Here is a 123586-nt window from a genome sequence, read left to right on the forward strand (position 1 = left end):
TCCGAGCAAAGGGACAAAGGTAAATGTGGTGATGTTTAGTTTGTTGGAAGTACTTTTAAGTGAGGTTTGTCATTGTTTTTCTTTCCTGCTAAATGGAATATAAACAAAAGGGTTGGGACTGGGAAAGCCATCTTGAATCGTCGGGATCACCCTCCACAGAGCTGCTGTGCAACTCAGAAGGCTCCTCCTCCCCATAAAACTTGGGGTCCAGGCAAACCCTTTGTGTGAATTTTAAAAGCCCTCCTCCCACCCTTCCTCCAGGCCAACTCAGCCAGTGCCCCAGGTTGCCTGATATACGGACCATGGGCTTCATTTCAGTCCCCACTTCTTCAGCTGAGCCCTGGCAGCACTCCTGAGGTCACGCAGGACAGAGCAACAAGACAGAGGGCTCCACGGTCTCTTGGCACCAGGAGTTCTATACCAATCAGCCCTGGTCCATCTACTTGGATTTTTATTTGAGAGAATGTACTTGTTTTAAGTGACTGCTATGGTCGTCAGTCATAACATAGAAGGCTCATGCAACATATTTAAAGCCCCTGATTTTTACTCTTGGCTTTTTTGACTCATAACTTTTTCCCCAGCCAACCCCCAACTATATCACATTGCTTTTATGAGTACATCAATTAGTCAAAGTGAATACCACCAATTATTCTCTGGTCTGCATTCTGTGATTTCTTTCTTTCCTCCACTAGGACCAGAGCTTCCACCAGCCTGCACTTCATTAAAGTCTTCATACTGACCCCATTTGACTTAAAGACCATCTCCTGATGGGTAGTTTCACCCGTGTTTCTGGAACAGTAATACCAGGACTGACCCCCTAAGTTTGGAGGGCAGTGCTCTCTGTTGTGTTTCTTAACAGACAGGAACTCATGCTTGGGGACTGGTAGGGTCATAAACTCCACGTGATGGAGTTATGAAAAAAATGATTATGTCCAGAAAAAACAAACTTATCATTTTGTAGCATCTCTTTACCTTCAAAATTTTGGAAAATGATCCAAAGTAGAAATACTACTTATTTTTAAAGATAATTTCTATTATATGATCTCTCAATACCTGTAAGTGCACATATTCCTGTATTTTGTAAATGTGGAAACAGGGATCAATTAAATGGCATGTCACGACTAGAGCTAGTTAGTGGAGCTAAACCTAACACCCAGATCTTTTAGATTATGTTTTTATTTACTCACAGTTTCACACTCCTCTATGCCCTGAAACTATTTCTTTGTAGCTCCATTTGAATCCAGCAGGAAGTGCCAACCCTATCCAGTCTCACTTTTGACATGATGTGCCAAGTTGAGAAGTTTTGGTCTTGGCAGCAGTTGTCCTGATTGTCTCCATTATCGAGAACAGCTCTACAGACCTCTTCCTAATTGGTTCCCCGCCCCCAGGGTGTTGGCTATCATTCTCTTTCATAAAGCTTACATCACTCGGTAAAGAACATTTGCAAGACTTAATTTGCTTGGTCAACTAAACAGTGTAAACCCATCTTTGATTTTGACTGAGTTGACCATCTTGAATCTTACAAATTACCAAGTAAAGGACAAATGCAGTATATTCTTTAAAAACAGCTGTGTGAACAGTTTTGATGTCTGGATTTAGGCTTTTTAAGTTCACGGAATACATGGCCCTTGAAGAGTCATATTTGTTTATTTTGGGGGTGGCTTCTAAAATATATTCATCTTGCACAGAAGTATTCGTTGTTCTATGCTATTTGTGATACTATTGACTCACCTACTCTTAACATTCCATTCACTATCTTCTATGCAATAAGTTGTATTTTTACATTGGAGGGAAAAAATCGAGAAACAGCAGCACTCACCAGTCTCATCACTTAAGACCAAATTGGCCTCAGATACTGTGAATCTTCTTTCTTGATAAAAAGAAAGCACATATTCCTTTTCAGCTCATGCAAATATTTTTGCTCTCCAATTGATTTTATTTCTAGCATTACTGAGTTCCACATTTAAAAAAATCTAGCATTGGGCTAACATGTGTCATTTGGAAAAATCAGTTTAAACCACTGAAGACTGAGCTGTCTCCAAGTAGTTTCTATGTAAAGAGAAAAACAGCCATGACTACTCTTAAAGACAGTAATGGAATGTAACTCTGTAGCCTTGACTGGGACTGACACTGGGCTCTGCAAAAGTTGTAGTACTAGTAAATGTTGCTAATAGAGTTTCATTCATGCACTACTCAAGAAGTTAGGGGACAAAAGAAAACCAGTAGCATCCATCAGATTATTACTGATGCCAATCAGACTCTGCACATTAAGGCTGTTAGGCCTGATATGATTGACTTCTACTCAGTTCTGCTCACGAGGACTTCAAGCATATGTCCCAAATGGTCTCTCTGCTGGAGAGATGCAGCTGCTATAGAGTTCTGAGTGTCTTACCTGTTGTCATGTCTCACAGACCATTAGTTGTGAATGCATTAGCAAAGCCAAAGAAGCTTTGGGGAAGATTTAAAAAAAAAGAAATGTACAGACTTCTAAACTTATGCAAACTCATTTAATATTCAGGTGTGAGTGGCAAATAGTGTTATTGGCCTCAATTTTTCCTCCTTCTATTTTATGTCTTAGGCATTCATCCGGTAAGATGTTCCCAACCTCCAATCTGAACTTGGAGCCCCTGTGGAGAGGTTTCCTTGGCACGCACTCTTCTGTTCTAATAGATAAAGGGCCCTCTTTATTCACCTTTGTATTGAGAGTGTTTAGGAGAGTTCAAATTGATTCTGGAATGAAAAAATGTGTGACTGTCCACTGTGGGAACTCCGAACATGTGCTGTCGGGCCTTCTTGAGAAGGCCACTAAGTGGAAAGTGGAGACAATCCTACACCCACTTTACCATCTCTGAAAGGCAGATACGGCTTTATATTATCCACCTCAAAGACGTCTGGGAGGGAAAAACTTGAAAAGCTCTTTTCACATTTACTGCAGGTATCTCAGTCACATACTACTCAAGAAGGACTGCATAGCCACTACCGAGGAAGTGATGTGAGTGGCGAAGGAAGACTGGAATAAGGGCAGAGTGGGGCGGCATGTCCCCAGGCAGCTCTTCACTGGCCCCTCAGATAGGAAACACACAACTGAAGAAAAGCTATAAAAGGGGAGAAAAGTTTTTGGTGGTGTATGGAATAGAGCCCTCAAAAAAGAAATAAATACTTTTCTTCAATGAAGCTTTACCACCTACATTAGTAAGTACTACAACTTAGAAAAAATAAAGGTAGATTATAAAGCTGGAAAATAATGGACAAAAAAGAAAGAGTATCAAAAATGCTCCTTGGAAGTCTGCCTTTTCTTAAATAGTTCTTGTTCCAAAATGCTCTGTATAATTAGTTACTTGTCCTAAGCAGCATAATTCTCGAACCTGAAAGGTCATTAAACTTGTATTTCCCCATTCTTCCCTCACACTAATGTTAATACACAGATATGAAAGCAGACTCAAGGAAATATGACTTATCTGTGAACATGAGACAGCTTTAAGCAGGAATATTGGCCCTGCTTTGTATTACAGCCACATGTTTCTACTTTTTCAACAACTTTGAAAAATAAATATTTGAACTACAATCTTCAATAAAGTCTCTCTACATTTGTTGTCAGTGTAATCACCTTTTGCTTGTCTGTTTTAGCTTAGATGTTGCACCTGGAGGTTCTAGCCGCTTTATGATGTAGGTTTATATGCCCTTTAATTGAAAGCAAACCGCCTGAGATAATCCAGTGACAACAATGTTACAAGGTCCACTTTCCGTTAAAAAGCAAATAGAAATATTAGGCTGTACTCTAAAATGAAGAAAAACACTAAAAATATACCACTATCTTCCTTTATCAGAGATAAAAAAAACCCAGTCTAAAATGCCTCTTTTGTGTGCTTTCTCCCCCCTGGCTGGAGTGGGGGAGTCCAAGGGACTGCAGTTCTCAATGATTAATCTTTCCTCACTATATGGTATTTCTCTGCTCAAAGAAAGACTTTAGTCATACTTTATGTTAAATATTTCGTTTATACTACTACAATAACTATCAACTTTAACCCCAAGTTTTATTTAACATTGTTATTATTACTCATTGAAAGCATTTCATTAAAAAACAAGTAAAACTGAATACGGAAGGAGGACAGAAACATAAACCTCATTCCTAAGCAGTGTTTGCTATTTTTCTGTATAAAGTAAAAAGACAGGAAGAAAAGGCAACATAAGAGGTAGCTTTAAGACAATACAACTTCTATATAAGATGGCTTCACGTTTTTATATAGCAGTAAGACAACTGATCAAAAAGGAAACAGCTGGCTAACATATGCTAGGGCTCGGCATGAATGTGTACGTGAGAGGCTACCCTGGAGTTGTTTGCACGGCTTGTGTGGCTGAACTAGAGTTGTATGTACCAATGAAAATACTTTTTCAAAAAGGGGAGAAAGTTGCTGCTCATGGAAATGTTAACAAAACAAATGGAAGGTTTTAGAATATATCCCACCCCTCAAAACTTAACACTGTCTCCAAAAAACTACTGAGACATTTCAGTTAACATCAAAACTGTTACACTATGGGGAAAGAGACTAGAAGTATTTTCTAAGCACCTAACAAAGATTTTCAAACAGAGCAGGAAAAGCATTTAAGGTTAAATAGTTAAATGTATACAACAGAGGAGGAATACCTCTCTGGGAATACCACCTTCTACCCAAATGTCTGGTTTTAGAGAAAAACCAATTACCCTCTTTTTGGTTTAATAAAAGACACTAGACAAATGAGTTCCATTCTTAACATAACCAAACAGCTCTTACTAGCCAAATGTGCACTGGCTGGTAGGCACCCAGTAGGGCCTCCACCATGGTTTTATTTTGACAGATATCATACAAAGGTACAGATGGACGAGTCTGCCTAGCCCTTCATGGAGCTGCTGCTTGCAATTATAGCCGTTGGACCAGATTAGTTATGCTGTGTGTGTCATGACGATTTTTCTAACGGGGTACAAGCAACCCCATATAGACTAAAAACAAAACGAAAAGCAAGGTCTTCTTTATAATTTGGTCATGTTAATATTCGACATAAGACAGCATGTCACTAAGCAAATCATTCAAACTAAATGATTTTAGTTTGGCAGACATCTAAACACTGTGGTCTTAAGAACAAGGAATTTAATGGTAGGGCAAACCTATCTGTTCGCTGTCCTCAAAACAGAATAGACTCATCTTTTCATAAATTAAAAAGTCACTGGAATGTTTTTTTGGGGGGGAAAGCAGGTTCAAAATAAGAGAGTACTGATGCAGTTAGAGTGAATATGCCTATCTCCTACTTCAGCCCTTTCCCACCAGGGTGTAAAAAGTGAATAAAGACAGCAACATTTTTTTTAATTATATTAAAAAAATATTTTGTTTATAAACAATTTTAATACTACAAAGTAGTATTTCAATACAAAGCAGTTCAAATATTAACTGTTCTTTAAACTGTTAAACTTTATTATAAATTAAAATTTCTTTACAAAAAAATTGCACATAATATTTGACCACTCTTAGGTTCTGATGCACTGGCATTTGCAATAGTTTCTTTAATCTTCAAGTTAAACAGTCTCGGCAAGGAGTCCAGAACGTAGGAAGGGCAATAAACAACCCTCTTAGAGCATTCAAGTGCAACTAGCAGACTTGTGGCCATGGATGGCAGTTACACTTTCCTTAAGATGGACTGCTTAAGTTTAAATCCTGAAATGAAGAATCTCAAAAGGTTTAAAGAGGAAGAACTAAAAGGGACTGCCTGTTTTTTTTTACTGTAAACTCAGCCCTGGAAATTAAATCCCAAACAAGAATCTCTCAGGCATCAGACTGTCAAGTGAATCAGGACTAGCAAAACATAAAGGGGGAAAAGTAAAAAATAAAAACAAAAACAAAGCAAAATTAAATATATGTCAGTCACTTTGAGGAACTATACTTACGTACATGATGTTATGAGAATCTGGCAGGGCCTAGAGGCAGACCAAACACGAAGTTCATTTATCCAGCCGAAGAGGGTCATGTTCATTGCTTCCGATTTTGAGGATAGGATATCATAGGGAACTTGATATGATCAGTAATGCTTGTCTGTATTACACAGACCTTAGCAGGGATCAGCCTAATCTTGAAGGAGCATTCAGATAATTTTGGCAATTATTTTAAGGACTTAGAACTGACTGTGCACCCAGTGTTCAGTGATTCTTGCTTTCTGTTTTGTTAACTGTTTAAATTTAAGAGCTCATTTAGGCTGACTCCAATCTCTTGGCACTTGGAAACTAGTTTTCTCAGGTTATCTGTTTTACCTCCTTCTGAAGCTTCAAACAACAGTTGCTGTAAAAGACAGGGAAGCACAGAAGTAAGACTTAGCTATATTCTGAGCATTACCACATCAATGGATATGGCACATGCAGAAAATTCATAGGAAAACTTCAAGATAAAATAAAAGATAAAAAGCATTACATCTTTCCACAGTGATGCACAAAGAGGTAACTTCTGTAAGGCTCTCTGATATAAACGGTGGACCTATAAGATAGATATATACACAATTCCATCAGGAAACGTGATGAAAAACATGTTCATAATACTATTTGAGTAATACTTCATAATGTGATAACATTTAAGACAAAATGGTTACATTGAGTTTGAGTGTTTCCAAACATTTAGAGAGTTCTTAGAATGTTAACTTCTACGCTTCATTCCTTTAAATTGCGAAGTCAACAAAAGGGGCAGAGTAGCTTAAAAAACGTGACCCATCTGATAGTCAATCATGACTTACCTCTCTTTGTCCCTTTAAAACAATCTCAGCAGCAATGGCTCTAAGAAAAAAAAAAAAAGAATATAGAAAAGGGAAAATAGTTTTATATTTCTTTGAACACAATGAGATACTAGCACTGGCAGAATACTGACTGTGGGAATCTGAGTACAAAACTTCCTGAAAGTAACAGGCTAAACTTCCAAGGAGGGTAACCTATAGTGAAAAGAAAAATTCAACAATTTTTATCAACTTTACAAGAATAAAGCAGACCAGTGTTTTGAACATAAATAACGTTCAAGAAAAATACTCATTATAATTACTAGTAAAAATACCTGGCACTATCACCTTTAAAAGAAAGAGAACATCATACTGCAAATGGGAGAAATCCCTGGATTTCGAAAGGGATGGTCTTAAGATTTGTGTGTTTGGTAACAGTATTGTTATCTAAATGTTCTTTCTGAAGAAAAATTACAACTCGATCCATGTTGCTTTTAAAAGCAATTGTTAATGAACACTCCCCCTCAATCAGTGTAAAACCTCAGCAAGTGTCAAAGACAAATCTAAATGGAAGATCTCTCCAGGAAAAAAACAAACACACAAAATCAGAGATGGCATGTAAAATTTACCTGTCTGGAGCAAAACTTACAAATAAAAGCAATAGCTATAAAAATATGTACATGATTGTTGCATTACATTTTCCAGGTGGCCAGGCATGTTGGGATATTATATGTAAACATCTTGGCTTGAAGTTTCAGAATCTGAACATTGCTTTCTTCCCATTCATGATGAAGTAGCCTGCAAAGTATATTCAGAAAAATGAGCAAAGCATTGCAAGTATAGGGAACCCCAAATGTGTTCTATGAACAGAATGTTTGATGAGGTACCATCCCTGGTCATCAAGGCTATTCAGCAAGTATTTGTAGAATGCCTCTTTCAAAAATTAGCCTGAGCCCTGGCTGGCGTAGCTCAGTGGATTGAGCACGGGCCTGTGAAGCAAAGGGTTGCCGGTTCGATTCCCAGTCAGGGCACATGCCTGGGTTGCAGGCCAGGTCCCCCCCACCAGGGGACACATGAGAGGCAACCACACATTGATGTTTCTCTCCCTCTCTTTCTCCTTCCCTTCCCCTCTCTCTAAAAATAAATAAATAAAATAAAATAAATTAGCCTGAGATAGCAAGAGATCCAGTCAAGATCCACGCCATCCTTCCTCAACAAACTAAAATAAGGCCCATGTAGTCTACAGAATACTGTAGCATTCTCTCCAAATTATACTCCATGTGTCCTCTCCCTCAAATTTTCTTGAATAATGAGTTGATATATTAATGCAAGTTCCTGGTATTTTTTCTCCTTATTAAACAAGTATAATTTAATCATGAATGTTTCTTGATATAAAATGTAAGTACAGTGACTAATTATTAAGTTCTCTATTATGAAAAAAAAGGACAAAGAAATAGGTATCAAAACAAAGTGGAGCTTTACCAGAAGAATGCCTACATATTAACAGAAACTAGTCAAAAAGAACCACATTTGCCACTTCACATGTGTTTTCAAAGTAACATTCCATAATGCAAATTTCCATAATTAGTTTCTGTAGATTAGCATGCCTTCTAAGAATTTTTATCCTAAAACTCTATGGCTATTTTTGTCAAAGCCTTAGGCCTTTAAGTGTTTTCTAATCTCTTATACCATTTTCCCACATACAAGTTAAGTGGAATGTAAATACTTTGAAACAAAAAGGGAGACTTGATAAATATTTTAGGCACCTTATAACCAATCCACAAAACAAACTTAGAAACTTAAGAAACTTAGAAACTGATGCAGTGAGAAAGACTGAGCAATGAGAAGCCAAAGCATTAGCATGTAGGGTAACTTTGGAATTAGAAAGCAAAATCCTTGAGCATAGCAATGGGTTTTCTCTATCAGAGAAGAGAAACTACAAAGAAATGCTCAAAAATCTCTTAACTGAATGTATGAAATCCCTAGATAAGTGTTTCTCAATTATGATTTGAGGGCTCAAGTTCAGGAATCTCCATTTGATTCCTGGTGCATGCTAATATTTGAGATCAATTGGCCTACCTGGAAATAAGTCAGAAAAACCAAAATATATACAGATGTAGGTGGCTACTATCTCTGTAACACTAAAAATCTCGTAAGTAATGTCCCTTTGCCATGTGAAACACATTCAGTGCTTGTGATATTCAATAGGTAGGCTAAGAACAGATGGTTTGTGCTTAAGAAACATAGATAAACTTTACTGAATTATATGCCCCCTTGTAACCTGCAAAGTTTTCTAACAGAACCAGATTTTTATACTGCCTTTTACATGAGTAGCAATCCATTGTTTAACAACTCTAAAATTGAAGTTTTATATATCAATGAAGTAGTGGTGAAAGAATAGACTGTCCTTACCATGCTTAAGAATAATTTTATATGAAAAACCTATACTATTGGGCTGGATAACCAAAAAAATGTCTTTTCTTACCTCAGTGCAAGTCCGGAATTAGCTGGCATAATTGTGCAAAACCGTTCCAAGGTTTTGGAATGCTGGGTCTTAGGAACACAACTCAAATAAAAGTAAATAACCTGAAAACATTGAGGGGAAAGGAAAAATAAATGCAACAAGATGTGAAATCCAATCACCTATGTGTTTCAATGAGAAAACCAACATGGTCTTTAAGACATGAATGTATAAATTATAATAATGCATGAGGCTGTGAGTTATATATAGTTCCTACCATTAATTTTATTAGTGATCTCCCAAATATGAACTAGGAAATATGGTCTAGTGATGACAGCATGGCCTGAGAACACTGACAAGAAGCAAGAAGTCCGGGTTTTCATTCCTGAGTCTACCTTTCCTTGCTGTATAGTTGGGCAAGTCATAGGGCTAATACTACCTGCCACATCTTGCTCATGGAATGCCTGTGTGTAAATGATTTATGTCCATAAAGTGGTTTGAGATCCTGGGATAAAGAATGGCATAGAAGTACAAAGCATAATAACTGGTTATCCTGATTCGCAATAAAATCAGCCTACCAAAAAATAATAGAACATGTATGTTTGAGTTTACATTTGAGGTTTTAGTCTGCATTAGCCTACATTGCACTGAATGAAAGGAATCTTGGAAAGTTTTTTGAAAAACACATTCTACTGCCTATAAGATAATCTTATATCATTAGTCAGATTCTACTGTTAAAATTCTAAATAGAATCTGATTTCAGTTTTTATGCCCAATTTCCTTGACAAAATTTACCAAAAAGAGCAGCTACACTGTGTTAAGTACATTCTTATTTACTGTGAAATCACAGAATTTTTCATTCAGTAAAATTCCAGCAAAACATTACAGTTATAATTAGAGTTACTTCTTTTGGTCATTCTTCAACATGTATTAAACCTTAACATCTCTTCAATTCTGCTTCGATGTTAAATTTTCTTAAATATACCATAACTAATATGTACATTTTATCTTACTGAACTTTAAAGGGATCTGCCTAGTACTGAAAGAGATACGTAGTGAACATGATCAAGAGTAAGAGTAGCACAGAATTGCACATGTGAAAATTATATCTCATAAACCAGTGTCACCCAGCAAATTTAATAAAAAAAAGTAAGAGTAAATGCTGGAAAAGGGATCCTAGGAAAAGCTCTTGATATAAAACAGAAGCTTTGCTGTTAATTTTTAAGTCCTTCCTTTGGTGCAAACATCTACAAAAAAAAAGTTTTCAGTTCTTACCCTATTATGAAATTCATAGTTGGACCAGTAATCAGCACTGCTAAAAGGAATGGGATATCGGGCAGGAACTGTAACCAAACATCTATTCACTAAATCAGTAAACAATCTGAATTCTTGGACTTTGTTCCTGGATCCAGCAGCTCTATTATTGGCAAAGACAAGATAACTGCCAAAAGAAAAATATTATCATTTAAAATAATTAGACTAGTAATTCTCTCACTCAGAAAGACAATCACCCCTTTACCCACCATATCCCCTTATTCCAAATACCATTCTTATTAAGAGGAACTAAACTTACTCCATCCAAATCTTCTGCACTATATCAGATCTCATGGCCACCCCTAATGCTGCCTCATATGCCTCCACTGTCTCTTTAATACTTGATTGAAGAGGATGACAAAGGCTGTTTAAAAAATGAAGGAAAACATTGTATGTCTACAGCTCAGTTCTATTAGGCAAAGGAATGACAAAGTATATTTTAAACATTACAGATATTATTACAATGGAATCCTTCTTTTGATCTTTCTCCTTTAATAACGTATAAACCTTAGCATCCCTTCAATTTTGCTTCAATGACTTTAACATGAGGTTGATTTTTAACACAGTGTAACTTAGTATATAATAAATAACAAATGCAAGCCAAGTATGCAACATTTCTCTCTACAGCAGATAATGTCTCACCAGTAAATCAGCCACAAATAAGGAACTTGGTGGTTAAACGTTTCATCATCAAAATTCCCTTTACATAAACGGGCTGGAATGTCAAGTGGTCCTGGGATATTTAAGAGATACCTGGAGGGGAAAAAACTTGGAAATTATGCCTCTGCATACATGAACTACAAATCTTTAAAAAAATCCTCATTTCCAACTTAAATTTCCTTGAAATACTTTGATAAGGTAATAAGACTTTATTTTTACATGTATACCATGCTGCTTTGGTCACATCTCTAGCACCACATATTTGTTATTTATTATTTTATACCTACAGGAGTAACTCTTTTCCTAAAATAAAATTTTCAGTTTAGCACCTAAATTAAACAAACCACAATAACTGTCTAATTAAACCTAATTAAAAACAGAAAATAACAAATGAGACTACCAAATATATAAAAGTTTCCAACAAAATCTGTGCTTTCTTGTTAAAAAAAAGTCTTTAAGTTACAAAACTTCGTTATTTAAAAACAACCTCTCTCTCCCATACAAACATACAGGTACCATTGTAGATATGATATCATATATTCTGTAACATACTGGCCCATAAGGCACTTGTTAAAAAGAGGTCCAAGATTAACTAAGATCAAACAGTCCCCTCTTGAAAAGCAACAATACATGGTAAGATAGTAAAGGCTCTAAAAAGTCAATTAGTAAAGAAATCTATTTGACTTTGACTAATTCAAGAACCCCCCAGCCCAATATAATTTGTGTATATAATACATACTACCATCTTCAGAAACCATATTTTTAATATCTAACTCATTTTATTTGTTTGTTTATTTATTTAGGAATGGAGAGCGAAAGACAGGGAAAGAAACATTGACGTGTGGGATATACATCAATCAGTTGCCTCTCACACGCTCCCAACTGAGGGCCCAGTCTACTACCCAGGCATGTGTCCTGATGGGGGACTCAAACCAACAACCCTTAGGTTAGCAAGCAGGCGCTCAATCCACTGAGCCACACCGGCCAGGGCAGTAATCACGTTTTTAAAGGAAATACATCGATCTCAACAAGGACATACTAGTATAACTATTTACCTTGGCTTAAAAAATTATTTTAATGAGCTAAGTTACAATGGATTGGAGAGGCTGTATGGGGGCTCTAGGGCAAGGATGGGGAAAGAACTGTAAGAAAGGGAAAAATGGGATATCTGAGAGTCAGGTTATTACTCCAACTTGACCATAACTAGCTATACTACCACGAGTTAATCACTTACCTTCTAAGGGCATTAGTTTTTTCAAATGAAAACTGACAAGAGATAACTTCAAATCTAATCTATCCCTAGGCTAAGTTCAGTAAAATGAATGAAATTCCCAGGTTAACTGTTACAGTTACTGACTAATTTTCAAGTTGATTTGAAACACATGAAAATTACCACATCTAGCTCTTTGTCTTTATACTAAATGTTATATAGAAAATGATAAAATCAAACTCTAGGTAAATATTAAGAGTTCTACATATTTGCTTTATAATTTCTACTCATGAAATTAAAATATATCCCTGGCTGGTGTGGTTCAGCGGCTGACTGCCAGCCTACAAATCAAAAGGTCACCAGTTTGATTCCCAGTCTAGGGTACATGTTTGGGTTGCAGGCCAGGTCCCCAGTGAGGGGGCACACAAAAGGCAACCACACATTAATGTTGCTCTCTCTTTCTCCCTCCTTTCCCCTCTCTAAAAAATAAATAGAATCCTAAAAAAAAAAAAATAATAAGATTTTGAACCTGCAACAGTGCTGACTTCTATTAATAAACTGCATATATTTAAAATTTTATTATCAGTATTACAATTCCCCAAACTACCTCAACTGACTGCGCTCTCCTAATATTAGACTCAAAAAAGATTTCTTAAATTGAGGGAAAGGCACACTCTTCGTAAATAAGGACTTCAGTATTATCTAAAAAATAAAACTAAGCCCAGGATAGCTATTTCTTATAAGTCTTAGTGAATTATAAATCAGTACTATTCCCACAAAATTATAAAGATGAATGACTTGGTAAACAATGAGAAGATTATTTGGAAACAACCCATTTTAAAATTTTTATTGACACATATATTCTGCTTTATAAGTTGACATTAAGACAATATTAAGATCTCTGGTTACTACAGCAGAAACTGGTAGTAACATCTTTTAAGCTAAATCAATTATCTCTATGCACAAAGGGAGATCAAAACCAGCAATGTTTCATTTAGCTTTGGATTTATCCTGTGCCGGATTTTAAGATGTTTAAGCAATCTAATTTAAACAAGAAGAAAGCTAGCATGGGAAAGCTGAACGATATCTAAATTCCTTATAGAATAGCTTAATTCTCTATTAATTTGCATTTTTAATTATTCTTTTGTAATTTATTCTAAGCTATTAATCTACTGGGTTGGCCAAAAATTTTGTTTCGTTTTGTTTTTTCTGGAAGATGGTTCTAGTAGTGCTTCGTTGTCTTTAACATCATCTGAAACAATTTTGTGAGATTGGGAAAGCTGTCATACCAGTGCGCATTTAAAAAAAAAATGCAGGCCCTTGCTTGTGTGTTTCAACGGACTGAGTGTCAGCCTGAGAATCAAAGGGTTGCTGGTTCAATTCTCAGTCAGGGCACATGCCTGGGTTGTGGGATGGGTCCCCAGTGTGGTGTGTGCAAGAGGCAAACACTATTAGTGTTTCTCTCCCTTTCTCCCTAAAAACAAATAAGTACAATCTTTAAATAAATAAATAAATAAAAAGAAATGCAATTGAGATCACAGGTCAAGATGGAGGTGTAGACAGACATGGTTCACCTCCCTGAACAAGCACAAAATTACAACTAAACTACAGACGACCAATGATCACTCAGAACCCTCAGAAACTGAGTTGAATAGAAATCCAACAACCAGGTAACTAAAGAAACTGCATCAGTCCAGAAGGGTAGGAGATGAAAAGGCAGAGATATGGAACAGGCAGGTCCCACACCCAAGTGTGGTAGATAAAATTCAGGACGGATAACTCAGGAGTGAGGGGGTCCCAGCCCCATACCAGGCACCCCAGCCCGGGGTACCCAGTGCCAGGAAGGTAAGCCTCCATAACTTCTGGCTGTAACCCAGCAGCATTGGAGGTGGTGAAAAAAACTACAGAACTCCCTAGCAGTCCCTCCTAAAGGGCCGTCAACAAACTCACACAGATGCACTCCCTCTCAACTCTAGCACCACTGGGATAGCAGTTTGAAAGGTACCAGTGGCATATGGGTAGGAACTGAAGGGTGTGGCATTAGGGCAAGAGCTGGGGTATAACTCTGTCCCAGACAGAAAAGTGGGCAGAGGTCATTGTGCCTTTTCTGAGCCCTTCCCCCACACAGGCACAGAACCAGCAAGTAGGAGCCATATCTAAGACTCCATCAACCTCACTTACACTGTTTGCTGCACCCTAGCGTTTACCTGAGTCTCTACCCCACCCAATATAAAGGCCTGCCCCCATCCCCAAACCCCTGGCTAACTGGCCCCAAGCCAGGCACTAGCAGCAGCCAGCTTTGGATCACAGTTTGGCTCCACATGTGAATCTCTAAGTCCAGCACAAGTAGCAGCCATCTGTAGAATGCTCTGTAGCTCAGGCAGGGTGGCCCTAGGCAGAACACAGGTGGTGGGAGACCGTGACCTTCACCACCTGAGAAACACCAGAGCCTGTGCACCTAGTGAACAGCTACAGACTACGACAGAGCACCATCACCCTGCCCTTGCACAGCTGATCCTCCACAGAAGGCAGAGGGTGGTGGTCAATGATCATAGATAGTCCTTGTACCTGACTGGCCTGGGTAAATCCCTCCTATCAACCTACCAACACCAACCAAGGCTCAACTACAAGAGGAGGGTTACTCAGACCACATGAAGAGCACACTTAAGATACTTAGCTTGGGTGATAGAGAGGGCTGTGACACTGGATCCTACAGGCCATGCTACCACGAAAGGAGTCACAGAGGCTCTATCTAATACCGAGACACAAACACAGGGAGGCTGCCAAATGAGAAGACGAAGAAATATGACCCAAATGAAAGATCAGATCAAAACTGGAGAAAAACAACTAAATGAAATGGAGATAAGCTATCTATCAGATGCCAAAACACTGGTTATTAGGATGCTAAAGGAACTTAGTGAGTACTCCAACAGCACTAAAAAAAGCAGGCAGAAATGAAGGATATGCTAATGGAAATGAACAATTTACAGGGAATCATGTAAATTGATTGAAACCAAAATCGAATGGATGAAGCCAAAAATCAAAATAGTCATATCAAACACAAAGGTGGGGGAGGGGGGGACAAGCAGAACAACAAGATGAAAAAAGAATCTAAAAAAAAGGAGAGTTTAAGGAGCCTTTGGGACAACTTTAAGCAAACCAACATTTGCATCATAGGGGTGCCAGAAGAAGAGGAAAAGCAAAAAATTGGAAAATCTGTGTGAAAAATTAATGAAAGAAAACTTCTCTGATTTGGTGACGGAAATAGACTAGCAAGTCCAGAAAGCACAGAGTCCCAAACAAGATGGATCTAAACAGGTCCACATCAAAACACATCATAATTAAATGCCAAAGGTTAAAGGTAAAGAGAGAATGCTGAAAGCAACAAGAAAGAAGCAGTTACCTACAGAGGAGTTCTCATAAGGCTGTTAGCCAATTTCTCAAAAGAAACTTTGTAGGCTAAAAGGGAATGGCAAGAAATATTTGAAGTGATAAAAAGCAGGGATCTAAAGCCAAGACTGCTCAGCCCAGCACAGATATCATTTAGAATCAAAGGGCAGACAAAGAGCTTACCAGGCAAGAAAAAAACTAAAGGAATTCATCGTCCTGATTCAACAACTGAACCTAAAAAACAAACTAAGCAGCCCTGGTTGGTGTGGCTCAGTGGATTGAGCTCCGACCTGCGAACCAAAGGATCACGATTTGATTCCCAATCAGGGCACATGCCTTGGTTGCAGGCCAGTTCTCAGCAGCAGACTTATGAGAGGCAACCATATATTTGATATTTCTCTCCCTCTCTCCTTCCCTTCCCCTCTAAAGATAAATAAAATAAAATAAATCTTAAAAAAAAAAAAAACCCTAAGCAAACAAGACAAAGACAGGATCATGGATAGAAGAGCATTTTGATGATTACAAGACAGGAGGAGGGTTTGGGGAAATGGGAGAAGAGGTAAGGGGATTAAGAAGTATAAACTGGTAGTCACAGAATAGCCATGGGGATGTAAAGTACATTATAGAAAGTAAAGTAGCCAATGAACTTACACGCATGGCCCAAGGACATGAACAAATGTTGGGGGGATTGTCTGAGGGGAGTGGAGGGCTCAGGGTGGCTAGAGCAAAGGGGAAAATTGGGATAACTGTAATAGCACAATTGATAAAATATTTTTTAAATGCAAGAAAAGATTTGTGCAGTGAATGGAAAAGGTGCTGTGACTGACTGAACATGGCAAAAGTGGTTTGTGAAATTTCATGCTGGAGATTTCTCACTGAATGCTACGCCAGGGTCAGGTAGACCAGTTGAATTTGACACTGATCAAATCGAGACATTAACTGAGAACAATCAACATTATACCTAGTTGGAGATAGCAAGCATACTCAAAATATCCAAATCAATAAAGTTATTCATGAAAATAAAAAATGTATCTTTTATCTATAAGCCAACCCAATAGATACTGCACAGCATAAAGAATTTCCAGAAGAATACTGAAATCACTGTCAATAAACTGGCTACCATAAGAAGATAGATAGAAAGACTCAAGTCAAGGAAAGAATTGTGGCCCAAAACTTTTTTGCCAAATTTCCAATTAAATATCATGCTCACCAAATACTCTACAATGAATGGATCAGCAACTTAACAAAATGTGGATTGTTTTAAAAATGTTTTTACATAATATGAGTATACTGGGTACAGACAAAAAGAACACCTAAGAAAAGAAAAATACTTGCAAGTATTACATCTGCATATATAAAAGCAAGATTTTATCTTCTCTTATCAGTTTCTCTTATAAGAAACATTTTAGGAGCTACTCAGCTTAGACCTTCCTTCTCTCTGTTCTTCCTCACATAAAATTACAGAATGTGCCATAATAAAAAAAAGTCTCCTCTGGATGCCCCATGGAATCAACAAACTACACCTGTCTTTGTAAATAAAGATTTAGTCTTTGTAAATAAAGATTTAGTAGAATACAGCCATACCCATTCATTTCTATATTGTCTGTGGCTGCTTCCTTGCTACAATAACATAGTTAACTAGTAGTGACAAACCATACATGACTTGCATGCCTAAAATATTTACTATCTGGCCCCATAAGAAAAAAATTTTCTGATCACTAGAGAGATAAGGAAGAAGAAGGAGAAAGAACTTAAAAAAATCATTCTTCATGATATGCTATGACCTCTTACTGTTAGAAAGAGAACTCAGCAACACAAAAGCAGCAAATACAGAGCTCTACTGAGTTACTGAGAAAAGAATCCTATAAAATTTCTTACTCAATAACATTTCAGAGGTTAGAGCAGTTCTCTTTAGAATTAAAAAAAAGTATAAGGCAAATTATTTACACTCACTTTTGATCACTCAAGTAACTTAAAATTCATTTTTCAAAAAAAGAAAAAAAATTACCATAGTTTCAGGATAACCCATTGCTATATTATATGCTAAAATTAACAATAACATTAAATTAAAAACAGAATGAGTCACCAGGGTGTTAATATAAGCCTTCATTAGTGTCTTTAATCCAAATAATATAAAACATTATACATCTTTCCATTTCTATTAAATTCTATTGCCTAAGAGGGTAGTTTAGTATTTTTTAAACATCAGTCAAAAATGTAGTCAATCCACAAAAGAAAATTTAAAATCTTTCCACTGAACTATACTATCTCATTCCTCTGCAAACCAAGAGTGCTATAAACTTACCGAAACAGATCCAAGTTACTATACTTCTCAAACCCAGGTTTAAAGAAGGATGCAATAAATTTTCGCAAAAATGGAAGAAGATTATCCCCTTGATTCTATTTTAAAAAGAGGAAGAACACACATTAGGCTTACAATGTTTAATTAAAATCTTTCAAGGGAGGAAAAACCCCTAAAAAACCTCTACTGATTAGATCTTTTTAGTAGGTGGGGACAGAGATAACTTCTACATTCTGATATCCAAATTAAATTCAACTAACCATTAAACAGCTGGACACTCAACATACCACAATCTCAAGTTGTAGCCACCAATTACTTATTAAACTTCTATTATATGTTCCACACTGTGCTAGGTGCTGGAGCTCTGATCTAGTAAGACATGATCCTTGCTCTCAAAGAATTCTTTATAGTATATAAAGCAGCTATAAACAAAATTACAAAGCAACTTAATAAGTGCAATGGTAAAACTATGTACAGTGTATTAATAGAGAGAGAAGGAATATCTAACCCAGTGTGCAAAGGGCACAAGGAACAGAAAAGCTTCCTGGAGAGGATAATGCTGGAAACATCTTAAGAAATTGTGAAACATAAAAACATATTTAAATATTTAAGTCATTTCATTTTTACCTGTAAGATGAAGAATTTGCACATATGATAAAAAATCTCTGCATTTTGAGGATTTTTTTCAAATGCAGTAAGCCACACTGCCCTGGCTTTGTCGTGCTGATTTGTTTGCAAATATAAAGCAATAAGGGCTTCCAACAACTGGCAGTTCACAGGACAAGATTCCAACAAACATTTACAGAGTTCTATCGCAGCCTCATACCTTAACAAGAAAAAAAACATGTCTATATATTTAAAAAATCAACTTTTAATGCAAGGTTAGCTGTATGTCAATGAAGTCTTACCTTTCCAGCAGCTGATGCAGAGCAATCATGTTTGTGTAAAGTGGAACACAGACCTCTACTCTTTCCTCAACAGTAAAGCTCTCGTCTGTGCAAGCTTTCACCGCATCTACTCAAAAATATCACAACAACATCACACATAAAATGAATTATCTGTTATTTAAATTCTAAAAACCAATAGGAGAAGATGGTCTATCATCCCTTAGCTTGACCATCATTTTGTATTGAACTCCTGGCTTTTACCCAAACTCCTAAAGTTCACTCTCTTACTCTCTCTTTCCTAGTAAAAATAAAACCACCCAATATAACAAGTGCCCATGCATTTATCCTAAATTCCTTAAAAGTGATCTCAAACAAAAAAAAAAAAACAAAGAATGAATTACCTTTTCATCTTTCTCAGATGCACTTCAAAAAAGGCCTTGACTGCTATCATACAGCCATTTAAATGTCTCCCCCTAAACTAGATCCTTTCCTTACTCCTTCAAAATACACTTCTCCCTTATAAAGAATCCTTTTTGATCAGACAGGATACTTCTTAGAGAATGGTACCGCATTTTACTTCACACAACTGTCACTATTTCCTCCTTTGCCCAATGGCAGTATGACTCCCAGCTTTGCACAAGTTTAAAAGTGAATGCCATTCTGAAACTGCACATTTGAAGTTCACACAGGATCATAACTAAACAAACCTAAAAGCCTACCTCCACATTCACTTTAATTGATTAATATTTGATAATGTCATTCCTCTTCTTTTTAATTTCTCCTTGCCTCTTCTTCTAAGCGACTGTTTACATTTCCTCTCGGTCTCATTTACTAACTCTATTCCCCCTCTTACCCCTTACTGTTGTACTTTTAAATCTCCATTTTCTCAGAGGAAACATCTCACGGCTTCAACTACTGAATAATTTACTGCAAGAACACATTAAAAACTGTAAAGCACTTTGTAATACAGTAATTTCTATGTAATTAACTTTCGAATCCATTTCTCTATCCATAATTGTCCACTATGGTCCACTTCCTTATTTCCTTCTGCTAAAAGGCTTTTCCAATTGGATGACCAATTACCATTCACAAATACCACTCCTACTACTGAAGTCAGTCTTCCAAATTTACCAGTTTTCTACTAAAACACTCTCATTTTCCCAGTCTCAAGACCCCGAATTCATCTTTGACTATTTCTTCTCTTCTTCCCTGATGTCTAATCTGTCCCCTACATCTCTATGTGTTAACTTTAAATGTATCTAATAAATACTCTTTCCCAGGTTATGGCAATGAGTTTCTGGTTGGTTTTCCTCCCTGTAACATCATTTCTCTTCAGCACATTTTTTTTCTTTCTTAAAGAACTCCTATTGTCATCAAGTCTACCACACTTACAGAGTTCTTGAAAACTTGGCATCATTCCATTTACTGAAGTTAATTCTTACTATTATTCTCCAGCACAAAATTCTCACATTTATAAGGACTCTTCCTTCTAATTTCCCTTCAAATCCAATGTACTAATTCCTAACTACTTGTTATTTTTTTGTTTACTTAGCTCCTCTAACAGGAATGTACTTCTTTTCCTTCCTCTCTTCACTGGTCTATTCAATAAACATTTACTAAGCACTTAGCACACAACCAGACATCATAAGCCAAAGGTAAGACAAGAGCCCTACCTTTGAAGAGGCCCACTATGTCACATCATAGTTGAGCTTCAAAATCTAACTTCAAGTCCTAATTCTTCTATGAAGACTTCCTTGATCATATCAACCTACAACGATCTCTTCCCTTTTGGTTTATGGCCTGTCCCATATAATTTTGCCAATCACAAGTCCTAATCTCTTCTATAAGCATAGGATTTAGACTACTTACGAAGATACACAATTACCTGGCCTCATTTGTTAATAATTATGTCAAATGTATAGATTTTATCTTCTAACTAGGCTATATACTTCCTAGTATGAAGGAATAATCTTTATACCTTATATGCATTTCACAGCAGAAACATTATTTGGTATATAACAATAATCAGATTCATTGATGAATTGAATATTAATGACTTGAAAAAATAAGATATAATCTTTAACTTCCACTTTGATGGATTGCTTCAAAAAAAAGAATTACTTGATTCTGTGATTCAATCAACTTGTTAAACCTATATAATTTACCTATCAAGCCGATATACTTTGTCTTAATCAGAAAAACAAATTATGTGGTGTATCACAGTTCCTAACATTTATAGATGCCAATGCCCATCTTTTGTGATTCAATCTTTAATCTTTCGAACACTCATATAATAAAGTATGAAACTACAACTGGCATATGTAAATCTGTTCCACGTAATAATAAACAACCATAATAAATAATTTAGAAACATTTATACTTACCTTCAAAAACTGCCAACAACATATCAGGATTAGTCTTTACATCTTGAACTGTTTGCCACGGCATTATGAACGGTTCTGTATTAACAATTCTTGAAGGATTGGCATTAGATGGATCATAAAATTTTGGAGGGAGACTGTTGAATTCAATGAGATGTATGTAGGCCAGCCATGCCAAACATCGATCACTTGTTTTAAGGTACTCAGCTACTATTCCATCATTAGCCGATTTCAATGCATTCTAGGTAAATTTTAAAAAAATTTGAAAGTGTTTTTTAAAATAATCACTCCTATACCTAAGATTTAATTGTAAAGGCAACAAATAATGAAACAGTTGTATTTCTTTGGAGCAGTTCTTAAACACCTAAGTTAAAACTTTGAAAATCACCATTTTTTTTAATCAAAAACTTTTTAAAGATATCAATACTAAATTAGCAATTACTATATTTACAGAAGGTACATGACATAATAAATTGGAAAAAGATTAAATTTATCTGAACATTTTAAGTGTCTTATTATTCAAAATCTAATAAGATAAAGAGAAAAAATAGTAAAAACAAAGAAAACTCTACATCCATAGAAGATTATCACTATAAACTAATTTTTTATCTTATAGTTTGAATACTAAAGTTTATTCTTGGATAATGAACATATATTTTCCTTTAAACCGCATAAACTCTCTAAAGAAGGTATTATCTCTACTAAGCAAATGAAGAAACCATCATAAATTTAGTCAGCTTCACACAACTTAACTAGTAAGTGGCAAAACAAGGATGCAAATCTAAAACCTGTGCTCTTATCACTGAACAATGCTACCTATAATGTTTTAGACCTCTTAAAAATTCTCTACAAACTATAATTTAATGCTACAGTAACTATTTACCTGTAAAAGTGCAAGTGCACTTTGGGATCTTCCAGTAAATATGTGCAGTTGAACTCGAAACAAAAGAGCCTCTAAAAGCTGAAAGGACAGAATATCTGATGCTTCCCGCTTGGCTGCTCCCATCAGAAACTCCACCATTCTCTCACATACGTAATCCTTTTCTTCAAAGGTGCTTTCTAGGTACAGAAACTGCCGCAAAGGGTTTCACACATTAATCCTGCTTCATAAGAATAAACTGTAAAACTACAGATTTTTCATATTTTGTTGAGAAACTGTCTCATGTTAAATCTTCGATTCTCTAAAAAGGTAATTATAAATATACGTACACTCATCTTCCAGTACTATAATCTAGATTTTCCCTTCTACCAGAAGTTGGTAAGTGAAATAAGATAAACCCTACAACAATACTGACATACTCTCATAATTACCACCAAAACGATTCCATTTTTCCTTTCCTTGAGTCAATAGGTAAATGATAGCAAGACCATGAGGGATCTCCAAAAACTCACGTTTGTAGTTAGATACAATTTAATTGGCATTGCTTCCTAGGTGTGTGGTTATACAAAAATTTTGAAAATAGTATTCATATTAGACCTATGTAGAAAAATAAATCATTTAAAAGATTTAATGAAGAAATTAAGAAGGGCCCTCGCCTGTATGGCTCAGTTGGTTGGAGCGTGACCTATAACCCAAAGGTGGTGGGTTCGTTTCCAGGTCAGGACACCTGCCTGGGTTGCAGGTCCTATCCCTTGTCCAGGTATATGTGATCCCCCACAGAAGGCAACCAATTGATGCTTCCCTCTCACATTGATGTGTCTCTCTCTCCCGTCCCCTCTCTCTAAAAGCAATAAAAAAGATGTCCTCAGTTGAGGATTTAAAAAAAAAAAAGATATCAAAAAGGTCCTTTAAAGACCAAAACTTTGAGGAAAAACATTACACCTTAAAAATCTTGTAGTAATCAATAGCATTAACTTTGGTATAAGGCTCCAGGTCAAAAATCGAGCATATTCCACCGTCCATCTCTATTTAGTACTAGTGCTAGGCGAGTAGGAGATAAGATTGGCAAGTTCATTCATTAAGGGATACCATGTTATCCAAACCTAGTTGTTCTGAATTGCAGTTAATAAGAAAATAATAGATCTGACAGTAATAGATTTATCTGGAATTTTATCTGATTCTAATACCTTCTGATTTCAGCTACTAAGAGTTTAGATATTAATTAATATTTATTTTACAAGTGGATTATTTGTAATTTTAAGTTTAAACCTGGACAGGACACATCCCATTCTCTCGGAGAATGAGGAAGAACCTATTTTCTCACCAGATCTTTGTATTTTGGCAAGGTTCAATATTAGTATGAATTGTACATTATTACCATAAGTAATGAAGACCAATAATATATTGTTTCTTATCATTCATGTGTTATACACGCATAAGAATTTAAAAGACTTTTTTTTCAGATGCTTTGCACAAAATTCACTTAACTTTGCCCAAGCTAAAACTGCTTAATAGCTAAGTATAAAATGTTTATAATTTTTCCTTACCAACAAAGTTAACAAAAATCACCTCTGTACTGAATATTTTCTTCCTGTTTAGTCTAAATAAATCCTGACCCACAGAAATGATTTTGAGGTTACTGGACACCAAAAGTGTAGGCGTTATATCTATATGTAAATAAAGCATATGATCTGTTAAGCTACATATCAATATTTAAGATGATCCAAAGAGTTATGAACACACACACACACACAATGAACACATGAGACAATGTTATCTTTTCTACTCACAGTCCAAAAACTTTGATAATCCGGAGCATACTCAACAGCTGTTTCACACATTTCCTGCACCTCCTCCTTGGTTCCTCTTTTAGAAAACAATCTGAGGTAATGGCACCAAATTTCTGGATTGTCTTTGTTGTTTTCCAAAGCCCGAGCCAGAACATTTAAAGCAGAATCCAAGGACTCTGAACATAGCCTACAGGTTAAGTAAAGCAGGAACATTTTCCTTTAATATTTGAAAATACTTTTAAATTAGACTAGTCTACTAAGTCATTTTTTAAATTCCATTTTCTATTAAAACCTACCAAGAGGCTAGAGTCACCTATGACAAAGAGAGGTAGATTAGGATTTTAAGTCAATCTGTTAAAAAAAGATCCTGATTTCCCATAGACCCAACAATTCCTTTTTAGGTGGACTCTCAATTAGCATTTACCAGATAAAACCACTATGTTATAAAATCACTAAATTATCAACTTCAAATGTGATTTAAGTCCATACTCAGCAACACCTTTTATGATTTACACTGGTCTGGAAATGGGAAAAGTTAAACAATTCCCCCTCAAGGCCAGTTACTGCCAGTACAAAATATCAAAGCTTTCAATATAATAGTTCTTTTCAACGGTCAAGAGCTTGCTATCTCTTGGAGAAGATAATTGTCTCTCATGATCCCTATTCATAAAATAATGTACAGTTCTTTGGCCTTCACTCAGTAAATGAGTCAGAAAAGAAAACACTGTTACTTATCCCATCAACATGAAAATGACACACAGGGCAAGTTAAATAAGCACCATATTCAGTAAGTGAGGTATATTAGCATTATGCAGTGCTGCCTTAGTAAAAAGAAAAGGCTTGTATACCAAATTTTAAGACAGATAATCAGCAAAGCCTTTAAAACAAAATAAAACTGAATTATTACAATTAAAAAATTAACATAATAAAACATTACTCCTGGCAATAAAAGATTATTCCCAGTAAACCTATCAAAAAAGTAGGAGTCAGAAAATACATTTATGCAAGAGCTGTCATTTGTGAGATAATTACTATTTATCTTATTTGTATACACATAACATAATGCCACGTGCAGAAAAAAAGGCAACTTAAAATTTAGAGGACCTTAGATACGCTTTAAACCTCCAAATGAAATTTAACAAAAAAATTTAACTTCTTCCACTACTTTTTAATAAATCCAATAATTAATCCCTACAACACTCAGAACTGACTTTTTACTAAACCTACTTTGAAATAAGAGCCTACTAGAGTTAAAAACTATGGCTAATTTATTACTTATACACTGAGCCATGCACACAACTCAAGATCTAATCTTAAAACATTTTCTAATAGCTTTAAACAATAAAGTGCTTTTTGCTCTGTCAAAAAAAAAAAACAAAGGCTCCATTGACACAAGGAAGGAAATATGATTACTACAAAAGAAATAAACCTCAAACACAAAAATATAAATGTGCAATAGTTTATACAAAGATTAGAACCGGACCTACCCTTCATTTTGATTTAAGTACTTGTATGCAAGCTTGAGCCAAAGTTGTACATGAGAAGGATTTTCAAGCACACTTGCTTCTAAATTAGCAATGTCATCAGTCTCATTTGTAAAGTATCTGACATCATCTGGAGTCACAACTGTATCCAAAGCTGGAACTTTTATTCGGTTCCCTGGCTGAAAGGCTATAAAAAAAGTATCGTTAGCTTCCTACTTTTTCTTACCCGCGGACACAAGAAAAAACTGGCATCGTCTTTAAAATAATCTAAAGAGCTACAGATTCTAATGACAAGCAGTAGCTCATTGTTTATTTGTTTAAGATTTTATTTATTTTTAGGGAGGAGGAGGAGGGAGAAAGAGAGGTAGAGAAACACCGACGTGTGAGACACCGACTGGCAGCCTCTCACACACCCCAGCTAGTGACCTGGCCTGCAACCCAGGCATGTGGTTCAAATTTGAAGCATAAACAACATAACAAATTTGAAGATTCCGAGTCAGGACTGGGAATCGAACCAGTGACTTTTTGGTTTGCAGGCCAGAACTCAATCCACTGAGCCACACCAGCCAGGGAAGCTTGTAGCTTAAGGTAAAGCAACCATACATCTTATTGTCCAAACCAGGACACATCTATGAGTGATAGGGGATGTTACTAAAAATTACTTCAGGACTCTGCTGGGCCAAACAGAAGTATAGTCTCCCTACTTTAAGGTAAGTGTTATCATCTAATAATTCACATTCATTAAGCTGTAAGAGAAGGTTATAATTTATGAAGATGGTTTATTCCACTACAGCTAAATTAAAAAAAAGTGTTACATTGATGTAAATAAGCATAAGAGAGCATACACCTATTAGGTATTAGCTAATCCACAAATAGTAAACAATTAAATTTCCAAATCTGAGATTCTCATGCAAGATGTACTTGACAATAAGGTGCTCATTTATTCATTCATGTTGTGAGCCTACTGATTGTGTATCAGAAAACAGGCTCAAAGATGATATAAAACAGAACATCTGGCCTCAAAAAGACACAGACCAGGGAGTACTTTGAAGCTGTCACAACTACTGAAGAGTAATCCTTGCAGGTACTGGACTATGAATACCAAATGTCCTTCAATGTGGGGAGCAGCCCTGAAGAATGAAGAACTAACTGCCTTAAATGCCAAACAGCACAACTACTTCTAAAAAATAAAAATAAAAATAAAAAAATTAGGCTAGTACATACACCAAGAAATTAGTAAAGTGGAACACCAAAATTTAGTAATTCTGAATCTTCAATTACTTCTTACCATACTTAATTGGTCCTGTAGACTGTTCCTCATCACTACTATTGTCTGAAATAGGTTTTCTCCAAAACTTTGGCTTCCACTTTCTTTTATCTTTATAGGTTGTAAAGGGAGGTGCTAAAGTAGACATGAGAAGACTGTTAGTTGATACACCTGGTTTTTTATAGTTTGAAGGCTACCCAAATAATACTCAAAAAGAGCTAAATCTATTCTGTTGTTAGAGTTGACATATATATATTATACTGAGAACATAATGCCAAAAGATTTGCTATCATAAGAAACTACAATATTCTTTTGTGTGAGAGAGACATATATACTTACTATGGCCTTTACTTTCATTGACATTGCTAACAAGAAGAACAGCCATCTGGTCCATGGACATTCGATCTTTGTTTACTCCAAAGAGTTTCTCAACATATTTTTCTGAAATTAGAGCATTGCTATCTTCATAAAAAGTATAAAAAACATGGATTTCAGAGATGAGGCTAATTAAAGAGTATGAAGTGAAGAACGGTTTAAGAAATGTATGGTAGTAATTAAAAATACTTACGGCCTTCTGGAGGGCAAGGCCCGTACTGTCTTAACTACTACAGCAAACACTACACCGATCACCCAATTTGGGCTAAAATAAAAGTATTTCCTGAAACTAACTAAACAAGTGAAAACTAAAGTCCTAAATTGGGAATGATTAGATTCAGTGACTTTATAAATTACTCTGGGTTGTGATAATACTGAATTATTGTAATAAACACCAATTCCCTGACTTTCAAAAGACTTGCAGTTTAAGGTTTAATTATCTGGCACTAACTCTGAGGAAAAGCTTAACAATATTTACTCATAATACTTGACAATAACCTGTGCTTTCTACAATGTCAAAGAATATAAAGTCTTATTTCATTATATAATATGGAATCATAAACACCTCCTTTGTTTTTTAAAAAAAATTTTTTAAAAAGGTCTATTTAAAAATCATTACTAAAACTTCTATACAAATGTTTATATATTCTTCTAAATAAACTGAACTGTTTAAATGAGCTCTGTCCAAAGACTTTTCTGCAGAGACAGAAATCTCTTGTGTCTGTACCATTCTACCGGTGGCGCTGAACTACTGCAGAGCTTGAGCTCAACAGTGGCTACTGAGCATTTGAAATGTGGATAGTGTAACTTGAGAGAATACATTTTAATTTTAATTAATTTAAATATGAATAGCAACATATGGCTAGTGACTACTGCACTGGATAGAGCAGATCTAGATAAAGGGTCACAGGTGAACATATCCAATTATAACAATGAAAAGATGTCGAGAACTGAATATTAAATTCTTAAATTGCCTAAATTCAAGCTTTCATTTGAGAAACAACAAGAGGTCTTTAAAAACCTGCTGCAGTAGCGATTTCTTCATCAGTGCTTGTCTCTGAACAACCAATCAAAGATAGATTATATGACAGAATATCCTGGAATAGCTGTTTTCGGCTAAGCGTATAGTCTTGTGTATGCTGCCTAAAATAAAATAACAAAAAAATTTAGTTGTGTACACATGAAACCTAAATACCAAGACTGTCTTTTAAATTAAAACATTCACAAATTAGAACTACTTACCACTGACAATCATCATCATTGCATGTCCCTGTTAAGTCAAAACGGCAGAAACACTGATCTGGTTCAATCATATTACTGTATGATACTGAGCTTAGGGGAAGTTTTTCCTTCGTTCGATAGTATGGACTAAATCTAAGGAGAAGAGAAGTGGACATATGCTCCATAAACATACACCAGAAAAAAATTTTTTAATTTCATTTTTCCTTACCATTAAAATTTCTGTAACTTTAAGCATATTATTTATGTAATTACTTAATAGCAAAATTAACTCCAGGAAACATCCTGAATATTAAGTCATGGGAGGGACAAACGATACCCTTTAAACCCAGAACATAAAAGACCTCAAACAGAAAACAAAAACCAAAAAACCCTGTATTATAAAAGTAGTGTTTTCGGTCCTGGTTGTTGTGGCTCAGTGGACTGAGCACCAGACTGAACTGAAAGGTTCCTGGTTCAATTCCCAGTCAGAGCGCATGCCTGGGTTGCGGTCAGGTCCCCAGCTCAGGGCCTTGGGAGAGGAAATGGATCTCTCTCACACACATGCTTCTCTCCCTCTCTTCCCCTACTCTCTAAAAGTAAATAATTGTTAAAAAATAAGTAAAGTAGTGTCTTCATACAACATAATAAATGCTATATGATACTGATATTTCTTGTACACGTTACCAAGCCAACAAAAAAACTTGGGAAAAACAATTTATACTTCCCAGTAGGTGCTTCACAATTTATACCATACCGATTTAACAATCTCACAACTTCTAGAAGTCTAAAAACAAAAGCAATCTCCCACAAAGTAATCCATCTGAGAATACCTAAATCAATTTTATGAGAGCTGGTCAATGCATTTCTTATGTGGGGTAACAATAGAATTTTTTTAAAAATTAAAAATGTTCATAGGACTTGTTATTTTTTTCTAAAGTCTCTAACAGGGAATAATCCAGAATTTACAATTCCACCAGCAGCCAGAAATTAGAATTTAATAAGAATTAATCACCCCAAATATGAGCTAAACCTTACTTTCTAATATGATTTCTGTATGACTAGACACTTAATTTTTATTTTCCCTGAAAAGAAAAGTTCATTGCTTAGTGACCATGATTTAATTTTCTTTCACCATCAAATAGTCAAAGTTACAAACAATATCAACAACAGGAGCAATCCTGAAACTCAAGCTCAATGAATCTTTCTTTTATACCTGTAGGATTTAAACACTAGAAGAGGGCTGTGGTAAGGACTAAAAGGAAATGGCTTCACTTCTGTTGTTTTACTTTGTGCAGTCACAAAATCTATATCCACAGAAATCTCCTGCAAAAGAAGACAATAATTTCATAAGGAAAACACAGCTAGGGTAAATTCTAGATTTTATAGAGAATATGAGATGTTCAGTTACCTGACCACACAAATCCTTTCCTGTAATGCCTGTGGTAGTTTTTAAAATCAGTTGTTTTAAGCTGTCAGCTTTTGAATATAATTTTTGCAATTCACCAATTTTCAACCCCAGAAAAAGTTCTGGTTTTTCTACAGTGTTCTTAGGTTTATTTACACATTCTTTGTTAGGTGTGTCAGTGTGCTTAAGGTTAGGTTTAGTAAAAGAATTGGATTCTAAGAAGGATCTTCTTCGTTCTCGGTTTGAACCAGACAAAATCTCATCGTCGACATCATTTTCCTCAGTGTCCAGAATTAATTTATCTTGAGTCAGATCATGAAGTGAGGGTTGAGGTAAAGAAAATTCAGGTTCCTCTTCCACAACTGGAGCAATATTTTGTTGTTCCTTTGCTTTAAGGGCCCGAGCTTCTTTCAGTTTTTGAATTTTCAGGGCATATTCGTATTCTAGCTTTTGTAATCGTCTTTTTTCCATAGCAATTAGTTCTGCTGAATGCTTTCTTGGACTTGATACTGGAGAATTGTCCAGTCTCATTATTTTGTTTGGCTGGGGGAAATAATGATAGAAATATTTTATATTGCTGTGATTTTATAAACAATTTTTGGTAAGGTAAATGTGCTATCCCTGATATAATGCCAACATTATAAAACTAAGTAACAAGAATAAAGAGTTTTACAAGTAGCCAAGAGTTTTGATAGTTAATCTATGATTTACAAAAAAACAAAAAAGTCAGTAGTACATAATAAACAAGGTTCCAAAAACATGAACATCATTTGAAAATAAAGCTTTAATTTTATTCTTTGAATATTCAAGAGAAAACCTGAATTATCTCTTATACTTCTTACTCTCAAAACTATCATAAAATCCTTCTGCTTGCCAAAAATAAAATATTTCTACAAAGAACTTACTCCAAGCCGATCTTGTTCCAGTTTACGTTTTCCTATTTCTTTACTAGCCACTGCCTTTGCCCGAGCAAGCTCTTCTCCATATTTTAGAGTCAAAGCTTTTTTAACTGTAACACGTTGCTGTACTTTGTGAATCTGAAAATACAGAATAATTCTGAAAATGTAAATGTAAACCTAAGAAGAGGAAATAACTTAACACAGCAGCACATTTAGGGTATTCACCTAAAAATAGAAATATTCCAATATTGTATCTCAAGGGAGAAAATTACTTTATTAAAAATTTGACCCATAAAAAATGTGTAGTAACCATGAGACTATAATATTTTTATTTTTTTAAAAAAAGAACATTACTTGTTCCTGAAGCTTCTTCAAAAACATTTTGTTGACACTGAGAATTTTCTCTGTTGCTTGAAGCTGTTCTGTAAGTTTTGCAATCTTTGTTTCAGCATTTCGAACAGATTCCTTCTTCTTTGCTTCTTGCTGTACTAGATTCTTTAAAACAGATTCATCTTTCATCAAGAGAATCCTATTTGAAAAGTAACAACTCTCATTAATGTTTTTCTACACCGGTAGACTAACATCACCAGAATAAAGTTTACAAAGCAGTAATTCATTTTTTAAGGTGAAAGATTTATACGATCTGAAGAGAAACCAGAGTATAGAAGTAATTCATTTTTAAAAATATATTTACAATATACTAGTGATGAATACTTTCATATTCATCAATCACACAGGTATTCAAACACATGCTGTTCCATTTTATAAAAGTAAATATGGGTCTAATTTTTTTAAAAAATCACTTAAATCTAAGTACTGTGAATTACAGTTGAAAAGTTGTTAATAATAAATGTTTAATGTTGGTGGAATCTGACCCTATATGACTTCGGAAAACTGAGAACTTAAGGCAGAAAACTGCTATGTTTAGCTCCACATATAATGCTAATAAATATCTAATAAACATAATTAAGCATGTTTAATTAACTTATAAATATCTAACTCATTTTATCTAATGCAAGGCGAGGAAAGAGAAAAAGAAGTCTAATTTTTAAACAACATACAGATTTAAAGTTTGGAACTGATATGTAAAACAAGACAATGGACAAATTTGTGGATATAAACTTTGTTCTTTTCTACTATTAAATACAGTGGTACCTCGGTACTCATTGTTAATTCGTTCCAAAACTCATGATGAAACTGAGTACCAAACAATGAAGCATTTTCTTTTGTGGGGTGGCATCATGACCCAGACAAATTCTAGCAAGTGCAACGAGTCCCGAGAAAGTGCCAAGGGCTAAAACATTTTTTTTCTCATCAAAATGTGAAGAGTACAGGGTTTAACAAGTTCTGAAGCTGACAAGTACCGAAGTATGACTGTATTATGGTTAAAAAAAGAAAGAAAAAGAAGTCTTCCCAGAAAGATACCATATTCTAACAGTCACAACTGACATCTAGAATGAATCATAAGATCTGGCTGAGTAAGCTCAGTTGGTTACAGTGTTGTTTCTATATACCAAGGCTGCAGGTTCAATCTCTGGTCAGGGAACATACAAGAATCAACCAATGAATGCATAAATAAGTAGAACAACAAATTGATATTTTTCTCTCTCTAAAAATCAATCAATCAATCAATAAAAGCTTCCCTAGAATGAATCATAAACACAGAGATTATATGATAGAGTAAAAAAAAACATAATTAAAAAAAAACTTTTCATTTAAGTTACTAAAGAAACAGAATCTAAATAAATTTAACTTAATCTCCTACTTTTAAAATAAACCACTTCTTGGTAATTTTAGAGGTTGATGCTCATTACAAGTATTTCAACTATAAAGCACATTTTTCAGATCTCTATCAGAATATAACTCAACATTATTGCATATCATGGTTCAGCTAGAAGCATGTTTTCTTTCTCAGTAATGTATAAAATAATGGCACATACTAGAAGTAATAAAATATGACAGCACAAATATAATTCAAAGCTTAAGATGCTGTTGTAAACTTTTAAAAATATCAAGGTGGTGGCCCTGGCTGGTGTAGCTCAGTGGATTGAGCACGGGCCTGCTCAGTGGATTAAGCACGGGCCTGCAAACCAAATAACCACAGTTCCATTCCCAGTCAGGGCACATGCCTGGGTTGCAGGCCAGTTCCCAGCAGGGGGGTGCATGAGGGGGAGAGAAATATCAACCATACATTGCTGTTTCTCTCCCTCTCTCCTTCCCTTCCCCTCTAAAGATAAAGAAATAAAATCTTTTTTAAAAAAGATTTAAAATGTTAAGAATTGGTTAAGTTACAAACACGGGGCAGGGAACACCTTACCATCTTTGCACAGAGCCTCCCCCCTCACATCTGTAAACCTACAAGGGGCCTGGCAGAACAAAGCTCAGGAACACTGATGTCATCTAAAACCATTTTGCTCTTCATCCACTAATGATATCAGAGTGTTTGGAGTGGGGAAAAGGTCCATCTGTAAATGTTGTAACTATCTCCATCAAATACATGGTACAGGCTCTCATCACAAAAAAATGTTTTAACTACATATGGGGATGGATGTTATGTTAATTGGACTTGTTGTGGTAACCATTTCACAATACATACAAATATATCAAGTCATTGCAATGTACACTCAAAACTATACTTCATGTCAATTATACCCCAATAAAATAACTCCAAAATATACCAATGATTTCAAATAAATTCTATTATTCAACATACTCTTTTTATGATGTTTTATACATGTTCTCAAACTCTGAAACACCACTTGAACAATACAGTAATTTCATAAAACATGTAAGACATTTATGACCCTTAACTTTATATTAACACTTTAAAAATAACACCATATCTGACCATGTGTCTTATTAAACAGACTAAGTAATAACTATTTCTAAAAGCCAGGTCCACCACTAATAAAAATATGCCTTCAAAGAAGGTATTTCAAAAATCATACCAGAAGTTTTAAAGAAAATTCTGAATAAGAAGTTTCATAAATGTTTTTAAGCAATGAACAAACCATACATAAATCTAAAGAAAAAAACTCCTTTAAAGTTTTGATATTTTTATTTAAACATTAGTGCTATTACTTGATATAAATATGTAATTCACCAAAATGATAACCTCATAAAGTTCTACCAGGTATAAAAGAATCTGTAATCATATTGTATACTTAGTACTGATATACACCACGAAAAGATATGCATCTAACATGGCAGCATTAGACACATGCAGCATTTAATCAGATAAAAACACAGAGGCTCACCTGTGTTTTTTAAGTTTTGCTTCTGCATCTGAAACCTGCTTAGTAACCATTGCTATTCTGCCAATCCCATCAATTTCCACATCAGAGTTTGCTGGGGATGATGAATTTGTCTTTAGTTGATCTGATTTAATCAAACGCTGTTTTTCCCGACTAAAATAATAAAGATGGATGAAAAATACCACAGATAAATTGAAGTTACTTTCTTTGAAGATGTATTCTATTTCCTAATATAAAGTAAAATACTAACCACATTAACTAATAATAATGGTGATGACCAATATGCATGATCCAAGTTTCCTTTCAGAGCAGATATTATAGACCTGACCATTGCAGCTAAGCTGGTTGGGTGTAGCTTCGCAAAGCAAAAAGTCGCCAGTTCAACTCCCAGTCAGAACGTGTGTCTGGGTTGTGGGTTCAGTCCCCAACTTTGGGTGTGTTCCAGAGGCAACCGATCAATATTTTTCTGTTTATCCCTCCCTTCCCTTCTGTAAAAGTAAATAATAAAATCTTTGGGGCAAAAAAGCTGATAATGTAGCTCTCCTTTGTATCAGCTTTTCTCTTTTTCTAAGCTGTTTTGATCTGAATATATCACTGTATTCAAATCTATAGCCGATCATCTGGCTCCCCCTCCTGTGTGAATTATACAGACACTAACTACATCTTGAATAAAAAAAAAAGCACTACACATTTCCCAATGCCAATAAACTGTAGATAGACTTAGTTAAGTATTGAAAACAGCACATACCTTTAAAGCTTATTACATAAAAATGCCACTTACTTGGCAATCTCCTCCTTTAACAATCGGTATTCAATCTTCTTTTCTTCAGGCAAAGCTTCAGGTGTTCGCATGGGATCATTTTCTTTTTCAGATTTTGGAGGTACTTTCGGTTTTGAAGCTTGCTAGAAAACATTTGAAGTCAACCAGATCAACAGCTTTCCTTATTCCATACCAAGATGTATATTTTACATTGCAACCTAGTGTACACTTATAGATTTAGAAGTAACTATTTTCACTAATTTCTATTTCTTTTTAAATTAAATTTATTGGGGTAACACTGGTTAGTAACATACAATTTCCAGATATACAACATTATAATTTGACATCTGCATACTCTAGTGCACAGGGGGCAAACACAAGGCTCACAGACTGAATCCGGCCCTCCACCTTGTTTTATCTGGCCCAGCACCTTGTTTCTACTTGGCGACAACACCGAGTTCCTTGCCCCCAGTTAAGTAGTTACATTTATACAGTCCTAAAATTACATTCAGCCCTTTGAAGGCAACCTCGAGGCTGATACAGTCCGTGGTGAAAATGAGTTTGACACCCATGCTCTAGTGTGTGCTCACCACCCAAAGTCCAATTTCCTTTTGCTACCATATACATTTGACTCCCTTTATTCACTTCACCCTTCCCAGCTAGTTGTTAACCAGAAAATTAATTATATAATCTACTAAGTTGTCAGGACCTACAATATGAAAATAATTAAACTAAATCATAGCTAAACAACTGTGACAGTAGGAACAGGGACAAAAGTTGCACTTAGATCATATATTTTAATAAAAACTGTTTTCTGGTAATATAACACAATTTGAAAACAGTAAATTTCCTTAGTATAGAAAATCAATTATCTACTATTTGAAAACTGGACTAATTAATTGGAAACAAAAAAAGAGGATCAATAGCTAAATACAACTAAATTTATACATGCTTTATTATATAAAGTCCAAATAATACAAATACTTAAAATATATCCACAATTTAATACATTAAAAATCAATACCTTGAAGAGGTCTAATTTTCAGGAAAAATAAACTTTAATGACTGTCAATACATTATCTTTCTTTTTCTCTTTTATTATTGCACTCACCTCGGCAGTTCGTCTTGCTTCTTTAATCATTGACTCCAATCCACCAAAAACACTATTTGTTGACTTGGAAGCCTCTCCATCAGATTCACTGTCATCTGAATCATTCAGTGTTACAACCACTGATTTATGCTTTGGAAGCTGCAAAGGCAATATATTTGTTACTGTTAATGATGAAGGTACTTCTGTTCTTCTCTTGGTCCTACCACTATTAGCTACATGACCTTGAACAAGACCCTTAACTTATCTAAATTTCACTCCATAAAAATAATGGACTCCAAGTACACAGTCTATGGGTTGTTCTAGTTTTAGTGCATAACTGACTTTGTCCCACTCTAGCAATACTGGTTACATGCCAAAAACATACAATATTGAATATTCTCAGTCTTTAAAGACACCACTATTATCACCTTCTACACTGTTTTATTTTATCCAACTTTCTATAAAGAACCATAATGTTAAATTAGCTCTTACAACCAAAATAAAAATTAATAATTCTAAATAATTTTTTAAAACCTTTTGGCTTGTGCAGATATATATAAAGGTTAAGTAGCCAAAGTTGGTTTACTTAACAGAGGCAAGATTTTAACTTCGTTTTCTCCCATTTATATATTTTACTTTGAAGCCATTAGAAAATAAGACCAAAAAATATTGTCATTTCATCTCCTGCATAAACATCATAAATTCTTACAGTATAGTTATTAACTGAAAAAATATGAGCAAAGTATAAATAAAAAGGGGAAGATAAAAATATACACTTTGCTAAAATTAACTATAGAATAGACAGAAAATCTGAATGGACCAATTTACATAGAAAAAAACTTGAGGAAATGGCAGAGAAAACCATACTATTCCGATTAATACAATGCTTCCCCCCAAACATTATCATAAACTCTATCCTTCTGTACATGAAGAAGCTTCTCCTACTTTACTATTAATAAATAAGTTTGTATTTACATATGAATGCATATGTACATACAGATGAACATGAACAAGAACGTGCAGAATGAGACAGTGAAACTGCATACAAACTTCTCACAGCCTGTCTCAGTAAAAATAGGATTAAATTTTTCACTTGTTTTTACCGAGATGACAGTTCGTGGAAGACGAGGTCCTCTGTGAAACTTTGGATTCTGTATTCTAGGCTGAGATACTGTATTAATACTGACTATTGAAAGATTGCATCTTGGCACTGGCTGTGAACTGTTCAGAGCTGGAGGTGAAGGTGGGTCACTATTACTGGATGTTTCCTAAATAGGGAAGAAATAAAAGTGAGAAGGGAAGAGACAAATGTGAGAAGAGAGAGAAGAGAAAGAAGAGAAGAGAAGAGAAGAGAAGAGAAGAGAAGAGAAGAGAAGAGAAGAGAAGAGAAGAGAAGAGAAGAGAAATCTGTCACCTTCAAAAATCTTGAGCAAATGAGTACCATAGTTATCCCTACTTTATAGAAGCCCCCAAAATTACAAATAAAGAGAGAGGAGTACTCCAATCTAAAACTGAAGCTCATGAGCACCACCTAGCGGTTCAGGTATCTAAATTACCTCTGGCTTAAAAGCTCTTTTATTGGCTAGAGATTTAAGTAGTTCTTCTCGAAGCAGCATTTCTTCCTCCTCTTCCTCATCTGCGAAAGGTGGTTTTGGAGGCTGTTCTGGATCTTCAGGTGGAAGAGGTGGTAAAGGTGGTACAGGAGGTAGAGGTTCCAGAGAAACACACAAGCCTTCCACATAAGGCTGGCTCAAATGTGGCAAAGACTAGTTATTTTTTAAAAAGAAAAAGTAATTACATTGCAAATTTTACCAATTCCAAATGTTTATCTGTGGAGCATCATTAAACAAGCAAAAGGTAAGCTTTAGGTCACGATTTTAGCTGTAAGCTTACATATATTGTAAACCTCAAAAACTCTCCCAGAATTCAACATTCAGCCATGAAAAATATAATTTTTGTAAAAATAAAATCAATATCTGAAACATTTAATTTATAAACTTCAAGATAATTATACAAATTTCTCCATTCCCATTCTTATCTGTATTTAAAACTCTAAAAAATATAAAAATCAAATTTTATAAGGTCTATTCCTCTAGATGACTACTTGAAAACAAGATACTGAAAAGCTGAGAACATGATGTTTATACTGTAAAAATAAAAGAATTAGAAACCAGGAATTCTGCAAAATGGATAGTCCAGAGTATTTTAAGAAACAAATGTCAAGACTTACCATTACCCTTTTAAATTCTTGTGAAATAGCTTGTTAGAGTATCTTTTTTTTTTTTTTTAAAGATTTTATTTATTTATCTTTAGAGGGGAAGGGGGGAAGGAGAGAGGGAGAGAAACATCAATGTATGGTTGCCTTTCGTGCGTCCCCTGCTGGGAATTGGCCTTCAGGGAACTGGCCTGCAACCCAGGAATGTGCCCTGACCGGGAATCGAACTGCGATTGTCTGGTTCGCAGGCCCGTGCTCAATCCACTGAGCTACACCAGCCAGGGCTTTAGAGTATCTTATAAAGAAAACTAATTTTACCCAAATTTCTGAATTTAAATATACTTTTGCTTCAAAGACCTTCCAGCGTTACTCTTGCCATTTAAAACAGTTCAAGGAAAAAAGAAAAATGTTTTCTCTCTCTCACTCTCTGCTCTAATAATTCCTCTCATCTTAAACTTCCTAGGAGGACACCAGATACCTACCTAGGAACTGGGAAATGGCAAGATTCCCTCTAACCTATCGACGAAGATACAATTTGGTCTCTAGGATCTCTCAATCCCAAAATGACTTTGACAATTCCACAGTGTCCTTTTTTTTTTCCTTTAAAAAAATCTACCAAATGAATAGCCTGCCAGTAAATAATCAACTGCTTAGTCCACAGATTTCATAGCTATTGATTTTGGTAAACAATTGTGGGTTTTTTTAAGCTCTCTTCAAACCTAACCATGTGCTAATTACATGCCAGTTTTTCAAAATACATTAGAAATGATACAAAGCAATACAATTTTCTGAGAAATAATATCAATTCTCACTTACAGAAACCTGAGGTGGTGGCGGCAAAGAAATAGATGGCGCTGAAGAAAAATAACCCAATGAACATTCAGTAAAGAATGGTGGTTGCACTGGTGAAGGAGCTGAAAAGAAATTTTGTAAGTTTACTAACAGAAATACTTCAACGTAAGTAAGCTAAATGTATGGTATGTTTGGAGAATACAAACGTTTCTAGATAGAGTGCAAATTAGACTTTATTAATCTCTAATAAAATCTTTACCTCCAAGAGACCACTTCCACCTATTTAAAATTATCTTTATGTCATCACAAAGTCAGCCATCAACTTAAGCTGACATTATTCCTTCAAAACACTTCAATCTGTTCTAATTTTCACCTAATGATGAAAACAGAATGGAGCAGGAAAGGCTCAAAACATATATTTTTTTAAGATTTTATTTATTTATCTTTAGAGGGGAAGGGAAGGAGAGAGGGAGAGAAACATCAATGTATGGTTGCCTTTTGTGCGTCCCCTGCTGGGAACTGGCCTGCAGGGAACCTGCCTGCAACCCCAGTATGTGCCCTGACTGGGAATCGAACCTCGATTGTCTAGTTCGCAGGCCCGCGCTCAATCCACTGAGCTACACCAGCCAGGGCAAAACATATTTTTTTTAACAAATATACTTTTTAAGCAATAAAACAAAAAATTCCCCTGAAGTAACTTAACTAAAGGAAAATAGTGGTGACTCCATTCTACCCTTTAAGCAGAACAAAGAAAATAAAAGAAATGGACTACTTAAGTTGTACAGAAAGCAAATAGGACTAGAAATGAATTACCTAATGTGTTTAATCAATAGTGTACACTTTTCACATTTCAATAATTTTTATTTTTTAAGTATTTTATTGAGTATGCTATTACATTTGTCCCATTTTCCCCCCTGCTCTGCATCCCAACGTTGGCCCAGAGGTTCCTAAGCCTCTTCTCATTTTTTAAAATTCATTTCATTCTGTTCCAGTTGGATGTTTATTTCTTTCTTATGTTTCAAACTTTTGATTTGCATCCATTTCCTTCTCTTCACTGTTGGTTCTTTGTATACCCTTCATTTCTTCCTTCATTTTGCAACCGAACTCAACCATTTCTGTAAATATCCTGATTACCAGTATTTTGAACTCTGGATCTGACAGGTTGTGTATCTCATTGCTCAGTTCTTTTTCTGGAGTTTTGATTTATTCTTTCATTTGGGCCACAATTCTTTGTCTGGGCACACCTATTACGTTGTAAGGGGTGGACCCTTAGGTATTCCCAAGGGTGGGGCAACCCTGTTTACTGAGTTGTGGTACAGTCTGTAGGGGAGGAGTCAGAGGGAATAATGCCCTTTACTCCACTCTAGCCCCACTTTCCATCACTTCTCTGGACTCCCACAAGTGGACTGTGCCCTTCTAGGATCCCGTGGTCCTCTCCAACAGACTCTCCTGTGAGACTGGAAGTTTCTCTCGTCTTCTCAATCCCCACAAGTGTTTACAGCCAGCAGTTTTCAGTCTTTAGTTTCTCGGTCAGCCAGCCTCCGCCCTAGTCCATGCAGTCCGCCTCCTTGCCCCACATCCTCTCTACCAGCCCATCAGCACACCTCCCTCCTACTGGTCTGGATGAATGTTTCTTTAACTCCTTGGTTGTCACAGTTCCATGCAGTTTGATTTTCTGGCAGTTCTGACTGCTTTTTGTTTTTAAATTGGCTGTTATCCTTCTTTCAGTTGTAGGAGGAAGTGTAGTGTTTCTACCTACTCTTCTATCTTGGCCTGAATTCCATATTTTAATAATTCTTAAATAGTTGCTGATGTATCTCAGTCCCATTGTTAGCAAGTCGTCTTTGGCAGCAGATAAAAATAAATGTACATTTTACTTTCAGTGGTTTCAAAATACAGTAAATTCAGACTACTCTTACTACCCAATAATTATACAACCTTAGAGATATCTAATGTTCCTTCTTTGTCCCAGTTGTCTCAACTCAGTATGGGTATTACCCACATGATGTGCATGGCGTGGACTTTTAGCCTAATGATACCATTTCAATAGACACTGGCATTTAGAACATTTTAGTTCTCAAAAATACAAATATCTCTAGTGAATATGAAGAAGTTAAAATCTGACAAAGAGTACAGAATATAATCTCTATAATATTTTTACAAAATTCTTTTAAAAGTATAGAATAGTGTTGTTATATGGAAATATAGAGTATTAAAAATATTGTCAATACTTGGGAACTACTATGAATCATCTCTAAGAACTTAGAAATAGAAAAAAGACTGCCCAAAGAGAGTTAAATTAGAAAACAAAATATATGAGATTATCAAACATGAGTTTAAAAACAATAAACCTTACCCGAATCTAAGATTTTTGTCTTGTCTCTGGTTTTTGTCTTGTCTCTGGTCTAAACATACTAATATAGGATTCTAGTTTGATTTTGTCTCACAATATAGCCACAGGGAGAAATACAGATTGTATGGTCTTTTAAGTAAGTCTTCCAGTACTGAATGTAACTGCATCTGGTTGTCTGCCTCAGTCCCACGTGTTTTAATTACTGAGAACAGGTACCTCAGAGCCAATCACCCTGAATTAACTAAAGCAAGCCTCTAGCTCTCCAGGTCACTGTCACATCTTGGAATATGCAATCTAAGTGATGTAGGGCCTGACCATTCTAACCAGTCTTCCCTGAGATGGCACTAGTATCACCTTCCCTCTCAAAATCCTACAAACTATCATCACTGGAAGGAGGAAGAAGGAAGTCTAAAAGCAGGAAAGATCCTTTTGACTAAAATCCAAAATATCTTGATATAAAGATACTTAAGAGGTCAAAGCTTCATTCATTTTTTAAAAGCACTATTTTCATCTGCTTTTAAAATCTTCACTTTTTAGATCAAATAGTTAAGAGTTTAATAGCCTTTCTATTTAAATGCTACTTAGAAGAAACATTTGGAAATAAAGGTTAATATTACAATTTGAGATTTGCTCTCCAGGTAGTTACAACACCAAATAATGTCTATGGTTGAACAATCTACTAACAAATCTCACATTAATTACACATTTCTTTCAAGGTTTTAGGGAGCTTCATGACCATTTTCTATTTAATAGTTATTAAATAGAACATGTAAATGTTTTAAATTTTAGCTCATACCTGGAGAATTGGTTTCACTATCTGTGTCCATAGCAACTTCTTCATAGTTATCATATTGATAAATGCCTCCTCCACCATCAGTAGATTGCTTATCCAAGGATCGTCTCAGGTCAGGATCTGAAGACTAATTACAGAGGATGTTTAGTTCCAAAGCATTTTCTTAGTCTATTCTCAGGCTAGAAAGTATGAAACAATTAGTAGCCATTTTCTTAAAAAACATTATCAAAACTCATGATAATCCAGTTAGGCAATCAAATGCCTATCACATTTGATTTTGAAAATTCAGTGCACATGACAGGTGGCTGATAACTGTCAGACAGGAAATAGAAGCTAGTAAGGACTATCTATAAAGATGAAATCCTCCAGAGTTAACTGAGCTACTAAATAATCACTTATTCCTCTATAAAATAACACCAAAATCTTGAATCTTTTATACAGAGAGAGCTCTGTATAAAAAAAAAAAAACTAGATGAATAAGTGTTATGTCATCAAAACTATATTTAGATTATTTTTTAAATCCATAAATATTTTAGTTATAAATTATTAATAGCTGAAAACTAGAAATTCTTGGTTGACATGTTTGCATATCTTCTTTTTGTATTCTTACAATGTTTCACTCACAGAGATGGTTTATAACAAACTAAAAACTAGCAAAACCTACACAGATAGATATAATAGCCATGTGCAAATGCAATACTTTTTGCTAAAAAAGGATTCTAACAAAGTGATTTTTGGAGTTCAAAGTAGGAATATTTATAAATTCCTTGCTTAAGAAAATGAAACTCCTGACTCCTCAGAATTAAAGGGCTCTTACTATCTCTCTATTCTTCATTAGTACATTCACAAATGTAGCTTCAAAGCACAGAATTCCAAAAATTATCACTGATAATAGCACTACATTAATATTAAATTTCCAATATAGCTCCTGACACCATCCATAAAAAAGACAATGAGTCATTCAAGCATTATCAATGATTTACAACTTACCTTTCCTTCTCCCCAAAGTTATTTACATAACAAGCTGTATCAAACACAAGAAATTTGTTTCCCAACTGTCTGAATTTATGAAATATGATCATAAACATACTTAAATTTGAATATTTTGATTTTATATTTTTGCACTCCTTACTTTCATTTCTTAATTTTTTTATTGTTGACACCCTTACTTTACTTCTTGACCGCCTCTTTCCACCAACCAATTTCATAAATCGATTGTACTGCTCTTCCTGATTTGAGAGATCTCGAATTTTTCTGATTTCTTCCTCTCTTTTCCTCCTCTCTTCTTCTTCTGCTTGTTTTCGCAGATCCTCTTCTTTCTGTCTTTCCTGTTCTTTTTGTTGTTGCAGTTTCTTCCATGCCTTTGTTTGTTGCTTCCTCAATGCTTGTTTAGCTTTAAATGATAAACACACAAACATCATTATGTATTAGTTAGAATTTTATAAAGAATAAAAGAAAACAAGAGATTTAAAAATTGCTTTATCATTAAGTATTATTATATAGCTGTTCCTCAATTCTGTTAACATAGGATTGTCCTCCATTCAAGGCCTTATAATTCTCCACACTCAAAACTTTCTGAATTAAGATCTAGACAACATACTTAAAACTGAAATCAAATTTAAAACTTGAACAGAAATAATCACCTGTAGTGCTAACTTTTTTGGCTGAATGTGCTTTTGTACTGGTTTTCACTTTTTGCTGTACAGCTTTCGTCTTGGTCAACTTTTCTTTGCTTTCTTTCATCACCTGCTGTTCTTTTTGTTGCCATTTTTTACTGGCTGACTGAAGAGCCAAAAGACGAAGCTGTAATTCAGATAGTTCCTCTTCATCTTCACCAAGTTTCTTTAAAAAAAGAAATCACTGCATTGTAAATTATTTGACCTTAAACATTTCACCAAGTCAAATATTTTATATGATCAAAATTTAAAGTTAGTTTTAAAGCAAATATTTGAATGGCAAATATTAAGTAAAATAAGGAAACTTTATTACTTACCCCATAGCCCTAGACCCTGATTCAGTCCCTATAATGCAAACAGAGTATCTGAGTACACATATGTGGGTGGCTAGGGTTGGAGGGGAAGGGTACAACTGATGAAACAGGATGACACACAAAAAAGGAAAAGTTATGGGTTAGAGAGTAACATTTAACCTGGCTTCCCAAACAAGAAAGAGTAAAACTCTGAAGCCAGAGAACTCTAGAAGAAAAATCAATCCAAGAGTGGTAAAGAATGAAGAATGAAATGGTTATCATGTGATTTACTAGCCTTACAAGTAATACAGAGAAATGGTACACTGAAAGTCAAGATTCAAATCTGCAAGCTTTTTTATTTTTTAAATTGTCACCTGAGAATAAGTTTATTGATTTTTTTTTTTTAGAGAGGAAGTGAAAAAGAGAGAAAGAAACAGAGAGAGACAGTGGGAAACATCAACGTGAAAGTGAATCTTCAACTGGTTGCCTCTCCAACAAAACCCAACTGGGGATCGAATGTAGGTATGTCCTCTGACCAGGAATTGAACCCACAACCTTTTTGGTGTATGGAACATCACTCCAACTGTACCACTTGACCAAGGCAAATTTGCAAACATTTGTAACTATATATTTTATAATTTTATAATGTTGAAAGAAAAATATGTAAAGATTTGAATATGATTTAACATGTATGTTTTAAACCTACAGATATTTATCTGATGGTTTAAATATTTAAACATCCAAGACTTTGCTTCGGGGAAGCTAAAATAGGAAGACGGATTCACAGCAAACATTTGAGAATTTTCTTTCCAATTTAAAAAAACTTGACTTTTTTATTCTACCTTTTTTGAAATAATTTTACAAATTAACTTCCCTACATTTTAGCTAAAATATAAAGACAACCTAAACAGAGGTTCTTAATTAGCTTTACATGAAGTACATGGATTTGCAGGATAAAGAAGGAAAGAGGTCTGGTCCTTTGGCCTCCCCACCCCTTGAAATTAAATGTAAAATTGTATGTTTTTCCTTTAACATGTATGTATAGAGGAAGAAGGAGAAACCAAAAGTCTAAGACTCAAAAAGGTTAAAGCCCACTTACTAAATAACCTTTTTCTTATAGGTGAATTGTAATTACATTTTTTCTAAAATCCAATTAAATTATCTAATTCTCCCCCCCCCAGTTCTTAAGCATAAAGAAAACAATGGATCCCATACCCACTGGTTTCACCCTTACACGAACTATTATAAACCCCTAAAAGAACTATCATTACTTCAGTTTATCCAAACCGATATACAGTCACTCTTTCCACTGTTGGGAAATATATGTAACCAATGAGATTTAAAATTAACATGATTCTTTTTGATTTCTAAGTCAGTTAAACATACGAGATTCTACTGTTGGGTACTGAAGTTCTACAGCCATACCAACCAGTACAGCAGCAATGAGCCACATGTGGCTACTTAAATTTATATAACTAAAATTGAATAGAAAGTTTAGTTTGTCAGCCACACTAATCATTTCAAGTGCTTAATAGCCACATGTTGTTAACAGCTACCACAGGAAAGAGTACAGATATAGAACATTTCCCTTATTGTAGAAAATTCTATTAGATTTTTGACAGTGCTGATCTATGGTGTTTAACTAAAGCTAACCATCACTTTTCCACTGAGACTTAATAGTCTTTGATGACTTTTTTTGCAACTCCTTTTGGAATAAAAGAAAGAAACCACTGATTCTATTATGCAAGTAAATGCTGTTTAAAGCAGCTACCTGATCAGGAACAAGAGCACTGAACCTTATTCAACTCATTGCTTTGACACCTAAAACCTAAAGTAACTCTGGCAAGTCACTTAATGTACCCATATAAATCTTATCTTACCTATAAAACAGATTATGTCAACTTACTTTAAGTTATTGTCCAGATATTAAAAAACATACAAATATGTGGGTGTGTTTGTGTGCATGTGTGTATCTGTTATATTATTATCCTTAACTTCAGGACCACCTCTTTCCTAAAGCTCCTAGGCTCTTTGCATAATTACCATGTACACATAAAAACTAGGTGAAATCTTAACTGAATAAACTGCATCTATTTCAGATCTCTAATTCAACAGAGAAAAGGCTTGGTTATTAAGTGCCTATTAAATACCAAACACAGTGTTTGGTGCCTCTGTATTTTATCCTGGGGAACCTCACAATAATCTGGAGAACACATGACATTAAATTCATTTTTGTAAAGAAGAAAAATAGAGGCAAGCAAAGACTAAATAAACAGCTTATACAAGATCGGGAAGCTAAGAGGAGGAACTAGAACTGGATATCAAGTCAAGGTTTTCCTAACTCCAAAGCTTTCCCACAAAGCATACATCCCCCACTCCACCCCCAAATTTAAAAAAAAAAAAATCTGGATGAATTTTAAATGTTTCAAAAAACAAACAAGAGACCATCTAAGGATATAAAGAACACTTCAATTAATCACAAGTTAATTGAACCCAGTGGAAAAACTCTCCAGATTTTCCTATCCTTAAGACTTATATCCAAATAAAGATAAAAGCAATTATGAAAGAAAATTAGTGGAAAGCAAGCCAGAATTTCCCTTTCAAAAGAACAGAGTAGAGCCCTGGTTGGTGTAGCTCAGAGGATTGAGGGCCTGTGAAGCAGAGGGTTGCCGGTTCGGTTCCCAGTCAGGGCACGTGCCTGGGTTGCAGGGTGGCTCCCCAGTGGGGGACACATGAGAGGCAACCACACATTGATGTTTCTCTCCCACTCTTTCTTCCCCTACCTTCCCCTCTCTCTAAAAAAAATAATTTTTAAAAACAGAACAGAGTAGAGCAATACAACTAATCAGCCTTACAGAGCTATGCAACTCCATATCTTACCTTTTCAGATAGAATATCCGAAGCACTAAGTCTTCTTGTTAAATTTTGTTCTTTATCTTCTAATCCTTTAAAATAAAATAATATACTTTGAATACTCTAAAAGACAGTTATACTCAACTTAAAATACAATAAAATGTCTTAGGTTAATTACTTTAAAGGGTCTCATTAAGGGTCTCATTTTCTCAATCTCTCAAGCAAAAAGAATGCTGTCAAAGAAAATAAAGATCTGACCAAACTTCTCATATTGGCCTCATTTCTAAAAGTTACAAGGCAAGTGATTCAAAATATTAAATAATAAATTAACAGCCAATGTTGATGACTCCCAAACCAAAAAATTATTATTTCAAATAAGAAGAAATCTATAGAGTAGATAAGAAGCAAAGCTTCATTACCAAATAGATAATACACATTAATAAAACATAATGATAATTATTAATTCAGACCTCTAAATGAAACAACTTCAACATGTAGAGATTATATTGGATTTATACAATAAAGAAATGGTCATCTATTTTTCTAGAAAAGCATCAGCAGAAGTAGGTTAAACAGCAACAAAACTAAACCCATCCATACAATTTTCCAGAACTCTAGCCTTGGGCCCAGATTTCTGATGAAGTTACTTACAAAATCTTACTTATATATTATCTAATCTATGATGGCTCAACAAATCGCACAATAAAATTACAGTACATTTACAACAGCATTGAGATACACTTTTGTAGCTAAAACAGATGAAGTTAAAAACTAAGAGAATCCTTCCTCAAGATGACACAACTGAAGTTTACTCCTAGGTTTGCCCCCCACAGTACCAACTATCAGTGTTCCAAACATCCTAACTTGATTGCTTAAGGCCTACTGGTAAAAAGAATAGGCAATTAATTCAATTAATAGAGAAATTACTAAACGAGTACCCTAGACAAAGTAAATAGAAGGCAAACATCAAATTTTGTATCAGGTCAGTTCTGCTATAAGGCTTGTTTTGGAAATGTGAATTTGTTGCAACATGACTGATTTATTAGAAAATAATTTGACCATTAACACAAACTTCATGTCTGCTTAAATGCAACTTGTCCCCAAGAAAAACGCTAACAGTTTGCAGAAAACTACCCAGGGGTTATCTGAGCCATGTAGGAAATACATGAACCCCATTACACTTTGAGCATCTACCGACTACTTCAGTTCACTGTATACTTTATTAACCACTCATCTACATTTGGTGTTACAGCTTACTGTTCAATTTCAGATAACCTTCCATGTTGTACTTTATAATTCATAAGCTGAAACCTTCCATTCCCACAAGCACACTTAAGGCCTTTTTCAAGGTAAAATGACATTTACTGTAGTATTTCAAGCTTTTTTTTTTTTTACCCAGGTAACTTGCAAAGCTGCACTACCATTTTTATTAGGTTCCTATCTTTTTTCATGTGTCACTGATGAAGTTTTTGAATGCTGTTTCTCTAACTCCATTTTGTCCATAAACCCTGTCATTGTTATTGTACAATTTTGCAGTGTAGTGATTTTTAGAATGCTTATGTTTCATCGTACCAAAACTGATCATACTTCAAAGAACACTAGCATAGCGACAAGTTGTTAGACAAAAATGCACCAAAAATAAAGTCATTAGCAGACGTCTAATAATAAATGTAGAAAGCACTGAACTTTTCTCCTACACAAGAAGCCTATTAGTTGATGAGGCTCTATCTTGTCTGTAACAGGTGGCAGCACCTCCCTTTAAGGTAACAGACAGACAAGTAGCCATTAAGCTAGCAGGGACCCTATGAACACAATGCTACCTTAAAAACAAGCACAAACCATAATTTTTAGACTATAAATCCAACTTTATGTAAAGATTATAAAAGCAGGTTATTGTTTAAAACCAAACATATAATTAGTCACTATTCTACCAATGTTATGTGTCTCTACAATAAAATTATTTCATTTCTTAATACTTCCAAAATGAAGACTGGTCTTGTGCAGTGATGTAGTATTTTAGAAATTATTCCATGGTATCCTAAACTGAGATAAAGACAGCCACTGAGATAACGGTGGTAGTTAAAAACCGTAATTATTGAAAACACCTTAGAAAAAGGGAACACCAAGGACGTCAACAGTTGTTACAAAGGAAAAATAATTTTTAAAAAAAGGAAAATCAGACAGTTTTTAAAAATTTCAGGTGTATGGTATGACAGAAACCCCCATATTTCAAGATTAGTGGAAAAAAACATCACCGAATATAGATCCGTCTACTCCCTGTAGAAGATTTTCAACATTGTGGTAAGAGTGATCCTTTAAGAATATAAAGCAAATTATTCCAGTTCTTTGCTCAAGACCCTGCAGTAGCTCCCGTTTCATTCAGAATAAAAACCAAGGTTCTTACAAGGCTCTATATGATCTATCCCTGTCATCTTTGACCTCTTCTCTCCTACTATTCATCCCCCTCATTCTGTTTAGTGGCACAGGCCTCCCCATTATTCCCCAAATATGCCAGGCACCCTTCTGCCTTAGGTCACTATTCTAGTTCAGCAATTTTCAACCAGTGTGTTGCAGGAATTTTTAAAACATGCAATATCTGACCATTTAGTCAGGGGCACTGACCTCTTTACTCTTAGACTGTTAAATTTTTAAAAATTACAACAGCCAACACAACAATAGCCATTTGGGCCCTGGCTGGGTAGCTCAGTTGGTTAGAGCATCATCACAATAGGCCAAGGCTGCAGATTCGATCCTCATTCAGGGCACATACAAGAATCCACCAATGAATGCATAAATAAGTGGAACAACAAATCAATACTTCTCTCTTTCTTTCTTTACCTCTCTCTCAAATCAATTTAAAAAATAGTTGTTCATTGTGAATAATTCAAAATATACTTATTTTTTGGTCAGATTGGCAAAAAATATATTTTTGGTTTGCCACGGAATTCTAGTAATTAGTTTGTGTGCCATAAGATGACAAAGGTTGAAAATCACTGTTCTAGCTCAGTGATTCTCGAACATTAGCGGGTATTAGAATCAACAAGAAGGCCTATCATTTACAGATTGCTGGTGGCCATTTCCAGAGTTTCTAACTCAGTAGATCTGGGGTAGGGCCTGAGATTCTGCCTTTCTATCAAGCTGCCAGGTAATGCTGGTAATAGGACCAGTTAGAAAATCATAACTCTAGGGTGGGTGGAAGAGGGTATACACAGGATAAATGATACTGGGGAAAAATGCAAATAAAAAGAAAAGAAAAGGAAATCACTGATCTAGCTATTTATTCTATTTCCCTAGAAACCTCATCCCCCAAATATCCATTTGGCCATTTCCTCACCATCTTCAATGCCTCTATAGATCTCACCTTCGAATTCAAGCTTCCTAATCACCCATTAACACTGCAACCTGGACCCCCTACCCCCATCCTTCCTACCCTTCTATAGTTTCTCTCTGTTATTTAGAGTCTCCCTTTCTAAAATTCAAGTCCATAAAGGCATACATAATTCTCTCTTTTGTTCACTGATGTATTTCCAAGAGCCTGCAGTAAAGTGCTGTTAACTTTTGAATGAGTAAAAGAATGAAGTGAAAAAATGAATACAATGAAAAATGAATTTTGCAATCAGCTCAAAGTAACCTCACCATGAGTAGTTCAGTCTTCTGGTAGGGGTAGAAAAGAGACTGTGTTGGATTAAGAAAGCAGCCCTGGCTGGTGTAGCTCCATGGATTGAGCATGGCATGGGTCTGCGAACCAAACAATCGCAGTTTGATTCCCAGTCAGGGCACATGCCTGGGTTGCAGGCCAGTTCCCAGCAGAGGATGCATGAGAGGCAACCATACACTGATATTTCTCTCCCTCTCTCCTTCCCTTCCCCTCTAAAGATAAATAAATAAAATCTTAAAAAAAAAATTAAAAAAAAAACTGAAAAGTCAGCACAGGCTCTTTCCGAAAGTCTGGTTGAAAAGACAAGGGAGAATGCAGAATGGGAAAGAGGGAATGTTCAAATTTTGGAATAAAACACTAAAATGTTCTTTTAAAAATAAATATTTATTTATTTATTTGTACAGAGGAGAGGAAAGGAGAAAGAGAGGGAGAGAAACATTGATTACCTGCCTCTCACACGCCTCAACCTGGAGACCTGGCCCGCAACCCAGGTATATGTCACCTTGCAGTTTGAAGGCTAGCGCTCAATCCACTGAGCCACACCAGCCAGGGCCTAAAATATGTTTATAATAAACACATTATGAGGAAGTGGCTAAAGATGAGTCAAAATAAACAGAAGGAGCAAGGTCCCAGAGAAGGTGGGAAGAGTTAAACCCAGGAATACAGGTTAAAACAAAATGGCCATACACAAGATTCTAGAAAGTCACCACTTCCTCAGAGTGGTGGAACATAAGTAGCAATCACTATGGATATAAGTTTACAGTCAGGAAGTGAGACGCTGGAAGCTGAAATAGGAGGCACCCTCATAGGCTGACAACAGAGATAAAGGTTGAGTAAAAGCATGAAAAATGATGATGAAGGTTTAGAAGAGTTGTTTGAGAGAAATGGGGAAAAAAGCTGACCCAATTAAATGTTTGATTGCAAAGCTGAGAGTTTTGCTGAAGACTGGAGGAGAGAATGCCTGAGTAGAAAGACTACGACTTACTGATTCAGATAAATTTTATTCTTTTTGGTCTTCCCCCAATACCTCTTCACACTGCTGCTAGTTTTTTTTCTAAAACAGACATCTGATCACATCATTTTCCTGTTTAAAAATATCTGACTGCCCAGCTGATTTTTTTAAAAATCTAAATTCGTTAGCAAGATAATCAAGGCCCTTCATAATCCAATCTCACCTATGCTTTCATAAATTCCTATCCAACCACTTCCAGAAACATACAATATAGCCCACAATGCACCCATAATCCCAATATCCTTTAAAAGATCTGTGACTTCATCTGTTCATTTGGTTCATCTGACTTCCCAAGTAGAAAAGACTCATTTTTAAGGACACATATCAAACATTTCCACCACTATGAAAAACTTCCTAAATTCACGTGGGGATTTTTTTTATACTTTCTCTGTGTTACCACAGGCTTTCATACACAAATCTTTACCATAGTTTATGACATTTGTATGTGTCTTTTCCATCCCACTGGGTTATACTTTTCTAAGCTGCCTATCTGGAATCATGGTATTTCATTGAAGAGGGGGGGAAAAAAGTCCCTGAGAATGTGCAACCACAATCAGTCACCACTCAGGTCTGCAACCAAAATTATACCATATGACCCTGAAAACCTCAAAAAATAAAGTGGTCCAAAAGCAAACGTCTACTTAGGTGCCTAAGAGCAACAAAAGCAAATCCTCTCTGGGGATTTGTGCCAGGCAAAATATTCCCACCAAAAAGTTCAAAGAAAAATAAGCACCTTCATTCAAACAACAACGACAAATCACTACGTGTTCAAGAGAAGAAGGTACCAAAAACAAGACACAGCAAACATCAGAAGTCAGACCCACAAAGACCTCAGATACAGGAAGTTAGCAGGTAAAGGGAAGAAACAAACCTATGATTAACATGGTTAAAGAAATAAAGATACATTTGAATAAACAAGCTGAGAGAAGAAAGTTAAGAAGAATGAGCCAGGTTATTTAAAAACAAAATGTAAAATACTAAAACCTGCAACTAAAATTTAAAAATCAATAGGTGGGATTAAGGCCGATCAAATACAGATAAAGAGAGAATCAGACAACTGAAAGACACAGGAAATGAAATTTCCCAGAATGTAGCAGAGTTATAGAGATGGAAACTTAAGAGGAATTAAGGGAAATGAAAGATAAAGTGAGATGATTTAATATAATATGCATCTATACAGAGTTCAAAAAAGAGAACAGAACAGTATTTTAAGAGATGATAGTTTTTCAGAATAAAAACAAAAAGTACAATATATTCCAAAATGGATAAATAAAAAAGAAAATTACACATCATAGTTAAACCACACAATTCCAAAGACAAAAATAGGACCTTTAAAGCAAGCAGAGAAAGATGACAGATTACCTTCAAACTACAAATTATTAAAATAGGTGACTTTTCAAAATCCACTATGGTAGCCAAAAATATCTCCAGTGTATTGAGAATATAATTAACCAACCTAGAATTCTAAACCTAGGAAAACTGTCTTTAAAAGAGGGCACACAGAAATAAGTTTTCCATCCAGCAAACACACGAAAGAAATTTTTTTAAATGTATTTAAGCCTAAGTGACTCTAGGCATTGAAGAGTGAGCCAAGAAATTGCTAAATAGATAAAGCTAGATAAATACTGGTCCTTGTATATCAGGGAGAGGGTAAAGACCTTGATTTATTTTAAACATTGATAATAATTCATGTTACAACTCCAACAGGAACCAATATGAGAACAGAAACTTCGTAACTAACTTCCAAACTAGTAAAAGAAAAAAGGATTATAATTTTTAAAAAATCAAGAGTCAAGAAGGAAAAAAGGACCAGAAGGAAATAAATCCAAATATCAGTAGTCAGGAAAAAATGTGAATGAACTGTATGTTCTATTTAAAGGACAGACAGACCTTTCATTTGTAATTTCAAATTACAAATGAAATCTACCTCTATACTATGTACGAGGGACATGTGAGACACAAGGATATAGAAAGACTGAAAGAATGAAAAATAATATACAAGGCATACATATATACACACATATACACTTACCAAGAGAAAGAGTGGCTATTAATATGAACAAAATATCTTTTTAGGCAAAAGTATGAGTAGTGATACAAACAGTCATACAGTATAATGATAATGATAAATCAATTCTTCAACTTCCAAGTACTTAAAGCAAAAACGGAAATCCACTATCATAATGGCAGAGTTTAACAAACCTCTCAGTAATTGATAAAGGAGATCAAAAAGTAAAGGAAAAACATAAAAAGCTTTATCTAACAATATATATGTTGCTTTCAAACACATGCCATACAATTCTAAAAACTAATCACATGCTAAACAATAAAGCAAGTCTATACAAATATTTCAAAAGACTGGTATTATATAGATCTTGTTCTCTGACAATGTAATTGACTTAGAAATGAGTAACAAAAATTACAGCTGGAAAACCTACATGTTTGGAAGTTAAGAAACACACTTTCAAATAGCCTACAGGTCAAAGAAAAAGAAAAATTAGAAGATATTTAGAATTGAATTTTAAATATTTACATAGATGCTGCCAAAGTAGAAAGTTCATAGCCCAAAATGATCTTAATAGGAGAAGCCAAAAACTACTGAGTTTTAAAAGCTATGGACTTATTTCTGGGGAAATTTAAAAAGGAAGGAAAGTTCAATTTATAAGTGCTGCAGATAATTGGAAAAAGGCAAGAGATGCTTAAGAATAACTTTTATAAACTTTATGATTTACAGGAAATGGATACACTACTAGACAAAATATAGTTTACCTGAACTGCTTTAACCAGAAATAGAAAGAATGAACAGCCAATAGTTTAAAACCTTCCCAGGAAAAAAACACCATCCAAGCCCAGGCACTTTAACTAGCAAGATTTACCAAATATCACAGGAATGATTCCAATCTTCAACTATTCCAGAAAATAAAGAAGAAACCACTCCTCAACTCATTTTGAGCATCACAACCTTATCCTAAAACTTGGCAAGCAAAAGTAAGGTAAAATATTTCAGTCTTTGAAGTCAGATGAAAAATTCTAAACAAAGCATTTACAAACCTCTATTTTTGAAGTTTTTTAATTGCCCAAAACTACAAGAACTCAAATGTCCCTGAACTAGGATGTGGGTAATCTGTAGCACAGCCATACAATAGAACACTCAGGAATAAAAAAATAAACTACTGTTATATATAAGCACAGGAATGAATCTTAAATACTCTGCTGAGTGAAAGAAGCTAGAATCAAAAGGCAATGAACTGTATGATTCCATTTACATGACAGTCTCAAAAAAGCAAAACTAAAAGGACAGGAAAGAGATCAGTAGTCACCAGGTGGGATAAGGGGTTTGGGAAGTAAGAGACTGACTACAAAGTGGAATGGAGAAATCAACGGGAGTCAACGGAAGTGTTCCATATCTTAACTGGTGGCTGGAAATGGTTACTCAACTGCCTACATTTGTCAAAACTCAAAAAATTACACACTTAAAAGGAATAAATTTTACTATGTATAAATAATACCTTTATTAAAAAATAATTAACAAACCAAATCCATGATGTATTAAAATATCATGAACTAGCTGGATTTTTCCCAAATATGCAAGGGTAGTTACACACTACAAAATGAATTACTGGTTATAATATGTCTACTGCAGTAATAAATTAAGGGAGAAAAATTAAATGCATGTTCTTCTCAATAAAAAAAAGATGTAAAAGATATAAACTTCAACATCCATCTCATGCTGAAATTTTCAACCAAGCAACAGGGGAAAGAAACAAAATCTTCCTTTACACAAAAAGGGAGACCTACAAAAACCTAACAAATACCATGTTTAATGATAAATGTTGAAATCACTCCCTTTAAGTTAGGGAACAAAGGTGCCCACTATTATGTACATTGAACATTGCATTGTAAGTTCTGACTGGCATGTAAGGCCAAAAGAAAAAAAGAAAGAAAAAAAAGATTAGAATGGAACAATACAAAATGTCATCATTCAATAATTTGACTATGTAGAAAGCGCAAAAAGAATTCAGATAAATTAGAACCATTTCAATGAAGCATCAAAATAGTTACCCCTTTAGAGAAAAAGAGAATCTCATTACTCAACTGAAGTGTTTAATTCCATTACCTTGACTGGATTCAGTAGTGTCAGATTTCAGGGAAAGTTTTGTTCCATCCTTAACTTTTTTCAACCGGTTCTTATCTCCTGGTAAAGTCAATTTTTGCCTGAGTGGTTTTAATTCAAATGCCTGAAAAGTTTTGACCTGTGTTTTCTCCTCAGGAGCTACTTCTTTACTTGAGTCCTTTATAATACTGACGTTATCAATGCTAGTTTGGTCCTCAGAGTTCAACGTTTTAGGGTCTTCCTGTGCATTGTCTTCTTTGCTACTCAAAGCCAGTTTTTCATCCTTGTTGATGCACTCTAGTTCCAACTGTATTTGTTTATACTTCAAAAGTAAATCTTCAAAAGTTTCTTCCCCACAGTTTTCATTTTTTGATGAATAATTTTGTTTTCTTGATGGCGATCTTCCAAAACTTTTGGCTGAACAGCATATTAAGGAAACCAGTTTCCAAATATTTTCCAGTTAATTTAACAAAAACACATTAAGTTATAGATGAATTGTCTCCCTTTTTTTCAAGAAACATGAAGTGATATTTTAAAATTACTAAGTTCCATTTAGTATATGTGCCCACTTTCATTCTGTGCCCATATTTCAAATTTTAACAAATATCCATATAAATAGTCCACTTACAAAATCACTACTGTCAGTTATTACCCATAGTATCCACAGATAATCCACCTGGTTAGATTGTAACACTTTTCTTTCTGCAGATCAGGAAAGCCTAGAATGAGCTGATGTTAAAGACTCCTTTCTGAAGGAAGAAGGGAGAAACTGAATGGTTTGTCACAGATGTGGGTAATTTACACTTCAGATAATCAGGAGAAAAGTTTCTTCTTTTTACTTAGTTTCTTCTCAGGTCTCAAATTTTTAAAAGGGGAGATAAAAATGAACACTGATTAAGACAGATTTATGAATAAGAAACATTTGCTTAAAAACCTGATGCAGGACAATCTTAGACCTCATCAAGTATACTAACATCCAACATAAGAATAACTAACACAATGAAGGCAGCTATATAACAAAAAAGAAAACATTTAAATAGTATTCAAAATGTATCTTCTAAACTAATTTCCCCCTCAAGATAAGGATATGTAACACAGTTACTTTTGTTATTTTCTTCTGTAACATACTGATAAACACAGCACAAATTCTTTCTCGGAAATGGCTACAAACTTCCAAACTACAATTTTTATTCAAAACAATTTATACATATGAGAATTGTTACACCTCACCTTTCCAACCTACAAATTAACAAAAGACAAGTAGTTTATGTGGTTTTAAAACAGATCATTTGAACTGGCTAGAATATAGCATTACAGTTACCAAATGTTTCTTCTGTTTAGTAACTTAAGGACAAGCAACTTGCAAAGGTTTTAAACTTTCCTAATGACCAATTCAAGAATGGGAATCACTGCCAAGTATTTTAGAAACTAAACAAGCATTTCAATTGAATGAACATCTTAATAGTTGTAGCAAAACTGTTTTGGTAAATCTTTGCTTTCTGATCTCTCCTCTTCAGAGCCAGGTTTCTTGAAAGAACACTAGTTTCTCATTACCTGTCTTACTCTTCAACCAAAAGGAATCTGATTTCTGCTGGCTGAGTTTATTCACCATGATTTTAAACACTTTTTACCTGATATCTCTGTAGCATTAGAGACTGCAAACCACTTCTCTCTTGGCTTCCACAACTCTACTCTTCATTTGTTTCCCTGCCTTTTTCCCCCCTCAGGTCTTCATAACTTCTCTCCAACTCCTGCAATAATGGTGCTTTCCAGTGTGCTCTATTTAGCTGCTTTCTCTTTTTATTTCAAGCACTCTCTATCTAGTACACTCTCATAGTTTCATGTACTATGAGAAGCTTGGTCTGGGAACAGACATTTGGAGTTCTCCCACAAGTTACTCCTGCTCGGCTAATCAAGAACATAAATCTGGTTAGAGTTCTTCCCTTTTTTTTTTTTTGTATCTCACCATACAGAGTCCAAAATCCTTTTAATGGCACATGTATAATGCCTTATCGATTTGACCTGTACTTCCTTTCCAATTTCACCTTTTCCCTGTTCATCACAATTTACACAGTTTTGGGTCTAGGTTTTTCTGTTCTTCAAACTGACTCCAATTCAAAGGTCACTTCTTATGTGAAGCCAGAGAATTATTTGCTCCCCCACCGTCCTATTATGTATTCTTTGTACATAAATCCTGTAATTATCTGCATTAACATCTCACTTTTCAATGGAGCTATCTAAAGACAAGAACTTGGTAATTAAAAAAAAATAACATAAGCTTGGAAACATTTTTAAAGAGAAAAGATTCAATATACTTAACAAAAAAAGGACAGAAAAATATGGAAAAGTAATTAAGTTATGACTTTGACTAATCTTCAAGGCTAAATGAAATCTACCTCTATCTACACAGGATAGCTAGAAATAAAACGCTTGAAGGATTCAATTTTAAGCTGGCCAGAATGCAATTTCTGACTGAATCGTAGTTTAAAAGAAGAGCTTCCTGTCAACCTTTACAACTGCAGGTGAAAACAGAATGACTTTCTACTGATGAGAGACAATGGCCTAATATTTTAACTCTCATCAGATTTGAAAGTTTAAAAGAGTAGTCATCCAAAAGAGATATATACTAAGATTGACTGACAAAGTGTGCATCACTAAGAAAAATTAAAAATGAATGACAATGGTCCAACTGGGTAGCTCAGTTGGTTAGAGCACTGTCTCAACATGCCAAAGTTACAGGTTAACTCCCCAGTCAGGGCATATATAGGCAACCAACGATTGTATAAATAAGTGGAATAACAAATCACTTTCGCTCTCTCTAGAAACCAATAAAAAACTTTTTTACAAAAAAGTTTTTAAAAATGAACGAGAATTAAAATAAGTACTAAAATAAGCAGCAATAGGATTTGGTTTATTCCATTCCTTTTCAACTACATCTAGCATACCTAAATCACTACAGAAGAGGTTAAAAAAAAAACTACCAACCACCTGCATCTATGCTACTTCACTTCTGGATTATGGAAATGAGCCACAGAAAAACCCTTATTCTTCCTTAATGCAATATTTGTAAAGTAAAAGTATCATTATTATAATCAACAATGGAAATATGAGTACAATGTTAAACTGAGTACAATATTGTACGGGGTCTTAAAGGAATTTGTATTAATAAAATGTCATATCACAAGTTGTTTGCTCACATTATACAAAAGTGGCTGGGAACTATGTTTTCCTTTATAAATTCTTATAAAGAATACAACCTCTATAAGGGATTAATAATACTTCACAAGAAAAGCAATGAGCAGAGGATCAAAACAAGCAGCCTTTTCTTAAATGCAGCATCTGTGAAAAGAAAAACAGCAACACAGCTCATTTCTGATTAAGTTACTACAGAAATCAGATTGGATATCTTCCTGTACTTTTTCTTCACAATATCACATGCCTGTTTACTAATAAAAGGTATGAACTTAATGATTAAATGGCAGAGGCCAAATTGGTATTGAATGAATGGACAGAAGGAAATCAAAGGAAGGAGGTAGGCAAACCTCCTACTCATCAACCACTTCTCTTATAGAGAAATTTTTTCTTAAGAAAAATTTTGAGCTCCCATTATACTTTAAATATGTCAATTTGAATTTTTATGTTAAACTAATTATTCATTTAAGTTTGTCTCTCCAACACAAATTACAAGTTTCATCTTTTCTATTCTTAAAAAAATATATGTATGCTTAAATACCTTTGTTTTTTAGATTCAGAATTGATAATGAACAAATCCTTGGTTAATAAATATCTTCAGCAGAGATTTTCTACCTTTATTAAAAGAACATCTTCTGTCATTTATAAGTTAAATACCTATATAATTTTCTCTGAAACAACCCTGGAATGCTCCTAACCCAACATTTGGTTGCAGAAATGAGTTTTTCCAAGGCAATAGCACCAGAAGTTGCTACTTCTTACCTAAACCTAACATTTCTCACCCCTTTTATGTCTGAAAAAGATATAAAATAAAAGAAATTTTATATCTCACCCCCTTGACATCTGAAAAAGACCATATGGCTCTAAGTATTCTATAAAAATAATGTTGAGTGTCCTCCAAACAAATATCATTACAACATGTAAGTTTCATACATAATAAATGCATTAAAAGATCATTACACCACAGAAATTACATGTAGTAATAAAAGTGGTTAGTAAACTACTTTTACGGAGCTATCACAGACTACGTCAAGACATAGTTCTACCAATCCATCTTAAAATAGCAAAACTTTACATGATGCATTCCTCACCATAAATTGTAAGTAAACTCAGGAATGTTAAAGGTAACTAAGAATAAATTTAGAGAAAACAAAAATCAGATTTTTTCTTATTTTCCTTCTCAACCCCACAATCTCCGCCCTCCCATACAACTCTGCGGCTTCCAATGTTACAACTAAAATGCTGTTAAGTTTATTCTTTTCTCTTTGACCCACATATGTCAGCACCAAGAGTTATAAAATGTCCAAAAAGTGTACATTAGAAATAGAGAAGGAGGTAAAGTTTTCTAATAAGATATCTGAATTCAAAACCTATGAATTAACAGAGTTGGTGAATATAATACATGGTCCCCCCCCTTTAAAAAGCACCAGCATGTAAGAATAAATAAAGGTAAAAATAAAGTCACAAATAAAAACGGCAGTATTACATTAATGAAACTCTGTAACTTACAATGTCAAAGTGTAATATGAGAAAAGAACAGTATTCCCCAAATTGTTTAACTATGTATGTCTTCTCCCTCTAATAATCCAAGTTCAACCTCACATAGAAAGTTTCTGTACCAGGAAAAAAAAAACGAATGCTAATGAAACTTGGGTTTCTGGTGCATTATTACGAATCTGATTTTAAACTCTTAGATTCACTAGCGTGGCCCCCAACCATGATAGGGTAAGGTTAAAAAGCAATGTACCCAATTAGGCACTTTTTAAAAACTACTACGGCGTGACACATGGGAATTATCAAAGAACAACTTACTTTAAGTATACTGATACAGTAACAAACAAGCGGCTCTGGTGGTTCAGAAAAGTTACTCATCTCCCAGACTGAGTAATGACAGTAATGACGTTAAAGGGAACTTGACTGACACACCCAGGGCCGACCGCCACATTAAGGATACAACTCTTCCGAGGTGGAGAGGGCTCACGCCAGCTCTGACTGCTGTTGAATCCGGGTCCCGCTCCTCCTCCCAGAGGTGGTCTGCCCCCCGGCTTGCCTCCTCGCTCACCCCCTCCACGCCCCCGACTCCAGCGACTCCCACCCCGGTACGGCCTGCCTCGAAAGCGGAAACGGTCCAAGGCGAGGTGGCTCCGTTCCCAGAAGGACGGCCGGGGGCTGCTTTCGGACAGTGAACTCGAAGGCATCCGCACGGAGGGCTGATGAGACCGGAACGGCTCTTTGGGTCGGTAGCTGCTGTGTCCCCTGAGGTGGCCCCGCTCGGACGCGTGCCGCGAGCGTGAGAAATTCCTCAGCTGCTGCTGAGAAGAGGAGGAGGACGACGAGGAGCCACCGCCTCCGCCGGATCCACCGCCCCGGGCCGGGTGAGGAGGCCTTCGCCGAGGATATGGTAACAGCCCGCATCCACTGCTGCTACTGCTGCTACGGCTCCGTACCTGGCTGTTGTTATCGTCATCGCTGATCTCCCCATCTTCCAGCTCCCCTTCTTCCTTGGGCGAGAAGCCACTGGAGGCCGGGGCCGGTGGATCTGCGGTCGCCATCCCGGGAGCAGCGCCTTCCACACAACCTTAGCCCTCCGTCTGGGAACCGCCCGACAACTGCCTTCCTCCTCGGTTCCTTTCTTTTCTAACAGGCTCGGCAGGCACGGCCTTACCGTGCCCGGACACCTAGCGGGCTCTGCTCCCCAACTTCCCGGCACCCCAGCTCTTCCTCGCCGGACCGTCTCAACCCAGTTCCCTACCCTAGCGCCCCCTTGCTCCAACGCTAACGGGGCTCTTCCGCCTCGCGAGAAATGGACTGTGGAAGTGGCTCTTCCATTGACGTCACTTCCTGCTATACGCAGGAAACCAGACACTCAGCTACCGCGATAATTATTAGGACAACGTGATGCTCAGTGGGACTTGTAGTTTTTCTTTCCTCTCTTCGAGTTTGTCCTTCAAATCTACAGCTCACGCCCACCTCAGACTCGGGATTGGAATACCTGGGTGCGTGGTGGGGTGGGCGTGCATTTTCTTAATCTCCACCTCGAGAGAGTATTATAGTAATGGGGGGGGGGGGGGAGTGGGTAATACCTGTTTTTCTTAATTACTCCTAGGACGGCTGCTAAAGAGACACAGTAGTTCCATTCCATTTTGGGGGCCAGTAAGGGGTCGGGTTAGCCCGCCATGTTGGTGAAGGCAAAGGAAGGCTAGTGGAGCACTGACGGATCTGCTGGTTTAGGTCCGCCATATTAATAAAGAGAGAGGGAAGGTTGACCCCTGTCCTCCGACAGACACACACACCCCTTCTTTCCACCCCGCGTCCTCGGCTCAGCTCGGTGGGCCTTTCCCTTGCCACCCTTGCCCAGTCTGCCCGCAGGAAGTGTAGCAGCGCCTCAAACACGGGCTTACGGCACCGCCGAATGTGGGGGAAAGTGAAATGCCGACCAATTGCGCCGCGGCGGGCTGTGCTACTACCTACAACAAGCACATTAACATCAGCTTCCACAGGTAACCTGGGCAGGGAGTGGGGCATGAGAAGGAAACGCGAGCTGCTAGATTGAGAATTGCTTGTGTAAATGGAACAGGAGAATTCTGCTAATTCCAATAACTTCAGTACCTACCTGGTGGCAGCTAAGCACTCTATTTTCCCTTTGTGTGGTTCTCAAATCTGTCCAATTTTTCTCTACATTCGGGGAAGATTTACTCACTTTATAAAAGAAATTCAAGTTCTGCACGGTGATTACTCCTTGTAAAAGTGACGGGAGATACCTTAATTTTCTTCTCTTTTACTTTTATGTATTAGACCGATCTTTACATTAATGACGCTATAAGAAATCTTCCTGTTCGTGTCAGCACTTTAAAACACCACTGTGTTGCCGTAAAATCAAGTAATTCTTACTAGCTAAATTGACAGGGAACTCTACAAAGGAATTTACTCATCATTGATAATAATCATGGAATTAAGCAATGTTAGTGAAAGTACGAAAGATAAGCTTTCTGTTTTCACTAGAAGAGTAGTAAGAAGAACCTCGGTGTTTTTGTTTCTTTGCTGGAAGAGCAATAAAAATTCTTTAGTTCTCTCAAATCGGAACTCTGGAAAGCACTTTGAACACTACATGAAATACAGTAAGTAAATGTTTACCTTCTCTGTAAGTGCTTGCCATGTGGCTGAAGACAAGAAGCATTAAAGACGTTAAGTGCAGCCAGTTTTGATTTTATATAACTCACAACTTAATCCAGTTTTAAAATGTAGAAAATTATATCCTTGACCTTTCCTCTACCTCATGATAACTAAATGTACACCCTTATTAAAGGTTGCCACTTAAAAAAATGTTTTTGATATTTCCATTTCCAGCTGCTTCATGCAAGTGTAGTGCTTTATTCATTCATCCATCGAATGTGTACCAAGTTCTTATTTACCTGACATCATGCTAAGGATCAAGAAAATTCTTATATTCCTGGAGTTTAGGGTGTAATGAGAAAGAAAGACAAACATAATTACAGTTAAGTGCCTCGGAAAAGACATTCCGGGAAACCTGACTAAGCCTTTTAAAGTCAAAGAACACTTCTCAAAGGATGTAAAATTTCAAGTGAGACCAAATAGTGACACAGGTTTGGTTCTACTTGCACTTTTAAAGATTTTCTACTTTATCCAATTAGTACTTGAGAAGCCAGGGAAAGTTTTAAAAGAATGTCATGATTAAATGTGTGCATTAAAAAAAGTCCTCTGGCAGAAGTGTCTGAGAATAATGTTATTGGAAGTGCTGGTCAAGCATCATCAAGAGATAAACTTGATGAGAAAGAAACTTATTAAAGAATGTTCATTTACTTACTGTTTCTTTCACAGGGAAATTCTGCTACAGTGTCAACTGAACTACAGACTGTTCTTTGCTGGCCCAGCCAGCACTAGAGTAAAAGAGACGAGAGTTGACAGAGAAAAAACAGGAGCCAGTCATGAAACAAGGGAGAGTCCACCCACTGGCCTAGACTAGAGTGGTATTGACATCACAGATGGAAACAAGTAGAGAAACATCTGGACAGATCTGAGAAATATTTGAGGACAAACTACTGTATTTGATCATTTCATTGGGAATATGAGGGAAAGGGAAGAGTCAGGACACCAGTAATAACGTTTAAGAGATGCACAGTTTGCCCTGGCTGGTGTAGCTCAGTAGATTGAGCTCAGGCCTTCAAACGGAGGGGTTGCTGGTTCAATTCCCAGTCAGGGCACATGCCTGGGTTGCAGGTCAGGTTCCCAGTGGGGGATGCATGGGAGGTAACCACACATTAATGTTTCTCTCCCTCTCTTTCTCCCTCCCTTCCCTCTAAAAATAAATAAAATATTTTTAAAAACACTAAAAAGAGAGATGCACAGTGGTGCAGTAGCATGTATACTTCCTTTTCATATTTGACCATTTACCACCAATGAAATTAACATTTGCATGTGTAATGCAAAAATTTAGGTTATAAAGTAATATGATAAAAGTACATTTCTATTTTATAAATACCAACAATATTAACTGTTCTCGTAAGACATTAGTAGACTTCAGTATTCACATGTACAACTTACATTGCCTAAAGAAAAATCTCCATGTTTCTTTTTTAAAAACATTTTAAAAGATTTCTATGTAATAATTTTTACATAGAAAATTATTACATAGAAATAATTTTCTATGTAATAGAGAGAGGGAGAGAAACATCAATCTGTTCCCTCTTACATGCCCCCATCTGGGGACCTGGCCCACACCCCAGATGTGCCCTGACTAGGAATCAAACCAGCAACCTTTTGGTTCTCACGCTGGTGCTCGAGCCATACTAGCCAGGGCTTCTTTTTCTTATCTATGACTCTGCCCATGCAGACTAGTTCTTGCCAATAATCTGAAACTGCTCTTGCTAACAGTTGTCACTCCTACATTCCTTTCTCAGGGCGTTTTATCATTTCCTCAAAGTACTCTCCACTTTTGAATTGACATCAATTTTGTGGCCTACCTCCTCTACCAGCCCCTCTCTTCTATACCTGACCTAGGTCTTCCCTCTTTTATTAAAAAAGATTTCAAACTGTTCCTCTGGTCTTAGGTAACACTTACTTGTTGATGCCTCCCAAATCAATTATCTGCAGTTCAAATCTCTAGTGAGTTTCAGACCTGCACCCCAAGTGTCTCAGTATTTCCCTGGTCTCCCTTCAGTTCCCTTCTCAGTAAATGAAAACGTCTACCCAGAAACTGGGAGGTCATCTTTCCTTGACTTCTCACCATTCCCTCTTAATAGGATTATTACAACAGCCTCTAAATTGGTTCACTGCTTCCATTCATGTATTCCTAACCTCTCTTCTGTAATCAGTGATGTGTTCCTAAATGTTGAACAACAAAATCTCCTGGGAAAGGGGAAAGGCCTGACTCATAACCCTATGATATAAATATACCTACCCTGGCTGGTTTCCAGCTACTGACATCACGGGTTATAAAGTTGGGAGAAAATGTACAGTACCACACTATTCTATATAGCGTTTATACTGTACAGCTATAACAAATATTTTTAAGAATATAAATAATACTGAAGTGATTAGGAAGTAATGGGTTTTTAATACTACCTTTGTTTTTAATTTATTGGAAATTTACATAATTTATTTTTTAATAATGGTTGCATTTAACAGCCAATTAAAACATTTTCTGTTAACCATGTGCTCTCTAAGCTAAGCCTTGTAATGGCTTACCAATTCTATTTTGGAAAAAGTTCAAAATTATATTTTAACTTGGAAGGCTTTCTAGCATCATTTCATGTCATAACACTTCACTATTCCCACCCTAATTCCCCTAGGTAATTCCTACTATCAAAGCCTCCTGACTAGATTGGCTCATCGAGTTTTATGGTTCCTTTTGACTTCGTACTTAACCTTTTAAAACACTCAGGACACTTGTAATTACTTTTATAATAAATAGCATTTATTTAGCATTCACCATGTACTGTGCACTGGGCTAAGCATTTAGCCCAATGTTTCATTCAGTCTCTAGAACCACACTAGACAGCATTATAAATGGTATTTTTATATAATAGATCATAAAACTAAGGCCTAAAAAGGTTGCATAACTTGCCTAAAGTCACCTGGTTATTATGTGAAGGAACCAGAATTGACACCTTGGTCGGACTCTAGAGACAGTGTTCTCCGTCACTCTTTTCTACCGCATCAAGCTGTTCAAATCTTCTCCATTATAGTAGTCCCTTAATAAGAAGGTAGATACCATAAAAGTAGGTAAGTTTCGTTTACCACTGTGTTCAGTGCTTGGGACAGTGCCTAGGACAGTGCTTGGAATATTGGAGGCATTCAGCCATTTATTAAAGACCCGAGCAAAATAGCATTGTTTAAAGTAGTGATTTCTTTTTCTTTTCAAAACATCTGTTTCTGAAAGCCTGGTCCTATTATGGTGTAGACAAATATTAATCTGTTACTACTGTGTTATCTTTTAAATATTTATAGGGTGATTTATTGCTACTTGAATTCAAGTATGGGCTATATCTACCAGCCTTTGAATATGATAAGAAAAACCCCAAAACACATACAAAACATCATTATGTTTGATGCTATGTAAAAGCATTCTCCAAAATCAAATATAAAATTGTTGGTAATTATTATATTTAAACACAGATTTAAAAATCTTGGCCAAGTGAATTTCAATTCGAAGCACTAGTTTCATAAGGAGCTAAGAAAACGTTAAATATCTGAACACAGAGGAAGGAATACCAGAATCTATTCAGGCTTTCCTTGATAAAATTTAGTCTGTGGATAAATTGATTTGTCTTAACCATGTGTGTCAGCAGCAGATCAATGCAATGTTATTCCTGCTTGTAAGGTTCTGTGTAAGCTTTTTGAAAGTTGATTTTAGAAAAAAAGAGAGAAAGAGAAACATAAATTTGTTGTTCCACTTATTTATGCACTTATTGGTTGATTCTTGTATTTCCCCTGGCCAGGGGTCAAGCCTACAACCTTGGCGTGAGGGGTGACGCTCTAATCAACTGAGCTACCCCACCCTGGCCTAGATCATGTTAGTCTTATATATTTTTACTGCCCACATTGAGGACCAGAATAGAAAGAAAAATCTCTTTTCAAAGCCCTGAAAACCACTCAAGTAAGTTTTTTATTATTTTTTTACAACTTACAAAAATTAGCATGAATTGGTTCCTGTTCCAGTGTTCTGAATATTGGGAATTTAAATTTATTGTATATAAATTGAAGACACTTTAAATCATCACGACTTAAAATTTGTCTTTAACCATTTAGGTACAAACAGAAGTGTAATAGTTGCAATTTGAGTTGCCTTTTTTTCTTTTTTTAAGGTTTCCTTTGGATCCTAAAAGAAGAAAAGAATGGGTTCGCCTAACCAGGCGCAAAAATTTTGTGCCAGGAAAACACACTTTTCTTTGTTCAAAGCACTTTGAAGCCTCCTGTTTTGACCTAACGGGGCAAACTCGACGACTTAAAATGGATGCTGTTCCAACCATTTTTGATTTTTGTACCCATATAAAGTCTGTGGTAGGTAATGTTGCCCTTTTTTGTAACCCCATTTTTAGAATCTGTTCTTTTTTGTTTATAAAATGGAACAACGTAGAATATAATGAAATTAATGCATGATATGTCTCAAAGAAATTGCAAAATTTCCTCTTATGCAGTAAAGGTGCAGGCTAGAATTAGAACTCAGGTCTCCTGACTCCAATATTCTTCCTCTGGCCCCAACTATTTTCCTAAACTGGAATTTTGCATTACTACCAATTAATAAATCATAAAAACTGAACCATTTGTAAAGCTGAGAAATGAGTAATGAAACATCTAGCATTACTCGGCTCTGATTTTAAGCTGACATATAAAACGTGTACTAAGTTCTTAAAGAGCACTGCACCCAAAGAATACCAGAGCCATACTAAAGAATATGAGAGAGAAGCATAACAGAAAACTTCATAGAACTCAGGCATTTTAGCCGGGCTTCACTTTGGATTTTGGAAATTAGGAGAGGCTTCTTGACCTAACAGAACCAAAAATGATGGGTTGAGGGGTAAATGGAAAATAATCAAGTGTTACCAAGTGATATATCAAAGGGAGAAAAGAACTAATGTTTATAACGAATGCATTAAAACAGTATTTTATGTAGTTAAGGTAGATCTGATCAGAGAGGATAAAGCTAATTGATAAAAACAGGGTCACTGGGAAATAAAAAGCAGCAGACTGAAAAAATAGTTTGAAAATGAGGACAGGCAACTTTCTCTGAGAAGGGAAAAACTGCTGCTTTTCGTGAGTTATTTATGATAGATAAATTTGTAAGTGTACATAAATTAATATCTGAAAAGGAGGGGAGATTGTGGTAAACCAGTTATCACAGATGTTAGAAACACAGATGTTTTCTAACATCACAGATGTTAGAAAAGCTCCAGAAAGGCAAAAACTTTGCCTTTTTCACTTCTGAATTCTCAACAACTCAAATACTGCCTGGTACATAGTACACACTCAAATATTTATTTTTTAAAGATTTTATTTATTTATTTTTAGAGAGGAGGGAAGGGAAGGAGAAAGAGAGGGAGAGAAACATCAATGTGTGGTTGCGTCTCACATGGCCCCCACTGGGAACCTGGCCTGCAACCCAGGCATGTGCCCTGACTGGGAATCCCACAAGCGACTCTTTGGTTCACAGCCCACGCTCAATCCACTGAGCTACACCAGCCAGGGCTCAAATATTTATTGAATTTGAAGTATTCCTTTTAACATTTTGATCACATGCTCATTCAACAGATATTTACTAAACTTTACATTATGTCAGGTGAGGATATAAAGAACAAAAGATAATCTCTACCAATTCCCTTAATTAGAGTGAATACCTATTACAGATTTTGTGAGGACAGGAACCATATTCGTCTAATTTGTTCATTATTGTGTCCCCAAGAATTCATAAGTAAATTCCTGTGTGTTTCAATAATGTTTGTTGAGTGAAAAAAGGATACCAAGTTACGAGGTTACAGTACAGTCTTGGGAACTACAAATGATTTAGCATTGCTGGAGTATAAATCGTGAGTTGCTCCAATATACTCCATTGCTGGAGTATAGATCGTGAATGGCACAATGGGGTGAAATCCTAAGTGGTATAATATGCCATGTAAAGATTTCTTTTTCTTTAGATAATGGGGAGGCAAAGAGGAATTCAGCCAGTATAGAAATATCAAATCTGGTAGAAAAATTATTCTGGTGGCAGAATATGGATTAGTGAGAATCAAAATGAGGTAGAAATCAATAAAGACGTTTTAAACATTCAAGCTAGATATGTTAAAGGCCTGATGTGGGCAGTAAGTCACATTAAGAATGATGGAGAAAAGATGATTCATGATAGAGATATTTAGGATATAGAATTAATAGGACTTGAAGACAAATTGAATGAAAGTGATAAAAGATGGTTCCCAAGTTTCTGATTTGGGGAAAAATTTCTGCCCACATTTTAAATTCTTGAATAGAAGCTGTAACTGAGCAATTAATAAGGAAATCTATTCAGGAGCTTAGTACTTGGAAATACATTTTTATTAAGTAGACCCCAGGTCTGAAATAATAGTTGAGAAAATAGTATTTACCTAGAAAAGAGATTAAATTGGGGTCACAGATAAGCCAAAGGTCTAAATACATTAAATTGCCCTTAGAAAATTGCAGAGGATATTTAAAGTCTCCATGGAATCATATTCGATAATTTGGAAGAGATCTTGGAAGTCCACTGTCTTATTTCCAGACCAATGTTTGTATCTCTCTCTAGTACAGAGGTGTCACACTCATTTTCACCTGGGGTCACATCAGCCTGGAGGTTGCCTTCAAAGGGCCGAATGTAGTTTTAGGACTGTGTAAATGTAACTGCTCCTTAACAGTTAAGTGAGAGCTCTGCGCTGCCACCTGGTAGAAACCAGGTGCCAGCTGGATGAAACAAGGTGGAGGGGCAGGCTTGTGTTTGCCACCTGTGCTGTAGAGGGAAGACAAAAGGAAATGGGTGGCTGGAGTTAATTCAGCCAGTTGAGAAGCTTGAGTCCATGGTTATATAGATGTTTCCTAACTTTTAAAGTCAGTGGGGTTTTTTTTACAATTGTTTTATTTTATTGTTTATGCTATTACAGTTATCCCAGTTTTTCCCCCTTTGCTCTCATCTACCTAGACCTCTCCCCTCAGGCAAAACCCACACCATTGTCCATGTCTGTGAGTCATGCATACAAGTCCTTTAGCTAATAATCCCTTCTCCTTTTAAAAAGAGCAGTTTATATACTATTACACAAGCCTGGGCAAAAATTACTTATTTATGATATTCCATAACTTACATTCAAACCTCTCATTTTATTTGGCCCAGAAACTGAAGTCACGGAATCTTTTGAAGAAAAACAACAGCTGTATTCCAAACGGACCATCTAATTTAAAATCAAACATTAATAGTCAACAAGTGCTACTAGAACACAGTTATGCCTTTAGGAATCCTATGGAGGCAAAAAAGAGGATAATTAAACTGGAAAAGGAAATAGCAAATTTAAGAAGGAAAATGAAAACTTGCCTACAAAAAGAACGCAGAGCAACTCGAAGATGGATCAAAGCCACATGCTTGGTGAAGAGTCTAGAAGCAAATAACATATTACCTAAGGGCACATCCGAACACATTTTGCCAACTGCCTTAAGCAGTCTTCCTTTGGAGGATTTCAAGATTCTTGAACAAGAACAAGATAAAACGTTAACAATTCTCTAAATCTAAAATAGATCAGGAGTACTTTTAGTGAAGATTAGCCTGCATAGATCTTGAAGCCCATCCTTTATTCTATTCTAAGGTAAAGATATTTAAGAAAATTATGCCAAAACTGGGTACTTTAGTTTTACTTGAAATAATGTTATTACTGTATAACTTACAGAAACTTGATTACAAAAAAAATGAAAACTTTATGAAACTTATTTGAAGAAAGCATGGAAGTGCCTTACATGAGAATTACATAAAATTTTTATTAGGAAATTTTTCAAGGTGTGCTGTGTTTTTCTCTTTTTAAACAACTTTTAAAGGACAGTCTATGACAAGTAATGTGTTTAACTTACATTAGGAAAAAAATGTTTCTGTGTACCAAAGTTGGAATATTACATTCTAAATAAGACACTAAGTAGGAGTTAACCATTAAATATGACTTCAACATTGCTGGTTTTTGAATTAGTTAAATTATAATTGGCACTATGATTTGTAACCTATAGAAAAAAGCATGGGGTATAGGACAAGTTCTTTTATTTCAACTTTCTGTGTCTTTCTAACAGTGAAAGTGAGCTAATCATGACCTCCCTTCTAAGAGTATTACCTTTTAAAATGGATTGTAAAATATTTTGAAAATATTTTTGAATGTGAAGTACCCTTGACTCATCCAAGGTAGTAAGCCCTCAAGTACCTCAGACTAGGAAAAACTGGTAGCCGATTATATTTACCTTCTAAGAAAATACATTGTGAAATATTGCAGAGGTTGGGATCTAGTTTTTACCTTAATTAAACAAAAAGATAACTGTATACTGCTCTTTTACTTATAATAAAAACAATACATCTTTCGTTTCAAAATTGATGTATTAATAAGCAAATATGCTACCAAGTTCCATGTTAGGAAATTCCCTCTGCTTTCATGTATATCAATACTAAAACTTTTAAGCTTTTTTCCCTTAAACGTACAGTAGAATATAATCATACAACAGTACTTACCATGTTATATCTTTACAACTTTTAACTTAAAATGGAATTAATTTACCATACATATCAGCTTGCTTTTTATATCCTTTCTTAGTGAGAGCCAAATAGAATGACTGTACCGCATGAGGGAAATAAAACGTAGTTCTCTACAAAAATGTATGTCTGTGGATAAAGCTATGCAAGTGCTAACTGTTTTACAAAGTAGAATATCAAAACTATTATTATAGTTGACACTTGAACAATTAAAGAGTTTGCCTTACTTCACCAGATAAATGTTTAATAACATTTTTATTCAAAGAGCTTTGATCAAATCATGGAAAATTTATTGGTGTATAATGTTGTTAGTCAACCCTAATTCAAGCTTTCTGACACCAACATATGAAATTAACGTACACCTAACAGTAAATTGCATAAGTCTTTTCTATAAGGTAAATGCTACCTGATGATAAAAATAATTTTTTTTGTCAATTGTTTAAATTGCTGTTTTCCTAGGATCCTAGCATCAGTCTTGTTATGTTAATAGAACCTTCTTTTAATAAGGAATGCCTCCTAAGCAACTAGATTTCACAAAGGCCAAAGGTCTGTTTTAGCTATCATAAAGCACCACAAATATTTATGAAAATCCTTTTCTGTATACAGAGTGGGGCAAAAGTAGGCTTACAGTTGTGAGTATATGAAACAATTCTTGTATTATTATTTATTAATTATTTATGTATTATTTTCCATATGAACAACTGTAAACCTGCTTTTGCCCCACGATGTATTATAAACCTTGTTAGTCATTTTTATCATAAATATTAGACGTAGCTCCTTGGAATTGTCATTACATTTTTTTTCTAATACAGTTTCAAATGTCTTTTTATTAATACATAGCCTTAATTATCAGCAAACACTTACTGACCATATCTACTTTATACCAGTAAGTTAGGCAAATAATCATTTAAACATAACCTATGTTTTCCAAATACAGACTATCATGTGGTTCACCACTGCTCCCCAATACAAAACAAAACTAACATAGGCTGATTCCCATCTACAATATCTTGGTAGTATCTTAATATAACATTTTAAAAATCATAAAAATGAACACTATGAAAATAAGCTTTTGGCAAAGTTAGTTAATCTTCATTATTACTTGAGACCACTGAATAAACTACCGCTCAGTGACTTTTAAGTAAAATTTTTTGGTTTTTTTTCCCCTATGTCATTTTCATGTTACTATCCTGGTAATATGCTCCAAACTCTCCTTGCATCAAATTCTTTCATTAACAAATATCTGTCTACCTTAAAAATAGTCTCATTCATAGAAAATATGAATTTTAAAATTCTGTTTTCAGTTTGTTGATAAACTTCTTATCACTTTTACCATACGCTATAAAACTATCAAAGTTATAATAGCTCTTTGGTCCTCTGCTGGACACAACACATATCTTCTATTCATTCATTCTATGTCTACTAGGCACTAACTTCTACAAAGAACCAGCCAAAGGCTAGTTACTTGATATAAAGATGAATTTGACTCAATTTTTTACCTTTAAGTTATTCAAAGTCTCCTGAGAGAAAAAATATTTTTCATACAATATTATAAATGCTTTAAGTGATTTTTGAATTGGAATTTAGTGAGAACATAAGACTTATTTATAATGAAATACTTTTCTTTTGAAATAAAGATTTCTTATGACAACCAAAGGAAGTAAAAGGACACTGATGTTGACCTGAATTACATAGTGTTTTCTTTTAGTAAGTTGTAAGACATTTTTCCTCTTCAAAATGAACACTGAACAAATGTATTGTTAATGGTGTCTTTGTTAACAGAAAAACATAACTAAATAAAATACTGCATCAAAGCCAAGTACAGGAGTTTATTTGACACTTGATATTTTTACAAAATAACAAAGCCTACTAACTCAGACCTTTAAAAGTATTTTAGCTTGGAGTCTTGAAGTTAACAAAGCACTGTCACACCCATTAGTTTTCATACTTGTTCTTTACAAATATTCTGTGTGCCAGATGAGATCTCCAATGTACAGCTGAAGAAATCTGTGTTGATGTAGCTTATTCATTCAGACATTTACTGTGTGCAAACTGGCACAAGGGGTAGTATGCTAGTTTATCTAGGAAGTTCTAGGTGGAGCATTGATCTTCAGCCTCCAAATCTATCCTGCCTACCACATTATAAGCCTCTTTTAAATACATAAGTTACGTTATTAAAATAGGACAAGTCATGTGTCCCAAAGTACTAAAATAAAACATTTTATAAAGATAGTCTATAAAGTCATTGTTAATCTTTTCTAGGTAGACTATAATGTTGGTGTTCTATCTCATTTCTCAATGTTAGAATACGGGTAAATTTTAATTTTGGTATACTATATAGAAAATGATTCAACTTTATGCCAGAATGTGGGGTTCTTTGGTATTTAGGAAGTTGGAAATTTTTTTTAAATAATGGTTTTATAATATGTATTAAAACAATTGCATACTATATTCACAAAAATGTATTCTGAGTATGTTGATATTAAAGACTTTTCCAAGGACATTACTATCATGTCTATTATTTCCAAAAAATGTACATGAACATTTCTGTGGAAGTGCTTCCCCTAAATTACCCCCCCACCGAGATACTTCTGTAGAAGTTCTCCATAAATTGAAGCAAGCTGTTAATAAAAGATATGTAAAGTGTGAAAGAATTATCAATATTATTTTTGTTGCTCAGCTTGTAGCTAAACATCCATTATAGTTTATTTGTACTGTTTTAAATACTGGTTATGCAATCTAAATCAGATATAAGAAGGGCTATATAAATTTTGTTTACCCTGACAATTTCAGGTTAACAAAAATACTTATTTGTAGATATGATTATCAAAGCATTATCTCAATAAAAAACTAAGTTGTGATTTTTCTTAAACTTTTTCTGATTTTTAAAATATTGTTTAATGCTTTAATTCAAAACATACTATTTTAACATTCACAAAGAGATAATGAGCAAATCAGGATGAACCAGACAGACAAGATCCTGTCCTCTAGGCTACTGGGGAAAAAAAAATACTCCATTTACTCCTGCCCTCACAGTTCCATATGTTCTTCCTAATGCCCCTTCAGAATGAATTGACTAATTCAACTCAGCAGTTTCAGTTTACTGCCTAGGCTTTTAGTTTGTGCTCAAAAACTCTAAAAATCTTTGTGTTTAATGCCAAGAAAGCCGCTATGTGCCTAGCTCTCAGATTAATTTTCGGTTTACTTATTTAGATAATATTTCAAACTTACCTCTAACTCTTTCCATTCTCTTGAACTTTGTATTTTCATACTCTTCTTAATCGCCAAGCCTTTACAGATTGCCTTTCCCTCTTAGCCTGGTAACAAATGCCTTGTCACCTTTCAAGACTTAGGTCTGACACTCCTCTGTGACACCACCATCACAGTGATTTTAACCTTTTTCATCGCATGGTACACCTAAACTAACTACTAAAATGCTGCAGCACATCAAAAAATATATTTTCAGCCCTGGCTGGTGTAGCTCAGTGGATTGAGCACAGGCCTGCGAACCACACGATCGTGCTTCGATTCCCAGTCAGGGCACATGCCTGGGTTGCAGGCCAGGATCCCTGCAGGCCAGTTCCCAGCAGGGGACGCACAAAAAGGCAACCGTACATTGATGTTTCTCTCCCTCTCTCCTTCCCTTCCCCTCTAAAGATAAATAAATAAAATCTTTTAAAAATATATATATATATTTTTTCAGCCCATCTGACCAAAAAAAAAAAAAATAGGTGTAATTTTGATTCATTCACACCAGATGACTGTTGGGTTGGCTGCTGTACTTTTTTTATCTGATAATCTAAGGGAAAAACAGTCAATGCCCATGACTAAATAGGTATTGTGTGGTTTTTTTTCAAATTACAGCACGCTGGTTGAAAATCACTGCTTTAACATACCAAGGTGACAAGTCCTTTACTCCTCGTGTCTTGTTTTATACGTAACTTGGATAAAGTCATACTACTAGAATGTAATTATCTACATACATGTTTTCATCTGCTGTGTTCCTTCAAGGAAGTGTATGTAGATATTTTGTTTTTTATTTTGGGGTCTGACGTGTATGAGGCCTGTCCAGAAGGTATCCAATCATGTAATATGAAAAATAGAGACACATACTGAATAAAAGATACAAGAAACATTGTACACAGGACAATGACAAGACAGTTCCCTCTCAGAGTAGGCACCATGGACCTTCACACAGTTCTCCCAGTTGCCATCAGCTGCCCATCATATTTTCCTGAATCCCATCAACAGTCTGAAATTTCTTCCCTTTCAAAGGTGATTTTAGTTTTAGGAAAAGCCAGAAGTCGCAGGGCACCAAATCTGGGTTGTAGCGAGGCTGAGTCACCTGGATGATTTGCTGTTTTGCCAAAAATGCTGCAAGAGATGTGATGCATGAGCCAGTGGCGTTGTCATGATGAAGCTGCCAATCACCAGTTCCCCATAGCCGTGGCCTTCTGAGTCACCCCAACAATTTCCACAGAGAAATGTTCGACCTTAACAATTGATGGAGATTTGTTGCTCTGCTTGCTCAGTCATTTTGAATGGGACAACCACACAGTACACGCGCTCACCCAGTGCCATCACTGCCCCCACTGATTTGTACAGTGAAGTCATCGCAGTTTATGCATGTGCGTTCCAGTCACTTTCCTCAGCTGCCAGGTTACATTGATGTCACACAAACAATTCCTTATATTAATAGCTGGATTTTTTCCAGACAAACCTTGTATATTAGGCGTTCAAATACTAGATTTCAGAAAACCTGAACCACTCCTCTGGTTTATATTCAAAGGGATTGTACATGTAATCTACTTTCCTGACAACTTTTTGCCATTGGGTGATTTTTATAACTGGTGTTAAGTACCAAATGTCTGATCAGAAAATTCCAAACTCGTTTATGCCCAAGAATAAACAAATAGGTATTTATATTGTGACATTTAAAGGTTATCAATGCAACAATAAACTTTCAGTCTGTTACTCTGACCACTACAGAGATTCTCAAACTCATGTTTTCTGAGGGGAACATGCTCAGTTCTTTAGAGCGTCATCCTGATACACCAAGGTTATAGGTTTGAAACCCCGTCAGGACACATACAAGGACCGACCAATGAATATATAAATAAGTGGAAAAACTAATTGATGTCTCTTTCTTTCTCTCTCTAAATCAATAAATAAAATTTTTTGAAGTTAAAATCAATCAATAAAAATATTTTTAAAGATTTAAACAAAGATGTTCAAATTTCTTCTCAGAGCCTTTAACAATGCATTTCACAATCCCAGGAGTATAAAAAATCTTTCAACCTTAAATTTGATCAGAGGTGTTGGGTGGGTTGTGGGGTATAGGGTAGCATACCTACTAATATCTTGAGGAATGTGATAGTTTAAGAAATGCTTAACCAGAAGATATCTGTTGCTAGAAAATGGCTTTTAAAGAAATAGAAAAAGACGTTGTTGAAATTTTTAAGGCTTTTAAAGTCTATATAAATTATCAAACTTAAAATTTAAAAAAAAATTCTCTCTTAACTACATGAATTCTTCCAAGTTGTTTCAGTCTTAAGCTAAGAAATTTATTTATGGAGGACAACAGCAATAATTGGACACAGAAAAAAATAGAAGTTAAATATTCACTTGAAGGGTCAGTGACTGGCACTATTATTTATTATTTAATAGGCAGTGGGAGCCAGATAGTCACGGGAGAGAGAAAATCATTTCTGACATCCAGGAACTGGCCTGACAGTGTGTTCGGAGAGGCCTGACTCAGCTCGCCCATGATTTTCTGTTGGACAAACATCCCCAAACCCCAACATCAGACAACGTGATTGTGATAAAGTGAGGCAAGGTGGGGCGCAAGACTGGTTTATAATTTTGTCTAAGAGACAAAAACAAGGTCAATATACTAAACCATTAATAAGATTGTTTGGTATCACTGATATTGGCCAGTCAGCTTCCTGAGGTAATCTAGTTATTTGTGCTGAACAGACTAAAAGAGAAATTCACAAAATGAATTTCTACGTGAAGACCACAGTATGCATGTAGTCTAGTAGGAGAAGGCCACTACCATTTAGTCCTACTTGATAGATCTGGTACTTGATGAACTATGTAGTTTATTAGATTTCTCATCAAAGGAAAGAGTGTTAAGTTGTCTTGGCACATATTTTTAAATTTAAAGGAGTTTGAGTTTTTACCAAAAAACAAGCAAAATATAACCAAAGGCACTGAAATAGAGAACAGGCTGACAGTGACCAGAGCAGGGAGGGGAGGGAATTTCAGGGGGAAAGGGAAAGGGTTTGCAGGAACAAGTATAAAGGACACATGGACAAAAACAAGGGGGTGGGGGTGGGCTGGGATGGGAGTAAAAGGCAGAAGACTGCTTGAACAACAATCAAAATAATTTGAGTTTTTATAAGTACTTTTAGTGGGTTAAAAGACACTTGGGTTCTGACCCTGGCTGGTGTAGCTCAGTGGATTGAGCGCAGGCCTGCGAACCAAAGCATCCCAGTCTGGGCACAGACTGGGTTTGATTCCCAGTCAGGTCACATGCCTGGGTTGCAGGCCAGGTCCCCAGTACGGGATGTACTAGAGGCAACCACACACTGATGTTTCACTTCCTCTCTTTCTCCCTCCCTTCCCCATCACTCTATAATAAATAAATAAAATCTTTAAAAACACACACACACACTTGGGTTCTATGTCTCAAACTAACTCGCCTCTTCTTACAATTGTTAGAAATTAACTGAAAGTTATTAAAGAAAATGTAACTATCAATTATTTATTGTTAACCCAGGCAAACAAACATTTAAAATAAAATGTGAGGCCCTGGCTGGTGTAGCTCAGTGGATTGAGCGCGGGCCTGCGAACCACACGATCACTGTTCGATTCCCAGTCAGGGCACATGCCTGGGTTGCAGGCCAGTTCCCTGCAGGCTAGTTCCCAGCAGGGACGCACGAAAGGCAACCATACATTGATGTTTCTCTCCCTCTCTCCTTCCCCCCTTCCCCTCTAAAGATAAATAAATAAAATCTTAAAAAAATAAAATAAAATGTGAAATGAGCCACAAGAGTCAGTTACTGGTAATGACGTTCTGCTTTCCAAATGAATTGACTGAATGCACACACTTCACATGAGAGATGTGTGTACAGATTTCCACATTGAAGGTAGTGTCATGACAATAATTGGAGAGCTCAACAGCAGAATCTATGTCTAGCTTTATCTTTACATCTCTAGCAGGCAGCAGTGCCCAGCACCACAGTATAGGTACTACACGTTGTTTTAAATCATTTCTTGCCATCATAAAATTCCGTTTTTACAACACAATATATGCTTCCCCCGAAATCCATATTATGTCATGAATGAAACAGTATTTGAATATTTTGCTTGAAATGGACTTACTGGGCCTAAATCCTCCAGCATTCCTTTATTCTGTAAGTACCCAGGTAGTGTTTTAACTTTTCGGCGTTTGCAAGTGTACTCAAAAGCAAGGACCTAACGTCGTAGACATCTCCAGTATTCTGAGGAGCCCGACAAACCCTCCAAGGAGGAGCAGCCGACGTCCCTCCGTGGGCTGGCGCCACTCGCCCGCCCTTGGCGTAGCCCTTCGCTCACGCTCACGCGAGCGAGGCGGTGTCGGAGGGCGGCCACTGCGCATGCGCTCAGAAGCGGAGCGGCCCAGAGTGGTCCTGCGTCGGGTCCGGGCTGAGCTGCGGGGCCCTTGACTGTGGTGGGCCAGATCTGAACGCCAGGGTAGCGCAGGCGGCAGCCCAAACGTGACCGCTCTCGGTCGCGCCGACCTAGCTGCGACAACACGCCAGAGGTTGGCGTTCGCTTTCTGCCACTTCTGTCATCGGGGCGCGCCAGCGGCGGCGGAACCCGCCCTCTCCGGGCCGCGGATTGGCTGCTCCCGCTCTTCCCCTCCCCTTCCCTCCTGCACTTGCAGTCGCTAAAAGACCGCGACCTAGGGGCCGGCGTTCTGAGTGGACGCACCTTGCTTTAGCAGTTTGAGCTCTCTTCTAGTGACAGTTTCCAGAAATACTTTGGGTTTATATTATTTTTTGATCGGTGGAAGATGTTAGCATTTACTTTCAGTTCCGCACAAGTGTTTGGCGGGCAACTTGAATGACTTTTTTGTTTGTTTCGGAAATGCTAGCTATTTTCCTCCCCAGGTGTTCATATCCTTATTTTCCATGACAGATCTTGACGAAAATATATGCAAAAGATATATAAAGATGATAACTAATATAGTTATATTGAGTCTGATCATTTGCATTTCTTTAGCCTTCTGGATTATGTCTATGACTGCGAACACCTATTATGGTAAGTATGAATGTCCTAAGTCCTTTTTTAGTACACTAACCGGTAGAATTTATAATTGTGCTATTGTGAAATTAACTCATATTCTTTGAGTGGTTATGAGTTGTGTTCACTTAACTTGTACAGCCTGTATTTAATTTACCAGAAAATATAAACAGTGCCTTGAACGTTGTAAACTCTTTACTAAGTGCCGCTTGTGAAAATATTGGTTATATACCCATTTCAAAATGTTTTTGTTTTAAGTAATTATTACATCTACCTTGATGGGAAATAACTGAAGCATAGTTTCGTAAAGCTATTGCAGTGATGCTTTCAATAAGAATATCCGTAACATAATTTATCAGTTTCATTTGTCCCATAAAAATTAAAGATGACAGTGCTTATATTTGGAGATTTAGAGAATTCATCTCCTGTTCAGTCACTTCAAAAGAACATACTTCTTTTAAAATCTGAAGCCACTTTGCATAAGTAGGAGGTACTCCAGCCTCAGATCTTTTTTTTTTAAATATATTATTTATTTATTTATTTTTAGAGAGAGGGGACAGGAAGGAGAAAGAGTGGGAGGGAAACATCAATGTGTGGTTGCCTCTCTTGTGTCCCCCCACTGGGGACCTGGCCCGCAACCCAGGCATAAGCCCTGACTGGGATGCGAACCAGCGACCCTTTGCTTCACAGGCCCAGTGCCCAATCCACTGAGCTACACCAGCCAGGGCCAGCCTCAAATCTTTTAAGGTTTTGAATCTGCTTTAGAGCATAAGTATGCCTTTACACAAACTTCCTTGGTTCACCTATAAAAATAAAACACTTAAGTTCAAGAGGAAAAGTGAGAAGTAGATTGAGAAAGTGAACTCATAAAGGATTATATCTTAAGTGATTGCCAGTTCAGACCTTAGTTCTTTTTCAAAGAGACACGCGAATAATCAGACAGATGTTCTTCAGAGTAGGAAGCTTTCAGAGTTGTTCTTTCATCGTGTTCTTTCATCGAGTCACAGCAGGGGATGAGGGTTTGGGGAGGAGAGGCAAGGGAGAAGATTTTCCTTAATGACAATTTTAACTAAATAAATAAAACAGGATTTGTATGTAAATTGAAGGTCATTCTAAGGCCAGGCACCTGATGCGAATTAGTGAAGCTATCCTGGGTCTTTATATATATTAAGTAAAAGGGAATAGTTTTCTCATTAAACATTTGACCCATTTTGTCTCTCATTTTCTTATTTTTGATAGGAATATGCTCGCAAGCAATAGTTCACACTTTCCTTTATTGTAGACCCTCAGCCTTGGTGTTGAGTTGCTCAGGAAAGGCAAGGACTTCAAATAAGAAAATAAGGATCCATGCAAAAGAGGCAACCTCTCTTCACTTGTCAATTCTGCCACGTGGCCCAAGTTTCCAGTTTTTAAAACAGAAGCCAGAAATCTGAATTTGTATATGAAATCTAATCTTTAAATATTAACTCAAATTATTTATTCTCTGGGATTGTTTGTTTTATCTTAAATTGTTTAAAAATGCTCTGCTAGCCAAACAAAACATCTCTAAGCTAGATGAAATCTTTGGAGAAATCAGTTGCTAACTGTTGAATCCTGGGGTGTGTAGCATGTGAGAATGTTACTTGAAAAAAATTTCCTGAAAGGCAGAGAGGAATATTGGATGTTGTTAAGAGAGAAGTTTGTGCCCTGGCTGGTGTGGCTCACTGGATTGTACACAGGCCTGTGAGGCAGAGGGTCCCCAGCTGGACTCCCAGTCGGGGCAGGTGCCTGGGTTGCGGGCCAGGGAGCCCAGTAGGGTACAAGTGAGAGGCAACCACACATTGATGTTTCTCTCCCATGCTTTCTCCTTCCCTTCCCCTCCCTCTAAAAATAAATAAGTAAAATATCTTTTTTAAAAAAAGAAAAGTTTATTGTATGCTGTTCTTGAGATTTGAATGCATACCTTCTGTCCAAAAATAATTCATTTCAAATCTGCAAATATGTATGAAATACCCATTATTATGAATAATTGTAAATGGTTTCCAAAACTTGGGTAGGACTTACTTGGTTATTGCTGGTAGGATTGTTTCTCTGAAAATATACAAGTCTCAACATAAATATTTTACTTTGTGACTTTATCTCAGTTTCCTTATTTACGACAGTATTTTAATCCAGAATGCAGTTGTCAGTATTTACAGCCAAGACTACCTATGCATGACACACAGTTGATGTTCTACCTTTATAATTTTTCAGGTAACCTGCAGCCTATTTCTCCTTGGCGTTGGCTGCTTTCTGTTGTCATTCCTGTTTTCATCGTATTTAATGGCCTTAAAAAGAAAAGTCTAGATTACAGTGGGGCTTTAGGAGGTATGTTTTGCTTTTGAGTGTTTAATTGTATAATGTGCTTGCTTATATAATTTAGACTTATGTTTTCTAAATTCTGATTCTATGAGACTATAAATCATAGTTATATATTTTAGACAATGATAAAGTTATGCATTGCTGAGCATTCCTGTTCTGTCAGATTTTCAAATAGTAACATACTCTTTTAGTGTAATGTACAAATTTAACTTTGTAATTTGTATCAAATAAATTAATAGACTAGACTTTTGAGGACCTTGATTACTCTGCTCCTTTAGCTGTATTAAATTATCTGCTAGCAGAGACATTGGAGCACTCTTCCCAGGTGTAATATAAAAGAGCCATTGGAAAAAATAGCTAACAGATGTATTGATATTTTTATATGAATTTTATCTTAATCAATAAGTGTTAGGAATTGTTATGTTTTATTTACTTTGTAAATGTTATACACACTATGCGTTAGGCACTGCTGTTAGCACTTTGGAAGTATTAACTCATTTATAACAAATAATTTAAACAATCTGCTTAAATATAGTAACAGATATGCTTTGCTAACAATATCCTCTCAGGTAGCAGCTGCCTTGCCTCAATTTTTATTATTCTTGTAATTTATGCAAGAAGGGTTAAGTCCCTCTTGAAATTCTGTCTTCTTTGGCTTCCATGTTGTTTATTAACCTGCTTCTTCTCTTATCTTTCTGATCTCCACTTTTGTTTTCTGCTACTGTTTTTTTTTTTTTTTTTTTCTGCCTTCTAGCCCTTCGGCCTCTATTCATTGCCTCCCTGGCTTGGTTTAGAATTAGGTGATAAGTGTTTGAATCCTAGCACTGCCATCTGCTACCTCTGTGAACGGTGCCACATTTCCTAAATCTCAGAGCCTCACTGTTCTTTATCTTTTGTAAAGTAGGTCCTACGGGCTCATTGGTAAGGTGCAAACAGGATAATATGTGGGACAACACATCTTTTTAAACTATAAAGCATGATGTAAACACTCACTGTTAATAATTTATTATCTACTTTCAGCCATATTATAAAGTCTCCGAAGACAGATGTATCTTGCACTCTTGGGTCCCATGCTTCTTTGAGTAGGTGTTACACACATATAGGTGGTTAGGAAATACATGTAGATGACTTCAAAACCTCCATTCTTTTCCTAATTATTTCGGTCTGTGGAATCTTGGTATCTTTTTTCGTTTGTAGCTCTTTTTTCCCTTAAGGACAAAAAACTATAATGCTGATTTACAGTATAATATAGTGCTTGGGAATACCGTTATGGAGTATGACTGTAAGTCAGTTAAACTTTCAGCGTTGTGATTTCCCCATCTGTAAAATAAGAGGGGTTAGTAGTGCTTTTTAGCATTGACTTATCATGAAGAGTTATCCATACAAAAGGTTTAGCGCAATACCTGGCATGCACAATAAATATTTTACAAATGTAAGTTATTACTGTTTTTTTCCACTGCAGCTATTCATAATCTTAGGAATTTTACTAAGGTTTGTCATATTATGCCTTTAGCATGCTTGGGATTCAGACGAGTTTCAGAGCATCACAGGATCTGGGTATTTGGAGTCCTCACTGACACAGGAACACACAGCTCAGTGTTGATAGAAGAGGAAAGGGAAGGGGTTGAGACAGTGCTTCAGGTGGACACTGAAGTGCAGGACTCTGGCCTCCCTGAGAGAGTATCTCCAGACTAAATAGTGACTCATATGCGAGGATATGTGGCAAAGTGCTTGTAAACTGTTGTATGAAGCACTGTGCAGGCAATTTGCTCCAGAGACATACTTAATCTACTTAGCCATTGTATGTCTTTGGACATATCAGTGTAGACAGTTTATCATCAGGCTTTTGATTTGACAAGTTTAAATTTAATTTCACTTGCCAAGACTATTAGGCTTAGTGATTTACCATTCTTTCATCTATTCAACAAATATTTAGTGAGGGTCACCTGTAAGCCAGGCACTATTCTGGGCGGTGACAATTTCACAGCGAACAAAATGGATAAAAATTCCACTGTCAAATTACATTTATAGTCAGAGGAGACAGATGATAAATAGGATGGGTTTGAGGCATTTAATCCCCAGAAGAAGATGCTGTAAGCACAGGACAAATGGGATATTAACAAGGAAGGCCAGTGGTGGTGCCCCGTGTTGTCTCACAAGGGTGGCCTTCTCCTGTTTTTCGTCAGGTCTGGTGTTCAGTTTTTCTAAAATGGAAACCTCATTCTACCAGATGCCCACAGCTGATTAGAGTCAAGAAAACTGGTTTATGCTGCTCATTGGCACAAGGGACTGATATATGAGCCAGAATGCTACTTTATTAATCTGATAAACTACAGAACTACGAGGGTAACTGGAATATAAACATTTCTGTTCAGGCATGCTCTATTCTTGCAGTCAGGCTATTTGAGAATTCAGAGTATAGTTAGAAAGTTGCTTTGGAAGAACGAAGCCTGAGAAACAGTAATGCAAGTTGCAGATCAAAGGGTCTTGTTCATTGTACAGTGTTTGACAACCCTGCCAACCCCTGGTTCTTGAGGTGCTTGATGCGGACACAGGCCCGCAGTGTTCATGTCATTACGGATTAAATTAGACATACACACGGACTACTGAATCCTTAGGAGGAAAAGGGATGGCATGGCTTTTCTCTCAAGGGGAGCAAAAGCCACCGCCCTTGATGGGACGCCTTTATTGAGTTTCTCAGCATATTACTTATGGTCCTCATTTACTATGCACAGGTTGCTTTAGGTGGTTACCTTTTACAGAAAACAAAGGAGCCAGTGCTGCTAATCACATCACAGAAGAGGGATATTTGCAAATGAAAAGGGAAAAGTAGTTGAACCGGTTACACTGGTCCTTGGAAGGTTTAGCATGGATTTTGGGAAGTTACTTTACAGTAAATGTTTGCCACTGGGGGCTGGGCCCACGCCATGCAGAAAGGTCTCTGACATCTCCCCCTCCCTTGTTTTTAGTTAGGACTGCTATAGATCCCACAAAGCTTCCTGCTTGCTGGTCTCTCACAGGACCCTGGGAAAATAATTTGTAAATGTGTCAAAGTACACATAACATTATTACAATCCATAAACAACCAGTGGTGCCAAAGACCCACATTCTCAGATTAAGCCTATCTGTCACTGTCAGGCAGTGGTGATCAAATAGATAACATTCAAAGAACTCTGAGGGCCTATTTTGAGTCAGGGTCAAATAGCTAGAAAAGTTAGGGGAAACAAACTCATTTCAGGCTTGGACCCTTATTTAAATGGAGGGTATTAGCAAAGCAGGTTTCATAGGATTTTTATGCTTTCTCTCTTAGGCCTGCTTGCCCTGGGGAACCTACCCTTTACAGCACAGGGCCGCACCCACCTCTGGCATCGTTTCAGATTTAGGTTGAGCAGGAAGTAAGGCAGCCAAGAGATTAGGAGACTTCTTGAAGACAGAAAGAGTACTCAGGCTGTGTCAAAGCTGAGGGGCAAGGGTCCATCACCCCCTTTTGCTATAGCCCCCTAAGTCCTTCCCTGGGCCCTCCTCATGATCGTGCCTCTCTTAGGTTGCCCCTCCCTTGAGGGATCTTACCCGTCATTGGCTAACCAACCAAGCATTGGGGGCCGGCCAGGGTGAAGTAAAGCGGGCAGAGGCGGTATTCCTGCCAGGAAGAGAAGCTTTGTCTTTTCAGTGACTCAGGTCCTCATGGCAGAACAGACCCAGATGAAGCAGGTCTCTTGGGCTCTTACTTGGCCTTAGCCATGGGGGGTTACAGCTTCTGAAACCAGGCAGGGTGATTCCCAACATCTAATCTCCCGCCTTTTTCATTTATAAATGCAATTGTAGCTGTTAAGCCTGTGAAACCTACTATTTGCTATTCCCCAGCGCAATCTTAAGAAAACAACCTCTATATATATATCATAAAGCACAAACAAGAATTAAGACAAGGGGGCACCCAAGGGCTCTCAGGACCCAAACCCATAAATTCAGTCCATTGAACCAGTTTTTGGTGTTCAATCATTGAACACCATGGGGCACCAAGGAGTTGATGTCCTCTGCAAGAGGTGCTACAGCTTCAGCCCCTTTGGAGCAGGCTCCATCCTTCTCCACTGGCAGACCCAGGCCCGTGAGTGATGGTGCGAGTGTCCGTTTTCCTTCTGGTTGTTCAGGGTCAGCTGGGCCATCTGGTCTGTCGGTCGATTGGTTCTCTCAGCTTCAGGTAGCTGAGCTTGGTGTCTGTCCACTTATGATAAGGCTTTAATCTTTTGGCTGGCAGCCAGACAGGACCTGTAGTGATGGAAACATACATACCCTCTTCCCCATGTTAAGAGATCTACAGGGCCTTGCCATCTCCCAGTGAATCTCTAAAAAAATCTAAGGATGAGATTACTTTGGCTCTTTCTTCTGAAAATGTTTCTTAATTGGAGTACAAAGTGATTCATCACAATTTAGAAAGTTATAGGTAGATGTGGCTAATAAAATCAAATTTTGGGGGGAAGGACCCATGACTCCCCTTTTTCTTTTTTTTAAGATTTTATTCATGTATCTTTAGAGGGGAAGGGAAGGAGAGAGGGAGAGAAATATCAATGTGTGGTTGCCTCTCCTGTGTCCCCCCACTGGGAACTGGCCTGCAACCCAGGCATGTGCCCTGACTGGGAATCGAACCGTGATCGTCTGGTTTGCAGGCCCACGCTCAATCCACTGAGCTACGCCAGCCAGGACCCTTTTTCTGTTTTTTAAGAAGACTTTTAAAAGTATGATGAGCCTGCTCTACAATTGCCTACCCTGTTGGATTGTAAGTTATTCCTGCTTTATGTTTGACATTCCAACTCTGAAGAAAAATCTGAGTAGAATGTGCAAGGTATCCAGGGCCATTAGCAGTTTTAATTTGCTGAGGCTGTCCTAAATGACTCAAGCCAACGGGCTTGTATATCTTTAGCAGATTCTCCTGTTAGAGCAGATGCGTGTAGGGCATTAGAGTAAGTATCAGTAGAAATATGAACATATTTGAATTTTCCAAAGAGAGCGCAGTGAGTGACATCTGTTTGCCAAATTATTTGAGAACCTAGTCCTTGAGGATTAACTCCTGTAGATGGGGGTGCCTTGCTAAGGGCTTGGAAAGACAGGCCCCCTGCTGTTTCTGCAGGCTGCAGTGAGTTTAAGCAGCAAGTTAATGGCCCTGTTCTCAGGACCCAATAGCTCCTAGGTTCAGAGTTTTCAAGAAAAGTGGGAAAGATGTGGGGGCAGGTGCTCGGAAAAAATATGTTTTAGACAAAAGTGGTTGTGCACCAAGGACCTTTTGTGACTCGATTGAGTAACCATTCCCTTCGGGAGAATAGCCAGTTTTTCCCCAAGGAAACAATCAGTGTTTACAGGTACTGAGTTAAAAAGTGGTACTTAGTCTTTTGTGGAGAAGGGCTAGTTCTCCCCGGGAGACAGTACACCCACATTTCAGTTTTACAATAAAGGTCACAGCTCTGGCATAAACAAGGAGGATTCTTAATATTTCTTTAACATGTCACACCCCGATCCCACTTATAGCATGCTTTAGATTGACAAATTTATGAACACATTCACAACTATCAGAAACAGTTTTTTCTCTACTGGCAAATACATTTACTTTTTTTTTTTTTTTTTTGTTAATAAAGATTTTATTTATTTATCTTTAGAGGGGAAGGGAAGGAGAGAGGGAGAGAAACATCAATGTATGGTTGCCTTTTGTGTGTCCCCTGCTGGGAACTGGCCTGCAGGGAACCAGCCTGCAACCCAGGCGTGTGCCCTGACTGGGAATTGAACCGCGATTGTCTAGTTCGCAGGCCCGAGCTCAATCCACTGAGCTACACCAGCCAGGGCCTACTTTTTTAAAATTGGAGTTTTGAACTGCTCCGTTTCCAACCTGGGCCGGTTCACTCCTCCTTAGGCAACCTGGTGCCTAAAGCTCTTAGGAAGTCACCATATTGATGCCCAACTTAGTGCGGACACCCAATTGGCATAGCACATTACAGCCCAGAACTCCTGGGCTCCAGCCATCCTTTTGCCTCAGCCTCCTGAGTAGCTGGGACTATAGGCACATGCCACCGCACCAGGCCGGTCACAACTGCACTGGAGTGTCAGTGATCAGAACACGAATCCTGATATTTTCGAAACAAGGTCCTTATTGCCCGTCTGACTCCCACAAACTGTCTTCAATCTGTTCCTACAACTCCTGTACTGCCTGCCACATTACTGAGGGTGGTAGATGGGGATTTACTACCTAGCTAAGAGCTGAAATTAATAAAAATTAAATGCAGTTTCCTTTCCACACCTTCCCCTGAAAGTTAAAAGCCTTTGACAGACTCTAGGGTTCCAAAATAGTTTTATCAGACAGATTCTTCCAGTTGATTTGTTGTCTGGGTGAGAAGACAGATTCCTGGTGCTTCCTACTCCTCCACCTTCCCAGAATCCTCTCTCCAACTCATTTTTATAGGATTAAATTACCACGGTAATAATATAATTGAGAGTACTTTGCTACCTCAACACCAATTTTTACTCACTATAACACTTTTATATTTTGTAACAAAAGGCCTTTAAGGAACTTCTGTGTGATTTCAAAAGCTAATTTCAACATATGTTTGCACTTTCCTTATAGAATTACCTGTGGTGAGGCTTTATAATTTTTTACTTAAACAAACCATAGCAAGTTCTTAAGTCTCAAGCATATATTTGATCTAGCAACTGATGTCAGAGCCTCTTTCCATATTGCTGTGATAGCAAGAACACATCTTTCCTTTTCCCCCTCTTCTGTGTCATGAAATGTAAACTTCCCTTTTGTTTGTTTTCCTGACTGAACCGTAAATTTTAGAAGCCTTCCTGGATATTGGACACTCATGGGAAAATGAAGAATAAACCCTTTCTCCTTTGTTTACCCAAAAGAAAAAGAAACAGAGAAAAGTCTCAAAGTCTAAAATCACGTTCACAGAATATATTCCATTATTCCATTTTTGGTTCCACAGGCAATCCAAAATTGTTTTCATAGGTTTAAGTAGGGAAACTTAGGTAAGAAGTACAGTATCTTCATAGTACAGTATCATACAGTTTGTGAGGCTCAACACAAAGTATGTGAAAATTCTTAGAAAAGCATAAAAAGCTTATATTTTGGAAAATAAATACCAGGCTGTGGAGGGAAATGTGAAAAAAAAATAGAAACCTGAAAGACATTATAGTCTTACCTCCTCTGAGAGATTTACAGTTAATTTGAAATTTTTTCAGACTAGCCATTTATCTAAATAGTATATATGACATATATAACATATATTATTTAATAACAATAAAATCATATTGTGGTCTGTAAGTCCATTATAAGAAGTGTTTCTAAAATAATATCTTAAATTTATATAGCATAGTTTGTTTGGAAGGAAATCAAAATACAGTAAGAGATACATCTCAATCAAAATGACATTCAGTTCACTGTTTGGTAATATCTTAATTAGTAAAAATGGAAAGGTATTGGAAATGTACATTTCAAGTTATAACATGAAAATAACTGAAAAAATCCATTTTTTACAGTATTAATGTATGAACTAAGTATAATTCTATGTGTATATGTGTTTCTTTCAGGGCTGGTAGTTGGATTTATTCTAACCATTGCAAATTTCAGCTTTTTTACCTCTCTGGTGATGTTTTTCCTTTCTTCTTCAAAACTCACTAAATGGAAAGGAGAAGCAAAGAAGCGTCTAGATTCAGAATATAAAGAAGGTAAATTAATTATGTTTGACATTATTTTAAAATGTAACTTTGTTTCACTGTAACATATAAGCTTTTAATCAAAACACATTTAGACTATTGAAACAGATAAATTTGATATGAAGATTACTTTAAGTAGCAGCCTAATTTAGTTTATCACAATAACAGCTATCACAATAACAGCAAAATTTTAGAAGCACCAAAGTCTTTTCAGTAATTATTCTAAAACAGTATAGAATGTGGGCAAAGGTGCCATCCACTTTTAGTCATTTTAAAATCTTTAGTCATTTTTAATTTCTTAAACATTCAAATATATAAGTTCCTATAGCAGCATAATTTTCCTTCTGAGATGAAAACATTTCTTGTCTTCTTTTTCTACTTGTTCGCTTCTAGGTGGGCAGAGAAATTGGGTTCAGGTGTTCTGTAACGGAGCTGTACCCACAGAGCTGGCCCTACTGTACATGATAGAAAATGGCCCCGGGGAAATCCCGATAGATTTTTCCAAGCAGTACACTGCTTCTTGGATGTGTTTGTCTCTCTTGGCTGCACTGGCCTGCTGTGCTGGGGACACGTGGGCTTCAGAAGTTGGCACCGTTCTCAGTAAAAGCTCACCAAGGCTAATAACAACCTGGGAGAAAGTTCCAGTAGGTGAGTCTTTATTTAAGTTTCTTTTTTAAAAAATGAACAAAAATACCTTGATGTATTGTATTTCTTATTTAAGAGCCTTAGTCTCGTTAATTGGAAAGTTGTTATAGGCTATTAAATGGGTAATAATAAATATTTGGGGGAAATGTTAGCAAACGCTAGATAAACAATCCAGAAACACAGAGATTGAGTCACAGACATATCACTAAAGGAAGGGAACAGTAGATTATTCTTGCAGGGTCTATTAATGTGGTCAGTGTTTTAACATGTATCTTCTTTCCCCATTACCATTATCGGCCACAACTTTTTTTTTGGCTTTGTCATCGCCTCCTCCTCCCCTTTCTCTTCTTCCCTACACCTCCTCCTTCTTTTCTCCTTTTTTTTTCTTCCTTATCATCATGATCATGAAGAACTAACATACCCGAGTACCTATTATGTGCAAGGCACTGCTCTACATGGATTACCAGTAAGAACTATTAATAACTGTGTGGATGGGTTCTTTTATTTCTGTCTTACAAACAAGGAAACTAAGGCATAGAGAAGGTAGATAACTTCACTACAGTCACAAAGCTTGGAAATGGCATAACTGAGATTCAAGCCAGGCCGTGTGGCTCCACTGAACCATTATACTTCGCTGCTTAGAATGTCAGCAGTTAAGATGGAGGCATAGGTGGAGACGCCGTGCTTTCTCACACAACCAAGTTTAGAGACAACTAAATAATAGCAACAGAAACACAGCCAGAACACAGAAAATTGAACTTTTCGGAAAAAAAAATAACAACAAATTCTTCAGCCTGACCGGTAAGAGGGGGGAAACCAGCAGCTGGTGGAGCGGGGTTGCCCAGGAAAACTCGGTCAGACGGACTCGGGCATGCGGAACCCAGGCGCAGGGTTGGACCTAGTGAGCGACCTAGTGAGCGACCAAGTGAGCGACCGCGGGGAAACAACGAGCGAGCAGGGCCGATATTTGACTGTGGTCGCACATTTGTGCGCAGATAGACAAGCGAGGGAGTAGGCAAGTGGACGGGTCCCAGCAGGCCCCAGTGGCAAGTGGCAGCAGAGGGCGCCACCATTTCCCCCGCCCTGACCCCACCTCCACATACAACGTTATAACCCAGCGACCTGAGTGACCCTGCCCTGGGGAACCACCAAAGGCTCTGCTCCTCACCCAGCGGCAAGAAGCAGAAGAGGGGGTCACCATTTCCCTGCTCTGACCACGCCCCCACATACAGCATCACAACCCAGTGACCTGGGAGTCCAAGGCTCCGCTCCTCAAACTTAACAGGTGCGAACAGACCAAAAATGGCTCAAGAAGAACTCAAAGCCCCAGAGCCTATAAATCTAAGCAATGAAGAAATAGCACAACTCTCAGACACACAGTTTAAAACACTGATGATCAGGATGCTCACAGATCTGGCTGATTATAGCCACAAATTAGACAAACATATGAAGGCGAAACTAATTGAAATGAAGGGAATTGCACAGGAAACCAATAGCGATGAAAAGGAAACTGGGACTCAAATCAATGGAGTGGACCAGAAGAAAGGAAATAATGGCCAAACAGAAAAGAGTGAAGAAGCAAGAATTCAAAAAAATGAGGAGAGGCTTAGGAACCTCCAGGACATCTTTAAACGCTCCAACATCCGAATTATAGGGGTACCAGAAGGGGGAAAGGCACAGCCACCAGTGGAAAACTTATTTGAACAAATAATAAAGGAGAACTTCCCCAATCTGGCAAAGGAAATAGACTTCCAGGAAATCCAGGAAGCTCAGAGAGTCCCAAAGAAGGTGGACCCAAGAAGAAACACACCAAGGCACATCATCATTACATTAGCCAAGATTAAAATCAAGGAGAGAATCCTAGAAGCAGCAAGAGATAAGGGGACAGTCACCTACAGAGGAGTTCCTATCAGACTTTCAGCAGATTTCTCAAAAGAGACCTTACAGGCAAGAAGGGGCTGGAAAGAGGTATTCCAAGTCATGAAATCCAAAGAACTACAACCAAGATTGCTCTATCCAGCAAAGCTTTCATTTAGAATGGAAGGACAGGTAAAGTGCTTCTCAGATAAGACCAAATTCAAGGAGTTCATCATCACCAAGCCCTTATTATATGAAATGTTAAAGGGACTTATCGAAGAAAAAGAAGATTAAAAAGATGAACAGTGAAAGGACAGCAAACTCACAGTTATTAAGAACCACACCTAAAAGAAAAGCAAACTGAAAGGACAGCCAGATCAGGAATGGAAACATAGAAATGAAGATGTCAAGGAGGGTTAGCAGCAGGGGAGTGGGAGGAGGAGAAGGTACAGAAAATAAGTAGCATAGACAGTAGATAGAAAATAGATGGAGGGGCAAGAATAGTATGGGAAATATAGAATCTAAAGAACTTGAGACACGTCATAAACTAAAGGGGGGTAATGGTGGGGACGGGGGGGTAGGGTGGAGGGGAATGAAGGGGGGAATAGAACAACTGTAATGGCACAATCAATAAAAAAATAAATTAATTTAAAAAAGAATGTCAGCAGTTGAGGGGAAAAGACTTTTCTAAGTAGGCTATGTTCTTATGATATTTGGATTAAATAAAAGAGAACTCTTTTCTAAAATTACTCTTGATTGCAAATGTACTGACATTTTTTCCTTGCCTTGCCACTGTGCATTTGCTGATTGTTAACCAGATGATTTTATTCATGTTTCTTCTTCAGGTACCAATGGAGGGGTTACGATGGTGGGCCTCACTTCGAGTCTTCTTGGTGGTACCTTTGTGGGCATTGCCTTCTTCCTCACACAGTTGGTTTTTGTTAATGATTTGGACATTTCTGCTCCCCAGTGGCCAATTATTGTATTTGGGGGTATAGCTGGATTACTAGGGTCAATTGTGGACTCATATTTAGGAGCTACAATGCAATATACAGGTAAGAACTTTACCTTAATGTTGCAACTTATTGATATATTAAAGAAAGTAACATAGGATAAGGAAGTCAATCCCAAAGACACCAGGAGTGAAAGACCAGGAATTATTGGGCAAACTCTCTTCTATAGTTTTGACTTTCTGATTCTTTCTTGTTAAGCTGATTGAAAGAGAATCAGTCCTGCCGAGAAATGAGGAGAAGCTGTGTAAGGAGGATGTGCTAGTGCAGGGAACATGTGGTTTTGCTACTGGGACTCCACCCATTAGCAGGAAAGTCCCAGGTACTCCCAGGAAAGCAGACTATCTGGGATCAAATCACTTTCATGCTCCCTCCTTCCAATTGGTGTCCAAGTCTGAGATAATTGTCATACTAACGTGACTGTACACGTATGACCTACTTTGCTACTGTGACATCATGCTTGCTTCCTTCTTTGCTGAGTTTTTAGCACTGCTTAAGAAATATGGGAGAGTCAGTTTTCCCAGAAGTTTTCTGTGCTTTGCTTCTGAGGCCCTCATGTCACATCGGTGTACTCATATATTATGTTAGGTGTATATTTGCTTCAGACTCTAGTCAACTGTGTTTTCCCCTTTGATTCATACGATGAAGAGGCTGGAAGTCTGGAGAGTTCTCCTGAGTACAGTCCTCTCAATTCTGTTCACGCCCCAAGATACTCTACTTGCCCTTCTGCTCCCTCCACCACACCCCCCCCCCACACCAGTGAAAATGTTTGTTCTCTCAGTTTTGTTAGTCTCATCATGATGCAGAGGAGGAATCCATCTGATTTGAATTCACACTAAAGGCGCAATAACTCTACACATAGAAACATGTTCTTTTAAAGAGCCTAAATTTTACTCTAAACCGAGCTCTAACTGGGAGAATTTTTGATCATATTGAGTGGGTTGAAAAATAGTTGTGGTGGACCAGTTAAATAATTTAGTAACTCTAGGTATGCCTCCTTTGTGCTGGAGCCATGCCAGGTCCTGGGCATCCATGGCAGAGGCTGCTGACGTGATCCCTGCTTTCAGGGGCCTCACAGGTTGGTCTGGGAGGGAAAGCACTGGGTAGGCAGGGCCAGCCTGCCAGCTTCATGACATTTCTGCTTTACATATTCTCTCTTCTACTTCTGAATGAATTCAAGCAGTATTGAAAGAACAGTATTGAGTGGTACTGCAACCTATCTATTCAAAGAGGCCTTTTGTATTCAAGGGTTCCATATTTCTCACCATATAGATTATCCACTAAAGTCATTTTATAAGTGTCTGCGAATTTTTCAAATATTATTTCCTTTGTGGAGAAAAGCTACTTTTTAAAAATCAAGTCATTTGGTTTTTGTTGTTGTGGTGGTGGTGGTATTGTTGTTATTGTTGTTTTTAAGTAATTTGGACCTTGGCCCTCACTTGGCTTCTCCACTCTAGGTTGGGATGAAAGCACTGGCATGGTGGTCAACAGACCAGCGAAAGAGGTGAAGTACATAGCAGGGAAGCCAATTCTTGATAACAACGCGGTGAATCTGTTTTCTTCTATCCTTATCGCTCTTCTGCTCCCAACAGCTGCTTCTGGATTTTGGCCCAGGGAATGAACTTTATATGATTTACAAAGGTTGAAACTGTGGTAAAGTCAGCTACATTTTCAAGTTTCATCCTAAGAAGAATAATTATAGTGGCAAAGAGAAAATGACAGCTCCTGCCATATTCCGTTGTGGTGGAAGCCTGCATTTTTCATCTCACCTACTCTTTTGTAACAGCCAACATGTTCTAGTGAAAGACAGGACTACATAGAACTTACCCGTTCCTTTCTTCTGCTGACTGGAGCTTCTTGAGCAATGAAGCTATTCAATACAGTGCCCCTATGTATTGGTGTATATTGAACTGATGTCTTGAACTGGATCCTATATGAAAATATGAATTTTGTTTCTGTATACTAGTATGAGGACCAAAAGTCATAAAATTAAAAAATGGTTCTCAGCTGTGCTAGCGAAATGACACTGTCAGTTATCCAAATGTTATGTCCACTTTAAGTGGTTGAAACTGATGTGTGTGGAAGCCTGAACAGGTGTAGTATCCTGGACTTCTTCCATTACTTACCACTTACAATTGTGTTAGTAATGAAAAAAAAAGTAAATGTTTTTCTTGTATGACCATTAGGATGCATGGAAAAAATTATTTTTAAGTAAAAGCAAGAGACATCTATCATATCTAAAAATGTGCACCTTATATATTTTAGTTGACCTCTGAGCTGAAATTATCTCAAATTGATTATTTGTTAACATATTTTCTAGCTGTCTTTCAGATGTATATGGGAATCTACTTTACATTGGCATACTGAAACAAAGAGTCACTGGAAAATTATTGTAATGATGTTTTGTTTGCCAATCTAGAATTTACTGGAAGTTGCTCTGATTTCCTATGATACACCTTTTAAGTTGTGCTGACCTTTACATTACAGCCTCAATTAAAGTGAATTCTACTTTTCAGTTTTATTCTTCACTGTGATTAACCGTGTTCTAAAGGAGTTTTGTAACCAAACAACCACTTGAGTCCTACTGCTCACTGCCCATAGGAAAAAACTCCCGAGACAGAGATGGCTGTAAAGGAAAAGGAATTTTTATTTACAATATGTACAGCAGGTTTCTTGATGGGGCCTCCTCCTAGTTGGGGGAACATGACCACCACGTTGGTTTCCCATAGCGTCCTGCATGGGGGAAGGGCGTGGGGCTTGCTGCCCAGCCACCCACCTCCCTGGACTCACTGGTCCAAGCCTCCTTGCCTCCCTTCTTACAGCCTAGTGCCCACAGCCCTTCTGATCAGCTTGGAGTAGTCAGGGAGGGGCATGGGGCCTGTCCCCTGGCTATGCCGGGACCACACACAACCGGCATGCGCTGGTGTGGGCTGCAGGCAGGAGACAGCCACCGTGGCTTCCTATCTGGGGAAGGGACGTGGGGCTTCCAGCCAGCCACGCTCTCTGAGCTCCCAGCCCAAGCATCCCCTCTGCCCTCTTACACGAACATGCTGTTCTCTTGTCTAGGCAGCCCCTGGAATGCTCAGGAATGGGTATGGGGAATCCTTCTGGCAAGGCCCACCACTCAGGAACTTCGGTCACCAGCCAGGGGGTGGGGGAGCAAAAGCATGCATTTTCCACATGTTCCACTTTTTAAAACTGCCTTCATAATCCCCCAGCACAGTAGAAATAGGTAGGACAGTATGTCCTTCCCACCCAATTACCCTCCCAGCTTTTGGCACCAGTCCCTATACACCTCATTTTGCTGCATCATACACAGGCCATCCCTGTCGCTAGGGCAATGAATTCATGAGCTGTCTTTGGAGCATCTCCACCCATCCTCAATTCTGGGGGTTGTCTCCCATTACAATTTGATATGGTGTGGATTATTTTGCTAAAAGTATTTAAAAACCTTTCTTGTGATTTCCGTTTCCTTTCATTTCCTGAGGAGAAAAGGCTCTTTTCTAAATAGGCTATCACAGTGAGGAAACACTATTATTTAGCCACCAAATCCCAGGTGAATTGTACATGCTTTAAAGATGTAAACACAATTATGCAGCTTAATTATTTAATCTCCTAATGAAGTATTTGTTACTTTAACTCCAAATAGTCCTGAACATTTAAAAAATACATAGGTCTTCAATGTATGATCGTTAAATTGTTGGACTCTAAGCACGTTTTTTTAAGATTCAGTAAAAGTTCCAAAAGGGCAGATAAAGTGCTTCTCAGATAAGGTCAAGTTCAAGGAGTTCATCATCACCAAGCCCTTATTATATGAAATGTTAAAAGGACTTATCTAAGGAAAAGAAGATAAGAAATATGAACAGTGAAAGGACAGCAAACTCACAGTTATTAACAACCACACCTAAAACAAGCAAACTAAGAGGACAGCTAGATCAGGAGATCACATGGAGGGTTAGCAACAGGGGAGTGGGAGGAGGAGAAGAAGGGAGAAGGGGCAGAGAATAAGCAGCATAGACAGTAGGTAGAAAATAGGGGGTGGGCAAGAATAGTATGGAAAATGTAGAAGCTAAAGAACTTGTGACACATGGACATGAACTAAAGGGAGGGAATGGTGGGGGAGGGGTGTGCAGGGTGGAGGGGAATAAAGGGGGGAAATGGGACTAGTGTAATGGCATAATCAGTAAAATATTTTTAAAAAAGCAATACACAGAATTTATTCTTTTCTAAAAATTAGAACATTAAAGATAGTTAAAATATCTTTTGCCTCACTATTCCCTCAACAAACCTAAGCCCCCTCCCATCTTTTCCAAGGTAACTACTGCAGAAAATTTGAATCTTTTCTACAAAGTAATTATTGTGGGTATATTTTGACACATATTCTTGTTAATCAGTGAAATTTTGTCTAATTAATACTTTCATTTTTTGGATAGTAGCTTCAAATTGGATTCTTACCTCCAAGAAAAATCTACTTTAAAAAAGATTAAAAGATGTATACCAAAATATTTAATGTATTATCTGGTAAGAGTACGCATGATTTCTTTTAAAGATTCTATTTATAGAGAGAGGGGAAGAGAGGTTGGGAGGGAGAAAGAGAAACATCAATTGGCCACCTCCTGCACAGCACCAACCGGGGACCTGGCCTGCCACCCAGGCACGTACCCTGACCAAGACAGGAACCAGTGACCCCTTGGTTTGCAGGACAATGCCCAACCCACCAAATCACACCAGTCAGGCCATGATTTTTATTTTAGTTAAGTACATTTAAGTTACAGTATATGAATTATATTTTAATAAAGTTATTACAAAAATAACTACTTTCTAAAAAGTCTACAGTCAAGTGTTTCTTCTATAAATGAAAAATGCTTAAAGTAAACACAATAGTCTCTGAAAGATATCCCTTTTTCCTGTCTCTTATCATCATTATTTTAAACTGTATTCCTTCTGTTTATAAACTACCTTCTTAGCAATGAAGTAAGAGTGAAATGGTATTTTAGTATAACACAATGAAAACTAACTGGATACTCAAAGGAATCTTTTCATATCTTCACTTTTGGAGTGTTCGAAAAATTAATAAAAATATCACATATTTCCATACTTATATAGTATATTTTGTTTCAAATTGAATTTATTTGCAAATTTTTGAAATTCTTATCTTGCTTGGCTATTTGCATTTGGAATTATACATGGCAAACACCTATGGCACAACAGAATTTTCAATACATCATCATAGAATTCTCAAATAAAGAACTTTAAGGAATCTTCCCAGTCCATTACCTTCACTTGACACTAAAAAATACATATACTGCCTCATATGAATGGGTGTGAGAAAGCCAGGCAATGTCAAAATATTTTCTAACACTTTATAATACCTTCCTAACCTTGCATACACTGTTTTTTCTGCCTGGAACTTCTTCCCTTTCTTCTCCCTTATTGATCCTTCAGAAACCAGCTCAGTGGCACTTGCTTTGAAAAGCTACTCAGGCTGAATTACCTGTCCCCATTACACATTCTACCCTTTAACTCATGGTGAACATTTATTGAATAAATACCATCAGCGTAGTAACGTTTTCCTTCAAACTACTGATCTCCCTATTGCTAGGAACAAGCAAGTTTCAAAAGGGCTCAGAACATTTCTTTAGAGCTGAGTATGGTTTTCAAATCATACCTGGGGTCCCAAAAATAATAGGGATTCTATGATTTCCTCTTGGTCTCATCAAGCTGCATTTTAAATAGTGATATCATATAGGATTAGTAGACAATAAACTCATTAGGAACTGATGTTATGGATACAGATCCCCACATTTCTGTTGTGATCACGTATGTAATATTACATGTAATGACTGATACAATTGGAGCCTAACGTTGTTTATTTTATTTTATTTATTTATTTTTGGTGGGAAGGGAGGGAGAGGAAACATACATCAATCTACAGTTGCCTCTCGCACACTCCCTACTGGGGACCTGGTCTGCAACCCAGGCATGTGCCCAGACTGAGAATCAAACCGGTGACCCTTTGGTTTGCAGGCCAGTGTTCAATCCACTGAGCCACACCAGCCAGGGCCTATGGTTGGTTTTATAATAGACTAATAAGATATGTTGAACAAGATTTCTTTCTCATTTTCCCCCATACAGTGATGCATTAAAATGCAAACACTGGCCATTCACAAGTGTACTTCCTCAATGATTAGCAAGCAATTTCTCTTGGTTATACACCCTGGACTATAGCATACATAGCAATAGATTTTGAAATAACCTTTTCTCTTTTGACTTTTAAGGTAACGTATTCATTACATAAAATTTAGAAAATAAGAGGTATAGAAGAGAAAAAAATTATAATCTTACTAATCAGAGACGAGCACAGTAAATTTTTTTTTCTACCAAACAACCAGTGGGGTCCTTCACTTGTCAACAGGCAAAAACTCTGGAGGCAGAGTTTGGTGGAAAGGAAAGGAATCTTTTATTCAAAGTCTATACAGTTTGAAATAATGACAGGTTTCTGCCTCAAAGCTCTTTCTTCTAAGACACCCAAAGAAAATCACCCTGCCGCTAGCTCAGTTCAAGGTTGCTCCAGGAACCTCTTCCCCCACAGAACAGTATCGTCCTTTAAGAAATACAGGTGGCATAGCTGTTTTCCAGTTGCTGTCTGGCTTTAGGCATCTTTCAGAGCCCATGCTCCAGGCGTCCAGCTCCTGGTGTGCTGTCCTCTTCCTCTGGGTGCTGCCCTCCAATGCGTCACATGGCACAGTTCACTTAGTGCTGTGGCTTTCCATAGCGGGGCGGGGGGTGGAGGCGGCTGGGCTTGTCTCCCGGCCACAAGGTGTCCACGGTCCCCCGTTTCTGGTGTCTTCCCTTTTAACACCTGTCTTCTTGCTGTGCTGCCTTCAGGAGGGGCAACAAACATCCCCTAGGCCTGCCTGGACTGGAGCAGGTGGAGCGCTAGCAGCACACTAACAGGCTGGCGCTGGGGGCGTGGGCAGACCGTGGGTGATGGCAGCAGCTTCCTCTGCAGGATACGGGCCCTGGGAACACTCCTGGACCACATGGTCCCCTAGGCCCGGACACAGGTACTCCACCCCCTGAAGCCAGGAAGAAGGGGAGACCCAAACAGGACCACAGTTCCACATGCTCCTATTTAAAGGCTTCCCCCAGAATATCTGCGTGGCCGGTGTGGGTGCCCCTTCCTGGTTGCCAGGGTGACATACATTGACTGGGCGGCCACAGTGCAGCTGCTGCTCTTGCACGGTCCTTGGGCTTCCCAACCCATCCTCCATTTCCGGGGCAGAGTCCCTGTGCTCCCCCGCCTTACATTTTAGTAGATGTCTTTTTTCCATCTTTTGTCTGAATGTGTGTTTTTTGTTTGATTTTGTTTTACACAGTTGGGATTGTTCTAGCATTGGGGTTCTTGGGTTCCACAAGATAGAACTCAAGATATCCCCAAAGAAATTTCCAGACAAGTTTTATCAAGCTTATGCTAGAGCACCAGGGAGGCAGCCCAAAGGAAGAGAAGGGACTGGTTCAGGGGCTGGTTCTGCTTAGCTTCCCTTTATAAGCTGGGGACAAGGCAGGCCTGTGAAGCGCTGGGGGTGAGGAATTTTCCACGTCCCGGAGGGGTGTTACTTCCTTTTTTTGTTGGGTTGCTTGGCAACTATCTCAACTACCTGCACTGTGGGGGCAAGATGGCCCTGTTGCTCAGTATGATCCCCACTTTAGGAAGGTGATATACTCTAGCAGTCAAACCTTGCCGAAATGCTCATGCAGATCAGTAGTTTGAACATCTGCAAGGACTCAGACATTTGGAAGAGGGATAAAATCAGCACTGCTATCTTTCCGAGTAGGCAGTGGAGGGGTGATGACAGTCTAAAAAATATGGAGCACTTCCGAGTTTGCATGTCATTCTGATACAGGGCGCAGCCAGGGGGGGCCCCCAAAAAAGATTTGGAATGGTGTCCAGAATTCAAAGTGTATAAGAATATTGGAGAGACATATAAGATGTCCTCACCCCTCCCCCCAGGGGGAAGAAACGAATGGAGCCAGGCCATTGAGAGCTGTTTTGCATAGCAACAGTTTTGCAGCTAACCTCTGGAATGATTATTTAACATATCTATAACCTTTAACTGGTTTCATAGATATGTTAAATAGCTGTGGCCAAGTTTTGGAGCAGAAGGGAGAAGGTTGAGGCAGGGACTCAAGATGGGAACTAGGGGCTGCTCTCCTGAGTGAGAAGGGCTTGGACTCAGAATGTAACTAGGGGCTGCGCTCCGGAGTGAGAGTGCCTAGGTGAGAGCTTGGAAAAGACTGGCTCCAAGACATGAAGGGCCCCCGCTTGGCCAGATGAAGAGAGAGCCACGCGGTTTCAGCAGAGTGAGGACCCCCTCTTGGTGAGGTGAAAGAGGGAGCCACGTGGTTTTGGCAGGGTGCGGACCCCCTCTTTCCCAGGTGAAAGGGAAAAACCACGCAGCTTTGCCAGAATGGAGATCCCTGCAGCCAGGTGAAGAAGACAGCCACATGCTTTTGGTGGAATGCGGACCCCTGCAGCTTTGGTAGAAGAGGCCCACGCGGCTTTGGGGTGCCCCCTTTGGCCGCGGGGCCTGAAAAGCAACAGAGACTTTGACTGGAACTGGGTACAAAGGACTCTTGCCAGTGGACCATGAGAGGGTACCACGGTACTTTGGATTAACTCGAGATCCTGCACAGTGACACAGCTGATGGCACCAGCGGCCTGAAAAAGGGACGTCTGCTCTTTTCCTGATTTCTGGTACCCGGAGTTGGGACAGTGGGAGAAGGGAGCACTGTGTGGATGTAGGTGTATACCCTAAAGGACTTTGCTATTTTAGTGGTGGCATTAGGCCTGAATAGCATTAAATAAACATTTTGTTTCCTTTTCACAAATCTCTGGCATTAAGAGATGTCTTTCCAATTGGCAGCGGACAGAAGGGCCCAGTAGATTTTAGTATTTTGTTTTTGGGAGGGGTCCCTGTTGTATAGCAGTTTTGGGCATCCCTAGGTGGGCCAAATATTGTATTGCCCCTCCCTCGGACCTCTTGTTGTTCGGTAACAATTCTTGCACAGGGGCTATGCTAATCTCTGTGTGGAGCCAATTTTTGTATGTGTGCTGCCAAAACAAGCACAATAGTGACATCCTTGTGACCAACTTAACCCAGGTTCCATCTGGCCATTGGGCACACTTGGGGTCCCAGGCCCAAGTCCCTAATGCTGTCTCAGGATCGCACTGTATTTACAGTTTTACACCTGGTGTCGTCACTTAACCCTATGGTGTTACATTTTCTCTCAAAATTATTTGAATACATTTGTAATGTCTAGGCAATATTCTAGCTTAGAGATCACCATATCTAAACTAATTACTTATTTGGTGGGTCCCCCCCCCAAATATGTTGTTATAAATGGCAGAGTGATGTCTGCTTTGTGGAAAAGTCTTTGACGGCCTTCCACTTTCTGAAATTGTTACGCATCTGTTTGGGTTCTTGTCTCCTGACATAATAGAATTTAGACCAGGGACAATGATAAAAACAACGGCAGAGTCATGGAAGCTCTGCAGAAGGTGAGAACACTGAAATAGGGCCTCAGGTTCCGGGCCCCAAATGGGGGGCTTAGGAGGTTTTATAGTTTGGGAAAGGAGTAGGTGTAACAGGGTGCAGCCAAGAGGGGCCCCAAAAAGGGATTTGGATGGTGTCCAGAACTCAGGGTGTCCAGGAAATATTAGAAAGACATAAGCTGTCCTCACCCCTTAACACCCCCCACAGGTGTGAGTTGGGGGAAGGGACAAATGAAGCAGGGCCTTTGAGAGCTGTTTTGCATAGCAACAGTTTTGCAGCTAACCTCTGGAATGGTCATTTATCATATCTATAACCTTTAACAGGTTTCATAGATATGTTCAGTAGCTGTGGCCATGCTCTGAGCCAGAAGGATGGAAGTGACTTCCACCCAAGACGTAACTGGGTGCAGGTCCCTCCAGTTACAGTGCCTGCATGAGAGTGATACAGGGTGCAGCCAGGGCCCCCCCCAAAAAAAAAGATTTGGAATGGTGTCCAGAATTCAAAGTGTATAGGAATATTGGAGAGAAATATAAGATGTCCTCCCCCCTCCCCCCAGGGGGAAGAAACGAATGGAGCAAGGCCATTGAGAGCTGTTTTGCACAGCAACAGTTTTGCAGCTAACCTCTGGAATGATTATTTAACATATCTATACCCTTTAACTGGTTTCATAGATATGTTAAATAGGAGTGGCCAAGTTTGGAGCCGGGGAGAAGGTAGTGGACAGGAGCTTGGAGATGATTGGCTCCACGACATGGGGCCACGCCTGCCCAGACTCACAATGGCAGCCCAGTAAACTTGGAATAATACAGGAATGCTGGCAGGTGTAACTGATCGTGAGAGGAGTCAGAAATGGGGGTACAGAGGAAGATTGGTGCGGGGATTTAAACCCAGATACAGCAGGCATTTTAAAGAAAGGAAACCATGTGGCTGTGGCAGTGCAGAGAGAAAGCTACACGCTTCTGGCAGAGTGGGGACCCCCACAGCCATGGGAAGGAAAGAACCACGCGGTTTTGGCCCTACTGCAGACCCCTGAAGCTTTAGTAGAAGAAGCCCACACGGCTTTGGGGTGCTCCCTTTGGCCTCGTGGCCTGGGAAGCAGGAGAGACTTTGCCTAGAAAATGAGAACAAAGAACTCTTGCCAGTAGGCCATGAGAAGGTGCCACATGGCTTTGGAGTAATTAGAGATCCTGCCTGGACAGCAATACAGCTGATGGTGCCAGCGGCCTGAAACACGGATGTGTGCTTCTTTTCCTGAGATACAGTACCCCGAATTAGGGCAGGGAAGAAGGGAGTGCTGTGTGCGTCTTTGGGTATCCTAAAGGACTTCGGTATTTTAATGGGGACATTGGGTCACTACTTTAAGTCTGTATAGCTTTAAATAAACCTTTCCTTTCCTTTTCACAAATCTCTGTCATCGAGAGATGTCTTTCCTCTGTTGGTGGACAGATGAGCCCAGTAGGTAGTCCAGACAGTATTAGTATACCGTCCTTGCCGGGCGGGGCAGGGGGGTAATTGTTCTAACAGTTTTTGGCATCCCTGGGTGGGCCAAATATTGCCCCCCCTGTTGTTCTGTAACATACATAGGTTAGCACACTTGTCCCTTTTTGGAACACTGGCGTCCCAGTATACAACAGGATATACTGATGTGGACACCGGCCTGCAGTGTCCACATCATTATGTATGAAGTGAGACATTCACATGGACTAGGTGGTTTAGGTGGTTACATTTTACAGAAAACAAAGGAGCCAATGCCGCTAATCACATCACAGAAGACGGATATTCGCAAATGAAAAGGCAAAAGTAGTTGAACCGGTTACACTGGTCCTTGGAAGGTTTAGCAAGGATTTTAGAAAGTTACTTTGCAGTAAATGTTTGCCACGGTGGGGCTGGGCCCATGCCACGCAGAATGGTCTCCTACAGTATACGTCCGTGAAGTGAAGCATTCTGAAGTTGTACAGCGTTTATGAAATGTAGAAAGGGACCTTCCTAACCAGGTATCGAGTTTGTCTCTGGGATTTGTGGCTTGCCTTCAGGTCTGAAAACCAAACTTAAAAGTCAGGCTAATTCCTGGACCATTGATTTATAGCTACCTATTGATAACTGCCATAGTGCTGGCAGGGCTCCACTCCGTGGAGCAATTTGTTTGGGTAGGGCTTGCCTGGACAAGAGTAACTGGGGGGAACATTTTATTCTACTTGTTTCAAAATTAATGAGTCAAAGGCCATTGATAAGCATTGCCTAACTGCTGTTTGGAAAGATTTCTAACCACAGCCAGTGTATGAGAGTTGCTATTGTCAATGCAACCCAACCAATGCAACCATTGGTTTCTTAATCCTTGCCATTTAGATTTTTTAATGGTGTCTCATTGTTTTAATTTATAGGAAGAGAATCTTAAAGGGGGATGGGGAAACTACATAGTCGATGTAGTCTTCCAGAGCAAGAGCACTTTGGAATAATAATGGTGCCAGTAGTAGTTTACTCAGTGCCAGGTACAGTTTTAAACCCTTTGCACACATGAGCTCATTTAATTCTCACAACGACCCTATAAGATGGGTACATTTTTCATTCTGTAACAGTCAGAAAACTAACCTCAAAAAATTTAATGATAGGTTCCAGATGAAGGTAGGAAGATTAGCGAGAGATAGAAGAAAATAGTAGAGTTTGAGGAACCATTATTTGTGCGGTGATGGCAAAGCTATAACTTGTTCAGCCAGTGAACTGAGATTTTTTTCTAGAGAAGAAAAAACCCAACAGGTAATTGAAGTAACTGGAGCAACAGGAAGTGCTGAGCTATGGCCATTCAACAGCTTCACGACTGCTCTCTGACTGAAGATTTTGGGATTTTTTTACTAAAGCTATGGGCAACAGGTTTAAAAACTTACATATTTCAGATTTGTGAATCTGCCCTGGCTGGTGTAACTCAGGAGATTGAGTGTGGGCTGTCAACCAAAGGGTCGCTGGTTTGATCCCTAGTCAGGCACATGCCTGGGTTGAGGGCCAGGTCCCCAGTGAAGGCCACATGAGAGGCAACTACACATTGATGTTTCTCTCTATTTCTTTCTCCCTCCCTTCCTCTCTGGCTAAAAATAAATAATATAAAGCCTTTAAAAATATTTTTAAAAAAGATTTGTGAATCCAAAGATTTGTAAAACAAGTACCTGCACATCAACTTTAAAAAGACCTTCAACCCAACAGAAAAATGGGCAAAAGATCTGAACGGCCACTTTGTAACAGGGAACAGAGTGAGGGGCGCTCCCAGGGAAATAGGAGGAAACCCTTACAAACCTTTGTTGAGGAATGCCGGGAAAGCAGATAACAGGATTGATACTTTACATTACAATGTTAACTTTGAAGCTAATTTAATAGCTGTGTTGCTATCTCAGGCCAAGGTCGGTGTGGCTTTAAGTGCAGACCCTGACTCCTGTAGTAGCCAGGGGAGGCAGTTTCCCCTGGATCACTGAGTCACCTGTGCCCTGACTGTGGAAGAAAGCTGAGAGAACGTAAACAATACAGGAGAACTGGCAAATGTAGCTCATTGTGGGAGGAGTTGGAGATGAGACATTGTAGGAAGCTCCAGGGCAGGATTTAAACCCAGGGCTGGCAGCCATGAGGGAATTTGGCCATGTGGCTTAGAAGGGAGTAGGAGAGCTGTGAGGGAGGAATGATGTAGCGGCCATGTGAGAGGGAGAAGTAAGCAAGCAACTACTGTATTTTGCTGTGTATGATGTGCACTTTTTTGCCCAGATTTTTGAGGGAAAAATAAAGGTGTGCACTATACATGGATAGTACTAATTAAAATTTCTTTTTCTTTTTTTTTTAAATTTATTTTAAGAGAGAGGGGACGGGAAGGAGAAAGAGAGGGAGCGAAACATCAATGTGTAGTTGCCTCTCATGTGTCCCCCACTGGGGACCTGGCCTGCAACCCAGGCATGTGCCCTGACTGGGAATCGAACCAGTGATCCTTTGCTTCACAGGCCCACACTCAATCCACTGACCTATACCAGCCAGGGCTAATTAAAATTTCTTATACCTTATATCTGTTGTTTTTTGTAATGATTGTTCCATAAAATTTCTTGTAACATATGTTCAAAAATAAATGCTAAAATTCCTTTATAATACAAAAACACTTATGTAAGTATAAATAAATAAATAAATAAATAAATCATTGGATGAAAAGATTGAAAAGAAAGATTTTTTCCTGAATGTTTGGACCAAAAATGTGGGTGCACATTATACACAGAAAAATACGGTATGCAGTTTGTAGTCAGGACCTGGCCAGGAGGCCTGGCGTAGTAGGGAGACATGCTGCTCCTATCATGCCTGCTCTAGCTGATTCCAAAGACTCTCCCTTGCAAGATGCTGACCTTTGGCCTTGCAAACCCAGACTCTATCTGGACTCTCGAGTCTTATGTCTTCCTTGAACTTCACCATGATTCAGTGCACAATGTTGACATGCTTTCCTGGACTATTACATGGCAGCTAATGACAACATACTCCACATCCTAAAGGAGAGAGCTGTTACGTGAAAATAGTGACTTTGGCACCTTCCAGAGAGACTGGAGAACTGTTGCGCAGCTGGCTTAAGATAAGAATATGGGGAACTATTGGGTTTGCTTTTCACTGGGTCTCATTGGAAAGGAGGGCTCTGAGCATAAGTGTTCTGAGCCCTGCCTCTCAAGGTTGGAATACTGTAAATAAAGACCTGTCCCTTCCAATACTGATTGATGGGTCACAGCACCAAGGCACCGCATGATCAGGCCTATGTCTGCTTGGTTACAACTTCATGAAAAAGAATATCCAAATAGCCAGTAAACATCTGAAAATGTGCTTCTTTAGTCATGACAGAAATGCAAATTAAAACTATTCTGGGAACCACACCTATCAGAATAGCTGAAGTGAAACACAATAGAAAATATTAAATGTGGAAGGATTTGTGGTACAGCTAGAACTCTCATTTTGTTGGAGGGAACATAAACTGGTACAACCACTTTGTAAAACCTACTACGGTTGAATATATATTCTTTGACTCATTGATTCCATGTGTAGGTATATACTCAAAAGAAATGTTCATAACCAGCTCTCTTCATCATGACCTCGAACTGGAAAGTACCCAAATGCCCTTCAGCAATATGCTGGATAAACACATTGTGGAATAGTCACGCAATGGAGATACTATGTAGTAATGAGAATGAAAGTGCACACCTGCACTCAGGATGGGTGAGCCTCATGACAATATTGAGCAAAAGAAGTCAGACATGAAAGAGTACATATCTGATGCGGACTCTGACCAGCAGTGTCCATGGTGTTGTGGCTGCAACCAGCAAAACCACACGGACTGTAGAAGTCCTGTGGAGATAAGGGATGGCAGGGCCACTCTCTGAATGAGAGAGCACCCTAACCCTTGCCTGGACAGGCTTTTATTGCTTTTCTGGGAGCGTTACCTCAAGGAAGGTCTGCGTTCATCATTGTCAGGCAGTAATGATCAAACAATAGATAATATTCAAAGAACTACGAGGGCTTATTCTGAGTCAGGGTCAGTTAGCTAAAGGGCTATAAAACTTTGGGAAACAAACTCATTTTATGCTTGGACCCTTATCATTTAAATTGAGGGTTTTCTTAGCAAAGCAGATTTCACAGGATTTTATGCATTCTTTCTTAGGCCTAATGCCCCACAGGAACCCACCCATTCCTGCCCAGCACTGCACTGTTCTTTGTCATTGTTTCAGGCTTAAGTCAGGCAGGGGAAGTAAGGCAGACAAGAGATCAGGAGACTTCTCACAGACAGAATGAGGACTCAGGCTCGGTCAAAGCCGAGGGGTGAGAATCCATCACCCCCTCTTTCTACAGCCCCCAAGTCCTTCCCTGAGGGTCCCTTTGTGACCATGCCTGTCTTTGGTCATCCCTCCCTTGAGGACTCTTACCTGTCATTGGATAACCGGTCATCTGTCCAGGGCCAAGCAGGGTGAAGTAAAAAGGAGCAAAAGCAGCACCCCTGCCAGGGAGGTTTGTCTCCTTAGTGGCTTACGGTCCCAAGGTCTCTTTGTTTACTCAGCCTTAGCCATGGGGGTTACAGCTTCTGATAACAGGCAGGGCAGTTGCCAACACATACTGATGTTTTTATATATACGAAGAAAAAATTCAATTGTTCTGTTAGAACTCAGGGATAGCAGTTACCCTAAGGGTGGAGAAGAATGACTGGAAGATTCAAGAGAGGAGTTTCTGAAGTGCTGAAGATGTTTCTTGATCTGGGTGCTGGTAACACAGGTATATCCAGTCATGAAAATGCTCCCAGCTGAATATTTATATGCATTTATTATTTCAATAAAAAATTAAAAGTGAAATGATTACCATAGTAAATGCAATTCCCTATTTGATTATTACTGCTTATTCTTCCTAAAAAGAAGGAAAGGAGATATCTAAATTCTTTCGTGGGTTATGAAAGAGGAGCTTTTTTTCTCACTTCTTTTAGATGGTGCAATAATTAAATCTGCATGAGACAGATTAACAAGAGAAAATAACCAAATTCATTACTTATGTACATATGAGAACCCCACCTGTGTGAGTCAGAGACCCCACATACATGAGAGATTCAGAGACAGGGAAATAGGTGTATGACAAGGTCTGTCCAGAAAATTCCAGACGTTGTTAATATAAGAACAGTTTGCACAGCATCGATGGAACCTGGCAGCCAAAGAGAGTGGACTGGAATGCATATGTGTGAACAATGATGACTTCATTGTCCTAGTCAGTGGGGGTGGTAGACGCCATTGAGTGAGCATGTGTATTGTGTAGAGGTCACATTCAAAATGACTGAGCAAGTATAGCAATGAATCTGCATCAAATTTTGCATTAAGCTTGAATATTCCTCTGTGGAAACTATTCCAATAATTCAGAAGGCCACAGCTGTGGGTGACTGGTGACTGGCAGCTTCATCATCACAATGTGCCTGCTCATGCATCACATCTCAGGCAGAGTTTTCTGGCAAAACATCAAATCACCCAGGTGACTCAGTCCCCCTCCAGCCCAGATTTGGAGCCCTGCAACTTATGGCTTTCCCCACAACTGAAATTATTTTTGAAGGGGAAGAGATTTTAGACCATTGATGAGATTCAGGAAAATACAGTGAGGTAGCTGATGGGGATTGGGAAACTGTGTGAAGTTCCAACTGTTTGAAGTGCCTGCTTCAAAGGGGACTGAGGTGTCACTGTCCTATGTACAGCGTTTCTTGTATTTGGTATTTTTTAAATATTACCTTTTTCACATTTCATGGTTAGATACCCCTGGACAGACTGTGTAGATGGCATTCTGAGCTAAGGATGAGGTAAGGAGACTTGGCTTCAGAAGAGAGGAACGTCATTCAAAGGACAGTAAGATGAACAGTTGCTCAGTAATTACAAGTTTGCTTTGCCCTATAGATAGATCATAAAAAGCAACTTCTGGTGCTGGTTATGGGCAAGACCCCTAATTTAAATTCTTTAGGGGAGAGGTAGAAGCTTCTCGTGAGCCTGCAGGGTCTCGGTTACCTTTAAATCAAAATAATCCACATACCACAGAGGCACATCTTGGGGTGATTCATTCTGAACCCCTACAGAGTCTATCCTGGTGTAGAGGAAACCAACGTGATTGGAGTGTGGGGGAGGGAGGGAGGGAAGATCTGTTCCCAGGCATACCATTCCCCTGTATGTTCCTCATTCTTTTGTGTTCTATCTCACTCAAAATGTGTGATAGAAAGAAGGTTAAATTCTGAGGTAAAGAAACCTGTGTTTTAGCTTCCAGTCACCCAACAAACATTTATTTGGTGCCTCTATGCTTTAGGCTCTGCGTTCTGAAACTGGTGAATCAAAGATGATTAAGCTAAGGATCCTGCCTTCCTGGCCTGATAAGAGTGGGGAGGACACATGTAATGAACATTTTGAACAATTTTTAAGTGGCTTTATTTCTGTCTTCTATTGCCCCTTTAAACTTCCCATAACTTTATGTAAAAACTCCAGCAAGCCCTTGACATTGCTGCTCACCCTTAGGCACCAGTGGGAGAGTAGGTGAACTGTAAGAGAGTAAAGAGCCTTGTTTCCCTTTCCTGTGGCCGGCGTCCAGCCTGAGGCAGGTCCACACAGAGAGCAGGAAGAAGACTAAGTCAAATTTGAAATGTTTTGGCTTTGCTTTTGTGGACGAAAAAGAGGTGACATACTGAACCTGACAAGCTCAGGGGAGGCCTACATGGCAGCTTCACAAACTCAGAGACCTAAAGTAACCACAGACGATGATTAGAAATGTAAACTTTCTAGCCAAAGGCGGGTCATGGAAGGTAGTCAGTATCGTCCCTGACAAAGGTCAATCTTCGCCTTAACTGAGCCTGTCTCTTGTCTTTTTGCATCTAGGATGACATACCTTTGGAATGTCAGAGTAGGTTCCCTTTTTCCAGACCCCTCAAAGCACAACCACCACCAAAGCAGAGACCACAAATCCCCTCATTGTTGTTATTTTCATGTTAACCGTTGACTGTTCACTATCCTATACCCACAAATGTGTGTCTATTCATTTACTTTTCATCCAGTTTCAGAGATTCACCACCTCCTTTGCTTTCTCCCACCTGTCTAATCTACATCCAGTGAATTTCCTGTGACCCCCTTTCTTCTTCCTCTTTGATTCTTATGTATAAAATAAATGGCAAAACTGCATTTTCTAGAGCATTTTCTCAATCCATTGAAATTTTGCTTCCCAGCAATTGTCCATTTGGTGTTCGTTTGGCTCAAATAAACTCATAAAAATTCTTGCAAGTTTGGGTGTTTCTTTTCTTTTTTTTTTTACATTTAATCCTTTATTTTTTCTTTTATTTTTTAACATTTTTTATTGATTATGCCATTACATTTGTTCTATCCCCCCCTCCATTCCCCTCCACCCTGCACACCCCTCCCCCACCATTCCCCTCCTTTAGTTCATGAACACGTGTCTCAAGTTCTTTAGCTTCTGTATTTCCCCTACTATTCTTACCCTCCCCCCTATCTATTTTCTATCTACTGTCTATGCTACTTATTTTCTGTACCTTCTATCCACTTCTCCTTCTCCCATTCACTTGTTGCTAATCCTCCATGTGATCTTCATTTCTATGGTTCACTCCTGATCTAGCTGTCCTCTTAATTTGCTTTTGTTTTAGGTGTGGTTGTTAATAACTGTGAGTTTGCTGTCCTTTCACTGTTCATCTTTTTTATCTTCCTTTTCTTAGGTAAGTCCCTTTAACATTTCATATAATAAGGGCTTGGTGATGATGAACTCCTTGAACTTGACCTTATCTGAGAAGCACTTTATCTGTCCTTCCATTCTAAATGAAAGCTTTGCTGGATAGAGCAATCTTGGTTGAGGTCTTTGGTTTTCATGACTTGGAATACCTCTTTCCAGCCCCTTCTTGCCTGTAAGGTCTCTTTTGAGAAATCTGCTGACAGCCTGATGGGAACTCCTTTGTAGGTGACAGTCCCCTATCTCTTGCTGCTTCTAGGATTCTCTCCTTCATTTTCATCTTGGCTAATGTAATTATGATGTGCCTTGGTGTGTTCCTTCTTGGGTCCAACTTCTTTGGGACTCTCTGAGCTTCCTGGGTTTCCTGGAAGTCTATTTCCTTTGCCAGAACAGGGAAGTTCTCTTTTATTATTTGTTCAAATAAGGTTTCCACTCGTGACTATGCCTCTTCCCCTTCTGGTACCTCTATAATTCAAATGTTGGAACGTTTAAAGATGTCCTGGAGGTTCCTAAGCCTCTCCTCATTTTTTTTCAAATTCTTGTTTCTTCATCCTTTTCTGTTTGGTCATTTTTTTCCTCTTTCTGGTCCACTCCTTTGATTTGAGTCCCAGTTTCCTTTCCATTACTATTGGTTTCCTGTGAATTTTCATGAATTTCAATTAGTTTAGCCTTCATCTGTTCCTCTAATTTGTGACTATAATCAACCAGCTCTGTGAGCATCCTGATCACCAGTGTTTTGAACTATGCATCTGAAAGTTTGGCTATTTCTTCATTGCTTGGATTTATTGGCTCTGGGGCTCTGAGTTGTTCTTGAGCCATTTTTTGTCTCTTCACACCTGTTAAGTATGAGGAGCGGAGCCTTAGTTGTTTACCAGGGCGGGGCCACCCAGGTCGCTGGTTTGTGACGCTGTATGTGGGGGCGGGGTCAGAGAGGGAGCAATGGCGGTCCCATCCACTTGCCCAGTCTGTGCCACCACTCGCCCCCACCTGTTTATCTGAGCAGAAATGTGCAAGCCTGCCGTCCTGCGCCATGCGGTCTCAATGCTCGCCTCTTCACTGGTTTATCTGCACACAAATGCTCGACTGACCACAGACAGCCAGCCGCACCTCTTCCATGTGTCTGCCCGTAGCTAGCCCGCACCAGGGATCCGTGCCTTCGGCTGCTTGAGCACCACCCTGGTCGGGGATCTTTTTGGCCAACCTGCTCCGCTTCTGGCTTCGCCCCCCTTACCCGTTTAGCTGAGCATTTCGTTGTTTTCGGACTCTGTATTGTTGATTTTCTGTGTGATTTGGTTGCATTTATTATTATTAAAACTTTGTTGTTTTTAGATTTGGTTGTGCGAGGACGCAAGGTGTTTCCACCTACGCCTCCATCTTGGCGGAAGTCCCTGGGTGTTTCTTACTTTGACTGTTTTTTAACCCAGGTTTGGCCAAACTAAATACTGAATTGAAACTCTGATGTTAAACTAAAGTTTTGCGGATGCTAGTTATTATAGACGGAATGTTTGTCTGCCTCCAAAATTTAAATGTTGAAATCCTGAACACCAATGTGATGGTGTTAGAGGATGGGGCCTTTGGGAGGTAATTTCATCATGAGAGTAGAGCCCTCACGAATGGAATTGGTGCCATTACAAGACTCCTGAGAGCTCTTATCTTCTCTGCCGTGTGAGGAAACAAGAAAATGGCCATCTGCAACCCAGAAAAGGGCTCTCATAAAACCCAGTCTTGTTTGCACTCTGACCTTGGACTTCCAGCCTCCAGAACCATGAGAAGTAAATTTCTGTTGTGTGTAAGTCACCCAGTCTATGGTACTTCTGTTGCAGCAGCACGAACCAACCAAGACACTGGTGTGGAAGTGGGAAGGGAGAGAGAATCAGGAAGAAGAGAGGTATGCAAATGTGTTTGTTTGTCTAGGCATGGCAGATGGCCAAAGTTGCTGTTATTGGGTGAGTCTGGTAGGTAGAAGTTTAAAACTGGTGTCAGCTTGTAGGATACTTTTGTGGGCTATTTGGAGGTTTCTTGTTGAGCCTTCTTTTATATTTCCTACACCAGCATATGCATCTGTAGTTCAAGTAGTTGCTTGTATCAGTTATCCATTAATGCAAACCACCTAAAACTTAGTGATTTAAAGCAAAAGCCATTTATTTGCTCACAATTTGTGGCTGACCATCTGGGTTGGGCTCAGCTGGGCAAGCAATTCCATTCTACATGCTGTCATCTGGGCTCAGTCATTCCTGTTAGCAGTCAGTTGACAGGTCAGCTGGGCGGCTAGTTGGGATGGCCTCATTTGTATGTCTTGCACTTGATGCTGACTCATGGCTGGCTTCTCTGCATGACCTGTCTTTCATCCTCCCGTAGGCTTCTTTATGTGATGGCCTGATGGCACAGGTCCCAGAAAAGCAAAAGGAGGAGCTGCAAGTTTTCTCAGGGTCTCGCGTCAGAAGTCTCATGATGTCATTTTTGCTGTACTTATTGGTCAAAAAAGTGAAAGGCCACCTGGATTCCAAGGGTGGGGCAACATACTCCACATCTTTATGGAAGGAGTAGAGGTTACATTGTAAAGGAGAAAGGTGACAGGTGTGATTCATTGGGGGCCTTTATTCTAACAATCTACCACCCTTACTTCTTCATCTTCTGTACGTCTAACCTCTTTCTGCTGAGGTATTCTTATGTCTCAGGCAGCCCTATTGTCAGGACAATCTCTTAATAGGTTTCTCCAGGTGACCTACATATGCTCCACGGGGAAAAGCCCTGTTTTTGACAGCCCCTGGGAGTGGAAACTGATTTCAGTGCTGCAGCACCTCTCTGGCTTCACCACCAAAGGCATAGTCAGGAGTTTTCTTGCCCTCTGGAATCCCCGGGCAGGAGAGAGCCCCCAAGGTGAAAGTCAGCTTTACTTTCTCAGGCATGATTTAGGCACTAGTCACATCTATTTATCTATCATCTATCTATCTATCTATCTATCTATCTATCTATCTATCTATCTATCTATCTATCATCATCTGTCTATCTATATATCTATCTATCATCTATCTACCTATCTCTCAAAACTAAATTGAAAACTTCAAGTCCCCTCCCCGGGACTCATAGCCTGGCTACCATTTCTTCTAAAGAAACACTTTGCTATTGTCCTCACGGAAGTATTCTGCTCTCGGGCCCCATTTTGTAACTCAGGTCTAGCTGAGGAGTCCAGGAGTTGGGCAGCAGGTCATGAAGTTCTCTGTGGAAGGGTACGTGTGTTATTCTGACTTCAGTCTCCCTATATTAATCAATTAGCATCTGCATCAAAACTAGGCCATTGGAGTCATCCCCATGTTAACAGTCAAGATAATGGCGACTCCCTCCCGGAGGGTATGACAACACATCCAAAGACTGAGTTGTGAAAGGTATGACATGTTTTTAATTGTACCCAAGTATATGTTTATTGATTTTAGAGAAAGAAGAAGGAGGAGAGACAGAGAGTAAGAAAGAGAAACACTGATGTGAGAAGGAAACAGCCATTGGCTGCCTCCCACACACACCCTGACTGGGGACGGAACCCACAGCCTAGGTATGTGTCCTGATCAGGAATTGAACCTGCAACCTTTTGGTGCAAGTACAATGCTCCAACCAAGTGAGCCACCCAACCAGGGCGGGGTATGACATTTTTGAAGGAGGAAAAAGTTCACTTTGACTAGTGATTAGGTGTAGGGCAATTATACAAAATGAAGCCGAAAAGGTAAGTTGAGATCCTTTTGTAAAGGGCCCGAATACTAGCTATATGGCCTTGGGGCAAAATAGAATCTTTCTGTTTTTTCCCTATTTTCTGGGAAATGGAAAATTAGGTTAATACATGTATTGGGTTGGCCAAAAACTCTATTTGTTTTTTTCTGTAAAATAAAGGACACATTTTTTTCATTTTCATTAATAACTTTATTGATTTGGGTATTTTGAGTACGTTGGCTCTCTATTGCCTTCCAGTGGTAGAGGCCAGATGTGCTGCCAAACATCTTCCAATATATAAGGCAGCCCCATAAGCAAATATTTATTTGGCCAAAATGTCAATAGTACCAGGAAACTTCGAAAACCAAGTTTGACATGTTTGGTCAGTCACAGCACCTTCTCCACACACTGCACAGATCTTTTGCTGTGTTTTAGTTGTGTTTTCATCTTTCTTGAAATAATGAAGCATAGTATGCTGAAAATGTCGTGTATTTTCTTCCACCTTCAATATTAAAATGGCTGCACAAAAAAAAATCACCAATATTGATGCTTTTAAAAAATGCATGCTGATATGACAGCTGTCACAATACAATCTAACAAAATTATTTTGAATAAAGTTAAAGACAACTAAGCACTACTAGAGCCATTGTATGGAAAAAACGAAGTGAACTTTTTGGCCAACCCAATACTTTCTATTCCACCACATTATTGATATTAAATGAGTCAATATATGTGAAAGCCTTTGGAGAAACCATGTGTGGTAGGCAGGATAGTGGTCCCCAAAAATATCCATGTCCCAATCCCTGGAACCTGTGACTATTTACACAGCAAAGAGGACTTTCAGACTTGAAATGGAGAGATTATCCTGGGTTATTCCAGAGGGTCCTATCTAATCACAATATTTAAAAGCAGAAACCTTTCCTGGTAGTGGTCAAAGAGAAATGCAATAACAGTAGAGTCAGACAGATGCTGGTTTTGAAGGTGGATTAAGGGGACCATGGGCTAAGGAATGTGGGTGGTGTCTAGAAGCTGGAAAAGATGGGAACCAAGTTCTTCCCTGGAGCCTTGAGAAAGCAACACAGCCCTGTGGACACCCTGATTTTAAAACTTCTGACCTACAGACCTGTAAGGTAATAAATCTGTGTTGTTTTAGACCACTAGGTTTGTGGTAATTTGTGTCAACAGCCACAGAAAGCTAACAGACCATGTAGGTACTGAGAGGGAGCATGATGCAGAACAGGCTCCAGAGCTAGTAGTCTGGGTTCAAATCCTCGTTCTGCCCACTCACTAGATGTGTGACTTGTTTCTTAACCTGCCGTGTGTCCGATTCCTCACTCATAAAATGGGACTATTAACAGCATCTATCTTATGTAGCTGCTGCGAGGATCAAATGAGGTTAAGTCTTCTAACACATCCAGCAGTCTCTAGCCTAGTGTTTACTGGCATCTCTTGGAGTGATTATGGGTTCAGTTGCAGATCACTGCAACAAAACAAGTCTTCTGCTGGTTGGGGGGTCTTGCCTTTTATTTGTAAAAAGAAAAATGCAACTTATGTGAAGCACAGTACATATGCCTATATTAAGCAGTCAGTAAGTATTAACACTATTTGATATGTCTAAAGTGATTTACAACTGCAAGGTGCATCTGCTCTTTTATATTTATTATTATTGTTATTACTTGATGAAATAGGTAACTCCCAGTATTATAATGAATGAACTGTGTTGGTGTAATTCATTTTGTAGGAGGATTTCTTTTTGTTTTATAAGAACATTTTTTAATTTTGCAAGAGAGATTTTTTTTTTTTTTACACAAAGCTACATTAATCAGAACCTCATTGTTTCAGGAACTGAAGGTATGACCTGCCCTGACTTCAGGAGGTCCTAAGCACTTTTACCTTTGTGATTCAGGAGGTCTCAATCAAACAAGATGGTATCTGAGCCATATGTGCTACAGGGTGAGATACCCACTGCCCATGACACAGCTAAAGACCACTGCCCAGGGCGAGAAGGCTGCAGGTTTTTTAAATCCAATGAACTTTTCCCTGAATTCCAAACCTCTTACCTACACTTTGTTCTCCTTATAAAAAGGACCATTATAAAATGGAATTTAAGACAGTCTGTTAGGATATAAACCCGCCATCTTCTCAGATCCCTGGCCTTCTGAAAAAAGTGCCCAAAAGATCCAATGCCTGTCTCGGCTTTTTGGGTCTGGTAGGTGACAGGCCGGACAAACACCAGCTTTTCTGGTTTCAGATTCTTTATCCTTCTCGCTGTCTGATTGGTTGTTTTTGCTTCTTTCTATTCCAAATCACTGGCTTCATTCTTGGCTTCATTCACTCTACTGTTGATAACCTAAAAATTGTTCTTTATTTCGATTATTTTATCATTTCTAACTGGATCTTTTTTATGCAAAGTTCCTTGAGCTTCCTTATCACCAGCGTTTTGAACTCTGCATCTGATAGATGGCTTATCTCCATATTTCGTTTAGTTCCTTTTCTGGAATTTTGATCTGTTCCTTCATTTGGGTCATGTTTCTTTGTCTTCTCATTTTTTCCGTCTCCCTGTGTTTGTCTGTATTAGGTAAACTGCTATAATTACATGTCTTGGTAGTGTGGCCTATGTTAGCAAATGTGTCGTTTTGGGTCCAGTGGCACAGCCTTCCCATCACCTAAGTTGGGTACTTGATGGGAGCCCTTGTGGGCTGAGTACACTAACCTTTTGTAGTTGAGCCTTAGTTGCTGTTGGTAGATCAATGAGAGCGATCTACCCAGGCCAGTCAGCTGCAGGGATTGGCTGTGGCCACTGATCACCAGCCTCCGCCCTCTGTGGAAGATTGGTTGTGTTGGGGCAGGGTAGTGGTGCTCCGATGTGTTCTGTAGCTGTCCACCGGGTGTGCAGACTCTGGGGTTTCCTGGGTGGTTCTCCTGTATAGCATCACTAAGATTCTGATGAGTGGTAACTTTATTACTGATTGATTCCCACTTTTCTGAGGAACCGAGCAAGTTCCAAATAATAATCTAAAATGGACTCAGGATTAGCAACCTTTCATAATGACCCTCTGTTTACTCATTTCTGTTTTCACTTGAAAACTAAAACTCAGTTCAGTTTTCGATATCCTCTAACACTTTATATCAAATATTGTTTTTGTGAATAATTGCATTAAGCCTGAATTCATCCCATACATCTAAACTAGTTTCTTGTTTTTTTTTGTTTTATACTTCCAGTAGCAAATTACTTCATACTGAAGTAGAAGAAATGAGACTGAATCCTAATTCTATCACTAATTATTTGAATCAGTAAGTGATTTTAACCTAATTACTTAAATAGTTGGTTATTAATTTCTTCATCCAAACCATAAACTTTTTGAAACAGATGATCAAAAACCCCTTTTAAAAGTTTTAATCAGCCCTGGCTGGTATAGCTCATTGGATTGAGCATGGGCCTGTGAAGAAAAGGGTTGCTGGTTCGATTCCCAGTCAGGGCACATGCCTGGGTTGCAGGCCAGGTCCCCAGCAGGGGACACATGAGAGGCAACCACACATTGATGTTTCTCTCCCACTCTTTCTCCTTCCCATCCCCTCTCTCTAGAAATAAATAAATAAAATGTGGTTTTTTTTAAGTTTTCATCTTTCAATTACTGATCGAAATTTAAAACTAACAGCTTTTTACTTATTCACTAATAAATATTTAGTCATGAGTAATGGGTATATTGCATAATGTTAGGCACCAGTCAGTAAGATAAGGATGTAGAACAAAATAAATATAAATTTTATAGTCCAGCTAGGAGTTAGGTAATAAGTTAATAATTACACAAGTAGATAAATAGTTGCATATTGTGATAGGTGTGGGTAAATAGTGGGACCTAGACAGACTGATTTTATTTGAAGTTCAAGAAATATTTTTCTGTCCCTAACTGGTGTAGCTCATTGAACTCATTAAGCATAGTCCTGCAAAGGACTATAAACTCACTAAGCACAGTCCTGCAAAGCAAAGGTCACTGGTTTGATTCCTGGTCAGGGCACATGCCTGGGTCTCAGACTGGGTCCCCCATCAGAGCATCTGTGCGAGAGGCAATCTATCAGGTTCTCACACATTCGTATCTTTCTCCCTGTCTTTCTCCCTCTCTTCCCCTCTCTCTGGTAATAAATAAATAAAATCTTTTAACAAATATTTTCCTGAGGAAGTGACAGTAGGCACTAGCCAGGTAAAGAACAAACAGGGAGATAAACCATGTCCGGTACAAGAAACAGACAGTAGAAAAACCCTGAGCCACTACAAAGCTTGGCCTGTTAAAGGAATGCGAAGGTGGCTGGTTAGGCGGGAGCCTAGTGAGCAGGAGGGAGAATGATGCAAGGGGGCTGGAGCATCAGGCAGGGACTGGACCCCCCAAGAACCTCACCTTGTCAGACTTTGGATTTTATCTTAGCGCAATAGAAAATGACTTCAAAGTCTCTTCAAATTTCCTTGAATATGATAGTTGGCTTCATTTCTGTAGCCCTCTGTTTAAGATCTGTGGTCTGCGAAGCAAAAAAAAAAAACCTATCTGAGGAATTCATTTACACTGACAAATGCAAGAGTAGAAGAGGGTGCAGCCAGACCCACCCCCCCAAAAAAAGGGATTTGTAACGGAGTCCAGAACAGAGTGTCCAGGAAATATTAAAAATATAGGATGTCCTCACCCCCACAAGTCTAAACACACGGACCAGGGCCATTGAGACTTGTTTTGCGTAGTAACACTTTTGCAAATAACCTTGGGAATGGTCATTGAACATATCTACAACTTTTAACTGGTTTCATGGATATGTTAAATAGCCATGCCTTGCTTTGAGCCAGGGAGATGGGAGTGACTTCTATCCAGGATATAACTGGGAGGCAACTCCCTCTGGTTACAGCACCTGCACAACAGCTTGAAGATGATTGGCTCCATGCCACAGGGCCATGCCTCTCTGGACTTATTACGGCAGCCCGGAAAAACTGGAAAAATACCGGAATGCTGGCGGGGTAGCCAATTGTGGGAGGAGTCAGAAATGGAGCTGCAGTGGAAGATTGGCTCTGGGATTCAAACCCAGGTGCAGCAGCCATGCCAAGAAGAACCATGTGGCTCCGGCTGGGGTGAACTACATGGCATTGGGGCTCACTTTGCCATGTAGCTTCAGAACCCAGAAAGCAAGATGTAGCAGCAACGCAGAGCTCTCTCTTAGCGGTTTGGAAGAATGCAGGAGAGACGTTTTGGGAAGGAAAGGGGTGAAAGGACTCTTGCTCATAAGCCAGGAGAAGGTGCCATGTGGTTTTGGATTAAGAACTGGAGATCCCGGTGACACAGCTGATGGTGCTGGGAACCGAGGGAGGCCTGCCAGCCCAGCCCAGATTACTGGGAAGAATCGGGGGCTTCCTGAGACATGGACCTCTATTTCTTTTCCTGAGATACGGTACCCCAGAGCAGGCAAAGGGGGGAAGGAAGGACTGTGTATGTTTGTGGGTGTTTTAAGGGAATTTGGGATTTTAATGGGGACATTAAGTCATTAATCTTAAGTCTGCATAACTTTTGAATAAAATTCTTTTCCTTTTCACCAATCTCTGACATGGAGAGCTATAATTCCCTAGCAGTGGGCAAGGTGAACCTAGTACAGGGGACCCTAGAAGAAGGGGAGGTCCATTCGGTAACATTGCGAGACCCTTTCTCCAGTGGTCAGTCAAGGAAAGTCAAGGGAGACCACACGCACAGTAGCTTTAAAGTAATGTAACTATTTGTACATGTGCAATAAAAGCCCGCCAATTATCCAGAAAGGATCCACCCTATACGAATAGAGTCCCTCCAGCCCATAAGGTCAGTCTCTGCTTAGAGTTGGCCTGCTCCTACGTTCTCTGCTGTAAACTTTGTGTTTGGTTCAATTCTTTCTCCTGATCACCAAGAACCTGGTTACCTGTGCCCACCTGCGACAGGAGTAGTAGATCATTTAGGCATTTCTTTGGTGTAGGGGTGTTACCGAACAGAGGTCAGGGGGGTAATATTTGGCCCACCTAGGGATGCCAAAAACTGCTACAGAACAACAGGGGCTCCTCCCAAGGACAGAACACTAATATCTACTGGGCTCTTCTGTCCGCCACCAATTGGAAAGATATCTCTCAATGCCAGAGATTTGTGAAAAGGAAACAAAATATTTAATTCTATTCAGGCCTAATGCCTCCACTAAAATACCAAAGTCTTTTAGGGTATACACCTACACAAACACAGCTCTCCCTTCTCCCACTGTCCCAACTCTGGGTACTGTAAATCAGTAAAAGAGCACATGTCTGATTTTCTAGGCCACTGGTATCGTCAGCTGTGTTGACCATCAGACAGGATTTCTAGTAAATCCAAAGTACTGTGGTACCCTCTCATGGTCCACTGGCAAGAGTTCTTTGTACCAAGTTTCAGTCAAAGTCTCTCCTGCTTTCCAGGCCATGCGGCCAAAGGGGGCACCCCAAGGCCGAGTGGGCCTCTTCTACCAAAGCTGCAGGGGTCCGCACTCCACCAAAAAAGAGTGTCTTTCTTCTTCACCTGGAGGCAGGGGTATGGACTCTGGCCAAAACCACATAGGTCTCTCTTTTCATGGCTGCCACATCCGGGTTTAAATCTCTGCGCCCATTCTTTTTTGAAGCCCCATTCCAACTCCTCCTGATACGGGAAACTTTGAAAAACCTCTGTTTAACCTTTATTTGCCCAGGCTCCAGGCACCCTAGAGAGAATGATGAGGCCATCTGAGAAAGCAAATAGCTGGATAGGGCGGGAACTAGCACCCCTGCTGGGAAAGCAAGTAGCTGGATAGTCAGTAGGATTGGGACTAGCACCCCCGCTGATAGAACAATTAGCACATTCTGCTTCTGTATCCCACTTTTGTCACGTGGACAGGAAGACCCCGTAGACTATATAAACCCCAAGAATCCTTTGTTCGGGGCTCAGAATTTGGAGACTGACTCCTCTGGGCCCGTGCACGTTAAACAATAAACCTCATACTCCAGAATCCCTCGGTGTCTGGTTGCTTCATTTTCCTATAACACTCCTACAATCAGTTACACCTGCCAGTATTTCTGTATTATTACAAGTTTACTGGGATGCCATCATTAGTCTGCGCAGGTATGGCCCCATGTCATGGAGCCAATCAACTCCAAGCTCCCACACAGGCGCTGTAACTCAGGGTACCAGCCCCCAGTTACATCCTGGGTAGAAGCCACTCCCTTTTCCCTGGCTCAAAGCATGGCCACAGCTATTTAACATATCTATGAAACCAGTTAAAGGTTATAGATATGTTAAATGACCATTCCAGAGGTTAGCTGCGAAACTGTTGCTATGCAAAACAACTTTCAATGGCTCTGCTCCATTTGTCCCTTCCCCCAACTGACACCTGGTGGGGAAGTGAGGACATCTTAATATTTCCTGGACACTCTGAGCTCTGGATCCCATCCCAAATTCTTTTCTGGGGCCCCCTCTTGGCTGCGCCCTGTTACAGGGGTTAAGGCGCTGGTTCTCAGTGTTGGCTACAGAATTAAATGATGTGGACATTTGGAAAATTACTGTTACTGGTTCAAGGTTCCTGTGCCTGATGCTTCAAAGTCCAATATCCAAACATGAGTTTGAAGTAAGGAAAGGTTTGTTGATAAAGAAGATGGGGTTGCCTCATAGCTTCCACAAATCTATCTCAAGAGAGCCTAGAATTTAGGTACCTTTTATGTCAATGGAAGAGTGGGGGGCTGGGATGAGAGGTGGGTGAGGATCTTAAACAGCTGGGTACAGAAGAGACCCAAGGAAGAGTGGAAAATCAGTAAATCT

At 38.1% G+C, this 123586-nt stretch overlaps 3 protein-coding genes across 3 annotated transcripts; 2 read left to right on the forward strand and 1 right to left on the reverse strand.

Annotated features, from left to right (window-relative positions):
* Positions 1-5424: 5424 nt before the first annotated feature.
* ZFC3H1 (zinc finger C3H1-type containing) lies at positions 5425-61479 on the reverse strand. Its single transcript, XM_037132161.2, has 35 exons — positions 60662-61479; positions 55519-55932; positions 46759-46823; positions 43553-43751; positions 43079-43302; positions 41913-42036; positions 38788-38885; positions 37313-37522; positions 36860-37024; positions 35778-35915; positions 34688-34809; positions 33910-34059; positions 31007-31181; positions 30659-30790; positions 29757-30296; positions 29562-29671; positions 28370-28501; positions 28149-28270; positions 27092-27193; positions 26774-26887; positions 25489-25672; positions 24002-24188; positions 22215-22403; positions 21335-21572; positions 18972-19077; positions 18691-18889; positions 18067-18161; positions 11144-11254; positions 10761-10865; positions 10463-10628; positions 9212-9312; positions 7423-7524; positions 6751-6790; positions 6435-6497; positions 5425-6305 (listed from the first exon to the last, which is right to left on the reverse strand). Exons 1-35 carry the CDS (start codon positions 61257-61259, stop codon positions 6192-6194), a joined length of 5934 nt encoding a protein of 1977 aa, XP_036988056.2. The 5' UTR covers positions 61260-61479; the 3' UTR covers positions 5425-6191.
* Positions 61480-61508: 29 nt separating this feature from the next.
* On the forward strand, positions 61509-70534 carry THAP2 (THAP domain containing 2). Its single transcript, XM_037132163.2, has 3 exons — positions 61509-62207; positions 67032-67227; positions 70058-70534. The coding sequence occupies exons 1-3, from the start codon at positions 62137-62139 to the stop codon at positions 70442-70444; spliced, it is 654 nt and encodes a 217-aa protein (XP_036988058.2). The 5' UTR covers positions 61509-62136; the 3' UTR covers positions 70445-70534.
* An 8708-nt stretch (positions 70535-79242) lies between these two features.
* Positions 79243-95800, forward strand: TMEM19 (transmembrane protein 19). The gene is made up of 6 exons (XM_037161174.2): positions 79243-79750; positions 81965-82078; positions 89648-89785; positions 90167-90421; positions 93121-93330; positions 94743-95800. The coding sequence occupies exons 1-6, from the start codon at positions 79621-79623 to the stop codon at positions 94904-94906; spliced, it is 1011 nt and encodes a 336-aa protein (XP_037017069.2). The 5' UTR covers positions 79243-79620; the 3' UTR covers positions 94907-95800.
* The last annotated feature ends 27786 nt before the right edge of the window (positions 95801-123586 follow it).

Source organism: Artibeus jamaicensis, unplaced genomic scaffold (assembly GCF_021234435.1).
Source record: "Artibeus jamaicensis isolate MK-2021 breed Jamaican fruit bat unplaced genomic scaffold, CSHL_Jam_final contig_233, whole genome shotgun sequence".
Classification (NCBI taxonomy): Eukaryota; Metazoa; Chordata; class Mammalia; order Chiroptera; family Phyllostomidae; genus Artibeus; species Artibeus jamaicensis.

What these genes read in the sequence shown, in the direction of transcription:
- TMEM19 (XM_037161174.2), top strand. Translation starts at nt 79,621, where the DNA reads ATGACAGATCTTGACGAAAATATATGCAAAAGATATATAAAGATGATA. An exon ending in GACTGCGAACACCTATTATG is followed by an intron (nt 79,751 to 81,964) that starts GTAAGTATGAAT and finishes ATAATTTTTCAG; the next exon opens with GTAACCTGCAGCCTATTTCT. An exon ending in AGATTCAGAATATAAAGAAG is followed by an intron (nt 89,786 to 90,166) that starts GTAAATTAATTA and finishes GTTCGCTTCTAG; the next exon opens with GTGGGCAGAGAAATTGGGTT.
- THAP2 (XM_037132163.2), top strand. Translation starts at nt 62,137, where the DNA reads ATGCCGACCAATTGCGCCGCGGCGGGCTGTGCTACTACCTACAACAAG. An exon ending in ATTAACATCAGCTTCCACAG is followed by an intron (nt 62,208 to 67,031) that starts GTAACCTGGGCA and finishes TCTTTTTTTAAG; the next exon opens with GTTTCCTTTGGATCCTAAAA. An exon ending in GTACCCATATAAAGTCTGTG is followed by an intron (nt 67,228 to 70,057) that starts GTAGGTAATGTT and finishes TATTTGGCCCAG; the next exon opens with AAACTGAAGTCACGGAATCT.
- ZFC3H1 (XM_037132161.2), bottom strand. Translation starts at nt 61,259, where the DNA reads ATGGCGACCGCAGATCCACCGGCCCCGGCCTCCAGTGGCTTCTCGCCC. An exon ending in CGCCACCACCTCAGGTTTCT is followed by an intron (nt 37,523 to 38,787) that starts GTAAGTGAGAAT and finishes AAAAATAACTAG; the next exon opens with TCTTTGCCACATTTGAGCCA. An exon ending in TGGAACAAGATCGGCTTGGA is followed by an intron (nt 30,297 to 30,658) that starts GTAAGTTCTTTG and finishes TATTTCCCCCAG; the next exon opens with CCAAACAAAATAATGAGACT.